The sequence below is a fragment of the Myxocyprinus asiaticus genome, chromosome 30 (genome assembly GCF_019703515.2).
Source record: "Myxocyprinus asiaticus isolate MX2 ecotype Aquarium Trade chromosome 30, UBuf_Myxa_2, whole genome shotgun sequence".
In the NCBI taxonomy this organism is placed as follows: Eukaryota; Metazoa; Chordata; class Actinopteri; order Cypriniformes; family Catostomidae; genus Myxocyprinus; species Myxocyprinus asiaticus.
The window spans coordinates 8,239,908-8,384,086 of NC_059373.1; the positions used below are offsets into that span (position 1 = coordinate 8,239,908).

A 144,179-nucleotide genomic window follows, 5' to 3' on the forward strand; every position below is an offset into this window, starting at 1 on the left:
TTATCCGAGTTACCGTGGCCTTCCTGTCAACTCGAACCAGTCTGGCCATTCTCTGTTGACCTGTCTCATCAACAAGGCGTTTCTGTCCGCAGAACTGCCACTCACTTGATGATTTTGTTTTTGCCACCATTCTGAGTAACTCTAGAGACTGTTGTGAGTGCATATGCAGCCAAAGAGTTTCCATCTCTTCCACCATGTCTTCAGTGAACAAGCCTCTTTTCTCATGCAGGAAAATCCGTTAAAAAGGGACCTTGTTGTCTTTACACATTAGGTTCTCGGAGGGTTTTTAAAGGAATATTCTGGGTTCAATACAAGTTAAGCTCAATCGACAGCATTTGTGGCATAATATTGATTACCCACAAAAAAATTTTTGGACTTGCCCCTCCTTTTCTTTATAAAAAAAAAGCACAAATATGGATTACAGTGAGGCATTTACAATGGAAGTGAATTGGGGCCAATTTTTTAACATTAAAATACTAACCTTTCCAAAGTATAGCCACAAGACATAATATGTAAAATCATGATTTTAGTGTGATAAAATCACTTACTAACTTTTTTGTTCAACGTTATAGCCAATTTTACAACTTCGTTGCCATGACGATGTAATGTCAACAAACCTTAAAATTACTGTAAAAATGACAATTTAAATAACTTTACAGCTCGAATAATACATGAGTTTTAACAGAAGAATTAATGTAAGTGCTTTTATAAAATTATAACCTTCAAATTTCTGCCTTTAAACCCTCCAAAATTTGGCCACATTCACTTCCATTGTGTCTCACTGTAACCTCGATTTTCTCCTTTTTTAAAGAAAAGGAGGGACGAGTCGAAAATATTTTATGTGGTAATCAACGTAATGCCACAAATGCTGTCAATTGAACTTAACATGTATTGGACCCGGAATATTCCTTAAATATACTAGAACCAACATAAAGTTTGAAAATAACTTGGCGCCATCTTTGCCCAACCACTCTGACAGGATTGTTTCAGCTGCCAGCTGCATATTTTACTTAGACCCTTACTGCATGAAAACCAGTTAAACCGTAACACCGAATCCCAGATGGCTGAAAAAGTGGAAGGGCACTGTTGCGCTCTATATAGATGTTATTTAAACAGTTATGTTCAGTTTATAGTTAAAAGCTGTCATTCTTTCTTATCACAAATGAACCTGTTCACTTCCAGCCAGTGAAACTGAATGATCTGAATGCCTGTAGTCGAAAGAATATTAGACCAGCTGATAATTGTGGGGATGATATATGGAAATGGCCTCTGATGATTTTAGTAGCTGGTCTTACGATATATCGTAAGTATTTCGTAATAATAGGATGAAATATATGGTACCCTCTTAGTTCCAAAATTGTTAACCAATGGTTCTGCATCTATATATACATTTTCAGGTTTATAGGGGAGAGTGGGGTAAGCTGTGCTGCTTTTTATTTATGTTGTTGTCTAAGCAAGGAGAAATTAGGTAAAATTAGGTACAACTAATACCCTCGAAACTGTTTTTAACCCTCTAAACCCTGATGAAGGCATTTGCTGAAATGTGTTGGTTTGATTTAAATACATTTTTTCCTTCAGCAGTTTTGCTGGACTTGTCTACTATCAGCTGAAATTATAGAAGTGACTTTAACATGGGACCATAGAAATATGACTCCCCTACCTTTTATTATTTGATTCACCACATCTTTAATTTTTACATATAGCCAGTGCTTTCTCATCTCAGCAGCACATCTCAAACACAGGGGTTTGAGTCTACTCCTCACAAAATGTTAACTCTAATGTTAATGTTAACCTTCTTTAGTCTGCTTATCAATGATTTTTATCTCTCACTTTTAACAGAATGGACCACGGAAAGAAAAACTCAAAACAAGCTGTCAGAGTTCCAAATAGAGATCAATCATTTAAAGAGAAGCATTGAGAGCAACAAAAGAGAGCTGTCAGACTTCAAAATGGACATGAAGAATTTCAGGAGATGCATTGATATACAACGATGGGAGGACAAAGCCATGGTTGTGATTAACAAGGTCTGCACATTGTGGTATGATAGAATGGACACCTTCAACACCTTTAACTCATTGCAAAAAAGGAATGAAAATCATATGCCGTTAATGTCATATGTTTCCAATGACCTCATTGCATGTCAACTCAATTTGAAAGATGATATCTTAAAACTTTTAGAGGATAGCTCAATCAAGATACACATATATGTTGAAAGATGGATAAGGAAAATTAAGGATCTACCTGAAAAAGAGCAAGAATAAGGACTGCTGGACATTATTATATTTGCACTATTGGCCCAGTCAAGCTGAGCTCATATAATAGCCAAAGCCTGTAACACTAACAGGTTTTTGCATTTTATAGACTAACCTTTTTATAACTTCTTTTTAAAATATTTGTTTTACATGTATATCATTTATTCTATTTTGTTATTAACACTTTTTATTGATTCTTATATATATATATATATTAAAAACAGAATAAACTAAATATATACAGAATCAACTTTATAATGTATTTTTAAATGTGAATGTTGCATATAAAGATATGAAAGATGACCATTACATTTGTCATACACCAGTATGTGTGAGAAATAATGAGACTGGTTTTGGTGATTTTATATAATGTGTAATTGCCTTAATACCCAATTGATCAGTCATATCACAATTCTGGAAAAAAATAATAAAATCCAAATATTTTGTTATAATTGCTATGAAGGAGATTTGAAAAGCGAGATACAGATCTAAAGTAAGTGCAGCTTAATACTAGGCAAACAAAACAATTAACTGGAAAACAAGAACCCTCTAACAAAAACAAAGACACAAACTGACAAAGACATAAAGCACAAGAGGGCATTATATACTCTTGAAATCAGTTCCATCGATTCTGAAACCAGGAATCAAAATCGGAGCAGACTCAAAAATTTCAGGAATTGAACAGGCCTACATGTTTGCATAAAACTGAGCATTTCTCAACTTTTTGACACTCTCAGCTGCTTCCCACACTTGCTCCACACTGTTGTTAATCCCACAATCCACCTTGCGAGTGTGCTGCTTGGCTTCCATAGGAATCAATTTAAAATGCTTGCTCACCTTCGCTAACCGTACGCCAGTGGACATGCACCGTGAGGCTGCTATACTTGGCTTGCAGACTAAAAAACAGCAATGTAATTGAACAATGACCAATACTCTGATAAATTATGATGAGTCCATGTATTTCCCTTCTCTTTTGCCTTTTACAAATGAGAAGTCCCCTCCAGGTGACAAACAGCACGACTGAAAAGTAATGAGTTTATATATTTAAAATGTATGCATAGGCCTATATGTAAAGCTTTGGTGAGTTTATATTGTATGTCATGTGTCAACAGAACAGACATTTGCACACATTCATTTTGATTTAATAAATTGCCATAACATCTTAATGATCAGTCATGTCAAAATAGAATTACTAAAGGGGAAATGGATTAATATCCTCTATAGAGAAATAAATATAATCCTAATTAAAAGGGCCATTTCAGGCAAGTTCATGTCTCCAAAACGGTTGGGGTTGTTTTTTACAATTTAAATAACCTTTGCATATTCAGACTGGGCATGATGGAGATGACAATCGTAACTGGAACTGGCATCTGCTGATTCCATTGGCTGGATTAGCATTCTATCGTAAGTATTATATATAGTAGCCTCCATGGTTAGGGTAAAATATACTGTTCTCTTGTGTAGTTCTACACAAGCTATACCATATTTACACCTGATCTTCATCTTAAACACAAGGATCTTTGTCAATTCTTTACTAACTAGAGCTCATTAGGTTCTTCAGCTTTTGCTCACAAAGATTCAAATTATATCAGTTAAATGATTTTAAGCTATTCACAGTATTCACTGTTTCTTTACAGAATGGTACACATGAACAAGCATGAGAAAGGAGTTTGATTGTTTGAGGCGAAGCATTGAGAGAGTGAGAAGGGAGGACAAAGCCATGGCTGTGATTCATGAGATCCGAAGGTTATTGTATGTTAGACAGGAAATCATTTGCAGCAATTCTGTTTCCTATTTCGCTCAACGGACATGAGAGGAAGAGTTAACAAGCATGGCGGCCAGTGAGCCTATAGCACTTGAGCTCAATATAAGGGCTGATCTTATCAATATTTTCCAGCATTCTACGCCCTGCTCAAGAGCCATAATAAACAAATATGTTGAAGACTGGCAGAGGAGAGTTAAGAGTACACTTAACAGCAAGGTTAATTAAAATAGAAATGAGCTGCTGGACATTCTCATAATTATCTCTAAATCAGGGTATGTTTGATCTGCATGCCATGGAGTTGCATTTGTGTTTAAAATTGACCTTTAAATTGAAGTGGTCATACAGAATGGACAATAAAAAAGCTGTGCAAACCCCCATTTAAAATTACAAGTGTGAAACGTTGCTTTACCCACGGTTAAAAGCGGGGTTTAAAAGGACCATAACCCAGGGTTAGGCCACAGTTGCTTTAAGGCAAGTCAGTCCACTCTATTTTCAATGTATACAAGTGGCCTAAGTGTACGGCTCTTATCTACCTGAACAGGGAAAGATTGAAATATCCAAAATGGTTAATCAAGAGTACGATCAAAGAACATAGCCTGTTTCAGATTAACAGTCAAATCTGAATGCAGTGGTATCATAAAATGTGTTTCTTTAAATCATATCATGCTAAAAAAATGCTATTTTAAGGCTGGTCCAGCTAAAGGGCATACAAGTTGACTGACAGGCTATGTCTGCATCTGAAAGGTGATTGGCTTTATTTACCTGTAAGGCTGGACTTCCTTTTCTACATCCGCCATATTTGGTGTTTCAATTTCTCCCATTTATTTTCATAAGTGCTCCGCCTTGGGCTAAATTGCCTCTGTTTAAACGCAGTGTGAAAAAGCACTAAATAATTTCCACTGGGAGCATCCATTGTTGTGGATGTTTTAGCACAAGCACTGCATAAATTGCAAAAGAAAGCATCTGCTTTTATTATTCAAAACACCAGCCAAAGAGGTTTATGTGTTCCATTTTAACACTAGAGGGAACTCTAAACCAAAAACTGAACGTCTTCACAGAATGGCCTCCTCTGTAATTCCATTGCTACTATGGGTACAACACTTAAAACTGCTTTACACTGAATGTTATATACTCTTGCTGATAATAATAATAATAATAATAAAATATATATATCTTAATCATTAGAACTTGTCTTCTTGTTCATTCTCAGTGTTACATCTTAGGAAAGCCTGCTTGTGTTATTTTTAGTTGGGAGGGGAGTGTGTCTCTGGAGGTGCTGGACTGCTCTGTGTATGAGCATTACATTACAATTACTTCATTACAATTACATGGCTTATACATTGCTACATTTGTATGCATAGTCCTACTCAGAATACTTTGTGTACTGCAAGTCTAACTTATGTCTAAAATTGGATTCTGCATCAGTCATCAAGTTGAAACCCCACACGATTACACTGATTGGATATTTATTTGGCTTTGCATTGTATGCAGTCAATTGAAGCTTTAAGACAGAGGTAAAGTTAAGCAAACCAGGAGCACTGAAAAAAAGAAAAACAGCTCTATTGAAAATACTAAACCAGTACACTTTAAATCAATTTAATACATCTATGTTTGAGATGAGAACATAATTATATTGTGTAAAGTCCAAGTGAAATTCAACACAGTCATCAAAAAGTGATATGATCACATTGCTATAAATTGTTCAAATGGATTCAGATTTCTAACAGATGGTGTTCACACAATGTGATTTTACTGCTTGCTCAATTAAAAAGGAATGTAACAATTCTTTAGCATTTCGTCTTAATTTCATTGTGTACAGTCCATTTAGGTTTATTTAATCCATCTGAGTTGGGTCTATGTGAATACAATTTATTGCATCAATGTATTGCTGAAACCGAGCAGGGGGTTTCCATTTCCCAGTATGCATTGCATTGGACTAAATTGGGAGAGTACATTTTAAAAATAAAGTGTTATTTTCATATATTTTTATGCAGAATCAGACAAGTAGCAGACCTGATATTGTTTAATATTCTGTTATGTTGGAATTTAGAAAAGTTTCTTTCATGTTAGATATTTTTGGAGGTTACCGTTGTGTGGCACTAATGTTAAAGCAAATCAGTTTCATTGTGTGGACTAATGTCCACAACTGAATTAAGTTAAACCAATGACATTGTTTTTTTCAGTGAGTGCTGCTTGTGAGCATTGGGATACTTCATCGTGCCAGTATGATCATCTTCTCACTCATCTTTTCAGCAATGAATTACCTCTTCTACTGAATTTTTAGCCTATGAAATAGGGGGCCCTATTTTCATTTTTGTATTATGCCAAATTGCTTTGTTGTATATCATGAGACTAAAGGAAACATTTTATTATAAAGTTTTGTAATGTTTACAAGACTGTGCATTCCTGTTTTCCAACCCTCAACTAAAATGTCTCAAAGACACAACATTTTAGTAATTTGCTTTTATTGCAGAACACATGTAGTTACAAACCATTAACTGAACGTTATCTTTCATCTCAAAAAGTCTTCGTCTGTGTAAACACGCCTTTTGCAAGAATGGTGTAAAACGTATCTCTGATTTGTAATATCTTTTGAACTTTAAAGGTGCACTCAGACATTAATTGTAATTTTGCAAATCATGACCACTCACATGAGTTGAAGACTCCAGTCATATCAGTAACCCTATAAAAGCTGTTTTATTCTACATGGAAAGGGTCCACACATGGGGGCTGCCATGTTAGAATCACATGACCAACTGAATTCTACTCACTTATCTCAGTAACTGCCCTGTTATTTGACACTTTCACCCACTGATTAAAGCAATCATGGCTCACTGTACTAAATCTCCACAATGGCATCTGAAACTGAAAACGATTGATTTTAAATGCTACATCCAAGCCGCTAAGTTTCAGTGGAAGTCCAAGATGACAAAAAGACAAAAGTTACTGAGTGCACCTTTAAAAGTATCTGATAATTTGTCAGACTGCTTAAGGCGGTAAATGCAATAAACATTGCATTTCTTATTTCCAAATATTTCTTCCTCAAAAGTAAATCATTAATGGAATCGTTATGGAATCGGAGTTGATAAAGAGGAATTGGAACTGGAATCGCTTAATTCCTTATGATTCCTATCCCTAGAAGTTCCGTACATGTTGTGTCCCAAATTATGAAAAAAAAAAATACTTTCGGATCTGACTATTCAGACTGAAACACATTTGCAATACACCAAATTTGACTACACATTTTAAATGCCAAAGCCAAACAGTCAGATTTTTGCTCATGCATTCACACACACAAAACCACCAAAATGTTATTATTACATAGACTTTATTGTGGTAAATACATTGATACATAATCATCTATCAGAGTTGTTTGAGGGGATTAATGAGATCTGTTCGAGCTTCCACATGGGTATCAAATACTGCACTGGAAGACCAGAAAAGTGCAGGTGGCTCCAAAGGTGGCCTTTAGTCTTTAGTCCTTCAACTCTACGATCCCACGGCATGCGGAGAGCATCATACCTTCACAACAAGACGTCTGCTCTGACAGATGTGCTTAGTCGGATCAAATATTTGGAGCATATTTTCAGCTGGCCACAAGGGCAAATTGGCATCTCTATGCATTAATTTAAAGTTAGAATACTGCTAAAAGAGGCCACTGCACTTTGAATGTTCCTAAATCATCACTGCAAAGTAATACAGAAAACATTCCATTCAACATTTTCCATCAGTTTTCCCTGTTTTTCAGAAACTTTTGCATCAGTGTGCCCTGAGTGGCTCTTTGTATATATTGCAGTAACTGGCTATCTCCATCACTGTTGACACCAGTCACCTACAAGCTTTGGGTCTAATTTCACCCGTCATTAGTCTCTCATCACCCTCATCAGGTCCCTCAAAAACACCCGTGTCACCTTTTGTACGATTCCTAGGTTAGAAAGCAGCTACCTGTTGAAAACTCTCCGCCACCAACGGAAAGCTCCCAAGTTCACATTGTAAGCACATAGAAAATTATTTATTGGAACAAATATTCAAGGAAAAATGTACAATTGAGATTAAACGTAAAAGGACAGTAGCGCAAACCATATCACTGTCACACATAACAGCGATATGTCAAGTAGTTATGTACAAAGTGCACTAATAAATGTATAAATATAAAATCGCTATATGTATTTATATATGTATACATTCCATCAGATGCCCCGCCTCCCCCAAAACCACAACTGGTTCCTACTCACTGACATTACAGACACATTTCTCCTGTAACTACAGCACTTCCAGAGAGAAATAAAGGAATAATAGGAAGCTTATTGACATGAAAAGGGCACCACACATTAATTTGTATGTTACTCCACATTTCTACAGCAACACAGTACTGAATATTACATTAAGTAGAGGCATTTGATTATATAGAGCAAGTTGGGGTTTTGACATTAGATATTATGTTCTTGAAATAGACATAAAGCAACAGGTGACAGGTAGTAGGACTGAAACCCCCATGCTTTACAACTTTAAAGGACTTTTAAGACTCCTGGGAAGTTCTGGAGCTTCATTTCTTTTGTGTAGTTCTACAACATTCAAGAACATCCATTGGCGCCCTTCCTTATCCTCAAGACTGGAGGATCTCAAGCAGCCAAAGGGTAAAAACGTGTTCATATGACCTAAAACCACCTTTCATTGAGACAAGGGTGTGCAATCAGGTCTTGAAGGGGTTGCAGAAGTGGCCTTCTAACCCCATTTATTTTGAATGAGTCCATGAGGCATAGGGTGTTATTCGAAAGCCCAGATCTCAATGTCCTGCACGTAGAAGTCTTCTGTCTTTGAGAGCACTGGATTTCCAAAGGTCTTACAAGAGTTAGTTCTTCCGTGATACAGATCGCCATCCAACCACAGACCGAATTCACCCCTAAAGTGAGAAGTTGAATTTAGACATTATATCATGATAATAAGCAGCATACACCAACAAATTCTCTTAACATACCCTCCACCACCAAAGGCCAAGGAGTCTGGATCTCCTTTGATGAAGAACAAGTTGTCGCCTGACCATTTGAAAACCTAGGAGGGTTAAAGTTGTTGCAAAGTATTAACAGTCAAGGTATTGAAACAGTATACAAACCATTAAATCAATGTATCATTTTATTATAAATTAGTGATAGAACAATATATCAACCAAGCCAATTAATCGGCCAATATTTGGACATGATCATCATTGGTTGATAACCATGGCAGTAAGTTTCAAATTTACCGAAAGTGGTATAGACTAATAATGGGCATTTTGAATGTTTTCAAAAAGTAATCAACTGTAAAATACATAAAACAATTGTTACATTATTCATCTAAAACCTCACATCCCTGTCCATCTATGACCTAAGTGTCCACTTGATCTATTCTCACCTTAAAGTCTGGACAGAAGGTGAAGAGGAAGGTCTCTCCTGTGCCATAGAAGCAGTCACTGATTTTAAATGGTTCTGAAGCAAGGGCTCCAAACAGCTGCAGAAACAATCCAAAGTTTGTATGAAGCAGAACACATGAGAACTACAAACTATCAAACCAATGCTTACAAGATCCTTGGAATCCAAACAGACACACAACCGAAATATACAAATTTAAACCATCCCAAATGGCACACTTGACATGAACTAGTGATCTCTTGGTCCTCATTTGTCCAGACTCTCAAGAAAACTGCAAGAGCTAAGGGCCCTATTTAAGTTAGGGCCAATATATGCATATAACATTACCAAATCTTGAGTCCTTCCTCCATATATGCCATAGTGGACCACATGCCATCCTAACCAGACAAATCTTCATAGCAATACACTTAAACACAAATAACAAAAGCCTATGAGCATACCTGTCCATCGCTGTCCTTGATCACCATGAGAACTGGCGAGTCCTGTCCCTGCATGGTGCGATACAGGCTCTTGATGCTCATGCCGTGTTTGGACGTGCTGAATGCCATGGACCAGGGATAGCCAATTGTCCTGGGGGGCAGGTGCTTGGCCAGCTGAGGATTGGGATAAAAGGGCAGAAATGAGTAAAGAACCCCTTCAAAAGATCAGGAGGGCTCAGGTTAGTAAAAGGACAATAAGATAAAAGGCCTTCGGGAGCCATTTAGACAATGAAAATGTCACAGGAAACCCACAAGAACCGCTAGAGTCAGCCTTAAGCTGAAGGGTGGGCCATTGTTCAGTAGCAGGTTTGAATAGATCACTGACATATCCGTGCATTGGAGAGTTAAATACAGACAAGGTCAACAGATAGATATGGACTGAAAGACATCCAAGATGAACCAACGCAAACCACTTATGCTTGCCTTTTCGATCTGATCTTGTTGCAGGAGGTCACTGGGCTCATTCAGACTGGGCCTGAATGACTCTGGTTCTGGGTCATTCTTCACTATAAGTTTGGAGTTTACCTCTTCCTTGGTTGTGATCTGATGAAAAGAAAAGAAAAAGGACAGATAAGCACAATCTCCTCGTTCGCTCTCCCCCCAATTTTAATGAACATTGTCTTACTTTGAGAGCATGCTCTGGATTAAATGGGCTTTAAGGCAATTTTTCTTTAGAACACATAACACTGGTTTTGATTTAATCATAATTCATTGTCACAAGTTATCCAACAAAAGGAGTGGACTACTAAAACATGCCATATAAACAGCACTCTCAAGGCAAGAGAACATTCCCACAAAAAGTTTAAATTGTATTGTGGCCCTCCGCTGAGGCCATCATAAGCAGTACAATAAAGGAGGAAGTCACGCTACAGGATATTAGAGCAGAAAGTGAGGAGTAAATCTTACTGCTGCACACATCATGTAGAAAGCATCAGGCTTTAAATTTGGTAATGTGTGCATCTACATCAGCACCTTCTCCAACCCAACTGATGTAGAAAGGTAAAAGATGGAAGGAGATCAGCATGGTTTGATTGGCAGGTATATGTTCCAAAGAGTCTTACTCTGGGAAGGCTTAGCTCTCAGGTTAAAGCTTAAATTGAATCTCAGCATGGGAACAAATATTACAGTAGCAGGACAAAGGGTAGTTTGCCAAAACAATGCAAACCAAGGCAAATATCCAAGAACAAGAATTCAACTCCTATAAAATTAACATTGGAGGCATATTAAGCTTATATTTGTTTGCTTGATCTTAAGAGCATTGTGTTCAGTAAAAACTCTTGGATGTTTGCACTGTTTCCATGTTTGAAGGGTATAGGGTTAGTGTGACTATCAACACTCTTTCAGGAAAGGTGTTTCCTTTAAAGTCAACATGAAAAGGCATTCGCAACCCATTTCACTACTGTAATGCGACATTTCTAAGTGAAACCTTTTTCTAATATTCGACTAATTTCCAAAATTCAACAAGAAACAATGTGAAGGCTGAAGATAAAGTTCACTCTCGAGAGTATCACAGTGTAAAACAATGATAATACTTATATTTCAAAGCTATTGTTATTTGATATAATTGCTGGAACCTTTATTACATTAACGGTAACTGGCATCACACCTTTTGGAAGTAATTTTAGTAGTAAACTCCTTGTTGCAGTTACCTTCACTGGCTACATTTATTTACACTGGCTACACTGATTTTGCCTTTTACTTTTAAATGTAGAGTTAGAAAAACTGCCCTAGATTGATCTTGCTGAGATTACTCAATTATCCAATTTTTGGTTGGCTAAACTTGTGACAAGTTATTGAACTTAGAAAAAGTCAAGAACTACACATATCACTATAACGTATTCAGATTCCCAGCATCATTAAGAAATTATGCAAATTGAGGTGTTACTGTCATTCATTTTTCTTTTTTACTGTTTCCTGCTTTTATTTGTGCTGTTGGTTGTTGTGTTTGTCACTTTCAGTTATTTGTCATGTAGCAATAATTCAAAGCACATCTTTTGCTCAATTATGTGTTTGTTGATTGTCACCATCATTGACATTTACATGAAAATTGTTGAGGCCCATGCATGTCTTTTTGTAAGTCTTAAAGGGATAGTTCACCTATAAATTCTTTTATTATTTACTTACCCTCATGATAACCTAGGTGTGTATGACTTTCTTTCTTCACCAGAACACATTTGAAGAAAAATATAAAAATGTCTTAGCTTAGTAGGTCCTTAAAATGCAAGTGAATGGCGATTTCTCTTTTAAAGCTTCAAAAATCACAGACAATCAGCATAAACTTCATCCATACGACACCAGCTGTTAAACTTATGTCTTCTAAAGCAATACATTTCGCTTTTGGTGTGAAAGATAAATATTCAAGTACTTTTTTTTTTTTTTTTTACCTCAATCATGCTTCCGGTCGCCCGCAATACGCGAGTGTAGCATAATCGCATTGGCATTTGAAACACGCGAGAACTGACGCATGTGCGTCACAGCCGGAAGAGCAGCGCTGTTTACAAGTGGACGCTGTACAGTGGCTTGGTTGATTTACTCACAATGGTGTGTTTGTGTGCTTATCCTGTATGTCTCAACCGAGTGAAGAACGTGAGATTTCCTCTGTATCCACAGCAATGTGAATACGTCACACAAGAGACCGCTTGGACTCCACCCTCTCGTAAAGCATTGGATTATAGTTAAAAAGTACTTAAATATTGATCTTTTTTCACACCAAAGGCGATCGTATCACTTTAACCACTGGAGTCATATCGATGACATTTATACTGACTGTCTGTGATTTTTGGAGCTTCAAAAGAGAAATCGACAATCACTTGCATTTTAAGGACCTACTGAGCTAAGAAATTTTCTATTTTTCTTCAAATGTGTTCTGGTGAAGAAAGAAAGTCATACACACCTGGGATATCATGAGGGTAATTAAATAATGAGAGAATTTTCATTTTTGGGTGAACAATCCCTTTAAGTCTGAATAAGATTGAGGAATCAGATGTTGGTCTCTGATCATCAACTGGCCAATTACCATCAAATGGGAGTTTAGTGTACCTCTGACGATAGGCTAGTCCTAACTACTTCTATGATTATCAATAATATTTAATGGTAAAAAAAAAAAAAAAAAAAAAAAACAATTGAACTACTATATAAAGTTAGAATTGTACTAGAATTGAGTTTACTAAGGGTGTGTTCACACTTGCAGTTTGGTTCTCTTGGTCCGGACCAAAAAAAGAAAATGATACATTTAGTCCTGGTTCGCTTAGCGTTCACACTGGCATTTTTAACACCGAACCTAACGATACAAAAATCAAAGGCATCAGGAAAAAGTCACAACCTGATTGGACAGCTTTTATGATGTATATTTTTTGATGGAACTTGCAGAACATCCAAAACAATGCTGGCTGCTGGGCGAAATACGCTCGTTAGATTTATATATGTATATATGGTGGTATTTTTACCAGCTGAGAACAAACGACACCCTAAGGGCGTGTTCACACTTGGCAAGTTTGGTTCGATTACTCATTTAACAAGGTCCATTGATTTAAGTCAATGTTATGTTCTGTTTAAACAACTTTCCCTCTTAAGTTAACATGACTTAAATTTTAAGGCAGCAAAACACTTTGTTGAAACAACACGATTCTTTTTTGTGTGTGTATTTGTGTGTACAAGAGAAGCCTAAAACAAGGCCTAAATAGTTATCTGGCTATCGGTTAAAATAGCAATGTTGACCGAAAAGTCGTTTTAGAGTGGTTTCAGTTATTACATTTTTATAAAAGATTAAAAAAAAAAAATGTTTTAATTGGAATAATGTGTACAATTATTCATACACAATAAGACCAGAAGTGAGTATTAAGAGTAAATAGGGTCAATTTTGATTTCATGTTGACTTAAAGAATGTGATGCAGTCTGAAGAGGTCAAACCAAACACTGCAGTTAAATGTGGCAACTTTGTGTTTAGAGACTATGTACTTAATCAAAGCCTTTAGTAAGGTGCTCTGGGGGACAGCATGTAACTAATAACTATAATATATTTGCTTCAGTTATCATTTTCTTACATTCAAGCCATCTAAAACCCTTGCTGTCATCGAGATGGAAATGACAAGTGACAGGTATCCAATTTCAATGCTGTTGCAGAAATTCCATCAGCCTCTAAATATGGTGCACCTTTATTTTTTTTGCAAAAATTACTGTATCTCATTTCAGGGCCAGTTTTATAATTCCACACTCAACAAAAAGACCAGTACAGTCCGTTGATCAGAGGGAACAAATGCTAGGATACGGCATACATATTCAGTCAATATAACACACACATTTTAACCCTATTAAATAAGTCTCTTTTGATCTAGAGTTTAATCTGTTAAAAAAAAAAAAAAACAAACATGAGTTGATTCATATTTGATATTGCAGTTTCTAGGTATACAGGGTCTATACATTGTAGGAAAGTTCCACATTTCTGTGGCACTCGTGCATGATAACAAGCAAGTTGTTTTCCTTCTAGTTACGCAATCCTTTCCAATCCCAAATTTCTCAATTATGCCCCTTGATCAACAGACAGGAAATGGCCCTTATGACATTTTGAGTGTGGATACAAGTATATGGCACCTGCAGGCGTTTGCAGAGTGAGCGCAGGTCCTCACTGTTTAGCGCATCTATCCGCCGGTAGTACTCTGTCACAGAAACTACCTAATGCACAAACAGAACAGCAGTGACCCATAAAGTCAACCTAATATAGAAGAATGAAAGAATATGAGGAAAAAGTTGGGAATCCAAAACGCAGCTGAGGAGATGGAAAAGGTTTTTTGGTTACCACATTCGTTGTTTGTTTTTTAACCTGAACTGATTTAAAACAAATAAAATAAGTGTGCAATTTCCAGCCACATGGAGGAAGGTTTGTATGTTGTCACTGTGAAACAACCTTCTGTGTAAGTGTACTTTGAGTACAGCAGTGATGAATGTAAAACACCCAACCTAGGCTCACAGAATGAACATAGCATGAGATCAGGTTGAAATCATCCTTACAAGGACAGAGGAAACACTTATAAGAGATGTCACTTAAAGAGACAGTTCACCCAAAAATGAAAATTCTGTCATCATTTACTCACCCTCAAGTGCCCATAAAAACTGTCTTCCATGGAAGACTTGAGATGTTAGGCAGGATGAGAGCCTCAGTCACCATTCACTTTCATTGCATGAAAAAAAAACAAAAAACACATGCTTTTGTATTCTCCGGAAGAACGTCAGTCGTTGTACAAGTTTGGAACAACATGAAGCTGAATAAATGATGACAGAATTTTTATTTTTGGGTGAACTATACAGGAGCATCTGTACTCGACATGCCAAGTCTACAACTTAAACGACAAGTCCACAAAAAGCAAGCACCACTGATAAACAAAGTAACTATCCAAGTAGTCCATTGATAGTATTGCAAAGTACTTTAAATCCCCCTTAACCCATGTGTTTAGACAGGCAGCTCTCAGGCCAGATCTGGTGTGCAGCAAATAAGCTTAATCTAACAGGATTCGCTTAATGAGATCAAACAGCACTGTCTAAAAGATGGATCACACGTCACAGAAAAGACATCTGCAACAACTTCCCCAGCCCAGCTGCTTTGCAGCCTGCATGTCATGTCTCAAAGCAAATCTAAAAACAGTGTTTCCGAAACTGAAACCTGCTCTGGTCAGAGAGCCAGAGTTGATTAACTCCTACAAACAGAAAGCCTGCTTTGTAAATACAATCTCTTCCATGCAATGCTACTTAACGGTGCACAAGGAGTATGCAATTTACAACTATCCAAACTGACCTTTAGTAGTCAGCCCATGAAACTAATACACATTCCTACCCTAACCTGTGACAACTGTAGTTCTAAATATAAATGCGTAATAGCAACAAATATTTAGTCAATTTGCAGTTAATTTTTTTGTGCATTTTGCAACGTACACTTTGTTAGGTAATATTTTGTATGCATATACAGCTAGCTTTCATAGTGAAGGCAGTTAGTTATGTTGAGATGTTACGCATTTCTACTTATAATTGTGAAATAGCGGTGCTGCGCAAAGATGGACGCAAACATTCAGCATTATGCTGGAAAGGAGGCGTTCCCTCATATGCGTCAGACGGATGTCTTTTGCCTCGTTTCAGGACACCTGCGTTCTATTACAGCTATTCATTGCGCAGAGTCAAGCTTCTTATAGCGTTCAGTTTGAACGGCCTCTTGTGAGCGTCGCGTTTGTTCAATGCGTTTCGAGATGGCTGCGTTACTTTCCATTCCGTTGTGCTTAGTAGTCCGTTTTTAAATGCAAAACGCGTCCTGTATGAAGGACCCCTAATTCTTAAAATGTTTATAAGTCAAATGCAATAGGAAAAAACAACGATCTAACAAGTGGGAGCATGCAAATGCTGCGGGTGGTGTTTCTTATCAAGTTATCGCAAAACCAATTGCGTTATTCATATGGTATGTTCTGAATGCTGCACGATGCAATATGCTATTGCATTCCTAGTAGGATTAGTATGCTACTGCTAAAACACACAAAAAGTGTCTTACAAACTTTACCATCATGTCTAATTGCATCATTACAAACAATGAGAAACTACAAACACCAGGTCGCATTCACGCTATTCAATCTGCACTAATGCACAAGAAAATATCAGAACCACAGAGCACATGTTGTTTTACCAGGGCAAAGCTGTATTTGGGCGTCAGCTGACATCCCTCCTTAATTCTTCTGGAGAAAAACATCACTTCTGCAGAGAGCCCCGAGACATGTGTTTTCATCTGATATAAAGTATCCACACGGACTCAATGAGCTACAGACGCTCTTAGAAGTGAACTAGAGGCTTTGCGCTGTTTATATCCGACCCGAACCAATAGGATCGCAGGGCAACAGAAAAGCGTGAACTCATGTGGCCTTCCCTCTGGCCGGACCAGATAATAGGCAGCAGGGCCAGAGTCATCCTTTATAAGAAAAAGTCAAATAGCTTCTTGGAAGATAATATAAATAAATAAATAAATATGAATATTTGTATAGCCTTGTAAATATCCATCTGACATCCAATAAAATAATATAAAATTTAAAAAAAAGTATATCTCCTCTTGACACCCACAAATAAACAAACAAACTAATAAATAATATTAAAATAAAAAATAAAGAAAAATATTTTGTCATACTTTATAAAAAGCCAAATAGCTATCATAAAGATAATATAAATGTTCATGAACATTTTTTATAGCCAGGTAAATGTCCTTCTGATATCCAATAAAATCATATATATATATATATATATATATATATATATATATATATATATATATATATATATATATATAATATTTGAAGGATCATATAAAGTACTATTTATATATAGATATATTTAGATAATATATATATATTCATATAAGTATATATCCTCATGAGACCCACCAATAATACATAAATAATACAATAAAGGAAATTAAAAATAAGGAAAAATAAAGAATTTTTTTTTGCCATTTGATTTTTTTACTTCAAAAGTGGGACACTTTGTCATTGATAATAAATGGCAAAATCCTCTTTATTCACCCTATTATTATTACAGTGTATCATCATAATGTCATATTAATATAATCTAAGGAGGACATTCCAAATGCTCTACTATTTACCTATTAACTTTTACGCTTCCATTCCCTTTATTTATTATTCACACTAATTCTATTTGATCATAAAACAGTAAAAATTATTATCCATATTTAACAGTCAAATTGGCAGTAATGCGCTCAACAAGCCACGTGATAAGATGTGCGGATTGACGGACTCTGACGCGGAGGCAACTGAGATTCGTCCTCCGGATTGAGACGAGTCACTACACCACCACGAGGACTTACAGCACATTGGGAATTGGGCATTCCAAATTGGGGAGAAAAGGGGAGAGAAAAAAAAAGTCAAATTGTCTTCCTAAATAAAGTCTAGAAGTGGTTTAAAGAGGGAGGATGAAATGTGTGTTCATCTGAAGGCTAACACGCAAAAGAATAACAGCCATGCCAAACACACATTAGAATGAAAGATGATGTTACATACCAGTTCAACACATCCTTTGAAGGGAAAAGATGTTGTTATAAGTCACTACAACAGGAGATTAAATGGACATTGGCAATGATTGGCAACAGGATCATGCATGCATTCATACTTAATGTTAGTATGCGCATAAACATGGTTCATCTGTGGCTGGAGAAAGCATGAAATCTGGAAGAAAGAGACAACACACGCATACACACACACACAAATGCTCCAGTGTTGCTGTGAACAAAGGCTAATGTGTTCAGGAGAGAACATAAACATCACGTCAGCATATTCATGATCACAAACAACATGTCTGTGAATGGCAACAAAAACATCAGCATAAGTATCAAAGCCATACAGTTTTATACTTCAAGACACATAATACACACATTTGACTAATTCAAAACACATGCGTTAATCAACATCAGTCTTAACATTTAAAACAATTAACTATGTGAAAAAGGTAATCGTTAAAAAATATGAATATTTAATAATAATATTTACATTTTAAAATATATTTTTATACTTTGTTTTTATTTAAATGAAAATTTTAATTGACATTTTATTCTAAATATAATTAAAGTAAATTATATTAAAATTGTACATATTACATGAACATTACAAGTCCAAAGTTTGGATACACCTACTTATTTTTCTTCTTTTTTTTTCTGACTGGTAATGTATACATAGTACGACTATAACATTTGAAAAAGCTTCTAGGCTTTGTAGATTTACCTAACTAGAGCACTAGCACACATGTTATACACAACTAGTAAACTAGTACAATTGACAGTTAATAGACTGATTGATTATATTTTTACTTTTGGCAAAAAGATTTAAGCCATGTTTCTTATAGTAGTCACTGTTCCTACCTCCCAGTCCTTGAATGTGATATCAGGCACTGGTTTGTCATGCTCCCCACTTTCAGCACTGTGGTTCTTTTTAACCACTACAAACCTGGGCTCCCACATCACTCCCCCCAACCCTTCCCCATATACGTCTGGGGTCCACTGGACAAAGAATGCAAATAGGTGGTCTGACCTAGAGAGAACACACACATAGCATGGGCAGAGTTAATTTGGAGAATGGAATTTTGATGCAACCTTGAAAATGCACAAGATCAGTCAAATATGGACCTCTTCATTCATGCTCCCACTACTTTCCATCAAGCTCTTCTTAAGTTTCCCATATCACCATAGTGAAATGCCAAATGGCCATTTTAAAGACTTAATTTTACAGTACCAATTGCAAACTTCTTAAAGGAAAAGTTCACCCAAAAATGAAAATTCTCTCATCATTTACTCCCATCCAATATGTGTATAAGTTCATTTCTTCTGCTCAACACAAACAAAGATATTTAGAAGATTTTCTCAGCTTTATAGGTCCTCACAATGCGAGTGAATGGGTGCCAACATTTTGAAGCCCCAAAAGTACTTAAAGGCAGCATAAAAGTAATCCATACGACTCCAGTGGTCAAATCTGTATCTTCTGAAGCAATATGATAGGTGTGAGTGAGAAACAGATCAATATTAAAGTCCTTTTTTACTATCAATTTCCACTTTCACTTTCATATTTATCTTCCTTTGTTTCTTGGCAATTCACATTCTTCATGCATATCATTACCTACTGGGCAGGGAGGAGAATTTACAGTTAAAAAGCACTTAAATATTGATCTGTTTCTCACCCACACCTATCATATCGCTTCTGAAGATATGGATTTAACCACTGGAGTAGTATGGATTACTTTTATGCTGTCTTTATGTGCTTTTGGAGCTTCAAAGTTTTGGTGCCCATTCACTTGCACTTGATGGACATACAGTGCTGAAATATTCTTTAAAAACCTTTATTTGTGTTCAGCAGATGAAAGAAAGTTTATACATCTGGGATGGCATGAGGGTGAGTAAATGATGAGAGAATGTAATTTTTTTTATGAACTCTCCCTTTAAGGTTTGTTGCATGTTTTGTAAAATGAATGTTCAGTAAAGTAAAAAAAAAGAAATACATGGTTAAAAACTGATTCAGGGCAATACTTATACACAGTGGCTTCAAAAGGTATTTTGACCCTTAAGTCACATTTAAAAATGTCACTGCATTCATATATTCATTGGCAAAAAAAAAAAAGTTGGTGGCAAAGGGCAACTAATGTTGAGAGACCCCTCTCAAAGATCACACATATTATAAACACACATGCACACACATGCGCGCACACACACACACACACACACACACACACACACACACACACACACACACACACACACACACAAAATGACCTGGTCATGAGAAGATTTGGATAAGTTCCAGGCGTCTCCTGGGATCACATGTGCTACAGCTTACAGGCTATTGGAAATACACACATACACATTTACCAGCTACAGTAACCTGCATACACTCAGAATGTTCTCTATGCCTGTGATTCTGAACTGGTTTTGCTTCAGGACCAAGATTATAAAATGGACAAAGTGTTGACCCTACACAGCTCTAAAATTGTTTATAATACAGTATACAGTAAAAGTCAAATAAAAATGTTCTCAAATATTAAAATGTTTTAAGTTTATTTATTAATTTATTAATATAACCAAGCAACTTTTGAAAAATGTAACCAGCTTTTTGTAGTTTGAGTCTTTCATGCTCTTGGCAGCTCATAATTCACTGCAAAACATATAGTGGTTGGTAAACTATGATTATTATTATTTAAACCCATATTTAATGTAGTGTGAGTTTATGTAGCTTAGATTGTGGCTTTCGTAATGCAACCTGTCCATGTTGGCAACTGCTACTTTGGCTAGTACTAAGTGACAGATGACTTTGCACCAAAAAAACTGTTGTGTTTGACTGGGTGTACTGCTTTTGACATCAACTACAAAAGATATGGGAAGCATTTTCACCTCCATTTTAAAAGTTGATAAGCCCTTTTATTTTGCTATATCCTAATTAGGCATGATTTAATTTGTAGTTCCATTTTATTTTTATTTTTTTGTAATTAACATTTTTTATTGATTCCTACAGTAAATAAAGAAAAGCAAAACATATATACATAGAATCAACATTTAAACCCTACAATTACCCCTCCCTCTCCCAATCCCCAACCCCGCCCTGACACTCAACAAACATTCCTGTGGTCACACATGAGTATATACACAAAATAAGCAAACAAACAAACAAAAATATATATACAGTTGTGTTCAAAAGTGTGCATAGCCTGGCAGAAATTGTGAAATTTTGGCATTGATTTTGAAAATAGGATTGATCATGCAAAAAAAACTGTCTTTTATTTAAGGATAGTGATCATATGAAGCCATTTATTATCACATATTTGTCTGGCTCCTTTTTAAATCACAATGATAACAGAAATCACCCAAATAGCCCTGATCAAAAATGTACATACCCTTGAATGTTTGGCCTTGTTACAGACACACAAGCTGATACACACAGGTTTAAATGGCAATTAAAGGTTAATTTCCCACACCTGTGGCTTTTTAAATTGCAATTAGTGTATGTGTATAAATAGTCAATGAGTTTGTTAGCTCTCACGTGGATGCACTGAGCAGGCTATATACTGAGCCATGGGGAGCAGAAAAGAACTGTCAAAAGACCTGTGTAACAAGGTAATGGAACTTTACAAAGATGGAAAAGGATATAAAAAGATATCTAAAGCCTTGAAAATGCCAGTCAGTACTGTTCAATCACTTATTAAGAAGTGGAAAATTCAGGGATCTCTTGATACCAAGCCAAGGTCCGGTAGACCAAGAAAGATTTAAGCCAAAACTGCCAGAGAAATTGAAGGATACAAAGAAAAACCCACAGGTAACCTCAGGAGAAATACAGGCTGCTCTGGAAAAAGACGGTGTGGTTGTTTCAAGGAGCACAATATGACGATACTTGAACAAAAATGAGCTGCATGGTCGAGTTGCCAGAAAGAAGCCTTTACTGCGCCAATGCCACAAAAAAGCCTGGTTACAATATGCCCAACAACACCTTGACACGCCTCACAGCTTCTGGCACACTGTAATTTGGAGTGACGAAACCAAAATAGAGCTTTATGGTCACAACCATAAGCGCTATGTTTGGAGAGGGGTCAACAAGGCCTATAGTGAAAAGAATACCATCCCCACTGTGAAGCATGGTGGTGGCTCACTGATGTTTTGGGGGTGTGTGAGCTCTAAAGGCACGGGGAATCTTGTGAAAATTGATGGCAAGATGTTTTCAGCATGTTATCAGAAAATACTGGCAGACAATTTGCATTCTTCTGCACGAAAGCTCCGCATGGGACACTCTTGGACTATCCAGCATGACAATGACCCTAAGCACAAGGTCAAGTTGACCCTCCAGTGGTTACAGCAGAAAAAGGTGAAGGTTCTGGAGTGGCCATCACAGTCTCCTGACCTTAATATCATCGAGCCACTCTGGGGAGATCTCAAACGTGCAGTTCATGCAAGACGACCAAAGACTTTGCATGACCTGGAGGCATTTTGCCAAGACAAATGGGCAGCTATACCACCTGCAAGAATTTGGGGCCTCATAGACAACTATTACAAAAGACTGCACGCTGTCATTGATGCTAAAGGGGGCAATACAGAGTATTAAGAACTAAGGGTATGCAGACTTTTGAACAGGGGTCATTTAATTTTTTTCTTCATTGTCATGTTTTGTTTTATGATTGTGCCATTCTGTTATAACCTACAGTTGAATATGAATCCAATAAGAAATAAAAGAAATGTGTTTTGCCTGCTCACTCATGTTTTCTTTAAAAATGATACATATATTACCAATTCTCCAAGGGTATGCAAACTTTTGAGCACAACTGTATATAATAATCACACACATTTATACCTCTACCTTTCTCTCCACTGGCCCTCCCTGAGAGCCCTTCAAAAACTCAAAATAGTTGCCAACAAACAAATCTACCCAGTCTTCTAAATGACACTTCCTCAAAGACTGCCACCCTCTCCATCTCCGTGCACCACTCCTGAAATGGGGGTGCCCCAGCCGACCTCCATCCCCTTAAAATATTTTGCCTGGCAATCATTACACTGGTCAGAACCCAGTTTTTTATGTGTTTATTCCCACATCGATGACTGCCCCATCGTCCAAAACGCAGAGTCTGGGGGAAAATGAAAACCGAGTCACACACAAAACTCTGAACCTTCAACCAAAATTCCTGGATATTAACACACCACCAAAAAACATGGGCCGTGTCTCCATCCTCCGATTGGCATCGCCAGCAGGTGGGTGTGTCTTTAAGACCAAGCCTATACAATTTAGAGGGGGTCCAATAGAATCGAGGTAAAACCTTGAATTGCATAAGGCACACCCTTGCATCTCTAGATGCAGACTTGATGTTTTTTAGAATCCTAACCCACTCTCCCTCCTCCAATACCAAGTTTAAATCTTTCACACATAATCTCTTGATAGAAGTTAAAGCTCCATCCCCCAGACTCTGAATTAGCAGGGAGTAATACACTAATGCCTCATGACCTTTTCCAAAAGCAGTAATCATATCTGCCGCTTTAGGTGGGTGTATGCTACTCCCAAAAATAGTACAGAGCAGGTGGCACAGCTGTAAATACCTATAAAACTGAGATCTGGGAATCCCAAAATGTTGAACCAAATTTTCAAAAGATCTCAACACTCCACTCTCATATAGGTCACCAAGTGTATTAACCTCCCTCGCAATCCACTCTGACCAGCAGAAAGGGGACTTATTAATACATAATTTTGGGTTCAACCATATGCTCATTTAAGTAACATTTAAATAAATGTCCAAATTAAACACTCTGGACACTTTTGTCCATACCAAGTGCAAATGCGAGATAAAGGGGTGTAACTTAACTTCTCCGATTAGTTTGATAGAAAGGCTTTGCAATGGCGAAATGGGGCAAGAATTTGCTGTTCAGTACAAAACCAGGGAGGGGCTCTCTCAGGTGGAAGCGACCAATGAGCCAAATGTCTGAGATTGAATGCATAATAATAAAACAAAATCTTGGGTAGGCCTAGCCAACCTTTGTCAATCGGCCTATGTAACTTATTAAAATGTAATCTAGGATGCTTACCATTCCAAATGAAGGACTTCGCTATGCTATCAAATTGCTTGAAATAAGAGAGGGGGACATCTACAGGGAGAGATTGTAGCAGGTAGTTAAATTTTGGAATACAATTCATTTTAATAACATTAACCTTCCCAATCATAGATAAATGTAATGAAGCCCACCTGCACACATCGCTCGAAAATATTTTTTATTAAAGGGTCAAAATTAACTCTAACTAAATCAGACAGATTTGCTGGGAATAAAATGCCCAAATACTTAATGCCCTGTTTGGGCCACTGGAAGGCGCCTGGCTGAAAAGCTGTTACTGGGCAGTACGCTGTCAGAGTCAAAGCTTCGGATTTAGACCAACTGACTCTGTATCCTGAGAAGTTAGAAAAGGAATTAATAATTCTGTGGAGGCAAGGCATAAATCTAGTGGGGTTGGAGACAAATAATAAAATATAATCTGCATAAAGCAAAAGCTTATGCGCCATACCTCCCGTCACCATCCCTGGAAAATCACCTTCCTTTCTTATTGTGGCTGCTAATGGTTCCAGGGCAAGACAGAACAATAATGGGGAAAGAGGGCAACCCTGCCGGGTGCCCCTGTCCAGAGTAAAATAATCTGAAATTAATCCATTTGTTTGTACTGCCGCTACCAGGTATCTACCAGGTGTCTAACTTAATCCATCAATAAAAGTATTCCCAAACCCATATATTTCCAAAATCTTAAAAAGATAATCCCATTCTACCATTTCAAAGGTCTTTTCGGCATCAAGTGAGATGGCAGGGACCGGAGTCTGATCATTTGCCACTGACCACATGATACTGGTGAAACACCTAATGTTATCAGAAGAGCTGTGGCCCCGAATAAACCCCGCCTGATCTATATGTATAAGAAATGTCATAAATTTACTTAATCGGTTTGCCAGAATTTTTGACAATATTTTTACGTCTAGCTGGATCAGGGAAATTCGACAGTAACTCTTACACTCTTTGTCCTTTTAAGAATCAGACTGATCCGGGCTTGTGTCATGGTTGGTCGAAGCGTTCCATTCTTTAATGAATCCGTATAAACTTCTAATAAAAGTGGAGCCAGTTCTGTAGCATAAGATCTCAAAAATTCAGCGGCAAAGCCATCTGGCCCTGGAGCCTTGCCTGTAGGCAAGGCCTTAATTACCTCGCCAAGCTCCTCCAAGGCTATCTCAGAATCAAGAGAATTTTTTTGCTCAGTCGTCAGTTTAGGAAGGTCTAATGGTTCAACAAAGTTTCTAATATCTTCATCAGTAGACTAAGATGTGGAACTGTAAAGATAAAGATCGAATTCTTTAAAAGCATTATTAATATCAATGGCCGAGGTTAAAATTTCACTACCAGTGGATTTCACTGAGGGAATGGTAGAAAAAGTCTATCTCTGCTTTATATGTCTAGCCAAAAGCTTACCTGCCTTGTCCCCCGACTCAAAGTATGACTGTCTTGCCCTGAATAGCCAAAACTCCACCTTCCGTGACAAAATAGTATTATATCTCTATTTTAATCGGGTCAATTCTCTGAGGCCATCAGACGACATTCGACGCTTCAGCTCTGCCTCGGCACTTTTAATATTCCCTTCCAACTCCACGAGTTCTCGTGCTTTGGATTTTTTGATGAATGAGGCATATTGTATGATCCGACCCTTAAGAACCGCCTTAAGTGCCTCCCAAGCCACGCCCATAGAGGATACTGAGGACCAGTTGGTCTCCATATAAACATTGATTTCAGCCTTTCACATTTGTTGGAAAGATGTTTCCAATTGAGCAATCACAACAGATGAAATGAGGGACTTAGATATAAAACAAATCTATTCTATAATAAATCTTATGGACTGATGAAAAGAATGTATAGTCCCTACCAGATGGGTTCAAAAGTCTCCAAATATCTGTAAGACCAAGATTTTTACACATCCTGTGAAGCATCAATGTTGCTCTACAGGGCTTACACACTTTTGCTTCACTATGATCAAGGACTGAGTCCATCAATAGATTAAAGTCTCCTCCCAATATTATATCATGAGGGGTGCCAGCGGCTTGCAACATCCCTTCAAGATCTATAAAAAAGCCCTGATCATCACCGTCAGGTGGGAAAATGTTAGCCACAATCAACCTTTGCCCCTGAATTTCTACTAAAACAATAATGGCTCTTCCTAATTGATCTTTACTCTGTTTGAGACATTTGAATTGTAGATGTTTACTTATCAATGTAATGACTCCCCTGCTCTTACTCGAGCCACCACTAAAGAAAACATGTCCACCCCATATCTTCCTAAATTTTTCCGCTTCCTGCGGGGAAAATTGCGTTTCTTGAAAAACACTATATCATATTTCTTACGTTTAAGAAAAGAAATAATCTTACTTCTTTTTATGGGGTGCCCCAACCCATTTTACATGGAGAGAGACAATCCACTCATATTAATATTTGACATATAAAAAAAAATAGATTGTGTGTCAAAAACAAAATTATAAAGACCACATTCCAACATTAGTGCAACAATCAAACCCCGAACTTCCCCCGTAACCAAACAAACAGAAAAAAGAAAAACGTGCGCATTAACCCCGCACACAACAGCGCCAACCGGTGTCCATCCCTCTAAACTCAAACAGTCCATGTACGCCAACGAGAGCCCCCGTGACAACTTAGCCGTCGGATTGCTCAAGTCCGGTGTTTCTATACAAATTTTGTGAGACAGAATTACATAACAGAAGAAAATCTATAACACAAACTCCAGCCAATAAGTGGGATAAACACAAAGAACTTGTAGATTCATCCACATAACTGTCCCGAAGGTGTGTTCCTCCACAAAACAAGCTTCAGCCACTAGCAGAACCAGCACACACACACACACAAAAAATGCCATTCAGTTTCCTCGGGCAGTCAAAAGAATGTTCAGTGAGCCGGCCCATTCGACTGTTACATGAGTGCAACAGATGACTCAATCACTGCAATGTCCTGCAAGAAATACTCCACAAAACAAACTCCAACCAATAGGCGGCATAAGCACAAAGAATGTGCAGATTCATCCACAAAACTGTCCCGAAGGAGTGCTGCTATACAAAACAAACTCCAGCTGCTAAGCAGAACCAGCACAAAAAGAAACAAAAAAGGCACCCAGTTTCCTCAGACGGTCAAGTGAATGTTCAGTGAGTCAGGCCCACTCGGCTGCAATGTGAGTATCACACAATGACTTACTCCATTGACTTTATGAAGGACATTGCTTGTTGGGGACATGTAAATACTTTGCAGCCATCCTTAACATCTATTCTCAATTTGGCCAGGAACATTAGTGCAAAAGCGACCTTCCGTTGATGTAAGAGTTTCTTGCATTCCTTGAATCGATCACATTTCTCTCTTGTCAAATTCGCAAAGTCTGGGAACAAGAAAATGTTGTGGTTCTTCCAAGAAAGCCTTCCTTTACTCCTCGCGTTGCGTAATACAAGATCTTTATCAGTTGATCTCAGAAATTTGGCCAGAATTGATCAGGCCAGAACCCTGTGAGCTCGCTCGACTTCCAGCTTATGGCCTGTTATGACAAGCAGACTCGGAAAGAGCCCGTCTAGGAATTCCACCATATTCTGCCCCTCTGTTCCCTCAGTAATTCCAACAATCCGGACGTTGTTCCGCCGACTATGATTTTCCATATCCTCCAACTTTTCCCAGACACGCTCCAAGTCCATTTTGGTCGCTAGCGGAGTAGCAGCTAATTCCCTCTCTGATGACTTCAGATAATCTATCCGTTTCTCAACATCTGCCACTCTTGCAACCATCTCAGTGAATTTAATCTCCATGGCAGTGGTCGATTGACGTATTGCAGCAAGATCCTCCAAGTCAGCAACGACCTTCGTCAGCATTGCGACACGTTCAGCAATTCACGCCGAATCTCTTTCACCTCTCCGGCCTCCGGGGGGGTGTCAGCTTGAGCACGTAAGTGCCTTTTAATGTCTCCAGAGCCCGAGGATTTTGAATTCTTTGACAAGTTGTTTTCCTAGAACAGTTATGGATCATGGTGTTTAAAATCTGACTGGTTTATATCATTAAAAGTATCAAAACTAGCAAAGTGCGCAGAGCTCGCCGTTCACACGTCCGAACCTCGCATTTCATCACGTGACCTCCTAGTTGCATTTTATTGATCACATTTAGCATGTTTTGCCCTTGTAGTCCACGAATTTTAGAAAAGGCACATGATGCATTTTTGGGTTGCGTCCCACCAGTTGAGAACCATTGCTCTATGTGGTGCAGAACTGAGAAATGGATTATTGTCATGGTACTTCAAAACGGATCATGTGGCTGGCCACCAAACTGGGTCAGACAACAGTAGGACACTTATCTGTGCAGTACTTCCTATAGCCAAACAGTCTTTGATATATAATGAGGCATCTTATTCATGGCTGCCACTTTGATATAAAAACAGACCAAAGTTTGTGTGAGGTTAATAGGTCAAGATGGAAGACCTAAGCCAAGTGTGAAATGTGAATGTCTGTGCATTATATAAGAAACTGTCAAACAAAATGGTGTTTAAAAAAAGTATATATATATATATATATATATATATATATATATATATATATATATATATATATATATATATATATATACACACACACACACACACACACACACACACACACACACACACACACACACACACACACTACAAACACGCATTCAATCAAAACATTTCACAAAAATAGTTTTTTTAGGTTTTAAAACATTAAACAACATATACTGTTAAAAATGTACCCAATAAAATATATCTACTAAAATGACCTTGGCCCTGTTGGGTGGCAAATCAATTTTAAAAAGTACAAATATTCCAAGTGGTCTGTTTAACAGTTTTAGATGGAGTAGATTAAATATTGATCCATGCATAATTCAGTTAAGAGATGAAAAACACATATGGAGCATGCAAATCTCTCTTAATCTGTCTGACTGTTGCTGAATAGGTGTATTATATATACGTAACATATTCTGTGACAGATTACACAAGGATTTATGTTTGTACATTCAGATTAGTAGGTCAAGTAATTAGTCTCAGCCATGTCTGCACAGTGCCTTTAGATTGATCTAGTTTCTAAAAGAGACTAAGGAATGACATAGGATAACATACAGATTTATGTAGTTCATTGTTTGGAAATTCATATCCCATAGAATATACCCACTCTTAAAGGGGTCATATCATGAAAAATCGAATTAACATAATTATTTTGATTTAATAGTTTGACATAATACAAAATAAAAAATAAAAGTTTGATAATTTATTGAAATGAAAGGGATAGTTCACCCAAAAATTACAATTCTCTCAGTATCATTTACTCATGCTCGTGCCATCCCAGATGTGTATCACTTTTTTCTTCATCAGAACACAAATGAAGATTTTTAGAATAATATCTCAGCTTTTTAGGTTCAAACAATATAAGAGGGGTTCAATTTAAAAATGTGTTAAATATCCCTTTAATATAAAACAAAATTTATATGCAATTCCTAGGGTGTTCTGGGTGATCGCTAAGGTGTTCAAATTGGTTGCTAATTTGTTGCCTAATGGCCTAAGTCTCTATGATATTCTAGTCGCAAGATATGCTTTGGGTCACCCTTTCAATGCAATTTTATTTCCCAAAAATCATTAGTTTGTTGCTTAGAAAAATAATAGCACACCTCTCCTCAAAAAGCCACACAATTTTAGGTATAATTCATGTCTGCAGCACACACATTGTTGCACAGTTATGCACTGAAGTTTATTACGTACAGTTACGGGTTTGTTAAAATCCCTTACACTAAGTATTAGCAAGAGCAATTGTGATGCTTGCCACTAATTAAGTAACCCCCTGCACTTAGCCAGTTAATAAATGTATTGCACCAAAGTCTGGAGAAGTATGCACCAGTAAACAATGTTCCACATTTAAGCAGTACAGGAAGGTGATATTTAAGTGTTGGGAGGCCAAACTATGAATAGCACTAACCTCTCAGACGGAATGGCGAACCAGTACTCGTGCTTCCTGTCTCTTTGGGCGTACTGCTGCATGGAGGCACTGGCATGGGACACAAAGGTCTTCCGCATGGCCCTGCCAACTCGCAGACACAGGAACTTGTGGGACTTTTGCTTGTTTTTGGACCCCGACACAACTGGGTAAGGAAATAATTGGTTATTCACAGTTATATCAGTATGTAAAATTGAAACATGAATCTAGCATTCTATTTGTATTCATTGAGATTTTAGCATACCCCATCAATCTGTTCTACCTAGATACAATGTATGCTAAATAAGATGTCATGCTGAGTGAGTTGATGTGGTTAGCGTGCTGGAGAGAAATCAATAAATCGGACAAATTAATTCCCTGGATCTATGCCTGATCAAGCAAGACTAACTAAAAATTAATCTTTTGGTTTATTTTTAGGGCAACATTCTCATTAGAGCAGCCAGACTGCAACAGCGATATAGCAGGATCATGTGTTGGCTGACACTTAAATAAATCTGCAAGTTCTGTTATATCATCAAGGATAGGTGATAGTGATACTTCATATTAGCAATACCCTTGGGAAAGAGATCATAGGGAATGAGAGAAGGCTTAAAGGAGACAAGTCAACAAGAAATGGCCACAATGTGACATATTTCCATGTAAAATGAAAGTGAAAAATAAGCATTCCACAACAGAATACTATGCAAATATAAATAAGTACTTACCATTATTGCCGTAACCCTTTTTTCATTAAAGTTAACAGGCATTAAAAGACTGTGTTAACTACTGGCAAGATTTATAAATGCTGCATTACCTTTAATAGTAGCCTAAAACAATGCATAAATAGTTAGTAGGCTATTGGTTAACATTAACCAATAGCCTGCAAGGCCTTTGTGTCGTCAGCCCAAAAAGGAAAGTCATTTTAGAGGCGGAGCAAGTTATTACATTTTAAAAGACCAAAAAGGCAAAAGAAAAATGTTTTTCTTTGGAATAATCTGTGATGATGAATTATGCACAATAAGATCAGGAACATTTATTATTAATAAAGTAAATATGGTGACTCCAACCAGTTTTACAGTGCATCCGGAAAGTATTCACAGCGCTTCACTTTTTCCACATTTTGTTATGTTACAGCCTTATTCCAAAATGGATTAAATTCATTATTTTCCTCAAAATTCTACAAACAATACCCCATAATGACAATGTGAAAGAAGTTTGTTTGAAATCATTGCAAATTTATAAAAAAATAAAAAAATAAATAAAAATAACGTACATAAGTATTCACAGCCTTTGCTCAATACTTTGTTGAAGCACCTTTGGCACCAATTACAGCCTCAAGTCTTTTTGAGTATGATGCTACAAGCTTGGCACACCTATTTTTGGGCAGTTTCTCCCATTCTTCTTTGCAGGACCTCTCAAGCTCCATCAAGTTGGATGGGGAGCGTTGGTGCACAGCCATTTTCAGATCTCTCCAGAGATGTTCAATCGGGTTCAAGTCTGGGCTCTGGCTGGGCCACTCAAGGACATTCACAGAGTTCTCCCATAGCCACTCCTTTGTTATCTTGGCTGTGTGCTTAGGGTCGTTGTCCTGTTGGAAGATGAACCTTCGCCCCAGTCTGAGGTCCAGAGCGCTCAGTGTAGGGATGGTATTGGCCAGGTGATGAGCGGTGCCTGGTTTCATCCAGACATGACGCTTGCCATTCAGGCCAAAGAGTTCAATCTTTGTTTCATCAGACCAGAGAATTTTGTTTCTCATGGTCTGAGAGTCCTTCAGGTGCCTTTTGGCAAACTCCAGGCGGGCTGTCATGTGCCTTATATTGAGGAGTGGCTTCCGTCTGGCCACTCTACCATACACGCCTGATTGGTGGAGTGCTGCAGAGATGGTTGTTCTTCTGGAAGGTTCTCCTCTCTCCACAGAGAAACGCTGGAGCTCTGTCAGAGTGACCATCGGGTTCTTGGTCACCTCCCTGACTAAGGCCCTTCTCCCCCGATCGCTCAGTTTGGCCGGGCGGCCAGCTCTAGGAAGAGTCCTGGTGGTTCCAAACTTCTTCCATTTATGGATGATGGAGACCACTGTGCTCATTGGGACCTTCAATGCTGCAGAAATTTTTCTGTACCCTTCCCCAGATCTGTGCCTCGATACAATCCTGTCTCGGAGGTCTACAGACAATTCCTTGGACTTCATGGCTTGGTTTGTGCTCTGACATGCACTGTTAACTGTGGGACCTTATATAGACAGGTGTGTGCCTTTCCAAATCATGTCCAATCAACTGAATTTACCACAGGTGGACTCCAATCATTTCAAGGATTTCAAACAAACTTCTTTCACGTTGTCATTATGGGGTATTGTTTGTAGAAATTTGAGGAAAATAATGAATTTAATCCATTTTGGAATAAGGCTGTAACATAACAAAATGTGGAAAAAGTGAAGCGTTGTGAATACTTTCCGGATGCACTGTATGTTGACTGTAAACTGTCGGTTACCTTCCTCTGTACTCTGCCCCTCCTCTGCTCCAATCTCATTGGCTGTTGAAACCTCATTTGACATTCCTTGTTCCCCTTCCTTTGTATCATTGGTCAATTGCATAGTATGATCCCCCATGCTTCTCTGAGTTTCCCGTCTTTTCGCCGAATCCTCGGCTGCTACAGTGTCCGAACAAAGTGACTCAGAGGTGTCGCGTGATTTGGTTTCATCCGCAGGTTGTTCCCTTTTAGTGTTTTCCAGAACATTCCCTGACAGCATCTCAATGGATAAATCTGTGGCATTCAGGCTCTGCTCAATACCGCTATCCCTCAATCCTCTTTCATCTGTGTCTGTATTTTTTATTACTCCCTTTACATCCTTTTGTTCAGCTGTTGAAGGTTCTTCCATGGCAGTGGAAACCTGGTTGATGGTCTGCACCGATTCAGAAGATGCCCCTGAGGATTTTATCGGCTGCAAATCGTCAGAAGATGTCGCAACGGCATCATCACGGACAGGCGAAAGTTCGGACTCTGTAAAAACGTCTTCAGACAGCGAAGCTTCTGTGCTAAGAGGGGCTGTACTGGCACTGTCATTGCCCCTATCACGGATTCGGTGTGCCGCATCGGTGGTATTTAGACGTGGCGCCCTCTTGAGGTGGCTTACCTCCATCGCAGAAAGATCTAGCTCCAGATCTCTGGGATGACACAAAAATATATAAATAAATAAATAAATGGATTTTCTTTTATAAACGAGTTAATTACATGACTGACCAGTGAATTTTAACTTTTGCATTTACACATTTAGACATTTGCTGTATGAAAGACACAGCGTAAACACATTTTCCCTGTGAAAAATTGCGGGGGACAAACTTTGCTTTTATCCTCCGCGTATTCTATGCCAAAGGCTAGGGCATTCCTGGGTGGTTGCTAGAGAGTTCTGGGTGGATGCCTGCTGCTGCTACAGTATGAGGTTGATAGGGTGTTCTGTGTTGTTGCCAGGGCATTGCTATTTGTTTTCTAAGTTGTTCTGAGTGGTTCCTAGAGCATTGCTTGTTGGTTGCTAGCGCATTGATATGTGGTTGCTAGTACGTTGCTCTGCAATTGCAAGCAAGTGGTTTCCTAATGCTGCCATGCAGTTGAGTGATCTTGGTGCTTGCCTGAGCATTGCTATGTGGTTGCTAGGGTGTTCTGGGTGGTTCCCAAGGCACTGCTATATGTTTGTTAAGGTGTTCAGAGTGGTTGTTAGGTTGTTCTGGGTGGTTGCTTGGTAGTTATTTAGTGGCCTAATTTAAAAGATCTAACTCGAAGTCTGATTACTTAGAAAATTAATCACACACCTTCTGTAGCACAATGAAACACCCCTAACCCCCAGTATGAGAAATAGTGATGCTAAAGTCTGTCAAGCAACTTACGGTGGCACAAGCTCTCTGACCCTGATGTCTGTGATCTCCCTGCACATGGCTGCAGACTGCACCTCCTCTAGGGGGCACATGATCCCATACTCCTCACATCCCCTCTCCTGCACCAATCGGTCTGACTTATGAGGGTCAAACATGATGTTGTTTGGGGTGACCAGCAGCACACCACTGACTATTCCCTAAAAGAGGTGGAAGGTAAACATTATAAAACAAAAAAGTGGACCTTAGACTTTTGATCAAAGTTTAATACACATTGTGGAACTGGAATTCCAGCCTGAACTTGCCATTTTGGAGTGTAATATGCATTAGAATAGTCAGTGAACTGACTCGGGGCAGTACACGGAATTGCTAAGGTTGAGACTAACCTTACACAAACATTTTTGTGAGCAAAATGAAGTAGGATGAAACGAAGAGTGATTGATAGAAAACTAGAAGAGAATGTAAATCACACCATTGTTCTCAAAATAAATCTCTATTCCTTAAACTCACCTTGCCATCCGTGATGAATTTGCAGTTCATTTTAAGAAACTTTTCCGTAAGTGCCTCTTCCTCTTCAGAGGTGGATGAAACCACTCGGGCTGGCCGGTGGGCCCCATGACCTATAGCTGGGTTGGTTTGTCTTCGATGGGCATCATCTGAATCCTGGTGGGATGAAGTTTGAGTTAGAAAGAGCTTGATCAATGGTAGCACTCGCCACATTACACTGAATGTGGCCAAACTCTGAGTTCATAATACACACCCCAACACTCACACATACACACAAACACAGTCAGCATAACAAGGAGGCTTGAAAATAACAGCCTATTAAAGCATAAGGTAGAGATCCATAGAGGGTTCTTTGCTATAAAAAGCTGACAGCCAGAAACCCAGGAGACCGAGGCAGGTTTCCTAACATGATGCTGCACGTTACTGTCAGCATCTTTGTGTTGTGCGTGTGAGAGCTCATTAAAGGACAAGAAAAAGGAAATTCACTGCTTGCGGAAAGCTAGTGCTGACACACCAATACAGATCCAGTGATTTAAAAAGGTTATTTCCAGTTTTACAAAATATGTGATCTTTTACTGTTCACTGCAGCAATCCTCCTGAATTTGAGGCAAAATTTTGACTGTAAAAGTCCAAACACATTGTGAACTCACTCAATGAGATTTAGATCAGGTTCAAGTTGAAAACAAAACAAAACAAAACCCAAAGCACAAAACAAAAAACAAAACAAATAAAAATTTGCCATAACCCAAAATGCTGTTATAAGCTGAACACATGGTCAACTCTTCATTCAGATTTGAGTTACAGTGGAAGGGAAGATTGGTCACTGTCTGCTTTCACATTAGGAAAAGACCAGCTTCAACATTCTACTAAACATCTCCATTTGTGTTCCACAAAACAAAAAGTCATACAGGTTCAGAATGGCATCAGGGTGAGTAAATGGTGAAAGAATTTCATTTTTGGGTGAACTAGTTTGTCATAGGTGCATGTAAATACATGTAGAAAAACTAGTATATTTACGCTGTGCTTTCATGCACAGTAAATTTTTTGTAAGAATATGAATATGTAAATGTATGGTTGCTGTGTGTGATTGCACTCCACTGAGTGCATTAATCAATATGCTGAAATGCATAAGCTAGCTGTGGGTTACATTAATATTGTATGAATATGCACATGAATGTTTGTGTGACTGTGCATGTTTTATGATGGTATAGTAACATTTAGTCAAAACTCAAGGCTGTTAATAGGTACAGGAATTTGTGTTTTCATTCGTATGCCTGACATATATGTTTACACCTGAAAACATTTGAAATTAGTAAAATTTTGTGTGCATTTGCAAGTTCATTTGTATGCTCTGCCCATTGATGACTCATAAGGAAATGCAACCATGTACCTCGGAATTTCTGGCACAGACAGCAGGGCCGTTAAATCCATGACCATATGGAGCCGGAACTACACACAGACACACTCACTAATCCAACAGAGGTGACATAAATCATTTGGCATCCTCAAAATCACCGTCCAAGACAAAAATAAAGCACTCAAAAGACATAAGTACAGAAGAGGAACTATTGTGAGTCTACCAAGGGATCTTCCTTCTTTTTATCATCCAATATCACCAACTAGGGAAGAACACACAGCCAAAAACAAAATGCAGTTTGTCTGAATTCAGCAGTTATTGGAATCTTGGGCTTCATTTGTGAAAAACAGCCTTTAATAAAAGGATAACTGGTAAGCACTGCCACCCCCTTGTAGGCATACACTATGAAACAAGAATAAGAATAAAGAAGAATAAGGATTTGTTTTTTTGTTTTTTGGCAGAAATCAGCCTGAATGTCTTTACATACACCTTAACAAGCAGCCTTTCTTAAAAAAAATCTTTTTTTTTTTTTTTTACTTTGTAATGATTACCATGGGGGGCATTCCTGGAAAATGTGTCAGTTGTGGTTATTAAGGCATAAATGCAAGGTTCTCATCTAGTTCCCTGGACTGTTCAATTTGCTGCTGTGTAACTATGCTCATTTTTCAAAGTGCTAATATTAATATGCATGCAGTTAGATCTTCATACTACTGATTAAGTAGTGGGATTGTTGAGATGACAATACTGACTTTACATTACACCTTTACAATACTTTACATTATTATAAAAATTTAGAGAAGTTTGCATACATTTAGGAGTACATCTGCCATGTATTCAGACAGCCTTGTACAACTATGACTTTGTCTGAGTTCAGATTTGCATACTACCATACTGCTTTTACTATTTCTGCCATATGGCTTAAGTAGTTAGACAATGGATAGTATACCATTCCAAACTCAGCCATTGTCTGTTTTTACGCACAACTGTGGGAAAACAAACAAAACAAAATAAAACAAAAAGCAAAACAAAACTAAACAAAACAAAAAGCGCAGTGAAGTGAAACAAAACAAAACAAAACAAAACAAAAAACTAGAAAGTATTCATGCATTTCTGTTGACTTCAAAGCCAGCCCTATATGTGTGACCAAGATTTACACTTTCTTCTTGTTGCCCCATCCCAATGTCTCCATTTGTTCCACATTCTAGATAAAAGGTCAATAAGCAGTGCGAGTCCGACTTCCATTTACCAGGAAAATTTCATGACCAACAAGTGTGACCTCTCCAATATTTACATGTCGTCATGTCTGGCCTGCATTCTGTGTGTGCACACATGTACTTTATGCATTGAGAGATACTGATAGTCAGGTGCCGTTATAAATCAAAACCACATTTATACAGCTCATTTATAGTGCTAACATTTATTATTTCTATCAATTCATTCATATTCGCACATTCCATAGAGGTTGCATAATGTAATATGCTTATAATTAGACACAATTAATAAAGACAGTGAGGTGTGTATCCAGAACTGAAGTAGAACAGCAGATGTCTCATATTTCTTTGGTTTTATTGTAAACATATTCACAGCTGTCATGTAGTTTAGCAAATTGCCTGAAACGCTTAAAAAGCAAAGATAATTTTGCCATGATGTTTGGAGCAAATAAAAAGGAACACAGATGATCACAGAAGTTTAGTCTGAGCAAGTCTGGCACATGTTCATGAGGAGACTTGAGGACAAGCCAAAAATATCACATTTTCTACCACTCTACAGATAATTCCCAAATAAAATCATCAGTATGGTTTGATTAATTTCTTTTTTAATTATTTCTGTACAAGCCATTCAGTTGATCATTTCGGTGCCCAGAACCAAGCGGGTGCATGACACATCCATTTATATTTTAGCATTCATTCATTACAAACAGCCATGTCAACAAAAATGTAAAGTAATGTATTATGCAATTCTAAGTTTGAACACTAGTTTCGATCTCTGGCCGAATTTGATTGGAACAGCTCAGTTCAGCGACTACAAATGAAAAATGTGGCCAAAGTATATGGAAAATAATTGAATCCATGTAAAAGTGCAAACTATGCAAAGCGATCCTCCATGGCGCTGCTATTTTACTTACATGGTCTATTGCATACATTAAAGATTGCATTAGTGTGAAATCACAATCACTTATTAATTTGCTGGTTTCAAGCTGAATAAAATGTGACTTCATATTATACTCAGTGGACCTTAATAAAACGTAACATATTACATTGATTTTTGGATTTTCCTGTGCCATGTTCCAAATGATGGAAAAATGTATGCTTATATATCAAAAATGCTAAAAGCTGGGGGCCTGGGTAGCTCAGTGGTAAAACACGCTGTCTATCACCCCTGGAGTTTGCTAGTTCGAATCCCAGGGTGTGCTGAGTGACTCCAGCCAGGTCTCCTAAGCAACCAAATTGGCCCAGTTGCTAGGGTGGGTAGAGTCACATGGGGTAACCTCCTCGTGGTCGCTATAATGTGGTTCGTTCTCGGAGGGGCGCGTGGTGAGTTGAGCGCGGATGCCACGGTGGATGGCGTGAAGCCTCCACACGCGCTATGTCTCCGTGGCAACGCACTCAACAAGCCACGTGATAAGATGTGCGGGTTGATGGTCTCAGACGCGGAGGCAACTAGGATTCATCCTCCACCACCTGGATTTAGGCGAATCACTACGCCACCACGAGGACTTAAAAAAAGCACACTGGGAATAGGGCATTCCAAATTGGGTGAAAAGGGGAAAAATCCACCCAAAAAAACTAAAAAATAAAATGCTAAAAGCTTAAGGAAATTGAGTTTTCAGTTTGGGATTACAGTGCTTTACAATGGAACACTGTTGGAAAAAAATGTGTCCTATAATATAATATATATATTATACTATAATATAGTCTATATACACCATCTACCATGTATCTCCAAAATTTGCAATGTGTCAAATGAATAGACCTTGGCATCTAAATTCTCATTCAAACATTTTAATCACATGCCTGTACATTCTAAAATTAAAGTTTTTCACTTCACAGGACAAATGTAAATGTAAGCCTGTCCCTTGTATGATTCCCATTAAACTTGTGATTGAAGATCGCGATTGCTCTTACCGTGGTGGCTTTCTCCAGATCAGCCTCAGAGGATGTGGGCGAGAGGGGGCTGATGGGACTGAGGGAGGGGGAGCTGTCCGCACTGGAGATGTATTCTGGGTCAGGGACATACAGCACCTACAAAGGAACATACACAGAATTTATAATATGTGTTGTACATACTTAACATTGTATAAAATTTAAATTAATTGTGAGAATAAGTTTAGCATTGGATGAGAGTTTGAGACAGTGACTGTGCTGAAAACGAAGAGGCTATACCTTGCCAGGGACCACAGCTCGAGAAAAGAGTTTGTTGAGTTGTACGAGCTCATTGGGGGTGGTGTCGAACTTCAATGCAATGCTGTTGAGTGTGTCACGTGACTCCACCTAGAGGTGAGACACACAAAAACAAACATTAGATGTTATGGATGTTCCAATGGTTTAAAAAACAAAAGCTCTAAAATTAAAGTATTATCTTCCAGGTAGCATGGCTGACTAAGCACTTGAAACAATACAAGACCCCTGTGACAACTTGTGCAGTTTATTGTATATCCACCTATACAGAGAGCATCATCTGTACAGAGAGATCGCTTTTAATCGTATCAGTCTGAAGAAAAAGCATAAACACAATATTATATAGAAAATAATTGATCAAGTCTTGTTTTTGTGATGATTGCAATTATGAGTGATGTGTAATGCCACATTTAGTTGCATGGTATAATCATATTTTATGTAGGTTCATATGTAAAAAGATATGGTTGAAAGGTTGAATTCAACCATCACAACCTCCAAATGAAGAAACATTAGACTATTAAACAGTTTAACTCTCGCAGCCCTACTCAGAACCCGCAGAGGCTTTTATGAATCGCACCAGGTTTGAGAAACAACCATAATGTTTATATAGACAAAAGCACATAAGAAGAATGAAATAGTTTAAGCCAATGTCCTTCAAACCATATCCATTTTGTTAAGTCCACATCATGGTTTTATTGTGGCTGTAGCTGGAGCATCAACCTTGATTTATCCTACAATATCTAACCTTCAATTCCACTGGGAGATGATTGTTTGCTTTGCAAATAGCATTCAAGAAACACTCTAATCTCCAAATGTCAGGTTGAACACACAAAGACAGCACACAAGGATGCTTTGAGCCGGTTCCACACCAGACTCTGAAAAGCTTTGAAAAATATATCACGGCCAATGATAGCAATTATGAACATTTAAAGCCAAACTATGCCTTTTAGACAAATGTGGCACCTTAAAACACATTTTGAGAAATTATTTGATGAAACATCATCAAGCTTCTGCAGTAACATCTTAGGAAGTAATCATACCTTTCAAATTATTAAAAAGCATGCCATTATTCTGGTCAGTTAAACAGGAGAATTAACAGCCTTTTGCAACTAGAAATCCTATTGTAAAAACAGCTTTAAAAAAGCCTAAGTTCACCCATTATCTAGAGACACACATTAAAACAATGTCAATTCAAAAGACTGTGTTTGCTACAGTGGCGACAGTAAGGAATTCATCTTTTGGTGGTTAGTTCTGCAAGATGTGACATGTGTACATTTTGATAAATCCCTGGGTGGCAGGATCACAGATCACCGGATCACTCTGTCACCTGATCCAAATCATTGATTCTCATTGGGTATCGCTTACAGCCCAACAGACCGACATAAATAATTGAGGGCCATTTCACCGCTTGCATTCAATTTATCCTTCAGAGGGACCCTTAATCGAGAACTGGTGTCTACTGATGAGTCACACATATATATATATATACACACTACACAGACACTATGCATATCCACTGTACATACATATAAATGCACTACATAAAACCAAAGCAAATGACAACACAAGATCAAAAACATGTATGCTTCATAATATTTATTAATTAAACATCACACGCCAATGAGAAAGTCCAGAATATTTTTCTAGTTTGGATCTAATCACCTAGCCAAGTGTATTTCTGTAAGTTTTTCATCATAAATTCTCTCCTACATACACAATATCTGCTGACAACTGAAAAGAACTAATAGAAGATACAGGGATTCCCATCAGAGCTTTAGGAATAAAGTAAAGCATGTAGGCTAGCAACTGCTACCTCTAAGAGCATTGATTGATGAAGACATCAATCTCTGTGGTCACAAGGCCACTATGATTGGTTGGTGTGGATCTTAGGGTGTGCAATTACAGAAGGGAAGTGTACAGTTTCACAACAATGACAATAAGAAAGAGAAAGGGGGACTTGGTTACAAAACGACAACAGTACCAGCAACAAAACAACCTTCAGGAAACTCTGCAATATGCCTTCAAACCAGTTACATACCAGAGAAACTTTTTCAGAAATTATGGAATATAGAAATTTTGGCCAGTAATGATGGCTACAGCAAGCGTAACTATCATTATTTTGGCATTTAACTCATCCTGCAATCTTTGTGCAACAAATACAATGTGAATGATACCTCAAATTGTGAAGCTTGTTTTGTGTGCCATTACTTTTTTAAGTGATTGGACTAACGATTTTTGGCTGGCACCAGTGGCGTAGCCAAATTAGACCGAGGCCCACCCAGAATATTAGAGATTATTCTTTGACTTCAAATTTATATTTATAAAATATAAAATGATCAAATTTGGTTAAAAAAAATTGGGCAAAATTTGGCCCATCCATTTTTATTGAGGCCCACCCAAAAGTAATTTCCTGGTTACGCCCTTGGCTGGCACATGATAAAATGGTGAATAAAATCCCATTGACTTCTATTGCAGAAGAGACCACAGCCATATCTAGGGATAAGACTATCAGAGATTCCGCTCTTTTGATTTGGGCCAGTAGCAGCTCCACAGAAGACCCTAGTATCCACCAAGCAACAACCTAGAAAACCATTGCAGTTGCATAGCAACACCCTAACAACTACCCACTATGCTCTAGCATCATAGCGAACAGTTTTGTACTGGCAAGCACCATCTTATTTGTATTTTTCAGAAATACATTGCCTGGCCCAAAAAAAGTTGCTGTTTGCATTTAAATAAGCAGATACTAAAGAGCCTATGATTGGATCATTTTTGCAGTGATTAATATGTTTCAGCTGGCAACAATTCTTTTAACCCTAACTGATGCAGTGTGTAGCTTCTCATTTATTAAAAAAACATTTCGGAAGACGTATTCCTGGCCTGCATGAAGCAAAGAAAACAACTAAGGAGATTGCTGAAATCACTGGAATTGGGTTAAAAACTGTCCAACACACTATTAAAACCTGGAAGGATAGTGGTGAACCGTCAGCTTCACGGAAGAAATGTGGTCGGGAAAAAATCTTGAATGATCGTGATCGGAGATTGTAAAAAATCGACAGTAGAACACACGGCTATGTTTAATAGTGAAAGTAAGAGCATTTCCACATGCACAATGTGACGAGAATTTACAGGACTGGGACTAAACAGCAGTGTGGCCACAAGAAAGCAACTTGTTAGTGAGGTTAATCTGAAAAAAACAACTTAAATTTGCTAGGGAGCATAAAGATTGGAAAGTGGAGCAATGGAAAAAGGTCATGTGGGCTGATGAGTCCAGATTTACCCTATACCAAAGCGATGGGCACGTCAGGGTAAGAAGGGAAGCGCATGAAGTGATGCACCCATCATGCATAGTGCCCACTGTACAAGCCTCTGGAAGCAGTGTTATGATCTGGAGTTGCTTCAGTTGGTCAGATCTAGGCTCAGCAACGTTATGCGGCAATAAAATGAAGTCAGCTGACTTCCTGAATGTACTGAATGACCAGGTTATCCCATCAATGGATTTTTTTCTTCCCTGACGGCACGGGCATGTTCCAGGACGACAATGCCAAGATTCATCAGGCTCAAATTGTGAAAGAGTGGTTCAGTGAGAATGAGAGATCATTTTCACACATGAATTGGTGACCACAGAGTCCCAACCTTAACCCGACTGAAAGTCTTTGGGATGTGCTGGAGAAGACTTTACGGAGTGGTTCGACTGTCCCGTCATCAATGCAAGATCTTGGCCAAAAATTAATGCAATTGTGACGTTGCATAAAGTTGTCGAAACAATGCCACGACGAATGCGTGCCATAATCAAAGATAAAAGTGGTCCAACTAAATATTAGAGTATGCAACTTTTTTTTTTTTTTTTTTGGCCAGGCATTGTAGTAAAAATCTAGGTTTTATGTTGTGACTGATAACGTCCATGATGGCTCATACTAAAAATCTATTCTGTTTACATTAAAGCTCAGATTAAGAATTTTACAAGTGAAATCAGGCATTTAAACCTTTTAATGTACAGCAGAAAATATTAATAAAGATTTGGTGCGTTTGAAACCTGGCATACACTATTTTTTTAATTTACGCATTTTAAGTTCATAACATAACTCCATCAAATTGAATTGTGTATTGTTTAACTAAATTAAATTAATAAAACTTAAAATATTAGGTTATTTTATTTTATTAAAGATTACTCTTTTTGATGGAATTTTGTTTTGAAACTGAAATACATTAATCTTGAGTGTAGAAAAGACTTTGTTTACATTGGAATCAAAACCTTGTTAGTATCGGATTCAAATATCGGCAGAATCAGATATTTGCAATAATAATAATAATAATATTAATAAAAAAATAATAATACAATTGTCACCTGTATTATTGGTTGTGTATGTCAAGCATCTCAATACAAGAAAACAAAAATGTAAGAATGTTCAAGGCCTGATCCTAATTTTGAATGCTTTGTTTGCTGGATTAATCTCTGTAATAGGGTAAACTTAAAATCAATCTAAGAATACTGAGTATTATATTACAATAGCAATTTATTACAGAGAATGTTTTTGTCCATTGTGGACTTAATTGTTTTATTATTAATGCTAAAGAAGGCTCTTTTCTGTGCTACTAGCATCCCAAAACGGAATTGAAACGGGAAAAATAATGATTTTGAGAATGACTGTTTTCAAACAGGTTTCCCAAACACTTCCATTGGTTGGACAATCACATAGCAGAGCCCCAAGCTCACGCCACTGCTTGAATTAATGTTACTGTGTCAGGCTGGTTGGGATACTCAAACTGAACGATGCTTTTAAACACCACAGAGCCACACAGTTTACAATTATTTGGGGAATCAACTTGCAAGAGGCCTTATTTGCGTATTCAGCTGGGATAGGGGAAAGTATTTTAACAATACACACATCACCCTTAATACATTTTCTTCTGATGGTGTCTGACGTGCTGGGTTACAAAGACTGTCTTGACACAACACTATTCTGTGTGTTAAAGGTTTAGCTAGACTGAATCACAAGTCAGCTGCCACCCCATCACTCCTCCCTCTCTTTCCCTCTCCCAGCATCCCCGGCAATGCCACTGTTACCATGGAGAAAGTCACCACCTGATTTGAGGTCATCTCAAGAGCACATGGAAAAGGACTGAGAGATCTCTCTCTCCCATTCTCTCTTCCTCTTTTTCCCTAAAGATGATAAATGTGGGATGAAGGGCATTTTTGAGAAAAGACCTTAAATGCTCACACAACACCCTATAGGAGAGTCATTTTATTATGCATGCTGTGTATCTTTTTAAAATATCATGAATCATTGCTTTCTAAAGACAGCAGGTATACTACCATGAAAAACAGCAATTAAAGTCATTCTAGCATGACAACATCACAGTATGCACACAATGTGCTCAAATCAGAAAAATACACACATACTCAAATTTCTAGTCCAAACATAATTACATACATTCATCATTAATCAAGTATTTTGACAACTGATATTGTATGTGAACGTCTTCATATTTTCATGTTTAAAATTGTTTTGCTTGATTGCTTTATTTTATGTAAAATACCAGCAATTAAAGGGATTGTTTACCCAAAAATGACAATTCTGTCATCATTTACTCACTCTTATGTTGTTCCAAACACATATGACTTCCTATTTTTTTCATGGAACACAAAATGGGATGTTAGGCAGAATGACAGTCTCAGTCACCATTCACTTTTCATTGCATCTTCTTTATAATGAAAGTGAATGGTGACTAAGGCAGTCAGCCCCTCACATTCTGCCAAACATCTCCTCTTGTGTTACATGGAAGAAAGAAAGTCATAAATGTGTGGAACAACATAAGTAAATTATAGAATTGTCATTTTTGGATGAACTATCCCTTTAAACTCATTCCAGCATCTCTTAATAACAGCATGCATGCATCACGTACAAATCAGCTAAATTAATTATACCTCACAACACACACACTCAAATTTCCATTCTAGACTTAATTACATACATGTGGTTGTGTTTACACACATTCATCCTTAGTCAAGCACACACACAAGCACACACACACCGGTGCATAATGTAAACACAGCCACCTGAACTAGATCTCGTACTCACCACATACTCCATGGTGCCTTTAGGTTTTTGGAAGGATATCCGGCGCACATCTTTCCTCTCCAATGCACTCTTTTTCTGCCCGGTGTCTGAAAGTAAACCAGGGAGAGAGTGTGTTACGCTAGTCATGGTCTTCCGCTCTCTTCGCATCTCCTCTCCTCTTCGCATTTGTCTGTTAGCGCCAGCCGCGGAGCGAGAGAGAGAGAGCAAGAGAGAGCAAGAGAGAGAGAGAGAGAGAGAGAGAGAGAGGCTGCAGCCCGGTTGCCCAGCAAGCACACTGGGGAGTGGCTCTTTGCTCTGGCTACCGCTGTCACTTCCACACAGGTCACTTGGATACACCTTACCAGCTAGGTCTACTGGGACTTCAGTATTGGCTTGTGTATCTAAGTGTCCCGGCTATTAGAAAACACCATGAAACCATTTGTGAATTGGTATAAATGTCATTTTTATGTCTATTTTAGCATACTTATGTGGGGTTAAAAATGGTGTGCCAACTGTTACTGCATTTGAGTTTGATTTGCATAATGGTTTAGCATTTGGCTGACTTCAATTAAAACCCATACCCAATTTTTTTCTAATACCCTCATGTTGTTTCAAATCCGTACTGACTTTCTGCCTTAAGTGGAATACAAAGTATACAAAATGTTAAAGAGCCTCAGTCACATTTCACTGCATCTTTTAGCCATATAATTCTAGTGAATGGCGACTGAGGCTGTAATGCACAATCTCCTTTTGTGTTCCACCAAAGAAAGGGGCTCTTGAACAACTTGAGTTAAAGATGTATTTTTGGGTGAACTATCTCTTCAAGTTCTGAACTACTTGGGTACGTTCACAAATTTATTGACCTGTAATGAGTGCCGAGTTCTTTTTCTGAAAGATCAGTATGCCAATGTATTTTAGATAGCTCATTGTAATTCTTCTTGGTAGTTTAATTGTGCTTTCGTAAATCATACATGAGATATTAAGTCATACTTATGAGACAAAAAGTCATAATTATGAGATAACATCAAAATTAACTCTCCTATTACATTCGGGTCATTTTTGACCCAGGAGAGGTAGATAATAATTTTTAAATACCACTTAGTTTTTAGCATGTAAACCAAACTTTGTGACTTTGTCATGACTATAAAAATACACATAATTATTTTTTCCCCAGATTTTTAAATAAACTTGTTAAGAGCTATAACCATTTTTTTTAAAATTGTTACATCTTTTGCGTTCACAGGTCAATTTTGACTTGGGCATCAACTGTGGCTTTACACATAATGTAAATCAATGAAAAAGATTTTTTGTTATAAACACTTTACTTACATTTAGCAGCATCTTTCCATACTCTCACACACACTTTTTTGTCTCCCACTGGGACTGCATTTTGTTTTTGTGTCATTTCTGTGTCTTCAATGTTGCTTCCAAAGCTGCTGAAGCTCCTTCTCAAACAGTGAAATTATTAAACGAAAATAATTAACTAATCTAAAAAAAGCTAAAAGAAATGTTACGTCAGAGTGTAAACAACTGTGCGTGAGTCAATGACCACTAGTGGTGCTTTTACATTCCAAATGCTGTCAATCACGTACATCACCATTTCCATTATTAGCCGTTTGTATAGCACAGTCCAGCCCATTTGAGAGCTCTGCCAATCATCATAAAGAGCAGCCGAGCTTCCAGGTTGGACAAAAATACATTGATTGAAAGCCCAATATCCAATAAACAATCAGATGTAGATCTATACAAATAGAGCTCATTAAGCTCTCATGGATTCCCAGAGAAGGATGGCGTAGGTGATGAACCCAAAATGACGTGTTTAGAGCCTCTCGTCTAATGAAACAAGGCTTTTTCTATTATTAAAATTACAGCTAACACTGGCACACAACTACTGATGCTACAAATGCCTTCTTTAATAATGCAAACAACAGACTTCTATTGTGACTATTCCATTTGTTTTTATTTATTTTTTATTTTTTGAATCCATTATTATCCATGAATTGCAGATTGTGACTTCCATTTAAAACAGCTAATTATTGAAGACTACAGGCACAAGTGAAATCAGCGTTGCACATTCTGTGAATGAGCAGCACAGTACCCAAACATGGACTGAATCTGTAACTGACACAAGCAGATTGTGAATACTGAATTAAAAGGATATGAAATCACTACAGACATCCCCTTCTGACTGCTTAGGACAACAAATCACTGAGTGTTACACTGTCTTGGCACCTTTGGTAATTGCAGGGTATTTTTAGAATCAGGTTCCCACCAGTGGGCGGAAATGTCCCTCTGACTGATGCCTGGGAGCAGATGCCTTTCACAGACACTCACCAACAGGGGTGAAGGGTCTTTGGGTGAGAATGGAAGGTGTCCACTGTGGCACGGGCTTCCTACAGAGTTTAAGTTCAATTCTAATCAAATGCAACACTACCTGCAAATCAAAGTATAGTACAGCTAGGGTGCACTTGACAAGTACAGAGGAACTCCAGGCTTTAGTTGGAAGTGTTGGAACTAAACTTTGTAGAAAGGAAGACCTTTAGGAGCAGGACTAAGCATTCCTGCACTAAAATATAAAAATAAAAAATAATAAAAACTCAATGCTTTTTAAAAATTGGCCTTGGGGAATATATCTGATAATATCAATGCTTGACATTTTATTCATTTGTCAAAGACAAGACAAGTTCTTCAAAAGGAAACCATCGACTGTTATCACTATGGTTAGTGTAATTTTGTAATAGCCATCTATAGAGAAACTAGGGTGAGTATGCATAACGAATTTCTGCTAATTAAAAGAATATCCATGGGATGATGAGGCTGACCGGCCTCTTTTTAACATGTTCTTCGTTATCCATTGATAAAAGGAAGTTGGAGTTCCCATTAAATTCATTTTCAGTCAATGTAAGCCCAGATTAAAGACAGCGTAGCAGGACTGTTTGAAATGCCAGCTGCACATTTCAACATAAATGAGACCCCAAGGACTCCTCCATCAAACTACCTGAGCTCAGAGCTGGGAGGTGCTGAGGATTCACATGGACACATGGAGACTAATTTACACTACGGTGTCCCATTTGTCCCATAAAATGTCCAATCCTAAAGAAATTGCAAGAGCCAGCAGTCTAAGCTAAGTAATAAAAAGGCCACATCGTGGAAAACAGGATTTCCTTGCTCTTTAATTTTGAAATAAGTGTTTGATAAACTACTAACGCTCACCTTGACACAAATCATGAGAAAAACGCTAGATTATTAGTTCATAAGCACTTATCGTCCTGCTCCTCAAACAATGATATCTTATGACATCAAAACACTTTAACTAAAGTGCATGACTTGAAACGATCATGCATTTTTACGTTTTTATTACTTAACCAACTACATGTGATCAAATTGTGCACTAGCTCAACTTATAGAGTCAAAACGTAATCTGAAAGTTTTAAAGAAGCACCACAAAATGATGTGGTTGCTTCAGCATTTGCGATTTTCATGTCACATTTGCTTTTTTTTTTTTATGACACTATCGGTTAGGTTTAAGGTTTATGGTTGATTAAAAACTAGATAGGAGATAATTTTACTTATTTTTAGCACAACTCAGTGGAAATTTCACCTCAGAACTGCTGCGGTATATGTGTTAGGAGCCATATAATATCATTTTCCAAGAAATATGAACTATACCAGCATGCAGAGGTTCACCAATCATAACTGATGTCATAAAGACTTAAAGGGACAGTTCACCCAAAAATGAAAATTCTCTCATTATTTTCTCACCCTCATGATATCCCAGGTGTGTATGACTTTCTTTCTTCACCAGAACACATTTGAATAAAAATATCTGAGCTCACTAGGTCCTTAAAATGCAAGTGAATGGAGATTTCTCTTTTGAAGCTCCAAAAATCACAGACAGTCAGCATAAACGTAATCGATAGGACTCCAGCGGATAAATAAATGTCTTCTAAAGTGATACGATCACTTTTGGGGCAAAAAAATATAAATATTTAAGTTATTTTTTTAATTCTAAATCATGCTTCCGATCACGAGCAGTACGCGAGTGTGAGGTAATCGCATTGGCATTGGAAACGCACGAGAACTGAGGCAAGTAGGTCACAGCCAGAAGAGCAAATAATGAGAGAATTTTCATTTTTGGGTGAACTATCCCTTTAAAGTTTAAAGTACAAAAACAGCCTTTTTAAAGTAATATACGCTGCCACTTGCTACCCTTTCAGCTTTAATAATTTCACATATTTCATAATGAAATACTTGATTTTAACCATCTAGAATTGATTGGACTGTGAAAAAGTAGGCGTTAACAGAATGTCAGGTGGTTGCCATCACCTGTCATATAAGCAGCAAGTGGAGCAGCATCCGGAATCATTACATGGATTTATAAACCACTGCCAACCAAACGCCTGTCACTCTCTCCATAAGGTGCTCAATTCTATTCATTCTCGAGTGGCCTGATAGCTTTTAATTGAGCTGTAAAGAGTGGAAATTGATTATGAAGAGAGGTTGAAGGCATATTGATTTATGCAGATCATAAAATAGCCATTCACAAAGTGTGACTGACAAAACTGCTATATCTTCAGTTTGTGAAGCCATATGGACTTTATGGATTCTTCTAAGCCAGTGTTTCTCAACCTTTTGCCTTAAGTACAATAAATAAATATGATGTCCTGGAATTGCATATATTATATTGCATACATGTGTTTTGTTTTTTTACATGTTTATTGTTTACATGCATAATTTGTACTATTTACAAGTATTAAGATTGATATGCAGAACAAGAGCTAAAACAGTACTGTCTCTTTAAGACAGCTGGCGGAAGTTTAGCCAGTGAGCGCATATTAACGTGAGAGAACAGGCACGGTTTCATTAGCAATGCCTTGGCAACCACCCACTACACCCTAGCATTGTGGTGGTGAGTTCTGCAGGGACAAGCACAACTTATATTTTCCACAGAAAATGTAAAACTCTTTTATATAATTACTTACTGTTATTTTTAATGGCATGAGGTTTATTTTTCCTAAGTCATTAAACTGCAGATAACAGTCGTTATATACTGTACAAAAAGAGAATTTGTTTTCTTTAGAAACATCAACTTTCAAACAGCGCCTGTGAGAATGTGACAGATGTTAATTAAAATGTCACAAAGCATTTAAAATGTACTTAACAACACACTAAACCTTCCCCTTTTTCCTCCCAGATCTAAGTGGACTCAATGTTTCAGCATGTTCTAACATAGGATGGTGCATCTATTACAGCAATAATCCAGCCTGCCTGGAATATGAATAAATCACTTTAAAATTAATCTACAAATGAGAAATGAGTCCAGTGAAGTTTAAATAGTGAAATACAATGCCTCATATATTGCGACCAATTATCCTTGCACGAGCATAGCGGCCTCATTTTGCTGCTGTAATAAATCTGTGATATATTCCATGTAATCTGCTTAAACTGCAGAAAAAGGTGTAAAATATATCACTTAAATAGCTCGACTACACACCTATCTTGCACAAGTTTACAGCTTTGACATCAAATATGACAACTTGAACTGGTGCAAACTAATAGACCTCATACACTTCTATTACAAGAAAAACACAGGTTTACCACAAATAACTGTTATGTTTTGTAATTTCTAAATATTTATTTATTTATTTATTTACTTTTGTGGATTCTTTTTTTTTTTTTTTTTACTTTTTTGTCAATAAGGCATAAACATTACATAGGCTAATTATAAATCATGTACATTTAAATACAACCCCAATTCCAAAAAAGTTGGGACAGTATGAAAAATGCTAATAAAAGCAAAAAGGATTTATTTGCTAATTATATTCACCCTTTTCTATATTGATAGCACTACAACTACACATTATATGATGTTTTGCCTTGTGAATTTCATTTTTTTTTTATTTTTATGTACAGTAATTTCAAGTCAGATGATTGCAACATGCTCCAAAAAAGTTGAGACAGAGGCAATTTAAGACTAATAACAATTTGACGAGTTGAAATAACAAGGCACTGTAAAACAGGAGATGTCAAACAGATGAGGCAATCGTGTCATAGTATATAAGGAGTCTCCAAAAACAGCCTAGTCCCTCAAGAGCAAGGATCATTCGAGACTTGTCAATTTGCCAACAGGTGCCTCTGCAAATAATCCAGCACTTTGAGAACAATGTTCCCCAAAGACAAATTGGAAGGATTTTGGGCATTTCACCCTCTACAGTGCACAATATAGTTAAAAGATTCAAGGAATCTGGTCAAATCTCGGTGCGTAAAGGGCAAGACGAAAACCATTTCTGAATGCACGTGATCTCTGATCCCTCAGACATCACTGTCTTAAAAAACATCATTCATCTGTAATGGATATCATGAACATAGGCTTGGGATAACTTGGGATCCACAGATGCAAGTTAAGACTTTACAATAATAATAATTAATAATAATTTTCTTTATTTGTCACATTATACATTTGCACATATACAGTGAAATTCTTCTTTTTTTCACATATCCCAGCTAGGCTGGGGTCAGAGTGCAGGGTCAGCCATGATACAGCGCCCCTGGAGCAGATAGGGTCAAGGGCCTTGCTCAAGGGCCCAACAGTGGCATCTTGGCGGTGCTGGGGCTTGAACCCCCGACCTTCTGACCAGTAACCCAGAGCCTTAACTGCTGAGCTACCACTGCCCCGCAAATGCAAAGCAGAAGCCATACATCAACACTGTCCAGAAGCACTGCCGACTTCTCTGGGCTCAGTCTCATCTTAGAAAGTAGAACAAAAGGAACAGTGTTTTTTGGTCCAGTGAGTCACTTCAAATAGTTTTTGAAAAACACAGCCGTCGTGTTATCTGGGCCAAAGAGGAAAAGGACCATCCAAGCATGTTATAAGTGTCAGGTCCAAAATGCAGCGTCTGTATGAGCCAGGGGTGTGTCAGTGCCCATGGCATGGGTAACTCGCACATCTGTGAGAACACCATTAATCCAGACAGATACGTACAAATTTTGGAGCAGCATATACTGCCATCCAGCACCATCTTTTCCAGGGATGTCCCGGAATTTTCAGCAGGACAACTTCAAACCACATACTGGCCAAATAAGCAGAGAGTGCGGTGCTAGATTAGCCTGCCTGCAGTCCTGACCATCTCCAACTGAGAATGTATGGTGCATTATGAAGCGCACAACACAGCAATGAAGACCCCGTACAATTGTGCTGCTGAAAACCTGCATAATGGATGTATGTGGGAAAATTCCACTTAACAAACTTGTGTCTTCAGTGCCTAAATGCTTAATAAGTGTTATTAGAAGAAATGGCAATGTTTTACAGTGGTAAACACTCGACTGTCCCAACTTTTTGGAGTGTGTTGCAAACTTCTGATTTGAAATTACTGTACATCAAAAAACAAAACAAGGAAATTCACAAGGAAAAACATCATATAATGTTTAGTTGTAGTGCTTTCAATATAGCAAAGGGTGAATATATATATTTACAAATAACTCCTTTTTGCTTTTATTAGCATTTTTCATACTGTCCCAACTTTTTTGGAATTGGGGTTGTATAATATAATATGTTTATTTTATTAATATTATGTAATGAAATATTTGTTAATAATTAAAGTTAATAATACAAAAATCCCTGGTCTTCTGCTAAGATGATGTTCCCATAGAAAAATACAATACTATGTTTTGATCTAATTTATTAACTTGGTCTGTTTACAGTTCATTAATATGCTACTTGTAAGTACATAGCTATGCTGTGAGATATAAGTTTATTGCAACACACCCTCTGCTGGCTCATCTCAGTAGTGTCTTGACATCGTTCACAACTCGTTTAGAGAAAGCAAAAGATACCTTAAATGCATTAATGCAGCAAAAAAAAAAAAAAAAAAAAATCCACATCAGAGAATAACTACTATCGTGAAAGCTTGCCATTATACTCATAAAATTCTATTCAGAGCCAGACAGGGACAAAACAGTAAGGCAGCCAATGGTTACTGGATGAAAATCACATTTGCTATTATCTGCATTTACACAGTGTGATTCTCAACTAGTAGATGCCTGCCAGTATGGCATTATATTACTTAAAAAACAAAATCACCCTTTGAAAATGGTAAGGATGTCAGGAAGCTTTCACAACATCATCCAAAAGAAAATAAATATGTAACATTTGATATAAAATAGATTGAACTGGGCAATAACTCTCTCCCAGTTTCCATCCACTCTTGTAATGCATTTCTACAAGAGTTCAACGTCCTTTGCACTTCACTTCAGAAGATTACTCTTGTGAGTGTGAGAGTTTAGTGTGTGTGTTGTGTGTGTGTATTCGGTTCAATCTCCAATATACACAGCTATAAAAGGCTTAAAAAGTCTAGAGCATTGTGCTTTTTCTTTTAACCCCTGAAGATTCTGAAAACAGAAAACATGCTGACCAACATGTTTATAGAACAGCCAGACCCATTAGATGCAAGAGCAATATCTAGGAACATGTAATAATTTCTAAAGCCTATGGGAAAAGTCCCAGATCTAAGGCATCTGCTAAGACTTTTACAGAGGCCTCAAAAAGTATTTGGATGCTTACACCCTGTCTACATCGGGCACGTCCTTTGACACGATGCAATGCAACAACCTGAGGCTGGCTACACTGGACGCGTTGACACAAACATTCTAAACTGTTTATTTGTGCTGTTGGCAAGAATAGTACCAGCATGTGCAATGCAAAATGGAACGGGACACCCGTTTACTGTCGGCGCGACACAGCGTGCCACAACGGACGCTTCCAGTGTAGACAGCGTCATTGATTATAATGGCTTCAATACATTTTTTATATCACGCACACGTCCGGTGTAGACAGTGTTAAGTGTCACGTAAAAATGTCTGAATATCTTATCATTATAATTACAAAATTTGAGGTTTGATGTTATTAATGTGTCAAAATACTTTATTTGTTCTCTGTTTACTGGAGTTAATCAATGATTTGATGATTTGAGAGTGTATAACGATTTTAATTTTAATCTGTTCATCTTACAAAGTGATTCCATGCCTTCAAAATATTTGGAATACGATGCACGTGTTGCATGGACCAATTTTATGGAGTCTGATCTCATGAAAATTACATGAAAGTGGTGACATTTTTTTACTGCTTTATCGAGTTTTAAATCGACAAAACCTACATCCCTACCTTAAACCTAAACCTAACCAACAGTGTCAAAAGCAAATGTGAAATAAATAACTGCATAAGAAACCACTTCATTTTGTGGTGATTCTATGACACTTTCGGCTTGTGTGCTCTTCAGGACTTGTATCCTGGTTCTTTGCATTGCAAGTGCAATGCTCTATCAGTTGAGCTACTGTGCAATTTGATCTCACTTCAACAAGCTTGTAAACGTGGATGGTTATGTAATGCAAACATTAAAATATATTGCATTACAAGTCATGCTCCTGTTCTAAAAGTGTTTAGATGTCATAAAATAGCACAATGTAAGAAACAGCATGAAAAGTAGGTGTTAATCTGTTAAACTGATAATTTGCCGTTTTAGTGGTGATGTTTTTGTGAAATAAAATTGTTGCTGTAGCGCCTCTAGTGTTCATTTCACCAGGAAACAGCCACGATACATAGGCTACAACAAGCCACGAAAAAATAATTTTGCAAAAATATAGGTACAGTATAGTAACGTGATTCTATAATGCTCGCTTTAAAGCGAATCACTACTAACTGCTATTGTATTGAAATCATCTAACTGAAAATGAATTCACAAATCTCAGTTGGTGTTCCACAGAAGAAAGTAATTCATGTGGGTTTAGAACAAAATAAGGGTGAATAAATAATGACAGAATTTTCACTTTTAGGTGAACTATTCCTTATATAATAAAAATAAATATGTGGAATTGCATGAGACTGCTAACAAAAGATCATGAATAAGAGTCTAATTACTCTGACATATGATATCCAGTACACTACACCAGCAGAGATCTAAATCAAGGTGCTTTAATTAAAAGATTTTCTCTACATACTTACTTACATGGTTAATTGGGAGAGACGCCCCAATTCTGGAGAAATAGTGCAGTCCCCGAACAACAGTCCCATGAGACTGAAGTACAGCCAGAGGCTGATGTCAGCCCTGGGAAACATAAGCAGTCACTGAAATAGAGCTGGGATGTCACAAAAATCACCAGTATCTGTTCTTTGGGGAAAATCTGGCTGAGGTAATTACTGTTTGCTAGTGAGGTTAACTGATGCACAAAATGATGCACAAATGTACAGATTTGCATACACACCTGAGGACACAACACACTTATGTTATTGTGTTCCCACTCGGCCGTTTTAGTTTTCTGGTGGTGGTGGGGTGGGGCTCTTCCCTCCTTTGCACTGACCATCGGGTGGCTATCACGGGCCCCCTCTCTCCCTGCACACCCTGCACTGCCTGTAGTTATGCCACATGTGGGTGCGACCAAGCGCACCCATCTTGCACATACAAAATAATAAAAAAACACTGTAGACGGCCGCAAAAACACATTTGAAGTGAACGGCACCTAAGACAAGTGGAAATTCAACGTTTAGTATCGCACACCTCGCTATTTCAGTGCATCATTAATGGTGAACTTCCTAGCTAACTATTTTTATGTTTCTAAGTTTTGCACTGTTTGATCTAGAAGCACAATTCATTTCCCCTCCTTGGCATGGCCCTGGGAATAAAAACAAAAACAAGATGATTTCTATTTCAGTCTAGACTAGATTTTTCGTCATCTTGGAATTTAACAAAACATTTTGTTTATTTCGCTTCTTCTCCTACAAATTTTGTCCAATGTTCACCAATTTTGGCTCGCATGATATTCAGACCAATTGTCACATAAATAATCAGATGGATCTTTTAATTTCCAAATTGTTTCCCAGTTACGCCCTAATGGATTGGATGACGACTTGATGAGAATGCCAAACAGGATGTGAAGCTGCATGTTTCCAGGCCAATGCTGTATTGAAATTTGGTAATTACCATCAGGCCCAGCTGTGGATTTTGGAAACCTAGTGGACGTGAGTTGTTAGGGTTAGGTTTAGTGGTAGGGTTAGGATTGGGTTTGATCATTTAGGTAGCTCTTCATTCCTGATTAATATTTCTGAATCATTCAATCAGGTATCACTGTCCTCATGACTATAACTGACTCTTCCCCTGCCATCCTTTGTTTTGGAAATGTGAAATTTGTAGACCTGTGGGGGACTGAGAACTTTGGGGACCACCCCACCCCCACTTGGTGGTTATAAAGTTACATGTAAATATTGGTTAAATCTGCTCATTACCTTTTAATCTTTATTATTATTATTATTATTATTATTATTTTTATTTATTTATCATATTGCAGCTAAAAAATATTTGGATCATGCTTAAAGTGGTAATGTATCTGCCAAATTATCATAGGAAGTTACAAGAGATTGCTTCTTATATGCTTGATTTACAAGAGAAAGGTTCTTCACATTTTCTACAGAATAAAAGATTAGTTTTGTGATGTTGCCTGAAAAAACGCTAACCAGATTCATATACTGCACCAAAAGGCAGTCCAAAAAGATTGCTTACTCATTTGATCAGATAAAAGACAGAATATAACCCCTTGAAATGCCAGCAGATTCACCATGATGTAACAGTCAGAGGGTTAAAATGTGCCCATTATGGTTAGAGTAAGGGTGCTCTATTTAGTCTGAAGAGTGAAGCACCTTCTGCGACTTAAGAAGGTGTAATTACCCTGTGTGTGTGTGTGTGTGTGTGTGTGTGTGTGTGTCTGCAGATCCACAGATTGATGAGATCCTCTTTTTCTCCTCTGATTACAGTCTCAAAGGTGTAATTTTCCTCTTTACCATGGGGCCAGTCAGCCAGTTCCTGTGCCAACACTGGATTAAGCATAACTAACAAGTCCCACAAGACCTGAACCCACTACTGATCTCGCTACTATAGGAACATACTGTATATTACTGTCCATCAAAAGGTAATGCCAAAGTTCAGTCTGGACTTCCCCATCTGCCATTGGTCAGACAAATTGGGTGCAACTAGCTCACCCCAAACTTACAGTATTGGTTGAGTCAATGTTGCTATAGGTTATTTCAAGGACTGTTCGTTGGTGACATCAAATTACGTCATTGTTCCATGAACATTTCCTGCTTGTCAAAACAGAGAATATTTAGCAGAGACGGGCCACTTCTATTAAAATGAATGGGAGAAATTGGAACGCCCAAAGGCAGCTATACAAGATGGTAAAATTGCATTTTTTAGCGTAATTTGAGTTAAAGATGCCCAATTTATAATACCATATACACGCCCCTCCCATGGATCATCGTCGCCCGCTGTGACTTTTCCCTGTTTGGCGGCATGTGATAGGGTTCATTTGAACCCAATGAAGAGCTTCATCACCGCGCCTATAAACACCGAGCGCGCCTCCCCTCAGTGAGACCAGTCTCTACCTGCTGGCATCTTTGCAGGTCCAGGAATGGAGCAGGCAGGGTCCGGTGCGAGTTAGATGCGTCGCCGGACCTGCACCCCGGAACCTCCGCGTGAGTTAGATGTGACGCCGGGGATTGGAGCATTCGTCGTGGCCGACGGGCCAGGTTGTCAGGCCCCTTTTCCCCTCAAGTGCCAAGGCTCAGGGAAGCTGGGCAACTCGAGTGAAGCCACCGTCCCACGTGCCTCAGACCAAGGTGGGGAGTGTGTTGTGGCCGCCGGGACCCCGCCCACTATCACCTGGACCTTCCCCTGTCTTCACTACTCTTTCTTCACATAGCCCTTTCCACCACGAAGACCCCAGATTCCCCTTTGTTATGGACATTTTAAATAAATGCCTCTCCGAGGCCTGATGCCACACCCACTGTGTCCATCTCTTGCTCACCCTGCCACACAGTGTTGTCAGATTTTAATGCTTATTTGAAATATGTCCTTTTTATCGTAATCTAGACCAACCGTTTTCGGTCTTTCCGTATTCAAGTAGATAGGAGCTGCACTTTCATTATGCTTGTTTACGTTGGTAACATGACGCTTGCCCAAATTGTCCAAGAGTATTCCAAAGACGGGTGCCAAGTGGTCTGGCTTACCTTGAAAAAGAGACGTTGTTGAAAGGATCCGGAAATACGTTTGGACCATTCTAATTCCTTTGCTTTGGTTTACATTCTTGAAATGGTCTGTACTGGGCTGGCTTGGTTACACAAACAAAGAGATCAATGTTTGACAGAGCCACATAGACACAGTGTTTCCGGGAAATCAACCTATGAATGACTTACAGCTGTCTTTGCATATTTATCTAGTATAAGAGACAGTATTTTAACATCGCAAAAATTATGCACATCACCTTCTGTTCTGTCATTTTTTACCGATTTCATTTTAGTTTTTTTTAAATAAAAATGGTTTCCTCAATCTGAGTGGTTCAGATCTTGGTGACTTTATTTAGATATGCAATCTGAAAAAAATAAAAATGTGGACTTCATTTGATAAGTCTAAGTGGTCATAAAAAAAATAAATGCAACACCATGGCTGTTAGTGGTCAAAATTGACTGACCAAAGGAAATTAATGGGAAAGACCGTAACACAGAGCAATTTTTTTATGTGTTGAATATAATCTATATATCAGCCACAATGCTGAACAAACACACACAGAAATGAAGGGGTGAGACTATAAAACATCCAGAGTGCAAAAGATTCTCACCCACGCACACACTCACACACATTCTTACACAGAAAGAGAGAGAGAGAGAAAAATGAATGGGTTAGACTATGACACACACACTCACACACACACTTATAAACACTGGTTTCCATGTTTTATGGGGACTTTCCATAGACATAATGATTTTATGGGGACATTTGGTCCCCACAAAGTGAAAATACCCACATACACACAATCGCATGCAGAATGCACACACACACACACACATCTCGCACTGTCCCATATTCATACAGAAACCCTTACAATTCATGTTTTATATACAAATCTCAGAAGGGCTGTAAAGTTACTAAATAGTATGTCATGTACCTACGGTATATCCTCGTTTGAGTTCTCCACGGCGAGGACTACGAGACTTCTGTATGTTGGTGGTACTGATGCCATGTTCTTCAGTAATGGTTGTTCTGGCCACACTAGGAATGATGGGTGATGCCAGCGGGTCTTTGACAAGAGAACCAGCATAACCCTCATCAGGGATGTCCACTGACTGAGACTTCTTCTTCAACCTGAAATTAAAATTAATAAATAAATACAAAAATAAGAATATACATTAAATTCAAATGCAATAAATAACTCAGCTTTGGTCTAGTTTGTTTACGATCTGAATTTCCGAGATCTGAATGTGAGAGATTTGTATTTGGAGTTCGTAATTTCATCTTAATCTGAAAATTTGAACCTGGAATTCTGCAATTTGAATTTTTACAGCTAATTCCCCCTATGAAAAATTCCAAACAAAACAATCTGCTGTTTAAAAATACACATTTATAAAACATGAAGCAAAAATCTTCAGTTTTGTTAAATGTCACATATCTAGAATTCAAATTAACAGATTTCACATTCAAATACTTTAATTATTGTTTTAACTCCATACCCCTTGACCTCACATTTCAAACTGAATCAAACTCAGAGTACTGTTGGACATGCTGCCGTAATGGAGGAGCTACAGACAGAAAAAGTGACGTGACACACAGAGAGCCGGGTCCAGATGAACTGACCTAGATTCACAGAGTGAACAGTCTGAACTGTTACTCATTCACCCGAGCACTCACCCGAACTCTGAGCTCATGACACTAAAAACACAAGGACATTAGAAAACCCAATACTGCTAAGACGATTTCCTGCGAACTTCATAGGTGTCTCAAACATAACATAAATGTACAGGGTTTGCACAGGGTTGTCATCATGGAAAACCCGTATATTTTAGGGAATTTTTAAATTGTGATTTCCAGCCCTGGAATAAAGTCATGGAAATGTATAAAATCTTAAAAGGTCATGGAAAATATGGAGAAATTTCTATGGAGAATTGTATTTTTTCATTATCTTATGCTCAGCTCTAAAATATTTCTTCAGCTAGAAATCGTTTTTTGTGAGTGCAATCTCTGTGAAATGATTTGAAAGATCTCTTGTAAAATTCATTGAATTCAAATTCAAGTCCATGGGATTTTTCTTCTGTTTTGTTGTCCGCCAGGTGAAAATCGTAAATTGCTTTAAGTAAAGTAATGCAATCCACCCGTGTTCTGTTCAACACTAGTTCTGAGAACCTAGCTATAGATATTGAGAAGTGAGTTGGTAATGTCAGTAAACACTGATGTGGCATAAACCAAATCAGGTTGCTACATGATATTGCCATTGACGTTGGCAAAGGTTTTGAGGGTTAAAAGACTTCTTTCTCACGGCTAAATCACCGGATTTTATTGTCCCTCAGTGACTCATAAAGATGCCATATATCAGTTGAGCTTATCAGCTAATGGACCCACTCTCGTTTACAACATGCAAATCTCACATTCAATGCAAAACTGCTTGCCAGAAGACTTCTGCATGTCATTGTATTCAAGCATCTAACATTTTATCAACGGCACCCAGGTAACCGTTTCTTGGCAGACTGACCTAATTGGTTGTGTCCAGTGTAGACAAAAGGAAATTTATGCACAAAAGTATCAAACTGCACCCTTTTTACACATTAATGACTAACACAATGCGGATCTAGATCTAGAAGCATTTTTATTTTATATACAGACTATAAAAAATTAAATAAATAGATGAAGTAACATATGAAGGACAGGAAAGGAATATAAAATGAAGGACAGGAAAGGAATCTTTATCAGGGAAAGCTCGCCTTCAGAATGCAATGACACCAAAGCCATAAGGTAACATCAAAAAGTTCAGAGTCGGTCTCGATGCTTGCATACAAATTCTGCATGTCATGGTATCTGTATATATATGCACGGGCTCAATAGCAGAGTCTCTATTTAAACAGGATTTGAAGTCCTTAACTGACTTAAATGAATCATAGAAACAATGCAGCTGAAATTTTTAATGCTAAAATACTTTCTCCTATACTGTAGGATCTTACATTGCCTCTGCACAACTTCTTTTTCCAATACTTAAAAAAAAAAAAAAAAAGTCATACAGACCTTGCACTCAAAAGAACTAACACTGTCATTGAAAGACTGATAAATGCCTTAATGCTTTAGTAACGTGTAAAACTACCAGTTCTCATTCCTAATAGTTCTGTCTTCGCATGGAACATGTTTAACGAGGGGCAGGAGAGCATTAATAGAGATTATGAGAGATTTTAAGCTACTCAGACTCCTGCTGACTAAAACTAAGATTTAAATATTACATAACAGCAGCAGGTGCTCCATCAATACTTTATGAGGCTGATGTTATTAGACAAAACGTTTAACTAACCTTCATTACCCATTTTATTATGATTTATATTGCCAAAATGACTCCTTATCTAGCCATTGTAAGTGTCAGTTAATTGTTCCTCCTTGTGTTTAGGCAATAATGGCATGTGAGAAAAGCATTTAATGTTTTCCTTCTTATATTACTTAATTAGCTTTTAATTAGCACATATTTAACTTTAATATCGCTGTTTACTGCTAATTATATTGCCAGATATTGCTGTTCGAGCTCACTCATATATGGGTCTCTCTTCAACTTCAAGCACTTTCATGTCCCAGGGGTTGATTTTTATTAAAACAGATGATATATATATATATGAAAGTCTCATTTAAACTGAATAGGACACTTTTTACCAGGCCTTCATTATACTTTTCAAATGCCTTTCATGTATAGATTTTATTGTTTTAGCCTTTAAATATTAAACTAAAAATCCATTATAAAAATACAAACTATTACATGATTAAGACTGTGATAATTTAAAGAGTGAAATGAGCATAAATTATTTCAATATTTATTGTGTAAAATGATTTCCATCATTTTTTCCAAAATTATAACTGTTGTGTTGTCATTTCCACCACACCAAACAATTTTACTCTTACTAAACTTTTTTCCAAAGTCAATGTACTATATTAGCCAGTCGATAAGTGTCAGTGAAGAGCGTGCTTAAGATGAAATATAAGACAGTTCAAGGTAAATGCACTTGTGTATTTTTATTGGGCGTCATTCCCAATTATGCTGTAATTTTGCCAAATTACGCAAAAAGTGTAATTATTTAATATATATATATATTATTTTTAAAAATATTTAATTGTGCATATTTAGGATAAATAAAATGTTAGCTATGAAATTTGCCTGAGTAAAACGAAGGAAGTTCAACGAAGTTCAAAAACGTTAAAAATATTACTAAATACCACAAATTGAGATGTGTTGAAAATTACACTGTGGCGAAAATTTTCATGATTCCAGAAAAAATGACATAAATCTCCTGTGGTGTTTGTTCATACACTGTTAAGCCTTCTTAGTAAACAAATACAAAAACTGTGAGAGTTTGAAAAATAACAATTATAACCTTGCAATACATTTTCAACAACAGAATACGTAGTCGATGTAAGTTGTTGTATAGGATTTCAATTCAGAGACCTTATTTCACATGCTTAATGAAATGAAGAACATTAAATATTCACATTCTGTGCCTTTGTTGAAGAGATATTCTGACATCAAAGTGTGAAACTGGGTCATTGTAGAATATGTTGAATAAGAACAAACACTAAAAAAATCAAATTAAAAAAATGACTGTTGGGGAAACTTCAGTTTTCACAGGTATGGAAACTGCACAACCTGAAATAGCAATGCACTCCATATAAATAAAGATTTCTGTGGATACCTCCACTGCATGCTGCCATAAATCGAGAAAATAAAACAGAACAGTTTATGCAGCAAGCCCATTAGTATGCCATTGGCAGTTTTCCTGTGCAAATTACAATTTAAGTTATATATTCATCATGACACTTACCATTTTTGCTTTGTTTACAATGATGTGCTGTACTTAATAAACAGTTTTTATAGCTTAAAACATGATTTGATCAGCTTTTATCACTATTTTGGCCCTCAATATGCATCAATCTCTCATTAATGGTAAATAACATCTCTTCCTTATAAAATTAGTTGATAACTCATCTAGTTCATTTTTAGAAGTATCAAGGGATACAAGCAGACCTGCAGATTTTAAGGTAAGCAGAATCATATTTAGCGTTTCTAATAAAAGCAAGCAGAGATACTCTGTTAGATATAAACCTGAATAAATTATGCTGACAGTTTTTATCCTGTCCAACCTGTCAAAAAGAATTTTGATCATTTCAAATGTGCCCTTCAGTTCTGAAACTGTGCCCTTTTCAAAGTGTTTTCATATGAATCTGTGATATCTCTAGAGATTTGGTTCTGATATTACATAATTTAACATGCTGGCATATTTGCATAAAGTGATTCCTTCGAAATTACAGCAACGCCGAGGCAATTTCAATCACAGGACTATACATGGCAGTGTTGCATTCAATGTTTTTTCCTCCGTCACTCTTGAATCACCCATGGTCTCCAAGCTTGTTACGCAAGCACTTCACTTCTAGTACAAGAGTGCAAAATCCACTCAAAGAAAAGTACTGCGTGTTCCTTAGTGCTCTCAATGGACACATTTTCGAAAAGTGATCTTCCTTTTTCTGCAAAGAGATCTCAAAAGTTGAACTAAACTAGACTTTCATTGCCTGAAGCAAATACCAGTGTGTCCCAGGCACCAAAAGAATAATGTTAAAATGACAAAAGTAATACACAAAAACACAAAACCTAAATAAAGAAGAGGGAAAGATTGATATTTATTTGCAAAGCCCTGTAAATGGATAAATAGATGCAAGAAACAAAAGACAAATCACAATTCAGTATGCAAATATTGTAATGACTACATCACTATGGGTTAGATTTTGAATGCTGAATATTCTATCATTGTAAGTCAATGAACACCGATAGTACACCGCACCTAATCCTGAAATTATCAACAAAAAATGTTTTAATTGAGGCTAAATTAATTTTGAGTATTATCAATAGTTTAATTGATTTCCAGAAATCAAAGGATTTTTGTTATAAATTAAGGAGTGCCTGAATGCAATTGCTCAAAGACATTTCCAACCTAGGCTGGCTGCAACCTGGTTTAATAGAATTAACTTTACTGTAACTAGAGGCAGACCGATATATCGGTGTTACCAATTAATCGGTGCTGATAGTTGCTTTTTGGAACTATCGTTATCAGCAAAAATCTATGGCGACAGTTGCAGATAGGTTATGCACCAAATGTGTGTTATGCACCAAATCTTCATTTTGGTTGAACAATAAGCATCTGGGATTTTATTCATTTAGGACTCCTTTTCTGTGCCTGTGATAGAAAGGAAAGAATAAGAATTTTTGACATTCTATATAACAATTTTGAAAACGATCTGCCAATTAATCGGTTATCGTCCTTTCCCACCACCTTAGTTATCGGTATCAGCAAAATCCACAATCAGTTGACCTCTAACTGTAACTATATTTTTGCAAACTGTCTTTTAAATGCTGCATTCTACGTTTCACCGTAGTTTCCTGGTGACATTTACACTACAGGTGCTACAACAACTGTGCGTTTTATTCACTTTCATACAAATCACGACTACAACAGCTGATTATATAACAAACGAACGTCCGTCCATCTGTCTGTCTGTCTGTCTGACTTTATTAAAACTTGTTTCTCGCACTTTTACTCACACTCTGTTATGTTATGATACTGAAACAGTCTAATACATCATTTGAAAAACAACACATTTTAACGCTTGTATTACAGACTGATTACCTTCCGTAGTAGCTCACCTGATAAGAGTATTTGGACGTTGGACTTGGAAGGCCGAGAATCAAGCCCAGCCAAGCACAAAAGCTGACACGTGAGAGCAAAATGTCATAGAAGTGACTCATTTTGTTTTTGGACACAATCGGTTAGTTTAGGTGTAAATATGTCTGTTTTGTTTACCTCTCATTTGCTTTTAGGACAATATTGGTTAGGTTTAGGTTAAAGATTTAGGTTAAGGAGGTACGTTTTACTCATTAAAACCATCTAATATTCACCTTAAACTTCATCTGATTACGACACCATTTCACTCATTTTCGGCACCCCCGCTGGACATTTAATTGGGAAACTACAGTGGAACGTGTAATGAAGTAAGTGATGTTTTGGAAAATGTTGCCTTTGTTCTGAAAGTTCAGAGTCCTGCACTGATCCTGTTTTGTAAACCCGCACCCACCCTGCAGTACTTAACAGAACACCCAACCAGTTATTCGACAGCAGTACTAATTTAATTCCGTACCCGAACTGTTTAAGGGTGTTTTCGCACCTAGTTCGTCTGAGCACTCAAGCGCTCTCAGAGTGGTATAATGTGTATATGTATATCTTGACATACATAGCTGCATTACATACTTCATATTCCAGTCACAATTTACAGTCCACATATGGGAATTTTAAACGAATAGATATACCATGATTACCCTGACACGTTTTTGTGTCTCATATTCCGTTCTTGTTGTATTATTTGAGCACGTAAAATGAACAGACCGGCCACATTCAGAGCAGAGCAGCGCATTAAGATGAACTGCTGGGCGTACCATCTACGAAGGTTCATGCCAAACTCCCATGAAAATACAAGCGAGGATTTTTATAGTTTCACTTCAATTTTATTTGTGCAATTGCATATGTTCTTGGCTCATACACACAATGTAAATGACACAGGAGGAGACGCTTGCTTGCTCCATTACTCTCGAGATGATAAATAAAGAAACATATTTTCAAATGCACATAGAATTTCAAATGTTTTCCTTCATGCAAAATAAGGGCTTGTAGGTTTTATCGGCGAGCCTCAACACAACGTGAGAGAGTGAAGAATTTAGGACAGAAATACAGTATACATTATTACTATTGCATAATGTAATATAATTGGCAGTGTTGTCTGGGTTTCATAAATGATATAACTTATAAAATATTACTTCGTATGTAAATCTATTCCTGTGCAATAATTTTTTATGAAAAATTCTATATTTTTTAAAGCCTTAAAAGTAATCATATAGCCCCATTTTATTATATGATTTCAAGTTAAATATCAATAAATTACTATTTAAGGTGTAGGCCTATCTGTCATAAGCATACGTACACCTTAAGAAGTATGACAATTTATATGACAATTGCTTAGCATAATAATCGCAATTATTTATGAAAAATTATTGTCAGCCAAATTTCATAATCATAACAGCCCTAGCTGCAATGGGGTCTGAGTTCTTAAGGAGCTGTGGTGTGAACAAGGAGTCTGAGACCACATTAATGTGAAGAGGATCAAAAAAGAATCTGGGTCCTCTTTTAAGTCCACTTACATTGTGAACACTTAAAATGTACTATATGTGAAACCACCCTAACATTAAGACGGCAATCTGAACCGCACCCACATTAAAATAAATCTACTAAATCAGATTTGCTCACGTCACACAAGCAATCAAATTAACATTAGGCAATCTGAGTCGGAGCATTTAAGAAAAATAGACACATAGCCTAATGTTGTGGTGACAATTAGAAGAAAAAGATGAGAAAGATGAACAGTAGGCCTATCTGACATTTAAAAAAATAACCTTGGACATGGGCGCCTGAAGGATTTGGGTACGCACAGAAATCTGCCTAATACAACCAAATATCAATTCTGGTTACATTGAGAGAAGCATTTTTGCAACCACTGGCTAAAGCATTTCTTCCAGTAACCGTTCAGAACAAATGCGCTCGCGCTAAAAAAGCAAAGCGCACAACAATGAACAGAGCAGAATGCAGGAGTGTCGAGATGCGCTTTTATCAGTTGAAAAAGTTCGTTTTAACATGATACGGCTTCTAAAAAAGCAGAATAGCTTCCTATCATGTTTACACACTCTACTGATCAGTTAGGTTTAAATAAGGGGTTTGGGTAAGGGCATAATATTAATAAGCATGTCCTTAACGCCTCATGTGCGAAACTTGTGCTTACTTCCGCATTAGGCATCCGGGCATTTGCAAGTGATGAAATCGTACAAATTTATACGAACAAACTCGTACGAAATCATACGAAATAGCCAACTCGTCAAATATGAATTTCCATGAGACTGGGTTGAATTATCTGTGCCTGCTGGGTGTTGCTATAAGGGCTTTTACTGGCTGTATTATTGACTTCCTAAAAGTGGAGGACATTTTTCTTACCTCTTGCATAATTCAGATAAGACAGCATGCTCCTTTTATCCCACAAGAAACAGCTTTTATCTAACAGTACTATATCACAGATAAAGGAAAGTGAAGAACATGGCATTGCTTCTACTGCCTAGTCTTTGCTAGTAAATCTTGCATATGTTACTTACAGTATTTCCTCCTTAATGCCTTCACACATTAACATCAAGTCCTTCCTTGCACAATTATTAGTTTTGAAGAGACAGTCTAACCTGTAAAATCTTGACAGTTCCATGCTTTATTTGCTTCTTCATTATGGTCTTACAGTGCTTAAAGTACATTTATTAGACATCTAATTCTAAGATTTACCTTTATACCAAAATAAAGTATTAAACTGAGAAACTGGGATTGGAAAATTACACAAGGTGGACTCAAACCTATGTCCCTGCAGGAGCTCCACCACTCAATCACGTTGTGCACATGTGCACTACCACTGCACCATGGCTCCAACCCTATGCTTTAGTTAATATTATTTTTGGCCTCCTCTGCACTTTTGCTGACAATAATTTGTCATTCTGTAAATGACATTGCAGAATTCAAACTTGTTTGACATAATTAATGATCTAATGAACCTTTTTAATATTCAATACGCAATGTTTAGCTTGCTTTTTGTTGCTAACGACTGTTGTTTTTTCAGACTAACAACACAAATTCATCAAAGATTGTCATAGGAAAACAATTTTATTCTGTTCCTAACAGTCTCCCTTCAGTAAATCAGACAAAAGCTTTCAGCTTAATTAAGATAGTGAATAGTTCAACCCTTCCCTGTGATCCACCTGGACCAAAAAAAGGTATCATCTAACACCTATTTCTTTTCTGGTCTTATGTCATTTACTTATGTAGTTAATCCATTGCTCATCTAGAGATAAAGCTTGAATTTGTCATTAGGAGGTTCTTTTGAAAAGTCCACAACGTTTCTATGGATACTGACTTTTTAACAGGGTGATTTCCCAGAAAAGTAATGGAAATTAATAACATTTTAAAAAGACATGGAACATAAAATATGATAATTATAATGATAATTACTCTTATAGCTCTTAGTGAGTGCAATTTTTATAATAAATCATTTTTAAAAAATCATTATCCCGTAATGAACGACTGGAAAAATCATGAAGAAAAAAAACAGAAATTAATTGGGGAACCTTGTCTTAAAATCTTGTGTCTGGCTTTCCAGCACAGATTCCTACAGAGAAAACATGGTACTGCGGCAGGTACAATTTACACTAAACCACAGAAGACTCCCATCCGTACATCCCCAAACACTGCTGAAAAAGGCATGAATGCATTTTGACAGGCACAAAAGAGGAAATGCGTAACAAAAACTAAAAGAAAGGGCCCTTTACATCTCAGATTCACAACAAACCATCAATAAAACAGAAATGGAGTCCGTCTTCTTTAATGCAATTGGGCCGGCCATTAGACCCCGTCTGGAAGCCTTGAGCAGAATATTTCATCCTGAGAACACTGAAACGGAAAGTGCATTTGGTGGCATCCAGATTGTGGCATTCATCAGTGGCAGCTGTATGCGGTGTGGGGAGTGTTAGGGGTTAGAGGGGATTATGTATTCCTCATAGATTTTTACGCTTGAACCCCCTAATGATGCATCACAAGGCTACAGCGAAGTTTCAAGAGCCCCACTTATGTTTCACTGCTGTCTCACAAACAGTCTGCATTTATTAGGATGGCGGATTATCTTCACCTGGGGCCTGTGCCATTTACATGATAATGCTCGACTTTTCCTAATCTCCTGCTTTTGTCAGCTCCTCTTGGAACTTGAATCTCTTCTTCACAAAGTTCACAGTCATTTCGAGCAAGCTCACTGTTCTGCTCTGCTTCGTCGTCATGTGATCTTTTTTGTATATGTGTGAATGTATGTTCCACTGTGCTTTAGGCATTGTGCATTCACAACGAATTCTTAAAGGGATAGTTCATCCAAAAATGAAAATTCTGTCATCACTTACTCACCCTCATGTTATTCCAAAACTTTCTTTCTTCCATAGAACACAAAAAGTGACATTTGGAACACCCGAACTGGTTGCTCTTAGAATTAATGCGAACAAAGGCTTTCAGGCTTCTAAAAGGATGCGAAAGCACTATAAAAGTACCATAGAAGTGGTCCATATGACTTGTGCACTTCTTAAGTCTTCTTAACTCATGTGATAGCTTTGTGTGATGAAAAACCAACTAAAGTCATTATTCACTGATAATCACCACCTTTGTCACTACTTCTCTAATGCGCTAATGAACTTAGAACTTAGGTGAATGTCAAGATTTTCAGTGAATAACGACGTAAATTTTGATCTGTTTCTCACACAAAGCTATCGTATGGCTTCAGAAGACTTGGAATTTTGCGCACAGTTCAAATGGATTTCATTTATGTTGCTTTTTTGTGTACTTTTTGGAGCTTGACAGCCACTGGTCATTATATACTATATGTTCCTTGTTTAATTCCTTGTTCAAAATTTCAGCTTTACTATTCCTCAAGATGTCTCTTTTTGTGTTACATATGAGAGTGAGAAATAATGACTGAATTTAAATTGAGTGAACTATCCCTTTTAATATTAAATCAAGTCAGTTGTAATGATAAATGATCAACTGATTAGCAATGCGTACATACCAAATTAAATCATCTAAGATTTCAAAACGTATTTTTGAAAATACAACAAATGTTGTTTAATTCATACATCAGACAGGTAGACCACCAGTGAATGTAGACAAATGGCATTCATATTGACCATTGTAGTCAATGTAAACAAATGCACACAAAGTCAACTAATCACTAATTAAATGCATGCAAAGACAGCAGATGCCGAACAACCCCTTTAACAAAACTGTCTGCAGATTTGCAAATTATTTTAATAGATTTGAATATATGAGTAGTTGATGCATAACGTCCAACATTTTAGATCATGGTTTTAGATTCAAAGTTGATATAAATATGTTAGACATTTTAATATGTAAAATGCCAACATTTATTATATTTTAACTATTATAGTTTTAAACCCCTTTTTGCCTTCACTAGTTAATTTTCAACAGTCCTGCACTGTTACAAATGCACTTTTAAAAGTACAAATATTCCATATATTCTCTAAATTAATATGGGATCATTAAAGCTGCATGCATAATAATTATAAATAAGCAAAATACTGTTCTAATAGCTTTTTGATGGAGAATACAATGTCACAATGCAAAACGTGTCAACTTTCCATGTATTTACAGTAAAATACCCATATATTATTCCCACCTTCAATAGCAAAATTTTGCAGACAATGTATTGACATCTTTATACCTGAGATCAGTTACATTTTTAAAAGACAATGTAGTAAAATGCTGTTCAGTACTGACCTCTTTGAGCTGAACATACTGGATTCTTGTTCTTCTGTGTTGAATGGGTGACACAATGAGTGATAGGCCAGCTGTATGAAGTGGACCTGTAAAGAGGAATGAGAGGAGAAGAGTATGGTTACAGGGAGCGGTCCAATCACCATCTTGTGGTATCAGGTTTAAAACAAAATCCAAGGACCAATAACCTCACCTCTGTTGAGCAAACTACAGCTGCCATTCACAATCCAACAGCCTTGAGCAGAATTTAGAGGGAGTTTGTTACATTCTTGAGCAGAAAAGGTTTGTTTTCTGTTGCTAATTGCAGACCAGATGGTGCTTACCAAAGGAATTAGCTTGCAGATCCCCACCCATTGTCTTGTCTTTGGTTGTCTAACTTAACTAAAGTGCAGAAGATGGAATCAATACAGTCATGGTACACTTTTGTAGAAAATCTTTGTTGGGTTAAGTTGATTATTTCATCAATAAGAAACTTCTTTAGCTTCTGTAGTCGTGCCTGAAAGAATGCTTTCAGGGGTCTTGAAAGCTTTCAGGGGTCTTCAGGGGTTTTTCCTAATATCTATTAAAAGAATACTCCAGGTTAAGTACAAGTTGTAAAGGGCAACCATACACAATGGTTGCTCGATAGACTTTGTAAGTCATTGTAAGAGCATTTCTGTCAATGCAAGTTTTTGAGTTATTTTCTGTGGTTATCAACAGCATAACAGATGCTACCAATGGAACTTAAAGGAATGTTCCAGGTTCAATATAAGTTAAGCTCAATTGACAGCATTTGTAGCATAGTGCTGATGACATGAACAAAAATAACTTTGAGTCATTCCTCATGTATTTTAAAAAGGCAAAAATCACAGTTACAGTAAGGCACTTATTATATACTATTATAATAGAAGTGAATGGGACCAGTCCATAAACATTCAAATGCACACTGTTTCTAAAGTACTGCCACAAGACCCAAACATTATACGTGTTCACATGTTTTAAGTGTGATAAAATCAGGGATTTACCTGCTTTATGGCATTTTCTAGATCACAGGGTTTACCGGTGTAATGATGTCATGACAACAAAGTTGAAATATTTGTTATAAATTTGCACAGATAAGGTTAGGGAGTGGATTATCTCACTAAAATCATGTTAACACACAACATGTTTACATCTTGTGGCTAACCCTTTTAAACTGTGGTATTTTAATGTTTATCAACTGGCCCCATTCACTTACATTGTAAACATCTTTTTGTAACTGCAGTTTTTGCTATTTTAAAATAAATCGAATAAGTCGAAGTTATTATTATTTGTATTCTATTTTATTTTGGTAATCAACATTTGCAACAAATGCTGCCAATTGTGCTTAACTTGTATTGAACCCGGACCATTTCTTTTACTTGCTTTTAACCCAGAATATTGCTTTTAAAAGCATGAAAATATTCCGTAATTTGTAGACATCTTCCATTGCACTTAATCACCGGAGCCATGGACAGGCAAGAGTCCAAAAACGTACAAGTGCTTGCCAAAATCTTTGTTAGCGAATGAGATCGGGGAGAGATAAGTCAAATGTCAATTAAGGCTGCCAGTTCAAGCAGAGTGCATCAATAATATACGACCACGGCCTGTGTACGATATAGGCACTGGTTCTGCTTAAAGCTAGTACTATGCTACCAGTCTATCCACCTCCCTATCTACAGTAAAACAATAGGATGCGGAAAAATAAGAAAGCAGAAACCACTAAAAAATAGAACAGCCTGACTCATGGACTTAACCTCTAATATTGATAAAAACATTTCAAAAGTCTCTTTTCTTAGCAGTAATGGGTAACTTTGTGAATGGAAATGGATTTTTCCCCTTAACTGAGGATGACCTTTTGGCCATCTGGTTTTATTATCCTGAGTCAAAGCAAAAAATGACAGCGGTAATTGTGCTGCTGTGATGAAAACAGAACCAGCGCAAAATAATTCAGTTACCCAAGACATCACTATACACGTATGATTTCAGACTGATGCACCTGAAATTTTGTATTTTTTTTGTATATGCATGGCTGATTCCTATACTTCCTGTATAAGAAGTCAATAATAGCATTTCAGCAAAATCTCAGTCAATGTGAAATCAGAACTGAACCTATTGACTTTCTTAATGCATGTCCCTTATCTTTTTGTGAGTGATTTATCCATGCACAATTTATTGAAAATAAAACATTTTGTCTTCATAATCTTTAATCAAGATGTCAAATGACTTTCCTTTTCTGCTGACATCACTTAGGTCATGCAGGCTGTTGGATAATTTTAACAATTTTACCAATAGCCAAAAAACAAAAATTCAGGTCTGGCTTTATTCTGGTATGGAATGTCCACCTTTCACAGTCTTGATAATTCTAAATGGAAAGAATTAAGTACCACCCTTAATTTGTTTCTCATCTAATATCCTGGTTTACTCTGACAAAAGTAAAATGGGTTGCGATCAGGGTTTCACATTGATGTTAACTGAGTCCACCTCATTTCTACCCTAGTCAAACGTTGTTTTTATCTGTGCATGTTGCGAGCTAAATATACTGAGCACTAACTGTACAGTGGTTCACTTACCTTTAAATGGACTAAACTCACTAATGAGCCTCATTAATAAACATCTGCTCCATATACAGTATCAAATAACAGCAGGGAAAAACTAAAGTCCAGTAAATTAGATTGAAAGGAAATGGCTCCTGGGACTTATGAACTAACATCCATTACTTAGAGATGCTGGGTTTAGCCAACAGCACTGAAAAATAGATCATAAGAAATGGCAATTTGCATATCTGAAATAACACTGGAAGGCAGATAGGTCAAAATGTCTCTTTTTCTTTCTTCTTAAACGTGGGACAGTTTGGACAGCAGTGGAATCATACAATTTCTGTCTCTTTGGTCTTTAAATTATTTAAGACTCTGCTTGCCTGGTTTCTCCTATGGGAACAGCATGGTTCCAGGTTTCAACTCTTATTATAAAATATCTACAAACTAGAGTTACAAAATGCAATGTAGTTAATGGCATATACATAATAACACCTCTGTATGATGACTTCAAGCCTTTTCACTGCAACAAATTATAACCCCAATTGCGAAAATTTTGGGACAGTATGGAAAAACCCTGTGCAATATTGAAATCACTACAACAACACATAATTTGACGTTTTACTTTGTGAATTAAATTTAAAAATATATATATATATATTAATTTCTAATCAGATGATTGCATCATGCTCCAAAATAGTTGAGAAAGGGGCAATTTAGGATTATTAACAATCTGACGAATTGAAATAACAAGGTGATGTGAAACAGGTGAGGCAATCGTGTTATAGTACTGTATATAAGAAGCCTCCAAAAAAAAGCCTAGTCCTTCAAGAGCAAGGATGTGTCGAGTCTCTCCAAATACAGCAATGAAGCGCAAAATAAGACAACGAAGGCCCCGTACAATTGCACAGCTGAAGACGTGCAGAATGTATGAAAGGGGAAAATTCTGAATGCCTAACCTGACAAATTTGTGTCTTTAGTGCCCAAACACTTAAGAAGTGTTATTAGAAAAAAATGGTGATGTTACAAAGTGGTAAACACTCGGCTGTCCCAACTATTTTTGGAGCGTGATGCAATCATTTGAGTTGAAATGAGTGTGTATTTAAAAAAAATAATAATAATAATAAATATGTGTATATATATATATATATATATATATATATATATATATATATATATATATATATATATATATATATATATATATATATATATATATACACACACACACACACACTACCGGTCAAAAGTTTTGAAACACTTGACTAAAATGTTTCTTTTGATCTTAAAAATATTTTGATCTGAAGGTGTATGATTAAATGTTTGAAATTAGTGCCACCATATTAATTTATTTCATTATAAAACTAAAATGTAATAATAATAAAAAAAAAAAAGTTTTTGAAATTGATGACTTGGACCAAATAATAAAGAAAAGCAGCCAATAAGTGCCCAACATAGATGGGAACTCCTTCAGTACTGTTTAAAAAGCATCCCAGGGTGATACCTCAAGAAGTTGGTTGAGAAAATGTCAAGAGTACATGTCTGCAAATTCTAGGCAAAGGGTGAATACTTTGAAGATGCTAAAATATAACACAGTTTTGATTTATTTTGGATTTTGTTTAGTCACAACATAATTCCCATAGTTCTATTTATGTTATTCCATAGTTTTAATGACTTTACTATTATTCTAAAATGTGAAAAAAAATTATAATAAAGAATGAGTAAGTGTTTCAAAACTTTTGACCGGTAGTGTATATATATATATATATATATATATATATATATATATATATATATATATATATATATATATATATATATATATATATATATATATATATATATATATATTAAATTCACAAGGTAAAACATCAAATAATGTGTTTGTGATGAGGAGGAGGGCGGGGCGGTGCCGGGCCGTGACTATGCACGCCCGGCCCCCAGTCGGGCTAATGAGCTGAGGAGAGGCATAAGTGCAGCAGGATGTGGCAGTTTGAGAGAGAGAGCGACACGCAGCCACCATGTGTGCGTTTGTGTTGTGTGTCTTTTTTTGCTCGTCCCTGGTGCTCTCTCCCTGCTCTAACACTCTGGCGTGCCTTTTCAGGTCTCCCTCCGCCATCACTATAATCAGAGACAGGTTTTAGAATAATCATAACCCAGGTGACAATCCTTACCACTCTCCCTCTCCAGCAGACCGACACATGACCACGCCCCCCATGCCACAGTGTTGTTGTAGTGCTTTCAAAATAGCACAGGGTGAATAGAATTTGCAAATAACTAAATTTTGTTTTTTAGCATTTATACTGTCTCAACTTTTTTAGAATTGGGGCTGTACTATATACCAGGGGTCTTCAAACTTTTTCAGGCCAAGGACCCCTTGGATGGATGGATGGATAAATGGATGGATGGATGGATTATGATGTACAAAGTCATGTGGGAGGGACAATGAAACATCTCGTTGAAGGTTAGCTTTAGCTTAAGAAGTTAACATAATATTGCATTTTTATTTAATGCATATTATCACAAATTTGTTTGAGGTCAAACAATAATTGGTGGATCCCTGTTGAAGACCCCTGCTATGTATCTAATTTGACTTCAGGTTTTCTGATGAGGTTTAATATAAAAAATATCATATTGTTGTTGCACAAAGCTGTATTTCATTGAAACATACAGTATGGCTAATTTTATACCAAAAAGAAACAAATTATAATTTCTGATATTTCTGATATCTGCAATCTGTTGGAGATCTGCCTATTAGAAGACGCTATCTCCAATCTGAAACAAAAAACACAACGGCCCGATTTCAGCACTGGACAGTGACCAACATCCTATGAGATTTCACACAATCTACACTCGCCCACTATAAAAAGCCAGAACCCATTTACCAGGAGAGCAATTATATCTATCTACAATCACATGATTTTCAGGCTTTCACATGAAGGCATTAAACATGTATGTTTGCAAATCTCAAGTATCCAATGTACATTCAAATCTACCATGCCATCCTGTGGCATTAGGAAACAAACATGATTCACTAAACTCTTGATGGAGCACAACAACAAGATGGAATTATTGAAGCGCATCTGCCATGACCATGGGAGCACAATGAGCATCTTTATATAACAAGGCTAATTAACACCCAAACATGCAGACAGCACTCATCAATAAAATGACATTACAGTCCAATGCCACTTCAGTCTGTGAGTGCATAGCGGCCATTGCTGTCTGCAGACTACTCTTCAGAGATTTCAAAGTCTGCATCTTTAGATCTTTTGAATGTAAGCGAGACAAATAGGCATCTCTTATTTAGGGTTAATTACAGTATGTATAGCAGCTATGAGTAGACATTATATTTCACTGTGGTTTTCCATAGCAGTCTGCCTGGCTGTAAAAGCACTGCTGCTCTGAGACAAATCAATGAGGACATACTAACAGTGATAAGCATCTCAGTTTCTATTTCACTGACTGTGCATCATTTCAGAAACTGCTGCTGAGTGAAATAACATCGTTCTGAGATTGTTTGACCTCGTTTTAATTATTATTATTATTATTATTATTATTATTATTATTTTTCTAATTGCTAAACTTTTGTTTGTATGTTTAAAACGTGTCAATGACAGCTAGAATATATAAGGGAAAATATACATAAATATAAACCATAACAATGGATAAAACATCCTTCTCGGGATGCATAAAGTAGGCATATATTAATAAATTAAAATAATTGTTCAAATAAATAAGTAATGCATGATCATGAAACTATAGTTTCCAGCAGCTGTAAATCCTATTGAGAATTCCGGGTATCCCCCAAGTGTCCCGTCTGACATCCAAAAAATCCAGGAAAGAGTCTGATATTATAAGACTGCTATTCTGTCTTCTGTGCTACTCTTTGAAGAAGTCACGTTCAAGTTTAATCTTTTTACTGAGAGAATAAGTTGTTCCTCCTTATTCGATAAAATATATCAAATATAATTTACAATTAAATATATATTACATTGTAATTCATACTAATAAATTAATGCTTACCTTATCCCAGGTAAGGCGTCAGAATGTCCAGGCACTGTCTAATGTCATGTAGTATGTGTTGTTTATGATAGTTTCTACTCACTGTAATTTACATCAACTCGCGAGCGCTTGGGCTGAGCCTCCTATTAAATAACAGGAATATACCATCACACGCAATCGACAAAGGGGTGCTGTGGATCAAACCAACTTAAGACGTGTTCTCAGTGCACAGATGGGTGTACAAATAAATAAATAAATAAATAAATCCACGGATACTGTAAGTGGCAAGTAGAAGCTGAAAGTTTACAGAGATATTTTATACTTATATAACAATATACTCGTGTTTACCATAGGAGAGAGCGTAACAGTCAACTAGCGTGTTACGACAGTAAGTCCCCGTTTGCGGATGCCATACAAATGAATTAGGAGAGCCGTAAACTGGCACCTACCTGTGGCAAAATTGTCCGTGTCTTCGCAGTAATATCCACACATAGTTTACTTCAAAGGGATTTTTGAGTGTAAAACATATTAAAGATTAAGGAACTGGTGGTCAGTTCATGTAGTGACTAGCTGTTTTCTCAAAAAAGCAGTTTATTCAGCACACTCAAGCATCTCCTCCATAGACATCCATTCAAAAAGAACAGCCTCTGGTCTCCGAATGTCAAAGGGACCGCTGCGTTATGGATTGCTTTGCTAATGTTCTAGGCTAATTTGATAGAAGGGCTCTGAAAGAAAATAAAAAGATGATATTCAAGGATATAATCACAAAATTCTCAGTAAGTAATTTAGGGGACCTACCGTGTTCAGGAATATTTGTCAGTTATCAAGAAATGTAACAAATCTCTTCCATGAAACATCGCATTACCTCCAAACACACGTTTTTACGATGTATTTATTTAATCAAATTCATATTAATAATAATACAGTCTCGTTCTGCCCCAGACTCTGTATTTTGGGAGATAGGGAGGTCTTGGATTTGGAGGATAAGTACATGATGGACTGGATTTTGACCAGTGTGATGATTGGTTGGCAGGTTATTTTGAGGAGTTGGAAGTCGGATGCAGCACCCTAGTTCCCGGAGTGGTGCGCGGAGGTGGGGAGGGTGGCTGCCTTCGAGGAGGGGTCGAGCATAAGGATGGGAGTTAGGGATTCTTACAATAAGAAATGGGGCAATTACTTAGCATTTTTGGGGGAATCTCGAGGAGGGGCGGTGGAGGGAGTAATTTAGAGTTTGGTTTTATTTTTTTTTGTTTGTTTGTTTTTTTTTATTTATACTTGATTATTGTATTTTATTTTTGTTGTTGTTTTAGTTTTGTGCGTGTGTGTGTGTGTGTGTGTGTGTGTATTCTATTGACCACAGGGGTGTTCGTGGGGGGGTCAGGGTGGGGTGGGAGTTTGGTATGGGAGGGGATATAGTGGGGGTTTAATGTTTAAAGTGATTGATTCAATATATATACTACCGGTCAAAAGTTTTGAAGCACTTGACTGAAATGTTTCTCATGATCTTAAAAATCTTTTGAGCTGAAGGCGTACGCTTAAATGTTTGAAATTAGTTTTGTAGACAAAAATATAATTGTGCCACTATATTAATTTATTTCATTATAAAACTAAAATGTAATAAAAAATAAAAATAAAAAGTTTTTGAAATTGATGACTTGGACCAAATCATAAAGAAAAGCAGCCAATAAGTGCCCAACATAGATGGGAACTCCTTCAGTACTGTTTAAAAAGCATCCCAGGGTGATACCTCAAGAAGTTGGTTGAGAAAATGTCAAGAGTACATTTCTGCAAAATCTAGGCAAAGAGTGACTGCTTTGAAGATGCTAAAATATAACACAGTTTTGATTTATTTTGGATTTTGTTTAGTCACAACATAATTCCCATAGTTCCATTTATGTTATTTCATAGTTTTGATGACTTTACTATTATTCTAAAATGTGAAGAAAAAAAATATAATAAAGAATGACTAAGTGTCTCAAAACATTTGACCGGTAGTGTATATGTTGTTGCTTTTATTATTATTATTATTATTATTTTTTATTATTATTTATGAATCAATAAATATGTTAATAACAAAAAATAACAACAAAACAATAAAAAAATGTATTTATTAAATACAAATATAATAAATATCTAATAAACATGAATACATTTTTAATTATATATTTATAATAAATAAATAACTTAGATGGCCTCCTTTAGTGAGGAATATTTGTCAGCTGTGATAAAAGGAACGTTCTCTTACATAAATATAAATTAGATAATTATATATATAAATATAATAAATAAATAAAGCATAATATAGTTTACGAATGAATACTTATATGTACATACATACATACATACATATAATATTTGTGTTTGTATTTATTTATTTATTCATTCATTATTTCATTTATCTACTTATTTTTAATGATAAAAATTTAGACGAAACATTTTTTATTTTATTTTTTATTTGTATTATTTTTTATTTTATTTTTTATTTGTATTATTTTTTATTTTATTTTATTATTTTGCTCTCTTGTGAAACCTTTATTATGACAAGTGGCTGTTAGTCACCATCCCGGATATTATTTAGATTAGGAGTTTCTGCAGCGGAGTGGTGCAGGTATCATCTATCATATAAATAATCCTTCATGTATAAAGTTGAACTAAAAAGGTTTTGAGCTCGGAGTTTATTCTGCTGCCTTTATTTTGCATTTGGTGGTGTTAACAAATGTTGCAGAGCTTTTAACCATAACTTAAACCAACAGGTATTGGAAGCATTTGTTTTTATATTAATATGAATTTGTTTTATTCAGCGTCACCTCTTACAGTCATTTAACTCGATGGTAGTTCCATACTGTCCTAAAATATGGTTGACAGTGTTTTTGAAATGTGTTGGCAAACTCGTTGAGTTGCATCATGCATTATAATGAGTTACAACAAGTAATGGTTATGCAGTTGTTATGGTTTGCTGTTAAATGAGACATGCTGGCAGAAATCACCATGCTTACTTTAACAACACTGTTTGTCCTTTATTGACGACTAACGTCCTTACTGTATTTCATGTTCAGGTACTGTAGCCAGGTGAATGTTGGGTGTACGAGCCCTGTTTGGAATCGGTCTTCTTGTGACATCACGGGGAGGCTCTGTCCTGACACACACAGGAGCATGTACACGTATTTCCAGTAACATTTACAGTAAAGATCTCACTCACAGACAGGCTTGCACTATGGCCAATACAATCAAGTACCTTGGGTGAGTATAAATGCATACTCTCTATGAGATGGTTAAAATTGATTATATGTTGACCATTATTTGGCAGCTAATCTATAAAATCAAACTGTTACATTACAGTTGTGAATTTAAATGTCCTTCAGACGTCTGAGGGTTCTTTGTGGTATTTTAAGGGAAATATTGTAATTTGAGGTTTACAACCTTGTTGTTTTTAGGTGATACATATTAGAGGTCGACATAAAGTAGATTCTGCCGTTACCAATAACTATGGTGGTTGAAAAGGCCGATAATCGATTAATCGGCCGATAGTTTTTAGTTCTTACTAAGACAGACACAGAGGCTACAAGAGTCCAAAATAAATAAATCCCAGATGTAGTTTAATGATCAACCAAAATCCCAATAATAATAATAATAATAATAATAAAAGAAGATTTGGTTTGTAATTTTTAACTATAAACAAGCCCAAAACACATCAGGGACTTTGAAATGACAAAGTTTTAGCTTCATTACAATATTTAAGTAGCCTATTGTTAAGCTTTTTATAGCCCATATATTCACCAGATGGAGAGTTTTATATATATATATATATATATACACATATACATATACATACACACACATACACATACATACATACACAGCTGTGCTAAAAAAGTTTGCATACCCTGGCAGAAATTGTGAAATTTTGGCATTGATTTTGAAAATATGACTGATCACGTAAAAAAATCTCTTTTAACACAACTGCCAGAAGAATTGCTCAGGATACAAAGAAAAACCCACAGGTAACCTCAGGAGAAATACAGGCTGCTCTGGAAAAAGACAGTGTGGTTGTTTCAAGGAGCACAATACAATGATACTTGAACAAAAATGAGCTGCATGGTCAAGTTGCCAGAAAGAAGCCAATGCCACAAAAAAGCCCAGTTACAATATGCCCGACAACACCTTGACACGCCTCACAACTTCTGGCACAATGTAATTTGGAGTGATGAGACCAAAATAGAGCTTTATGATCACAACCATAAGCGCTATGTTTGGAGAGGGGTAAACAAGTATTGCGCTCCTTGAAACAATCACACCATCTTTTTCCAGAGCAGCCTGTATTTCTCCTGAGGTTACCTGTGGGTTTTTCTTTGTATTCCGAACAATTCTTCTGGCAGTTGTGGCTGAAATCTTTCTTGGTCTACCGGACCTTGGCTTGGTATCAAGAGATCCCCGAATTTTCCACTTCTTAATAAGTGATTGAACAGTACTGACTGGCATTTTCAAGGCTTTGGATATCTTTTTATATCCTTTTCCATATTTATAAAGTTCCATTACCTTGTTACACAGGTCTTTTGACAGTTCTTTCTGCTCCCCATGGCTCAGTATCTAGCCTGCTCAGTGCATCCACATGAGAGCTAACAAACTCGTTGACTATTTATACACAGACACTAATTGCAATTTAAAAAGCCACAGGTGTGGGAAATTTACCTTTAATTGCCATTTAAACCTGTGTGTGTCACCTTGTGTGTCTGTAACAAGGCCAAACATTCAAGGGTATGTAAACTTTTGATCAGGGCCATTTGGATGATTTCTGTTATAATTATGATTTAAAAAGGAGCCAAACAACTATGTGATAATAAATGGCTTCATATGATCACTATCCTTAAATAATATTTTTGCATGATCAGTACTATTTTCAAAATCAATGCCAAAATTTCACAATTTCTGCCAGGGTATGCAAACTTTTGAGCAAAACTGTATGTGTGTGTGTATATATATATATATATATATATATATATATATATATAAAATATGTGTGTGTGTGTGTTAGGGTTGTGCGGTTTACCGGTACTAACTAAATATCGCGATACCAAAAAATCATTTCATGCAGTGTGTCCAATAGTATCCATCTGCTGAGCCACAGATCAATGTGTTGAGTGTATAAATGGATGTGAACTCTCAAATGAACTCTTTTTCCGTTGCAGCTCCATTTCAGCTTGTAAGTCACGGGAAGCTTGATATAACGAACCCTTCACAAACAGGACGAACTTAAAAGATCTTTCAAAATAAAAGTCCCGCTGAAAAGAGAGCTCTATTCAACCGATTGTGTGAAATTTAAGACATTACTACTGTATAAAAGTGTAATATTCAAAGCAGTCACAATAGTACTCATAGTAACAATAGTATCATATTAAATGGTTATATTATTAGTATTATTATCTGTTAGCAATATCACATAAGCAAGTGTACTGAATATCAGCATGTTGTGATTCAGCCATGGCAGCCTTTTGCCTCAGGTAATCAGGTTATTTTCAGTTAATGTTTTCATTAATACTGTAAAGCTCTGTTGTGCATATTGTTGAAAAGTATTATATTTTCATTTGATTAAAGCTGTACAGTATGTATTTGATTAAACACGATTTGATCATAACATTTAATTATAACATTTAACATGGAATCCAGAAAAATTAAAACAGAAAAGGCATAATTTGTATAACATGCAGTTTTTTTAGACAAGTAATTTTCTGTGTAATTTCATCAAACATCTGAGGTTTTATTGCCTTAAGTAACAAGTTAGTATCGATACTGAGGTACCAGGGCTGCTATCGTACCGAAGCCAAAATTTGGTTTCGGAACAACCCTAATATATATATATACACGATCAGCCACAACATTAAAACCACCTGCTTAATATTGTGTAGGTTCCCCTCGTGCCACCAAAACAGCTCTGACCCATCGAGGCATGGGCTTCATAAGACCCCTGAAGGTGTCCTGTGGTATCTCGCACCAAGACGTTAGCAGCAGATCATTAAAGTCCTGTAAGTTGCAAAGTGGGGCCTCCATGTATCAGACTTGTTGGATCGGACTCATTGTTATGTTCCTCAAACCATTCCTGAAAAGAAAATTTCAGTGTGGCAGGCCGCATTATCCTGCTGAAAGAGGCCACGGCCATCAGGGAATACCGTTGCCATTAAAGGGTGTATGTGGTCTGCAACAATCTTTAGGTAGGTGGTATGTGTCAAAGTAGCATCCACATGAATGCCAGGACCCAAGGTTTCCCAGCAGAACATTGCCCATAGCATCACACTGCCTCCGCCTGCCTGCCTTCTTCCCACAGTGCATCCTGCTGCCATCTCTTCCCCAGATAAACGACGCACACACGCCTGGCCGTCCACATGATTTAAAAAAAAAACATGATTAATCAGACCAGACCACCTTCTTCCATTGCTCCATGGTCCAGTTCTGACGCTCACGTGCCCATTGTAGGCGCTTTCGGCAGTGGACAGGGGTCAGTATGGGCACTCTGACCAGTCTGCTGCTACGCAGCCCCATACGCAGCAAGCTGCAATGCTCTGTGTGTTCTGACACCTTTCTATCATGGCCAGCATTACGTTTTTCAGCAATTTTTGCTACAGTAGCTCTTCTGTGGGATCGGACCAGAAGGGCTAGCCCTCGCTCCCCTCGCACATCAATGAGCCTTGGGCGTCCATGACCCTGTCGCCAGTTCACCGGTTGTCCTTCCTTGGACCACTTGTGGTAGGTACTAACCACTGCATACCAGGAACACCCCACAAGACCTGCCGTTTTGGAGATGCTCTGACCCAGTCGTCTATCCATCACAATTTAACGAGATAATACATGTTATTCACTTCACCTGTCAGTGGTTTTAATGTTGTGGCTGATCAGTGTGTATATATATATATATATATATATATATATATATACATATATATATACACACACACACACACACACACACACACACAGTAGATATATTACCTGATGAAGTTTAATGAGAAATAAGGTTTATTATTATTCACAAGATATGAGTTGGAGAAACTAATGTGCTGGGGGATGTTTCCATATATTAATTTTTTTTATTTTATTTATTTATTTATTTATTTTTGCATGCCCTAGTTTCGATTTAAAATACTTGAGTGTCTAATCAAAATAAGGATAAAAAAATATGGATGAACGGATACAGACTACTTTCGATTTTCAGTAACAGATTATTTATTCATTTATTTCTGGTTTTTGACTCAATAAAAACAAAAAATATGGCTACAACAATAAAACATTTATTATGAAAGTGTTACTCATTATTATTTATGACATTATTTTTAGTCTTAGGAAAGTACTGTATTTGTAATCTTCGTTGTTGGCTGTTTCTAACTTTTAAGCTTAAATGCTACATGTTTCTCACTTGAGAATGAATTGTTTTAAAAAGTTGAGGAATTATGCAAATAACATATAAGTTATTTTGTCTGTGAACACTTGATTCCTGTTAAATGTACTGTATGATATTGGTTGAGCCGATATTAGAACTCATAACCATTTCATTAGAAATGCCTCACCATTTAATTTTGTTTACTTTATAGCAATGTATAGCATTTAAGTGTACACAATATTCTGTAACAGGAACTTTACAGAATAATGTTTTCTAGATGGATTCTAACCAGCAAATCTTGACCTGTCCCCCACTGCGTTTTTACTGGGAATTTCATTGTATCTTCCTAGTGTATCTTGACATAACCCTAAATGCTGTTATGTCATCGCAGGCAAGAAGAGGCCCAGCACATTGATGAGGAGCTGTTTAATGAATACAGCTTCAGTGTGGATCAGTTAATGGAGCTGGCTGGTCTTAGCTGTGCCACAGCTGTTTCAAAGGTACATCCATGCTCTCTCTGAGAAAATGTACTCCATGAGAACAGATCAAAGTGATGTAGCTTAAGTATTGTATTATCCACCCATTAAAAGCAGCTGTTTTGTCAAAGGGCTATCCACTGCAGTCGCTGCTCAAGAGTAAACCCAGAGTGCTGGTGATCTGTGGGCCGGGGAATAATGGAGGAGATGGACTGGTTTGTGCAAGACATCTCAAACTCTTTGTGAGTGTCCTCGCTACTTGACTTTTGATAAGTAGCTGAAAAAGAACTTGCTGATCCTGTTTAAAATCGTATTGTTTTTAACTTAGACTAAATCGTTTAACGTAAAGAGATAGTTTACCCAAAAATAAAACTTTTTTTCTAAACCCATATTACTTTTTGTCTTGGGTGGAACTAAAAATGAGATATTAGGCTGAATGACAGCATTAGTCCCCATTCACTTTCACTGTGTGGAAAAAAGATGTAATGAAAGTGAATAGTAACTGAGACTAACATACTCTTTTTGTGTTTATAAAGGTGTATTGACTATTTTCATATTGTATGTGAATTTCCTAGGGGTATGAACCTTCTGTATTGTACCCAAAGCGCCCCAACAAACAGCTCTTCCAGAATCTCACCACCCAGTGTGAGAAGATGGATATACCTTTCCTGACAGAGATGCCTGAGGTACACAAGAAACCCCAGTGTTCCATGCCTCATCATTTACACCAAAGTGGGTGTCAGATTTCTTTTATCCCCCATAAATGGCGGTCACATTAGGCTTTGAGATCACAAATTTTTTTCGGACAACACTACAAAACAATAATAATGTCACGCGGGAGGGCTTCTTGTGTAAGTAAATAATGAATCACAATATTTTACTAAAATTTTCAAATATAATGTCTACTCACTTTGCTGCAACAGTAAATCTTGCAGCTTTGAAATATGTATGCTTTGAATTGAACCAAGAGGTCACCGTGTGACGTTTCGGTCTCCTATTGGTCGTGTGTCCTCTTGCCGTAGGAATTGACGGTTCAGAGTTAACCAAGCTTGAACTTTGGTATGCAGTGTAGTACGACATTTGTTTGCGTGAGCTTATGTTTCGTGCTCTGCTGCATTCGGAGGCGTTTGAATGGGTGTGAATGGAGCACGAAATGTAGTTTGACCGCCCCTTTAGTGGGTTAACCAAAATGACCTTCATCTTATTAGTGACTGAAAAATAATGCGCCAACTGCCCTGAACTGCTATTGCGCAAGGTTTGCACACCCAGCATCATTTTATTTTTGCTAGGACAATTCAATTGTTTATGTTTCCAGATGTGTATAAAGCAGCTAGACTTTTCCGTTTCCCATGACTTTTACTTTAGGCTGATTTGATTGATGAAGCTTATAACTTGGTGGTGGATGCCATTTTTGGATTCAGTTTTAAGGGGGCTGTGCGTGAGCCATTCGGAGAGATCCTGTCCCAACTGAAGAAAATTACTGTGCCCATCGCTAGCGTTGATATACCTTCAGGTGAGCATGCACAAACACTGTAATAAGAGCAAGTTATAACCAATGATTTGACTCCAATCCAGGATTCAGACACAAAGATCTGTTTGTATAATTGTATAAATATTTTTCAGTTTATTTGAATTTTTGGTTGGTTATTTCTGTGCAGATTGTTTATTGATTATGTCATTATGTAGTTAAAAACTATATTGTACCTGTACAGCTTGCAAATAAGTGAAGCACAGCGCTGTTTTTCATTTCACAAGTGAAGACTAAATGCCTTACATAGGAGTACAGCAGCAAAAATACAGCATGTTTTATTATGAGAGTATGAAAGTGGTCATTAAAAACTATATTTTGGCACTAAGATTATAAGTGATTTAAGGGAAAAATAAAAAAAACTGAAAATGTATTAAATGTATGGTCAATAGTTTTTAAAGTTGATTTATAGAATATAAAAAATGTTTTTAGTCTTTTCTTACTATGATGGGCACAGACACAGAGGTTAAAATTTCATCCCAAAATGGATAAAATCCCAGATGTATTTTATTGTTCAACCAAAATCCCAGTAATTACAAAAAAACATAAGATTTTGGTGGATAATGTGGACCTTTTAAATATGAACAAGCTCAAAACACACCGGAGACTTTTATTTTGAAATGGAGACTTAGCTCCATTACATATTTAAAGGTGCACTCAGTAATTGTTTCCCCATTAAAAAAGATTTACTCCTAAAGAAATTAAATGTAATTTTGAAACATATGTATAAAATCATGACCACTCAAATGAGATGAGGACTCTAGTCATATCAGTAACCTTATAAAAGCTGTTTTATTCTGCATAGGGCAGGGGCCCCCTCATGGGGCCAGCCATTTAAGAATCGCATGACCAGCTGAATACTACTCGCTTAATCTCAGTGTCCTTGTTGATATTGGACACTTTTACTCTTGGATTAAATTAATCATGGCTGATTGTGAAAAGTGAATTTCTAAAATGGCATCTGTAACTGAAAATTTTTTAATTATGCTGCATCCACACCACTATACTGTTGTAACAGGGTAAGGAGGGCAAGGAGGAGGCGGGAACCGGCAGAAAAGTCAATATAAACTTTAATGACATAAATGAACTTAAAACAACATAAAACAAACATTAACACACACACACACAGCGCGGCCGCGTGCGTCTCTCTCTCTCGAACTGGCATCTCCGGCTCCCCTTTATCTCGCTCTCCCGCTGATCAGCTGACTTGCTGCCCGGCAACACCCTCCTCGTCACACTCCTCCCCCGCCCTATTCAGGCCGTGGCGCCAACCGGACTGACTTACTCACCTCCCCCCACCCCACCCCCCCATCTCTGGAGGGGAGAAGCTGCCCTTCTGGCCGATCCGCCAGCTGGTGATCCTTCCCGCCCCCAGGGAACCTGGGGTGGAGACAAGGGGAGGGAGAGGGGAGAGGGAAAGGGTGAGCGGGAGACACACAGAGAAAGAGAGAAAAACTTGCTCAGCTGTCTCCAGACATGCACTCCTCCGCCGGTCCTTAGCTACTCCTCCGCCTTCTGGCGGACGACAGCTCGCTCCTCCCCTGGCGGACGGCAGCGAGTCCTCCGACCCCTGGTGGACGGAATGGCTCCTTCCGTTCTCGGCGGACGGCAGTGGTTCCTCCGACTCTTGCCGGCCAGCAGCAACCCCTCCATCCCCAGGCAGGCGGCGAGAACTACGCGACAGCGCATCCCTCCTCCCTCCCAGGTTTCGGCACCAACGTAACAGGGTAAGGTGGGCAAGGAGGAGGCGGGAACCAGCAGAACAGTCAATGTAAACTTTAATTACATAAATGAACTTAAAACAAACATAAACACACACACACAGCGTGGCCATGTGCGTATCTCTCTCTCTCTCTCTCTCTCTCTCTAACTGGCGTCTCCGGCTCCCCTTTATCTCACTCTCCTGCTGATCAGCTGACTCAGCGCTGGCCGTGCACACTCACGGCCTGGCCATGCCCTCCTCCTCGTCACAACTGCATATATTCAGTATATTAATTAAAAAATCTTTATTATCTAATCAAAATAACAAAATATGCATTGAATTGAGGAATGAGAAATGGAAGAATATTGTTATAATTAAACGTTTGGAGACCGCAAATGCCCACGAGGTGTCCGTGATTTTTATTTTACCTCTGGAGACTGTTATACTGTTAAACAAAGCTGTTTTAACAGTAGACACCTCCAGTGCCGACCACAGAGGAATAAAAAAAATATTGGCAACTATCTGAATTTTTTTTACCAATAACTTGTTGTTGCAAAAAAATAACTAGTAGTAGATAGTTCCAACAAGCAACTATCAGCACCGATTAATCAGTAATGTACCATTACTCAAATAATAATTTCCTTCTTTGTCTCTAGGCTGGGATGTGGAGAACGGCTGTCCTAATGGGATTCAGCCTGACATGCTGATCTCCCTCACTGCCCCTAAGAAAGCAGCCAATCACTTCAAAGGACGCTACCACTTCCTGGGAGGCCGATTCGTTCCTCCAGCGCTTGAACAGAAGTACCAGCTCAATCTGCCTCAGTACCCAGGCACTGAGTGTGTATATCAACTGAACTGAACAATAAACAGTCTTTTGTGTCACTGATCAAAGCAAAAATATCAAGACAAAATGTATTGATAAATATATGGGTTGCAACTTTGAACAGTTTAGAGCATTGTTTAAAATATAACGGCTCAGTGGATTTGGCCTTATTGATGGTTATTGATCAGTGTCATAATAATGCATTAATAGTTTTGCCAAGGTTTGATAGAGAATGTTTAAAAGGCACCTTTCTGAATTATTCATGTTGATTTATATAAAAAATAAATAAAAATAAATATTTAATGATGAGGTTGATGGAAATGTAATTTAATGAGAAATCCTCAATTACTGCATTATTGTTTTGTGTGTGTTTTTTATTTTATTTATTTTTTTAGGTAGTGTTAGGTAAATTTCTTAACTTCTTTGTAAAGAATAATACGTTTGGATTTTTAAAGCAAAAAGATTTGTGCATTTCAGTACCAAATAAATACTTTTATTTTGCAGTTATAGGAAAGCATAATATAACAATGTCAAACATGAGATGATGTTATATTTAGCAATAACAACATTTGACACAGTACAACACAACATCTTTCTGTTTCTCTCTAAAAATGAATAATTTTCTACAGTTCAAGCATAATTAACAGACTAAAAAAACAAAGTTTTGTATCATTAGTGCCAATCGTTTACATTTAAAAGTAAAAAACAAGCCACAAAACAATAACCTTAAAAACTTTGACTCCTCCCCTTTTCTCTCACTGATATGACATCCAGTGAGGATCAAGTCTGATGAAATGCATCAGTGCAGGTATGATGTGAATCTCATGTGAGTCTTTATCTGCTCATGATGGCTTTGTGACTGCATAGATGTTCATTCATCTGTCATGAGTTCTAACAGCAGGTCTTTTTCTCCTCTTTAAACTCACTGGTGGGGCCCATATGACCCAGTGTCACAGCGCTGATAGAGCCTCGAGTGACTTCTCGACTCGCAACCTTCATATGGATTGCTGATGGAAAAAAACAATATTGAACATTTTCATTATGTGCCCATGGGCGTAGATTTGGCTTGAACATTTGGGGGGGGGGGGGGTGTTACAGTGTGAAGAATTGACATGTTTCCATTGATCATGGCCATAAGTTAAATTAAGGAATAAACTGGTTTGACATTTTATTTCAAAACAATATTTCACTTTGTTGAAATGGTAATCAGGGATTACTAAACCAGGGCTACTTGAGAATGTAACAAAAAAAAAAAAAAAAAGATATACGTGCCTGTTAGAACTTCAAGGAATGCAGATTCAACATTAGTTGACTCTAGTGCTGACGTCTCCATGAAAAGTAAGCCTTTGCCCTCTGTTTAGGCAAAAAATAAATAACAAATAAATAGGACTATAGGGCTTGATTTGGTCAGATTTATACCTTAACTAAATGTGTGCATGCTCTTAATTTGAAATGCATGATGCAAAATTCTTAAATTTAAGTAATGTATTTCATATGAGTGTGTCTTCAGAACTGGACTGTTATAAGTTTCAGATGGACTTTTGAAAGGGAAAAAAAATGCAGTTTTGCAATCAAATTACAATACAACCCAAAACTTGACTGTTTATGCTTGAATAGGTTTTAGACCAGCATACAGTCCATTGTGTTAACGAGTTATGAAATGTATTGACACCTGCAAAGTCCTTTGCCTCCTCTCTTGGTACAGAGCGTAGAGTCTCCAGGTCACTTTTATTTCCCACAAGCATGACCACGATATGAGGATCAGCATGGTCATAGAGTTCCTTTAGCCATCGCTCAACATTTTCATACGTTAGGTGTTTGGTGATGTCATAAACAAGCAGGGCACCAACTGCTCCCCTGTAATACCTACAAGAGCAAACCATTCGTTAACCATTCGGACGTTCAGACATTTGATATCTAATCTGCCTTAAAGTTATCATCAATTCCATGCATATAACCATGCAAACACATTTTCAACTTGTATTTACAAAGTTATTCATCCAAAGTAGACTATAATTTTTAATTCTATTAAGGAGGTTAAATCTAAAAAAGCAAAAACAAACTATAGCACTGTACAGCTCAAACGTTTATTCGAAAACACCGATTTTCTCCTTTATGAAAAGTCATGCATGCTTCCAATTTGAACTGTTTGATGCATGCGTAATTCTGCTATTTAACTTTATATGTTTAATATCAATATATCAAATTATGGCACTTGTATATACTCTAATCATCCAGGTACAACACATCGGCTGTGCTTTAAAATGATCTCCAGGTAATCAACCTTTAGAAAAGGAGTGGTTCTGGGTGTGATATAGATTCCTGTTTGAAAACCATCTCAGACTGAGTCAGAGCTGTTTGCAGTTTAGTAAGAACATGATTGCAAAATAAATTAAGAAAATGAAGACGGGCACTTACGCTGAGGTAATGGCCCTGTAGCGCTCTAGACCTGCTGTGTCCCAGATCTGGGCCTTGATGGTAATAGTATCCACTTGAATGGACCGGGTGCTGAATTCCACCCCAATGGTTGTGCGGCTGTCGTGATTGAACTCATTTTTAGTAAATCTTGACAGCAGGTTGCTCTTTCCAACCCCTGATTCTCCAATTAATACCACTAAGAGAGACACATCAAAATGATCTTCGTTCACTTTGGTTAAGAGCTTGTTTAGATGTCGATGTATTCTAATTCACAACAATCACTGTAAAAAGTGGAGACATGTTTGTTACCTCAAGGAGTACTTGATTAAATCTTTAAAAAATACATATTTTTTGTTAGTGCAACCTAATGAAGTCAGGTTGATTCAGTCATATTAAATAATACAGTATTTCTGCCTCGAATATGTGTACTAAAGTTACCTGACAAGATAAAGAAGTGTAAAGTCATGATAAAAAAAAATAGATGACTGAAGAAATAAATGAGATTTCAAATTAGATTTGTCTCTTACCTTTGAAAACAAAGTTGTAGGTTAAATCTGTCCCCATGCTCACCTCTTGCTGTGATGTGTCAGTCTGTATTTAAAGCCTACGTGTTACTCTTTTTCTAAATCCACTGAGAGGAGTAAAGCAGACGTTTAGGTTTCTGAAAAGGACTGAGATTGATCCATTCTTGCGCTATTCTAAAGGGAGATTCCACACTTGCAGACTTCTCTTTGAGACAGGTAGGGTGGAGGAGCAGGTGTAACAGGTAAAACCACTGACACACAAACACACAGTCTATGGGAGTGACTTCACACTCTCATTTAAACTTTTAAATCACAGTTCCTTCTCACCACATCAGACAGCACATATGTACATCTCATACCGTATATGAAACCTAACCTAACCAGACATAAAAATCTTGTTGAATCTTATGTTTAAATATTTCACCAAAAAATTAGATAATGTGCTTCATAAACAAACCTGACAGTGAGGAACATTTAAACTCCTTATGCAGATTTTGTAAACCTACAGTTGGTTTAACATTTTATTTTTGTGACTGCTACAACCAGGGATGTCCTTCTCTAATACAACACTTTATAATGAAAATGGATATCTATAATTTAGTATTTTAGTAACCCTTTACATGCTATTTACATGCAAAATCCCCTCAAAAATACACAACACATTTTAGATAATACTGTTACAGTTTGAATACATACGTTTTCGAATATCTTTCAAAAAAAGTCGAGTATCAAGGCTTTCAAATGATTGTCAAGATGAATTCATAATTTGATAAGCTTGCACTTAAAATTATAAATCAACTACCCCCTTGAAGGTGCATCAAACAATCTTTTTTTATTCAATAAACACACTATATATATATATATATATATTAGCCTAATTTAAAGGTTTTTCACATTTCAGTTTCATTACAAAATTCCATTAAATGGAATTGTGTAATGTTTAACATAAATCAATAAAACTTTAAATACTTTTTTTCTTCTTTTTTTTTTTTTTTTTAATTAAAGATTGCTCAATTAAATTTGATGGAATTTTGTTATGAAATTGAAATGCCTAAATCTTTAAAAAACAAATACAAATACATTATGCATTATTCTTTGGTGTAATTATAAAAATTAAACATTATACAGCAAGATCTATAAAATTACAAATAAGACACAAAAAAATAAAAAAATAAAAAATAAAACAAGTGCTGGGGAAGGTAATAATATACACTACTGGTCAAATGTTTTGAAACACTCATTCTTTATTTTATATATATATATATATATATATATATATATATATATATATATATATATATATATATATATATATTGTTTTTTTTTTTTTTTTTTTTTTTTTCACATTTTAGAATAATAGTAAAGTCATCAAAACTATGGAATAACATAAATGGAACTATGGGAATTATGTTGTGACTAAACTAAATCCAAAATAAATCAAAACTGTGTTATATTTGAGCATCTTCAAAGTAGTCACCCTTTGCCTAGAATTTGCAGACATGTACTCTTGACATTTTCTCAACCAACTTCTTGAGGTATCACCCTGGGATGCTTTTTAAACAGTATTGAAGGAGTTCCCATCTATGTTGGGCACTTATTGGCTGCTTTTCTTTATTATTTGGTCCAAGCCATCAATTTCAAAAACTTTATTTATTTATTTTTTATTACATTTTAGTTTTATAATGAAATGAATTAATATGTTGGCACAATTATATTTTTGTCTACAAAACTAATTTCAAACATTTAATCATATGCCTTCAGATCAAAAGATTAAGATCATGAGAAACATTTCAGTCAAGTGTTTCAAAACTTTTGACCGGTAGTGTATATAACAAAACAAAGGTACAAAAAGTACATATAATAAAAAAATAAAAATAAATACTTTACATTTTATTCAGATAATTATTATGTTCACAAAGGTTTAAAGTCATAATAGCATTTTTATTTAGAGTCTAAATGATGTAATATTGTCAATGTACAGCCTTGCGTCATTTAATAAAACCATGAAGTTAGGGATTTTTTGCAAGTAAATTTGCATGTGGTGATATGCTAATAATTATTCAGAATTATAATAAGATTAATTATATAAGAATATTTCGCAGCGTGAAGAATTTACCTGTTTCTATTGATCATGGAATAAATATTGGGGGGGTTGTACTTGCTTGTTTTGATTATTGGGGGGTTACCTCCCTCCCCTATCTCCCCTGGAATCTATGCCGCTGTGTGCCACAAATTGTGACAACACCCTGTGCTTATTTTCCCTCAGGTGAAAAAAAATCTGTGTACGCACACACTTCAGCTGCACAGAACCTATGGTAATGTATACAAATATCCATCAAGTCTTTCAAGGACAATTAGGAAATGGTGCAAGAGCTCACTGGTCTTCCATCTTATGTCATATTAATGGCCGTGTTCACTTTCCTCTCTGGATTTCTGAGGGCTGGTTCAGTGTTGACTCCCTTCCACTATTTTTTAATTACACTGATGCACATGAGATTAAATGTACCATTATGTCTTTTTGTGCATATGTTCCATCTGTCAGTACTTTGGATGTGATGTATTGTAGACTCTGTAGATTCATTGTTTGGCCAAGCAAAGAACAATTTCAGATTAGTCTACCGATGTGTTTTAGAGCTAAGTTTAGCAATTGCACATTCATTATTGATTGTTTTGAAATATTTATAGGAACACCAAAAAACATTGCTCGTGCTGAGACACTCCCAATTCCAGCATCACAACACAGTTAACTATTTGATATCCATCATACCACATGGGGTTGTGTCATTTGTATCAATGGGCTGGGGTGGTCAGACAAGTGACAAGGACTTTACTGAAGCATGTGGATATGTGGATATATGGATATACAGGGTTGGGGAGTAACAGAATACATGTAACGGGATTATGTATTTAAAATACAAAATATAAGTAACTGTATTCCACTACAGTTACAATTTAAATCATTGGTATTTAGAATACAGTTACATTCAAAAAGTATTTTGATTACTGAAGAGATTACTTTGAATTTTATTGTCATTTGTTTCATTTAATATTTAGTCCTTTCAGATGGAAAACATTTATACATATAAATGATGCGATCCAAAGTGCATTTGAACAGCAGTGAAACACTTTCTTACGTTGTGTTACATTCATACGGGCAGAAAGAGAAGTAAGTTTGAAGCAAAAGAAATCGAATTAAACCTTGTGTAAATTGTCAGCTTTACGCTAAGATAAAATGCTATTTCTAGCCATTTTACATGCACATGTTACCAGACACGATCATATTTTTTTATCAAGAAAATTCACGTTGGATAATAATCTCTTTTTTCTAGTAAGACCTTTGATATTAGGGCAAAAGTTATATTCTTGATAATAATTTTTGTATTGTTTTCCTGTAAAAATATCTAAAAATCCTTAAAACAAGATCAGTTTGATTTATCTTGTTTTAGAAACAACACTGCATAAGATATTTAGGTTTTTCAGAGAATGTATTTTTAACATGTGTATTTTGTCTTACTGTACTGGCAGAGTTTTTATAGTCAAAACAAGTGAAAAAAATCTACCAGTGCTGAAGAAGTAATCCAAAGTATTTCGAATACGTTACTGACATTGAGTAATCTAACGAAATACGTTACAAATTATATTTTACAGCATGTATTCTGTAATCTGTAGTGGAATACATTTCAAAAGTAACCCTCCCAACCCTGTCCTGCATGCTATCACCTGGAGATGTGATTCTAGCCAATAAAGATTTTGATTTAAGTGAAACTCGGCATTCATAAAACTGAAACAGCTACATCCACTTGAGTTGGATAAAACAAGTCCTGCCGTTGTCTGAATGCTTGTAGAAAGAATTGGTGGCCATATCAGGAAAAAGTACAACATTTTGCAGAGCACCATCCCTCGTTCTCTCTGTTACTCTGCAAACGAAGGACAGCTGACAACACTTGACAAAGTGGTCACCGTTTGGTTTGCCTTGTGCAATATTTGTGCAAGATTTGTCTCTCTGGTTCCTACAGATTAAACCACCCAATCGTTGATTGATTGTTCATTTGTTTATGAATTCATTATGTATGACAATGCTACAGAATTTAACAAAATCATTTAAAAACAATTTTTTTTGGTATGAATTTCTGTATATATGTGGTACTTTACAAAAGAATGTGTTCGATAATGAAACACCACGAATATGTCCCTTGTATGTAGCTATAAGAAGATACTTTGTTAGTAGCATCTGAGTTTTTACCGCTACATTTGTTACTAATTATTAAATGAAAAAACGTCAATGACATGATGCTAATTTTTTTGTCCATAGATTATTTATTCAGACTTAATAGAAGTCTTAGTTTAATTAGTGTTGTTGTTTTGTTATCAATAGTTGTGTTTTGATTAAAGTCACCATTATGGTCGTTAGTGATCTCCTGAGCTGGCTTCTTTATTATTATATTATGTTCTTCCAGCCAGTCAATTTACGTTTAAGTAAAAGACAAGTTGTTGCACTGTGCTATTTGGAAGACAAAACCTAAGGTCAGACTGAATGTCTGATCCTACCTTGCAAATGGCACTATACAGGTGCATCTCAATAAATTAGAATGTCATGGAAAAGTTCATTTATTTCAGTAATTCAACTCAAATTGTGAAACTCGTGTATTAAATAAATTCAATGCACACAGACTGAAGTAGTTTAAGTCTTTGGTTCTTTTAATTGTGATGATTTTGGCTCACATTTAACAAAAACCCACCAATTCACTATCTCAAAAAATTAGAATACATCATAAGACCAAAAAAAAAAAAACATTTTTAGTGAATTGTTGGCCTTCTGGAAAGTATGTTCATTTACCGTATATGTACTCAATACTTGGTAGGGGCTCCTTTTGCTTTAATTACTGCCTCAATTTGGCGTGGCATGGAGGTGATCAGTTTGTGGCACTGCCGAGGTGGTATGGAAGCCCAGGCTTCTTTGACAGTGACCTTCAACTCATCTGCATTTTTTGGTCTCTTGTTTCTCGTTTTCCTCTTGACAATACCCCATAGATTCTCTATGGGGTTCAGGTCTGGTGAGTTTGCTGGCCAGTCAAGCACACCAACACCATGGTCATTTAACCAACTTTTGGTGCTTTTGGCAGTGTGGGCAGGTGCCAAATCCTGCTGGAAAATGAAATCAGCATCTTTAAAAAGCTGGTCAGCAGAAGGAAGCATGAAGTGCTCCAAAATTTCTTGGTAAACGGGTGCAGTGACTTTGGTTTTCAAAAAACACAATGGACCAACACCAGCAGATGACATTGCACCCCAAATCATCACAGACTGTGGAAACTTAACACTGGACTTCAAGCAACTTGGGCTATGAGCTTCTTCACCCTTCCTCCAGACTCTAGGACCTTGGTTTCCAAATGAAATACAAAACTTGCTCTCATCTGAAAAGAGGACTTTGGACCACTGGGCAACAGTCCAGTTCTTCTTCTCCTTAGCCCAGGTAAGACGCCTCTGACGTTGTCTGTGGTTCAGGAGTGGCTTAACAAGAGGAATACGACAACTGTAGCCAAATTCCTTGACATGTCTGTGTGTGGTGGCTCTTGATGCCTTGACCCCAGCCTCAGTCCATTCCTTGTGAAGTTCAGCCAAATTCTTGAATCGATTTTGCTTGACAATCCTCATAAGGCTGCGGTTCTCTCGGTTGGTTGTGCATCTTTTTCTTCCACACTTTTTCCTTCCACTCAACTTTCTGTTAACATGCTTGGATACAGCACTCTGTGAACAGCCAGCTTCTTTGGCAATGAATGTTTGTGGCTTACCCTCCTTGTGAAGGGTGTCAATGATTGTCTTCTGGACAACTGTCAGATCAGCAGTCTTCCCCATGACTGTGTAGCCTCTGAGAGACCATTTTGAAGGCTCAGGAAACCTTTGCAGGTGTTTTGAGTTGATTAGCTGATTGGCATGTCACCATATTCTAATTTTTTGAGATAGTGAATTGGTGGGTTTTTGTTAAATGTGAGCCAAAATCATCACAATTAAAAGAACCAAAGACTTAAACTACTTCAGTCTGTGTGCATTGAATTTATTTAATACACGAGTTTCACAATTTGAGTTGAATTACTGAAATAAATGAACTTTTCCACGACATTCTAATTTATTGAGATGCACCTGTATGTGGCAATAGTGATGCATTACACATATAAATAAAAACAATAAAGGATATTTCAGCTAAATTATATCAGCAAATTGAGTGTTTGATGTTTTTGATTAATTTACAGCATAACTGGTGTTTGATGAAATTATAGCTTAACTTGAGTTGTTATCAAGACATACAGATATCAGCTCTCGGCATACAAAACACAACAGTGTTGACAATTAACAAACATACTTTTACGTAAATAAGTAAGAGCTGAACATTAAAATCCAACAAAAACAACGTCAAAATAAACCAGTAAATAGTAAAAAATCAGCTAATTTGCCATGGGTTCCATCTGGATTTTCCTATGGGTTTTAAAAATGGGGTTTTTCAATTTATAAGTAAAATAAGGTCTGTGGTAAACATTACTTGAAGCTACTAGGAGGTTTTGTCCTAAAACATAAATTGCACACAGTCATACCTCAAATGTGACTGTTGAAGCCACCCTGCTTTTTAAAATTGTATGTTGCAAACAAATTGCTAGATAAGGACTAAAAATACCACAGGCATGTAAGTGAACGTGTCTGACATAGTAGTGCCAAAGTAGTTCTTATCTAGCAATTTGTTAGCAATATACTCTTTTTAAAAACACAGCAGATTAAAAATTCACATTTGAGGTATGACTGAGTGTAATTTATGTTGTAGAACAAAACCTCCTAGTAGCTTCAAGTAATGTTTACCACAGACCTTATTTTACTCATAAATCCAAAACTGCAATTATAAAAACCCATAGGAAAATCCAGAGGCAATCCATTGTTTGAAAATGCTAATTCTCTTCTGGGTTTTGGACTATAACCTGAACAGCTCTATTCTGTACAGGATAGTAGGCAACCCTATTGTGCACTAAAAGCACCACTAGATGTTTTTTCATACAATTGTACCTGAACTATAATCAGTTCCTTGTAAATTAACTGTCCGTTTGAAGGCACACCAGTCAACAGCTTGCTGATGTCACTGTAAATGATGTTACAGAACGTATCGTATTCAATTTATGACTATGAGTAATATAAGGGCCACATTGTAAGTAAATTCACAACAACGAAGAGGAAAGGTAAAAGGAATTAGAACTTTAAAGGTGCAATATGTAATATATTTACTGTACTAAAGCATAAAATTATCATAATATGTTATCAGAGATTAAGAAAACATGCTTGACTTTTGGGGGCCTGGGTAGATCAGCAAGTATTGATGCTGACTACCACCCCTGGATTCGAGAGTTTGAATCCAGGGTGTGCTGAGTGACTCCAGCCAGGTCTCCTAAACAACCAAATTCAGAATCAGAATCAGCTTTATTGCCAAGTATCCTTACACATACAAGGAATTTGTCTTGGTGACAGGAGCTTCCAGTGTACAACAATACAAAAACAACAGCAAGATAATAATAAAAAAAAATAAAATAAAATTATACACATACGTATAGACGCACACATACATCCATACACATAGGTAGTGCAAATCTAATACTATCTGTTATGTACAGTGCAAATGTTTATTTTGTTTTTTTTGGCCCGGTTGCTAGGGAGGGTAGAGTCACATGGGGTAACCTCCTCTAATCGCGATTAAGTGGTTCTCGCTCTCAATGGGGCGTGTGGTAAGTTGTGCGTGGATCGCGGTGAGTAGCATGAGCCTCCACATGCTGTGAGTCTCCGCGGTATACATGCACGACGAGTCACGTGATAAGATGAGCAGACTGACTGTCTCAGAAGCGGAGGCAACTGAGACTTGTCCTCTGCCACCCGGATTGAGGACCTAGTAAGTAGTGGGAATTGGGCATTCCAAATTTGGGTTGAAAAGGGGATAAATTAAAAAAAGAAAATTAAAAAAAAAGAAAACATCCTAAGTTGAAATAGGCTACTGGCTTCTCCGAAAACAGTGCTACAGCCAGTATATTCTACACTGAAATGTCTGTTCCGGGCTGGAATTTCTGTTTGTGTTTGGGACTGTGTGATCCGCCCACTGCCCACTCACCAATAGTATTTAGACACCCCGTGTTGCAAATTTGAAACAAGTTAGCAGGCAAACACAGCGTGCTGAAGCCATGGAAGCCAGCAATACATCTAGCTAACACTGACATTGTTATAAAAAATCCACATGACACAACAATAAAAACATTGCAAACGTGTACATTAACTGATCAACTTACAGTATAAGGCTCGTCGCTTGCCATTGTCAGTTTTCTCGTTCCTGTTGCGTGTCCTCAACCTGGCAACCCGCGTGAGCTTGTGTCTGGGGAGGAGGGGGCGGGGGAGACAACTCTCTCCAATATTTGGAATTTGGACTGCAGTACCCATTTTAAACGCTTGATGTCAATGTTTCATATTTGTCCTTTAAAGCTTTGACAAAGGGTGTAAACATTCATCCTCCAGCCTGTGGGAGGCATCAGTCCGCAAACGTCACGCTGTTGAGTCGATTCGAGGAGCTCACACGCTGCATTCATCATGGCGGCGGGACCGATTTCAGAACGAAATCAAGGTACATTTAACAAATATAAACTCACAGAAATTATATTTAATGCATTAAATTAGAAAAGATTCACTCCGTTCAGTATTTCAAAACTAGTGAAAGGGTTTACGCTTTCTATGGCGCCGCAACTCGTTTATGTTCATTCCGATTGGCTTGCTAAAATCTCACAAAAAGGGCCTGTTTTGTTATACACTTGATTTAATGTCTAAGCAGACGTTACATTCATAAATATAGGTTTTCAAACAGTAATCATGTGCTTTTTATTCCTCAAGAAGTGCAACAATGTTTGAATACTGTATCACTCTCCGTTTATAGTAAAGTATTACGAACAATTACAGTTTGCTCTACTTTTAAACTCTTTACACTAGTTGATGTATACATAAAAATGTATATTCATACATTATACTTTTTCCCTTTTCATTAGTTTGATTTATATTGCCTTGTTACTCATTTGGTATCTGATATATATATATATATATATATATATATATATATATATATATATACACACACTATATTGCCAAAAGTATTCGCTCACCCATCCAAATAATTGAATTCAGGTGTTCCAATCACTTCCATGGCCACAGGTGTATAAAATGAAGCACCTAGGCATGCAGACTGCTTCTACAAACATTTGTGAAAGAATGGGCCGCTCTCAGGAGCTCAGTGAATTCCAGCGTGGTACTGTGATAGGATGCCACCTGTGCAACAAGTCCAGTCGTGAAATTTCCTCGCTACTAAATATTCAACAGTCAACTGTCAGTGGTATTATAACAAAGTGGAAGCGATTGGGAATGACAGCAACTCAGCCACGAAGTTGTAGGCCACGTAAAATGACAGAGTGGGGTCAGCGGATGCTGAGGCGCATAGTGCGCAGAGGTCGCCAACTTTCTGCAGAGTCAATCGCTACAGACCTCCAAAGTTCATGTGGTCTTCAGATTAGCTCAAGAACAGTGTGTAGAGAGCTTCATGGAATGGGTTTCCATGGCCGAGCAGCTGCATCCAAGCGCAATGCAAAGCGTCGGATGCAGTGGTGTAAAGCACGCCGCCACTGGACTCAAGAGCATTGGAGACGCGTTCTCTGGAGTGACGAATCACGCTTCTCCATCTGGCAATCTGATGGACAAGTCTGGGTTTGGCGGTTGCCAGGAGAACAGTACTTGTCTGACTGCATTGTGCCAACTGTGAAGTTTGGTGGAGGGGGGATTATGGTGTGGGGTTGTTTTTCAGGAGCTGGGTTTGGCCCCTTAGTTCCAGTGAAAGGAACTCTGAATGCTTCAGCATATCAAGAGATTTTGGACAATTCCATGCTCCCAACTTTGTGGGAACAGTTTGGGGATGGCCCCTTCCTGTTCCAACATGACTGCGCACCAGTGCACAAAGCAAAGTCCATAAAGAGATGGATGAGCAAGTTTGGTGTGGAAGAACTTGACTGGCCTGCACAGAGTCCTGACCTCAACCCGATAGAGCACCTTTGGGATGAATTAGAGCGAAGACTGCGAGCCAGGCCTTCTCATCCAACATCAGTGTCTGACCTCACAAATGCGCTTCTGGAAGAATGGTCAAAAATTCCCATAAACACACTCCTAAACCTTGTGGAAAGCCTTCCCAGAAGAGTTGAAGCTGTTATAGCTGCAAAGGGTGGGCCGACGTCATATTAAACCCTATGGATTAAAAATGGGATGTCACTTAAGTTCATATGCGTCTAAAGGCAGATGAGCGAATACTTTTGGCAATATAGTGTGTATAATATATATGTATTTTTTTTTTTATTTTTACAAAAAAGTATTCTTGTTATCCATATCTCTTAACAATTTCATTGTTTGATACTGATTGTTGTTGTTTTGTTGTATGTAAAAACAAACACACACACACACAAAAAAACAAAGGCTGATTCGGCCAAAAATTTCACTATGTAACACAATTTTTGTTTCTGGGTAGTAAGTGTTATTTCCTAATTGCTTATGCCTCAAAAGTATCGAAAATGGCTATTATTCCCCACAAACTTTGCTTTTGCGACCAGGACAGTGATATTTTGAAATTTACCTATTTCCAATGAGAAAACGACGAATTTGTGTTTTTTTGTTCACATAAAGTCCCAAAAAAAACATGAATCCAAATTAACATGTATTTATACTAAAGTAATACAAAAATGACTACAAAAGATTTAGAAGCGAGTAGTTTTTCGAGATTTACGATTGTACTGTAAATCACTTTCACGAATCAGCCCCCAAATGTAGTCTCCCATCATGTTCTCGTTATACTGTCCTTGGTAGCAGTGTTCAAAGTCCAGTATATCCTGATGGAAGTGCTCGCCTTGCTCCTCCGAGTACGCTCCCATGTTCTCCTTGAATTTATCAAGATGAGCATCAAGGATATGGACTTTGAGGGACATCCTACAGCCCATTGTGCCATAGTTCTTCACCAGAGTCTCAACCAGCTCCACATAGTTTTCGGCCTTGTGATTGCCCAGGAAGCCCCGAACCACTGCGACAAAGCTGTTCCAAGCCACTTTCTCCTTACTAGTTAGCTTCTTGGGGAATTCATTGCACTCCAGGATCTTCTTTATCTGTGGTCTGATGAAGACACCGGCTTTGACCTTTGCCTCAGACAGCTTAGGGAAGAAGTATTGAAGGTACTTGAAGGCTGCCGACTACTTATCTAGAGCTCTGACCAATTGTTTCATAAGGCCCAATTTGATATGCAGTGGTGGCATCAGCACCTTTCGGGGGTCCACCAGTGGCTCCCACTTGACGTTGTTCCTCCCCACAGAGAAGTCGGTCCACTGTGGCCAGTCCCGCCTGTGGTAGTGCGCCTTGGTGTCCCTGCTGTCCCAAAGGCAAAGATAGTAGGGAAACTTGGTAAAACCGCCTTGGTGACCCACCAGGAATGCCACCATTTTGAAGTCTCCTATGACCTCCCAGCCGTACTCATCAAACTTCAAGGCATCCAGCAAGGTCTTGATATGTATCCACTTAGGCAGCTGGAACTAAACTGAACTGGTGGGCTTAAGGCCCCTGTATTTATACTACTGTTTATATTACTGGAAAGTTCTAGAAGTTACTCCAAGTTTACTCGGCAATTAATCTATCTGGAGTGTTCTGGAAAATAGGTACATTTCAAAATATCACTGTCCTGGACACAAAAGCAAAGTTTGTGGGGAATAATAGCCATTTTCTATACTTTTGAGGCATAAATAGGAAATAACACTTACTACCCAGGAACCAAAATAATAATAATAATACACAATTTGTTACATGGTGTATTCATGCTGGTGGTGCTACTACTAATAACAATAATAGTACTTAAAAATGTTTTTTGTAAAGTATTTTGTCCACAGCTTGTTGTTTCTTCAGTAAAACTGAACACATGGACGGTGTTTTCAGTACATGTGAGCTGCCTAGCTAGACAGCATTCATATCATATGCACATTCTTATGCCCAAAAATGCTTTTTTGGTTGTCTGTTCCCTAGGTTTATCTTTCTGAGAAGACTAAAAACTGGAGCATAACACTTATTTTGTATGTTAAAGCTTTATAAATGATCAGGAAATGTTTTGGCTGAGTTATTGCAGTAAAGACTTTGTGAATTAGTTATGTATAGCAGTGTTAATTCGGGGCATATGCTGCTTTTCAGATGCCACGGTTTATGTGGGCGGTCTTGATGAGAAGGTGTCTGAGCCTCTGTTGTGGGAGCTCTTCCTACAAGCTGGTCCTGTTGTAAACACACACATGCCCAAAGACAGGGTAACGGGACAACATCAAGGTCAGTCAAGCTCATACACCATATAACCACATAATAAAGGCCCCAGCACATTTACGTAAAAAGTTTTTCTACGTTCAGAGGTGAAAAGAAGTTCGAAACAGCTGAGCAACAACATACTGTTTGCGAGCATTCAGACACCCACCACGCCGCTCAGAGAGGCATTTAGAGGAGCATTTAAATATGACGACGCCCAAGACTATGTAAAACATCAACTAATGTGACATTAAAATGTGTTATGATTTCATGCCTCATCCTATGAGTAAAATGTACACAAGATTTGTAAAAGAAGCTGTTTTAACCACTTGATGATTATTTAAAGTAATATATGTGCAATATACAGTTGAAGTTTACATACACTTAGGTTGAATTCATTAAACCTCATTTTTTAACCACTCCACAGATTTAATATTAGCAAACTATAGTTTTGGCAATTCGTTTAGGACATCTACTTTGTGCATGACACAAGTAATTTTTCCAACAATTGCTTACAGACAGATTTTTTTCACTTTTAATTGACTATATCACAATTCCAGTGGGTCAGAAGTTTACATACACTAAGTTAACTGTGCCTTTAAGCCACTTGGAAAATTCCAGAAAATGATGTCAAGCCTTTAGACAATTAGCTTCTGATAGGCTAATTGAAGTCAATTGGAGGTGTGCCTGTGGATGTATTTTAAGGCTTAACTTCAAACTCAGTGCCTCTTTGCTTGACATCATGGGAAATTCAAAAGAAATCAGCCTTGACCTCAGAAAATTAAATTGTGGAACTCCAAGTCTGGTTCATCCTTGGGAGCAATTTCCAAATGCTTGAAGGTACCACGTTCATCTGTACAAACAATAGTACGCAAGTATAAACACCATGGGAAGTTAAAGCTCGGTTGCAAATGGGTCTTCCAAATGGACAATGACCCCAAGCATACCTCCAGAGTTGTGGCAAAATGGCTTAAGGACAACAAAGTCAAGGTATTGGAGTGGCCATCACAAAGCCTTGACCTCAATCCGAGAACTGAAAAAGGGTTTGCGAGCAAGGAGGCCTAAAAACATGACTCAGTTACACCAGTTGTGTCTGGAGGAATGGGCCAAAATTTCAGTAACTTATTGTGAGAAGCTTGAGGAAGGCTACCCAAAACGTTTGACCCAAGATAAACAATTTAAAGGCAATGCTACCAAATATTAACAAAGTGTATGTAAACTTCTGATCCACTGGGAATGTGATGAAAGAAAGAAATAAAAGCTGAAATAAATCACTCTCTCTACTATTATTCTGATATTTCATTCTTAAATGCCAGGAATTGTGAGTTTAAATGTATTTGGCTAAGGTGTATGTAAACTTCTGACTTCAACTGTATAGTGTGTAATTTGACTTGTTTACATTCTGAATTCATGGAGCTAACACTCTATACGTGGCCATAATATGTGCCGATTACACTCGATGTTATTGTAATTTATGATGACACTGATACTACTGCAAAGATGGGTGTATAAAAGAAAGTTAATGGATAGAATGCAGACGAAAGAGTGATATAGGCATATCTTACTTTGGGTAGATGTGTGAATGGCTTTCGGCTGCAGATGGCACATGAGTGAAGCAGCATTTCAAACAACAGGGTGAATGGGCACTTGAGATTATTTGAGTAGATTTGATTCCTTTTGTAGACTAAATTAACAAAAACAAAAATCTCATGACAAGTTCTTGGAAAATGTCTTTACACAACGATCGTACAGATGTAGGTAAATTTGCACCAGCTTTTTAATTAAAGCACGGTGTGTTCATGTTGACTGATCTTAACTGATTGAACGAGAAGTTTTCACCCTGGCAAACTGTTTCGAACCACCGAAATAAACGCAAAAACACCTTTTTGGACAGATTTTATTCTAAATGACGTCACATCCTTTCATTCTTAAATTTCGTAGGCAGTATGCAGCAGCCTTAACATAGCTCATAGCTTAACATAGCAGGGGGGGCAACGCAATTAGGTATTAAAAGTCTCACGTGAATACGGGTCATTTGAGCATTTTGAACCTTTCAATACAAGACGCCAGTCCTCTTCAAAAGTCTCGCTCTCTGATCCTTTCATGCTTCAATACAGGACAAAAAGCCTTCAATATGGGGCAGTTTCACTGCCTGCTATAATACAGGGCAATAGGAGTCCCGTAGGGGACGTGGTAAATTCGGCAAAAATACGGGACTTTCCAGCTAAAAAGGGACAGTTGTAAACCCTTGCAGCACTAAATATTGAATATGCCACCTGTCCCTATTATAAGCCGTTGTCTGTTATCATGTGAATACTGCCCTCATGAAAAACATAAACGATGGCAAACATCCATTGCTAAGCACTCGCGCATGGTGAACATTCGCAAGTTTGCATCGTTACTATGACAACTAATGTGGACGTGCTAGCAAAAGCGACTGTAGTCTGGATAGAAAAAGATCTGTACATGTATGACTTGCAGTTTGAACAATACATTTTTGTATTTTATTTTTTTATTTTTTTCCTGCAGTGTGAACATAGCCTCAGCACTTTTATATCTTCAGAACCCTTAATTGTCTAGAAGCTGTATTTAGAGTTTTGTTCTTGCATGCAGGCTACTTTGATCCTATGTATTTTATTTGCTCTCTGTTCTCAAAGGTTATGGCTTTGTAGAGTTCCTCAGCGAAGAGGATGCTGACTACGCCATAAAGATCATGAACATGATCAAACTTTACGGCAAACCCATACGAGTCAACAAGGCCTCGGCACACAACAAGAACCTCGATGTCGGTGCCAACATCTTCATCGGCAACTTGGACCCTGAGATAGACGAAAAACTCCTCTACGATACTTTCAGCGCTTTCGGTGTGATCCTTCAGACGCCCAAGATCATGCGAGATCCAGACACTGGCAACTCCAAGGGCTATGCATTCATCAACTATGCCAGCTTTGATGCAGCCGATGCGGCTATTGAGGCCATGAACGGCCAATATCTCTGCAATCGGCCCATCACGGTTTCATATGCCTTTAAGAAGGACTCAAAGGGCGAGAGACACGGCTCTGCTGCAGAGCGACTCCTGGCCGCTCAGAATCCACTGTCACAGGCGGATCGTCCCCACCAGCTTTTCGCAGATGCCCCACCACCACCCTCTATGCCCACACCTGTCATGACCACACTCGGGGCAGGAATTCCAATGCCAGGTTAGTTGGTATAAGTATGTTTTATGAAATAATAGTTCTCCCTAGTTGGACATCTTGAACCAGGTACAGAAATTAACCAGGGCCTGGGGAAAAAATGCACCAGATATTTAAAATGTGGGCGGGGCAAAATAAATCCCACTTAGTGAATTCCTATTTTTTTAACATGTAACGTTTTATATATTTCATCATATTCTTTTAAGGTCTAATATTGTGCTTTATTCAAAGCAACTTTTCTTTTTGATGCCAATTAAATTTCAATTAATTCAATTCAAGTATTTTATAATAAATGAGGGGTTTATATTTGGCTTGAGAAAAATATGCCCTCATAAAGGTTAATATTGGCCCATTGAAATTGATTTTCAGGGGCAATATTGACCTTTATGAGGGCATATTTTTCTCTAGCCAAATAAAAACATACAGCATTTCCCCTCATTAAAGGTATAGTTCACCCAAAAATTAAAGTTCAATCCTCATTTACTCACCAAGCCATCCCAGATATGGATGACTTTTCCTTCAGCAGAATAAGAAGATTTTTAGAAAAATACCTCAGCTCTGTACGTCCATACAATGCAAATGAATGGTGATCAGACTTTTGTAGCTCCAAAAATCAGATAAAGGAAACATGGAAGCAAAGTAATCCATAAGGCTCCAGTGGTTAAATCCATATCTTCAGAAGCTATATAATTTGTGTGGGTGAGAAACGGAACAATATTTAAGTTCTTTATTTTTTACTCTAAATCTCCACTTTCACTTTCAGATGTGAAAGTGAAACTAAACATGCGCCACATGTGACTTTCAGATGTAAAAGTGAAAATTTGAGATTGAGCAAAAAAAGGATTTACATTTTTATCTGTTTTTCACCCACACCTATTCTGTCACTTCTGAAGATATGGATTTAACCAGGAGTCTTATGGATTACTTCTGTGTTTCTTTTATGTAATTTTTGGAGCTACAAACATCTGATCACCATTCACTTACATTGTATGGACCTACATTGCTGAGGTATTTTTCTAAAAATCTTTGTGTTCTGCTGAAGAAAGTCATGGACATCTGGGATGGCTTGAGGGTGAGTCAAAGATATTCTTTCTTTAGTCAAAGAATTGCTTTTGGTTTTGCAGGAATGCCTCCTCCTGGTGCTTACCCTCCTGTTCCTCCTCCTGGCTCTATGCCACTTGGTATGCCCCCTGGCATGCACATGCCACCTGCTCCAGGAACTCCTTCACCAGGGGGTGGCTCAGGGCCTCCACCAGGGCCACCACCATTCCCTCATGGAGGAATGCACCCACCAGGTAAATCCTAATCTTCTTTTTGGTATGTTATTTTGCCAATGTTTAAAGCCATGAAATGACAAAACATTGCATGTTATCCAGGAATGCCACCAATGCCAATGCCTCCATCGGGACATCCAGGAATGGTGCCTCCTCCACCTGGCCCGCCTGGATCCAATCAACCTCGAGCACCACCTCCACCCGGGATGCCGCCGCCTCCTATGGGTGTGCCCCCAAGAGGACCATTTGGCCCCCCAATGGGTACATGTCTGATAAAATGTTTGCCTATTTGTATTTTGTATCTGGATTCTTTTTCTATATTTATATATATATATAAAAAAAAAAAAAAACAACATTCTTTATAAATTGAATGGATCCGGTCAAAAGTCTGATTAGATGAGCAACATTTAAAGCTGTTGTAAAGTAGCCAATACATTTATCCAGCTGCAAAAGAGAACCTTTCTCCTTCAAAATAAAAGTAAAATTGTATTTGATATTGTTGTGCCATAACTCTTTTACAGGTCCACCAATGCATCCAGGTATGAGGGGACCTCCTCCACCAATGCCTCCTCCAGGTTACGGTGCCGGCCCACCCAGACCTCCACCCTTTGGATTTCAGAGAGGACCACCCATGCCGCCACGTCCACCTGCACCACCCAGGGGTCCAATGAGAGCACCCATGCCTCCCTAAACCCTAATGTGAAGAGCTTTTTGAAACCTAGTTGTTTTTATTTACATTCTATTCTTTGCTTTAATAGATGGATCTCTTGCTTGTTTGTATACAGATTTCTTAATTTTTGGTCACTGTACTTCTGCAGAACTAGCGAAGAATAAATCGTTTTATAGAACTGTGTTTAGTCGAACTGAATGGGAGACTGGGGCTAGTTGTTGAAGGGAAGTTGTCACAAGGGCTCTATCTGAGTGGATTCAGAGTCAAAAGTCCAATTACTTTAAATTTAATGGGGGGGTGTTATAGCAGTGGTTTTGTGTGTTGGTTTTAAACATGATGTTCAACCCCCCCTAAAATAAGAGTTATATTTGTTAATTCTATCAACTAAAATTTCAATTTTTTTTATTTTTTATATATATAGGTGTTGGGTAAACAAGTGAACACAAAACCACACTAGGATCAACATAATGAAGATAGATTTTAACAAAGTTTGAGAAATATGAGCTACATTTTCAAGGGTATAGATGTCAGGTAGGGGCAAACTGTTAGATTTGTTTTAAATGAGGTTCCATTTTGAGAACATCCCCCATGTGTTTGAACTTTGTTTTTTTGTGTTTTTTTTTTTCTGGGTAATAATGGTGGAAATGTTCAAGCTTTATTGTTGCCAAGACAAGGTATAAAAGGTGGGATAATTAGCCCAGTCTTTCCTATAGTGTGAGGTCACTTTGTAATCCAAAACATTCAAGCAGAAGCCAACAATTGACAATTGCAACATTTTTAATCAAAAATAGGCCAAAGGCTTCATACATCACTTATATGCACAGAATACAAGTGGTGGTGGGGGACTAAACACAGGATTTTAAACCTGAATCAGTGTACTTCAATTGTAATGCCAGTATAACACTGTGGTTCTCTTTCACAATGTGTAATGTTTTATGGATGGTTTGAATAGGAAATAACACTCCCTATAGTAGAGGCAATTTAAACTGATAAAAATTGCTGACATTCTTATACACAAATCCTTGACTTTAATGGATTGAAATTGAAATATTTTTTCCATCAACATGGTGAGATTTATACAAGCTTAATTGATACAATACCCTGATATTGAGATCAACATTTTTACATTTATGAAAACACATTCTCTCAACTTAAGTAAAACAAAAAAATAGCAAACGCATTGTACACGAGCAGAAAAAGGAATGGGAGTTGAACCATTAATGATACAAATACAATCTATACCACATGTAGCATCTCTTAAGCATAAAAACTAACAATGAAAAGACCAAAGGCACTTTTTAAATGACTATTGATCACTTGTAAATGGTCAAACAGAAACTCAAAATTTATTGACTTGGTGTATTTTAAAGATGGATTATGCCATTTCAGTTTCTTGAAATTGGTGCACCATTTATTTCCATTGCATGTAACAGCAAAAAAACTGATTCTGAGATCATGTTCAAATTCCAAAGTTATGAAACTGTTTGTCTGAATAAGGCAGCTACAGTTCCAGACTGTGGGGATTTTAAAGGTAACATCATAAAGAGTGAGTCCATTCTGAGAGAGTCTTTTCCAGCAGTCTAGGAAATTATGGATGACAACTTTCAAGAACACTATCGAGAAAGAATTAGCTTCTGTGGTCTTTGACTTAAGAATGATACATTAACCAAAACAAGGAAATAAATTACAAAAATTAATCAAACCAAAACCGTGCTGATGCACTCTTTGGTTGCTTGAGCATCGAGTCCACGCTCTCTGGTCATCTTATGAAATGACCTCTGTGTGACCCGCTGTGACTTCCACAAGTGTTATCTGCTCATCTGCAGAATCAACCTCCTCCATTTTGACGACTACACCACCTTCTGAAAAGGCGACAACTTCCTCTTCTCCCGCTGTCGTTTCCTCTATACCCACTTCATCCTGCACAAACACGACTTGCTCCTGGTCCAGAGCGGTGGTACCGTTGGTCTGTCCGTTGGACATGGCCTCCAGTTTCATTCGGTACCCCTCGGCTTCCTGCTCTTTGCGAAGTAGCTGTTGACGATATGCTTGAGCTTTCCTGTTAGCTTCTTGCACCTGCCACTGTAGATGCTCCTGGAGAGAAAGATTAGGGTGATTAACATTATCTATCTGTATTTGTTCATGCCGGACCAAAACTGGGGGTTCTCTTAGACCCTGTTTACACCTGGTATTAAGATGCATTTTTGGTAATAAGATCACATGTGGTCAGTGCTAAATACAGGTCTAAACGGGGTCTAAAATGTTTTGTGATTGGTTCATAAAAACCACATATGAATGTGGTCAAAAAGGCATATGACCGCATTGGATTTGAGGTGTAAACGCTAATGCGTCCCGGCAGCAGCAAAGCACCACCACTCACCTGTCAACCAACCGATGTGCTGAAACAAGAGTGTAAACTTTACCGGTTCTGATCGGTTTAAAAGGAAAACACAAGCATGAGAACTTCACGGATCATCTTCAGTGTGTCTGATATCAACATTCAGGGACTTATGAGAAGTATGACATCTGCAGCTCAGGTTAAAACAGGTAATCCACTAAAATAATGGAGAATTCTGCTTAATGTTGCTTTTCTTCTTGGATTAAATTTCAGTTGCATCTGGGAGAAACAGTGTGTCATTTTTTCACGCTTTGACTTTTCTGACTTTGTTGCCCTTTAATGTCATGCAGTAACAAACTAACTTAGTGATAGATTTATGTCATCATGAAATCAGTCCCTCCCAATCCGATCACAAGTGGTCACAGAAGATGCATTTAAGCGACCAGGTGTATGTGTCTCACCTGACCACATGTGATCGGATCACCCGAGACGCATCTTAATACCAGGTGGAAATGGGGTCTTAAACTATCATCTGTCCTGTGATAGATGGGTTTGGCTCAACTATGCTTAGATTCACAGGAAACAGAACTGAGACCATTTATCATCCAAATTTGGCTGGACAATCAAAAAACTTTTGTTTTGGCGTTGGTGTAGTTACTGCGTTTTGGCTTTGTAGGGCATGCAAGCTCTAATATAAACTGTCTACATTCTAAAAAGCCATCCTGTTATTAGCGACAAGGACTGAAAGTGTTCCATGGAATTAAAACTAAAACTATTGTTCCGGAGTGAAAATGTTTAAATATTTTGGTAACTGGTTAATAACTGGTTAATTTAGTTCTGATCATTTTCTTCAGGAAATTTTCTGAATTACACCACTTCCTGTTGCCCAAGAAATGAGGCTTCTCTCTTTTAGTTGAACATGATAACCATGTGCTTTGATTCTAAAGGAACTGCTGCATCACACATTTTTTTGCCTTAAAACAAATTATTAAATTAACATTTTATTCAGTTAAATTTAAAATTCAAAAAATAAAATTAATTATTTATGTTTAAAATAAAATAATTCTGCCCGCATAAGATGACATTTAGTGTGCGTGCATGTAAGAAAGGGCTATATTTAATATTAAGAGCACATTTATTGAAAAGACAATATTTTATTTAGGCAACTGTATACTTGGTTATAATTTCTATGGTGATAATTCCCCCACATGGGAAAAAATATTAATTGCTTGTTTTCACTTATTTTGTTGGAGGCAAGTCCCTTACTGCAACTGGTATACCACTAACCATTTTTCAATTTCATTCTAACCGGTTACCAATTGGAAAGGAGGCAGCAGAAAGCCGGAAGTATTTGTTTTTAGTCCCTAATTAGCAGTTAATACAACATAAAATACATGATCTGACTTGTTACATTCAATAACAAGAGAATACAGCGACATTATTTTGTTATAGATACAATTATACTCACTGTATCACCAGTTTCTGTGTGACTGGATGAGACTTCAATTTTCCTTTTACGGACAGGAGGTTCGGTGTCATCTACCACTTCCTCTGTGAATTGATTGGCTTGAACTGCCAATACTGAGACAAAATACAGGAAATCAAACGAGAGAAAAATACTAAATTTAATGTACAGGAAGTATAACATGGCAGTGGCAATAACCAAACTGGAAATTATAAAATATATTGTTGTACCTTGTCGTCCATCCTGCATTGTGACAAAGAATGGCTGACCGAATCCATTTGTCTGTAGGTTTCCATGTTGATCTGTTAATATCGTTATGACCCTCTGACCTGATTCATTCACTACTTGCTGGATACTTGAATCCAAGGCGCTGACAGCAATTGCCTCTTCTGTGTCACCGAAACAGGAAATAGTCCAATCATTTCAATTACCAGTTTAAGGGATGGTTCACCCAAAAATGAAAATTCCCTCATCATTTACTCACCTTCATGCCATCCAAGATGTGTATGACTTTCTTTAGCAGAACACAAAGATTTTTAGAATAATATTTCAGCTTTGTAGGTCCATACAATGCAAATGGATGGTGATCAGACCTTTGCAGCTCCAAAAATCACATAAGGAAACATAGAAGTAATCCTTAAGACTCCAGTGGTTAAATCCATATCTTCTGAAGCGATATGATAAGTGCAAGTGAGAAACGGATAAAAATTTAAGTTTAAAAATTTTACATTTACTCAATCTCGACTTTCACTTTTACATCTGAAAATCACACATGGTGCCTCTGATCAACATTCACTTGTACGGACCTAGAGAGCGTAGCTATTTTTCTAAAAATCTTTGTGTTCTGCTGAACAAAGAAAGTTATACACATCTGGTATGGCATGAGGGTAAGTAAATGATGACAGAATTTTCATTTTTGGGTGAACTATCCCTTTAAGTTTGGAAAACGGACAATGTTCCAAATATTACATCATAATCATTGTTTTTTTTATCCCCTTTTCTCCCCAGTTTGGAATGCCAAGTTCCCATTACTTAATAGGTCCTCGTGGTGGCGCGGTTACTCACCTCAATCCGGGTGGCGGAGGACAAGTCTCAGTTACCTCCGCTTCTGAGACAGTCAATCCGCGCATCTTATCATGTGGCTTGTTGTGCATGACAACGTGGAGACTCCCAGCATGTGGAGGCTCATGCTGCTCTCTGCAATCCACGCACAACTTACCACATGCCCCATTGAGAGCGAGAACCACTAATCACGACCACAAGGAGGTTGAGGAGGTACCCCATGTGACTCTACCCTCCCTAGCAACTGGGCCAATTTGGTTGCTTAGGAGACATAGCTGGAGTCACTCAGCACACTCTGGATTCGAACTCACGACTCCAGGGGTGGTAGTCAGCATCAATACTCGCTGAGCTACCCAGGCCCCCATCATAATCATTGCTGAATTTCAATAGCAGTTTCCAGTCAACATACGGTGGTATTGTACCTGAGCTGGTTTTGATCAAGTCTGAGAGGTTGACGACGCCCCCTTGAAAATTGGGGATGCCCTGGATGATGAACTGTGGGGTGGAGCTTCCATTTGTGACCGACGCTTCTGCATTCCTATTTACCTGATTCTGCATTCCCTCCTAAAAGACATACAGAGAATTTAGCATAATTTAAATGATGATAAGGTTTGTTGAGTCAATATATGGGTTTCTTTTAAATCCAGTTACAATCATTGGATTGCAGGTTCATTCCCAAAATAAAGTGTAGGTCTCTGCAAAACAAAAATGGGCATTTCCCAATCAGTGGGCATTTTCATACAGGGATGGGCGTTTTTTAACAATCCAATGATTGTAGGCAATTTCTGTGCAGTAATCAGTGGATGTTTCCAAACCAGGACGAGTGTTTTTCAACTATCCAGTGAAAGTAGGGAATATCTACGTAGTCTGCAAATCAAGAGACACCGCCTCCCCAAAATGGGCATTATTCCCAAATAATGTAGAAATGGAATCAAACAGGAAACCAAACGTAGTGCCATTTAATAATGAGGAAAGAATGTCCTCAGAGACAAACCTGTAATAGAAGCATGAGTTCGGCATTTTGTATGTCAACAGCGATATCAAAAGCTGACTTGTCAAACTTGCTGAGGGCGTGTACATCAGCACCGTGTTTGATCAAGAGTTCCGCAACATGCTGATGACTGTGCTGGGCGGCCCAGTGGAGAGCGGTCATCTTCAACATGTCTTTGGCATTGATGTCCGCACCATTCTAAAACACAAGAAATAAACACAGGAGACATGTGTCAGCTTACTAAAGCTCAGAAATATACTTTGGCCTTGAGCGTGTGAATGGAGATTTGAAACTTCTCATACAAACACAATAAGTTGGTCCTTAAAAAACATATTGGAAGTCAAAGAAAACCAGTTTGATTGTCTTACCTTGATTAATAAATCCACAATCATTTCATGTCCCTCTGTGGCCGCCATATGCAGCGGGGTCCTGTCCACTTTGGTTCGTGCATCTCTGCTCACACCTGCCCTCAGCAGCACTTCAGCGGTGGAGTAATGACCATGCTGGGCTGCTAAATGTAACGGAGAAGTTCCAAGCTGCATGGAGATCACACGTATAGTAAAAACACAGGAATAGTAGTAGTACATGTATCAGCCAATGTGCCACTACACACACAAAAACAACAACATGTAAACAGTATTTTAAATTTTGTAGTCCTACCTTGTGACAATTACTTCACATTGGTAGCACAATGTACACTAAGATTATGTCAGTTCTATTTAAGTCAATGACAATCTGTCAGAATATGATGCAACGATTAAGTCTTTGTAAGCTTAAGATTTTTAAAACGCACTGATAGTATTGTTTTGCTTATTAATTGCTTTTAGTAATGCTAAACTCTTTAATTCTCTTAACTCCCCAAACATAAAGGAAAACATAACCAACCCAGTCAGTAGTGAATGGAGCTCCACTGGCCATCAGCGTCCTAACTTCATCATCATGACCATACCGGGCTGCTTCTAAAAGACGCTTTCCCAAATCCACTAATGACATCTAAGCAAAGAGAGGAATGAATTCATGCTGAATCTGAAAGCACCATGCTGAATAACAAAACTGTCCCATTTTATTCTATAACTAAATAGGTAAAGTTAGACAAGCCAAGCGTTGATGTTGGCTTGACAAAGTCTGAAAGTTTAAACTAATTTTAAATAAGCAAGTTTAAAGGGGCAGAGACGGTTGTTTACATTTGAATTTTTTGACTTTGTAGTTTGAATATTCTTAGCCCTTTTTAACATATGTTAATGCAGTCTATAGGATTTGGGGGATTTTTGATCGGCCACTGTGTGGAAAACCATAAATCTGATCAGTTAGAAAAGTCATAGCAAATCGAGTCAGAACAGCCTGAAGGTTTGTACCAAGTTCTGTGGACGCTGGAGTTACATTCAGAAATTCTGGTCTTGGTTTAGGGATTTAAAAAAAAAAAAAACATATCTGTAGAACAACAGTGTGTTAAAATATATTGGATATTACAAAAATATGTTGAATTTGGACATTTCTTCTGTGACTGAAAAACAGCAAAAGCCAAAGGCAGGCCCGGATTATTTTACACTCAAGTGTAGTAGGGCTGTGTGTCAATTACTCTTTGAAGGTGAAAAGTGTGTCAAACATCAGTTAGTGAAGTAGCACAGTTTTCGTACTGACCCATATGTGCATGCTTGATCTTTAAAACTTAAATACTGCATTTCACCATTGAATAAAGTAGATATGTTAAAAATGAGAAGCAAAAAATATATCAAACTTCTTGAACCTTTGAGCAAAAAAGGAGCTGATTAGAAAATTCTGAAAAAAAGTTATCAAATCTCATATAAGTTACTTTAGTAAGTGCACAGATTTAGCTAAATTACTTGTAATAAGCATTCATTTTAAAGGAGGGTGTTAAAAAAAACAATGAAAACCATTAAAGGAATATTCCAGGTTCAATACAAATTAAACTAAATTAACAGCATTTGTGCCATAAAATGTTAATTACGACAAAAAAATATTCTTTCTTAAAAAAATGGGTTACAGTGAGGCACTTACAATGGAAGCTAATGGGGCCAATCTGTAAACGTTAAAATACTCACTGTTTCAAAAGTTTAGCCAGAAGATATAAACAATATGCGTGTTAAAATGATTTTAGTGTAATAAAATTGCTTACTAGCCGCATCTGTGTAAAGTTATGTCTAATTTTACAACTTAGTTGACATGACGATGTAACGCCGTAAACCCTGTAATCCCACAAAAACAATTTAAACAGCTTTACAGCTCAAATAATACATACGTTTCAACAGAAGAATTCAATTAAGTGCCTTTATGAAATTATAAGCTTTATATTTCTCCCTTTAAAACGTCCAAAATCTGGCCCCATTTACTATGACCTCGATTTTGGCTTGTTGGGACGGGTCGAAATTAATATTCGTCGCTTTTAACATAATGCCACAAATGCAGTCGATTGACTTTAACTTGTATTAAACCCGTAATAATTATTTAAGCTAGCCAAGTACGCAAATGGATATTCAAAGAAGTAAGTATTAAACAAAGTCTTTCTACTTCTGAGCCCATACTAGTCGGATCTCTGATTTTGAAACTCACCTTAGAAACCTATCTGCTGTACGTCTATAGGTTGTAATCAACGCACTATATAGTAATCCGGACTGTATGTCTGAACTGTGTGAACATAAACATTTCTGTGGTTTAAACAGGTTTAAAGCGCATTCAGATATGGCGGCTGATTTAACCCCGGAAATAAAACTTCAGGCCTTCAGCACACGTGGTCGTGTGTCAAAACTAGTGAGCTGCCTACCTAGGAAGGTTTCAGAAGCGCGAGCAGCATTTGTGGGCTTGGCGCTTGCGTTTGATGACCAAAAATGTGTGCACTATGGTGCCCAAAATGCTGTCTAGATAGGCAGCTTACTAGTTGATGAAACACAGTCTACCACTCATTTTACATACTTCATTACATACTACATTTTTAGGATTCTGAATATTTATTAATATTTATATGATTAAATTATAAAAAAGGAATAAAAAAAAAAAAAGAAATTTGGAAGAGAGAAAAAAAATTTTTTTTGAAGAGAGAAAGTTTTTTTTTTTTTTTTTTTTTTTTTTGAAGAGAGAGAAGAAAAAAAAATTAAGACTTAGGTTCAGGAAGGAACTGAGACACAATTTTTTTTTTTTTTTTTTTTTTTTTTCACCGTGCGGTTCAGAGCTACCGTAATACGGCTACTACTAATATATATATATATACAGGTGCATCTCAATAAATTAGAATGTCGTGGAAAAGTTCATTTATTTCAGTAATTCAACTCAAATTGTGAAACTCGTGTATTAAATAAATTCAATGCACACAGACTGAAGTAGTTTAAGTCTTTGGTTCTTTTAATTGTGATGATTTTGGCTCACATTTAACAAAAACCCACCAATTCACTATCTCAAAAAATTAGAATATGGTGACATGCCAATCAGCTAATCAACTCAAAACACCTGCAAAGGTTTCCTGAGCCTTCAAAATGGTCTCTCAGTTTGGTTCACTAGGCTACACAATCATGGGGAAGACTGCTGATCTGACAGTTGTCCAGAAGACAATCACTGACACCCTTCACAAGGAGGGTAAGCCACAAACATTCATTGCCAAAGAAGCTGGCTGTTCACAGAGTGCTGTATCCAAGCATGTTAACAGAAAGTTGAGTGGAAGGAAAAAGTGTGGAAGAAAAAGATGCACAACCAACCGAGAGAACCGCAGCCTTACGATTGTCAAGCAAAATCGATTCAAGAATTTGGGTGAACTTCACAAGGAATGGACTGAGGCTGGGGTCAAGGCATCAAGAGCCACCACACACAGACGTGTCAAGGAATTTGGCTACAGTTGTCGTATTCCTCTTGTTAAGCCACTCCTGAACCACAGACAACCTCAGAGGCGTCTTACCTGGGCTAAGGAGAAGAAGAACTGGACTGTTGCCCAGTGGTCCAAAGTCCTCTTTTCAGATGAGAGCAAGTTTTGTATTTCATTTGGAAACCAAGGTCCTAGAGTCTGGAGGAAGGGTGGAGAAGCTCATAGCCCAAGTTGCTTGAAGTCCAGTGTTAAGTTTCCACAGTCTGTGATGATTTGGGGTGCAATGTCATCTGCTGGTGTTGGTCCATTGTGTTTTTTGAAAACCAAAGTCACTGCACCCGTTTACCAAGAAATTTTGGAGCACTTCATGCTTCCTTCTGCTGACCAGCTTTTTAAAGATGCTGATTTCATTTTCCAGCAGGATTTGGCACCTGCCCACACTGCCAAAAGCACCAAAAGTTGGTTAAATGACCATGGTGTTGGTGTGCTTGACTGGCCAGCAAACTCACCAGACCTGAACCCCATAGAGAATCTATGGGGTATTGTCAAGAGGAAAATGAGAAACAAGAGACCAAAAAATGCAGATGAGCTGAAGGCCACTGTCAAAGAAACCTGGGCTTCCATACCACCTCAGCAGTGCCACAAACTGATCACCTCCATGCCACGCCGAATTGAGGCAGTAATTAAAGCAAAAGTAGCCCCTACCAAGTACTGAGTACATATACAGTAAATGAACATACTTTCCAGAAGGCCAACAATTCACTAAAAATGTTTTTTTTATTGGTCTTATGATGTATTCTAATTATTTGAGATAGTGAATTGGTGGGTTTTTGTTAAATGTCAGCCAAAATCATCACAATTAAAAGAACCAAAGACTTAAACTACTTCAGTCTGTGTGCATTGAATTTATTTAATACACGAGTTTCACAATTTGAGTTGAATTACTGAAATAAATGAACTTTTCCACGACATTCTAATTTATTGAGATGCACCTGTATATATATATATATATATATATATTAGTAGTAGTAGTATAAACGAATATATATATATATAGAGAGAGAGAGAGAGTACTGTGCAAAAGTCTGCTTAAGATGCTTCACAAAAACAGTTGTCTTAAGATGGTTATTTATATTTTCATCTTTAGTGTGTCAATAGGAAATATACATTTTAGACTCCCAAACATTTATTTTGCGAATAGAATAGAATAGAACAGAATAACAGGGAGCCCTGAAACAGATGGCATGGTCCCCACAAAGCCCCCGAATAATGAGTCAGTCTGGGATTACATGAAGAGACAGAAGCAAGTATCTAATTTACTACTATTGTTTACTACAAGTTTAAGTTGTAGATTTAGGATTGAAAAACTGGTGCACCTATCAAAAACACAACCAGCAAAATAAAAATATAAGTTTTATATGTCATGACATTTAAATGAATGTGGATACATGTTTGTGTGTTGCTGTTGTAAAGTTTCTCAAATCTTCTCTGAGGTCAGTGCTCAAAAGAATGTTATTAATATATTTTGTTTTATAGCTATGAAATGAAAACACTGTAATACTGATGCTTTTTATTATTAATTCAGCAGCAAGCTCACTTTAACTGGGATCTGACATTTGTCATATCATTTAACATAATGGGGGAAAACAGTGAAAAGCATTAGGTCTGCATTTTACATTGACATCCGTTTTATACAAAAACACCTTTCAGTGAGATAACAGCTCAAAACGAGTACAATTATGCAGTGGTATTACAATTCATTTGGCAGAAAATAACTTTATACAGCAAACTTTCTTTGCTGTATAATTTCTTTCTTTGTTTTTTTTTTTTGTTTTTTGTTTTTTTTCAGAATCACCATGCATTTACATGTAACAGGGACCTGAAGCTGCACTAATCTTATGTTTTGTGCATGACCAAATGGGCCGTCACACAGTTTACATGTCCAATATAGCACTGGGCAGTGAGATACAAACTATTTCCATTGCCTTTTGTTGCCTTCCTAATACATCCACATTCAGGAATGCCCTTATAGTTTAAGCACATATAAGAATCCAGTTTTCACAATGGCATAACAAGTAAGGCAAGATATAAATACATGACTCCTGTAATCATTTCATTTATCAAATCAGATCAGAGAATTTGTGTGACCACAGTGGCTTTAAACACAGATTTGGCGGGAACTGATCATTGAATTGCAGTGTCTTATAACAGCAGGTTGAAATCCAAGGTATCAATACTAGCAATGGGCTCTTTCCAGTAGTTGAAAGTCGAGTACTGCAGTAACTCAAAATCTTCCTCCTCCTGTGCCTGGGCTTTCAAGGAGCTCTTGGTCGACTTCCCTTCTTTGGATTTGGTGATAGAAATGCCCAGGTCTTCCAGCTCTGACAGATCCAGTGATGGGATAGGCTCCCTCCAAAACAGGAAGGAGTCGAACTGGCTGCTCACTGTGTCTAACATTTTGATCTGCATGATAAGAAGAGGCACTTTTGACAAACAAAGGTGTGAAATAGTGGCATACAATGTTGCAGTTGAATAAAAAAGACAATATTACAACTAACTTGGCACAAAGAATGCATGGAATTGCACTTTATTTAGAACCTGTTTATATATTCTCTTTGCGAACGCCTGGCATCTCCATGAGCTATTTTTAGTTAAATGTTATTTTCAGAGAAACTTAAGCTATTTACATCTGCAAAACCACTTTCATATTCAGGTCAAAGCCAAACACAGAAAATATAATAAAAAATAAAATAATAAAAAACAATTAAACATAGTATAGTATATAAATATGAAAGTAAATGAATCAATAAATACAATAATAATAAAAATCGATACATATGAATAATTATTATTATTATAACAAGCACATAAGTATAATTAAATATAGATTTAATATTAATCTTATATATATATATATATATATATATATATATATATATATATATATATATATATATATATATAATGTATAATCTATAACTTAATCTATAACTCACCATAACCCTTACTTATAACTTAAGTGTCAAAATCAATATTATCCTTGACTAATACATTTATGTAAATATTTGTAACATTTATTGAATCAGTTGGGGTATTTCGTACAAATTACCAGTTGGATTCTGCTAGTAAAAAGGCCTTCTACTTTGTGCGTCACACAGGCAATTGTTATTATATGTCTATATATTGTAAATAAAACAAGTACAAATAAACAAGTTTAAGACGATGGTGTCTGCACTCAAGTGATCTAATTATATTAATATTATAGTTGGATGCAAAGGTTTAAGACCTAACAGAACCGAGAACAAATAATTATTCTCGTTACAGAGAACACATTGGAAGTTGCAACTAAGAAAACACGAATGATTCTGATTAAGCTGCTCTAATTAAATGTAATTAAATGTTTCATGTATCTGTTGCGCCGTGGCGTGATTTATCGCTGGTCAGACAATGCAGAGGCGGTAAACGCCCAATTGTTGGACAGGATCTGTAGATGTGACCCTGTATTAGATGAAACCCCTGCATGATCTTTTTGCAGCATCTGAATTGCACGTCTGTCTATTAAAAGAGAGACTCGTGCGCTGTCCCAAAAATAGTGATGGCGCATCTCATGACAAAGCATTTTACAGATGCATTAGGACAGTGGTAATCATACATTTCCAGCATCAACCTTTAAAAATATGGAAATAAAACACATTAAAATTATTTAAAAAATGTTACGCGCTACAAATAAGACCATATCACATCTTTGACATCATGTCTATTTGATGGCACACCAAGAGCACATTAATTGCTTAATAGAATGAAATGGGCAAAAATACTGATCAGTAAAATTATTATTCATAACAGTTTGAAATAATAATAATAATATATACATATATATATATATATATATATATATATATATATATATATATATATATATATATATATATATATGGACGCCTACCCTTTGTATTTGGTCGTTCTCTGTGAATTTAAAGCTGTTTTTTTTGTTGTTGTTGTTGTTGTTGCAGTAATTCAAATTTCTAGAATAAAAGACGCTGCCACTCTGTCTTGTCTCCAGTGTTCTCGCCGGTGTCTGCTCAGCATTTACCAACCGCACCCAACATCACTAGTGACAGTCGTGAGCGACTCGCGTTGGCCCCGCCCACTTTCGGTACTGATTCGAGGGTCCTCCAGTGAGAGGTGCATGATTAGTGTCAAGTGGGCGTGGCCGGTCTTTTGTATTCTTGAAGAAACCGTATGACTACATTAACCCAAATGCATTATATGCTCTTGTCTTAGAGACCCGGCACGTATATCTATCACAAATGGATCTATAAAATGCCCAGATAGTGTAACATTTAAAAGCATTTTCAAGACAATTAGATAATAATAGAATAGAATACATACTGATATATTTTAGGTCTTATTTTTCATATATCAAAAAGATGATGCAACAAATAAGGACAAATCCAGAACAGGATTAATTACTTTCTCACTGAAATTTCATGAGACACAATTGGCTGTCAAATGCATATTGAGCCACACATAACACAGAGGATATGTGCATATGTATGTGTAATTTCAGTAGTACACCCAAATGAAATGACAATAGCCGTATCGTACTGTTCATGTGTTGTGCTTGCTATAGTTTACTTCCATGTTGTTTCTTCATCAAACAGAAATGTCAAATGTTAATAAAAAAACACCACCTTGAGTAAGAAATGGCATGTACAGTTGTGCTCAAAAGTTTGCATACCCTGGCAGAAATGGTGAAATTTTGGCATTGATTTTGAAAATATGACTGATCATGCAAAAAACCTGTCTTTTATTTACGGATAGTGATCATATGAAGCCATTTATTATCACATATTTGTTTGGCTTCTTTTTAAATCATAATGATAACAGAAATCACCCAAATGGCCCTGATCAAAAGTTTACACACCCTTGAAGGTTTGGACTTGTTACAGACACACAAGGTGACACACACACACACACACACACACACAGGTTTAAATGGCAATTAAAGGTTAATTTCCCACACCTGTGGCTTTTTAAATTGCAATTAGTGTCTGTGTATAAATAGTCAACGAGTTTGTTAGCTCTCATGTGGATGCACTGAGCAGGCTAGATACTGAGCCATGGGGAGCAGAAAGAACTGTCAAAAGACCTGCGTAACAAGGTAATGGAACTTTATAAATATGGAAAAGGATATAAAAAGATATCCAAAGCCTTGAAAATGCCAGTCAGTACTGTTCAATCACTTATTAAGAAGCGGAAAATTTGGGGATCTCTTGATACCAAGCCAAGGTCAGGTTGACCAATAAAGATTTCAGCCTCAACTGCCAGAAGAATTGTTTGGGATACAAAGAAAAACCCACAGGTAACCTCAGGAGAAATACAGGCTGCTCTGGAAAAAGACGGTGTGATTGTTTCAAGGAGCACAATACGACGATACTTGAACAAAAATGAGCTGCATGGTTGAGTTGCCCCAAAGAAGCACCTTGACACGCTTCACAGCTTCTGGCACACTGAAATTTGGAGTGACGAGACCAAAATAGAGCTTTATGGTCACAACCATAAGCGCTATGTTTGGAGAGGGGTCAACAAAGCCTATAGTGAAAAGAATACCATCCCCACTGTGAAGCATGGTGGTGGCTCACTGATGTTTTGGGGGTGTGTGAGCTCTAAAGGCACGGGGAATCTTGTAAAAATTGATGGCAAGGTGAATGCAGCATGTTATCAGAAAATACTGGCAGACAATTTGCATTCTTCTGCACGAAAGCTGCGCATTGGACGCTCTTGGACTTTCCAGCATGACAATGACCCTAAGCACAAGGCCAAGTTGACCCTCCAGTGGTTACAGCAGAAAAAGGTGAAGGTTCTGGAGTGGCCATCACAGTCTCCTGACCTTAATATCATCGAGCCACTCTGGGGAGATCTCAAACGTGCGGTTCATGCAAGACGACCAAAGACTTTGCATGACCTGGAGGCAATTTGCCAAGACTAATGGGCAGCTATACCACCTGCAAGAATTTGGGGCCTCATAGACAACTATTACAAAAGACTGCACGCTGTCATTGATGCTAAAGGGGGCAATACAGAGTATTAAGAACTAAGGGTATGCAGACTTTTGAACAGGGGTCATTTCATTTTTTTCTTTGTTGCCATGTTTTGTTTTATGATTGTGCCATTCTGTTATAACCTACAGTTGAGTATGACTCCCATAAGAAATAAAAGAAATGTGTTTTGCCTGCTCACTCATGTTTTCTTTAAAAATGGTACATATATTACCAATTCTCCAAGGGTATGCAAACTTTTGAGCACAACTGTATAATATGTGTGTGTACACAAATGGGATATTGATAATTCACCATGGTTGCACAGAAAATTAACATGATATAGTAGTCATTTGTAGGAATACTCATTTGTCTAGTGATAAACAAAGAAATTATATATCCTGTGATAGTAAACTTATTTAGATACTGTATGAAAAAATAATTTTATGGAAGCGCAAAAAACAAACAAAAGCTACACTATATACTCAGGGTCTTTAAAGGAATAGTTCACCCAAAAATGACATTTCTTTCACCAGTTACTCACCCTCATGCCATCCCAGATGTGTATGACTTTCTTTCTTCTGCTTAACACAAGCAAAGATTTTAAGAAGAATATCTCAGCTCTGTTGGTCCATTCAGTGCAAGTTAATGCTGACCAGAACTCTGAATGTCCAAAAAGCACATAAAGGCAGCATAAAAGTAATCCATACGACTCCAGTGGTTAAATCCATGTCTTCAGAAGCGATATGATAGGTGAGGGTTAGAAACAGATCAATATTTAAGTAATTTTTTGCTCTAAATCTCCAGCCCCAACCAGTAATATGCACGAAGAATGCAAATAAACAAAAACAAAGGAAGAACAATGTGGAAATGGAGATTTAGAGTAAAAAAAAAAGACTTAAAGATTGATCTGATTCTGCATTTAAGGGTTAATGGGTCCATGTCAACCAAACCCATCACTGAACTGTCGTCCTGTTTACATAATCAATGAAAGAAGCTTTATTCTTAATTTTTTGATAAGCATCTTATGATATTGAGACAATAACAAGCACATGTTTTGATGGATAACTTAATTTAAATATATATATATATATATATATTAGAGTTGCTTACTGGACTGTTAAAAAAGCTGGTCATCAGAGTAAATTCTCATACTTAATCTACATGGAGGGAAAAGTCTACCCAGTCAGACTATAAGTGCATCTCATAGGCTAAAAGGAGAAACACAGAAAACAGCATCATGTAAAAACTATGATATAGCTAAAAGCAGGATGTACATCTTTCATGTTAACTGACAAATCTAGAGCAAGCAAGTGTCTTATTTTAACCTGATTTCATTTGGTCTTTTATACTCAAAGCTACCTTTCACCTTAAATGCCACAGCAAGCCTCAAAATTCCATAGACAAAATAAATGATTAACAGTAGAGTTCATCATACAAGTTAATTCCCAGTTATACAGAAACCTAGAACAAAATCTAGTTTAACCGGTAAAGTTAAACATTCACTAATATGTGCATTTCTTTTGTACCTTTTCATATCCGGATTGTGCTTGCAACATATGTAATGCAATAAACCAGTTTTTACCCTTTGTGAAGGTATAAAGTGCTGTTGTTGCAATTTATAGGGTTTTTAATAAATTATTAATTGATGTGTTTGCACTAGATTATTCAAAACTGTTTAAAATGTATTGCAGGTACCCTTATTTAAAAAAGCCATAAGATCGTCACAAAGCTATCCATATCTAAAATGGATTATAGCCTACTAATTGAAGAACAGATTCACCAAGTTTACTAAGGTTAATGTAAGGTTTGCTTGGTTTTTAAAAAGCTGCTGTTATAGAACTCTCATTCTATTCTGTTCTATTCTGTTCTGTTATGTTCTGGTCACGCCCTTATATGTACATCTCGCACATGCATTTCCATTTTCCAACCACAAGAGGGCACTAGATGTGAGATCAAAATATTTACTTTATCCGTCTTAAAATATCACGTATTTTGCAGCAGCTCTTTTTTATTTTATTGTTATTATTTTTTTAAACAAACAGTGTGATATTTTTCCATAGTAAAACACTTTGCCAGAACGGTCAAAATACTGCTGAGTTATGAGCGGAGAGTATTAGATTTCCGGTATGACGTCACTGTTTACAAACAGTAGCACCGGAAGTGAGACAGGCAAAAACAAGATTACGGAAAGAGAGTGAAGAGAGAGAGAGAGAGAGAGATATATAGTGAGAGAGTGAGAGGGAGAGAGAGAGAGAGAAAGAAAGACGTGCGCCTGCATCAGCCGGAGATCTAAACCTGTGGATTTAAATCCGACAGACTCACTATTTGTTTTTATTTCACAGTTTATATCTCTGAAATAAAGCATATCATTTTAAAGAATCAAATATCTGCACAAAAGGTCGCAATGGTGAGTTGCAGCTGTTATTTATGAGGCGAACTGCTGCCTGTAACTCTTAAAATAAGAATAGCTGGTTCAAACTGGCTTGTTTTCTCTATAATATCAAAGACTGAATTGGTTAAAGTAGCTGTTTGTACAAATTGCTTTGCAAATGTTGCCAAAAGTACCTTACTTATAATTCTAATAAGACATTTCTTTTTCTACCAGTTCAGTTGTGGTCAGAAGCCTCTTTGCCATGTTCATTGTTTAAGCAATAATAACAATGACCTATTTGCTCTTTTCAGATACCATTTTTCTGTGCTGCAGTTTAAAAAATGTAAGTAAACAATGTTTAATGTAAACAAAGATGTCAGTGGTTTGGGTGTATCATGTGTTTAGGCCATTTTAGTCAAATGTGTAATTGTCTGACCTCTTTCTGCTTGTTTCAGAGTTGGAAAGGTTTGTAAAATTTAAAAGCTGATACCAGAAAAAAATTCTTGACCTCCAGTGATTCACCCTTCAACAATCAGCTGAAGTGTGCTGCAACTCTGCTGACACGTGGGATTTGCTTCTGGGTCGTTCTTTGAGCATATGTTACTATTCAGAAAATAATTCGCAAACTATTTATTTTCCCTGAGCAGGGCTCATATTTATGCCCACTTCAGAATTATAAAGTTATGCATTGGGTTTCGCCTGTTTGTTCACGACGTGTTCGTAAATGCTGACGTGCCCTGTGTGTGGTCAAAGTAAGCCAACTCTGTGACTCAGCTGCTCTCAGAATTAGGCAACACAGAAACAACACTGCTAAGCAAAGGTGTGCCTAAAACTGCTACTTGAACTGTTTTGCTCCGTTAATTCTCTTGTGATGGATGTGAAACCAAAGCAGAATTGTCAAGGAGTCCCAAGAAGTCCCACGCCTTTTTAATAAAAAGGAATTGATGCGTTATATCTTTCAACTTTTTGCCTAAAGGCAGAAATCAAGCCAGAGAGTGGATCTTGGAAAAGTCACTCAGCCAACTCTAAAGGACTTTTAATGTGCTAAAACTCAGGAAAATGAAGTAAACAAAAATAGTTTTGGGGGGAAAAAACAAACAGTCACTGCCAGGATAAATTTGGTCAAAAGAGTTTTTTCTAAAAACGTTTTTGCTTTTTCATTTAAGTTTTAATTGGGCTTGTTAGTTGTAAGCACACATTAGTAACTCTTCTGTCAGGTCATGGCAGATTCTTGCTCCGATACCGTTGATGGTGAGGTTGTAGGCATTTCTGAAGGACAGAAGTTAAACACAACCAAAAATGAGGACTTTGACCCTGCCAGACCACAAGAGGGAAAAATCAGCCAAAAAGAGGTTGTGGGTTCCACTGAGCATGGGAGTACACATGATGGAAGTACTCCATGTGTTACAAAAGATGACAGCACACCATGCAGAGATCCTCCTCCAACCTCATCGTCTCTTGAAGATGAAGCTAAAACCGTTCAGTTGGTCTCAGTGACCAGTAGGAGCCAAGAAGACAAGACTGATGATTCCGAGATCATCAATAGCCTATCCTACACACCCAGCCAATCAGAAGTGACGCCCACTTTCTCCATGGCCAGTCTGGAATTCTCAGAGGAGACTAATGGGATACCTCCTGATGGACCTTTGATTTCAACTAAATCTGCTCAGGATGGTGATTACAAGTTTTCACCTGATCAAGTCCCCTCTCAGGAGGGGGATGATGCTGGGATCTGTGGTGGGGGTGCTGCTAAGGTTATGGCATCGGAGCCGACCATGCCAGCATATTATTTTGTCAAGTGGATCACCTGGAAAGAGAAGAAGACAGCGATCATCACACAAAGCGAGAATGGACCTTGCCCGCTGATAGCCATTATGAACATACTGCTGTTGCGGTGGAAGGTAAGCCATTCACTTTTACCTGTTGTCCCATGGGGTATGGAATCTGCTGGTTCCAAGGTACAGCATAGCTTTATTGGATAAAGTTTGCATCTGTTTACTTTCTGTATAATGGATTATAAGTGGTGTTTACCAAGGCAAGCATCTCTATCACTCATACTTGAACAAACCCTGATTTTTGCCAGTTATCAGCATATTGCCATGCATTTAAATGCACTCAATGACTCCAACATTGAGCTGAAGTTGAAAGGTTCATGTAAGGTATATCTGTTTATTTCTTCTCATGGGCCAGTAATAGTCCCATGACTCTACTATCTTTGAACTGTGTAAACATGAGTTCACCAGTACAGTAGAACTCTGATGAAACACATTCAGCAAAAGCAAACTTGTGAAATCAAAATGAGGAGGTGCTGTAACTAAAAGCAGTTTCATGTTCATTTATTTTAGATCAATACATAGGTCAAGAAATCAATGTTTGAAATATTTGTTTATTCTTTAGGTGAAGTTTCCTGCTCAGACAGAGGTGGTCACCACAGAAGAGCTAATGGCTCACCTTGGTAAGATGTTTGGACATAAAGTATCTTATATTTCAATAGATTGCAACAATCTGGTTCCGGAAGTAAAAATTCCATTCATTTTTTCCATAGGGGAATTGATTTTTAACGATAACTTCTAAACCTTTAAAGTCAAACCTTCTGTGAGCTCAGAGGTTGTTAATCGATGGTTTATGCTTCCTTTAAAGCCAGCAGTCCATACATTCCTCTTCATTTTTATATAATGGTATTTAATAGTGGAATTACCGGTGAAGAACTACACTACCTATGATTCTGACAGGAAAATGTCCACCAATCCGAAAATCACAGCAAACCAAGTGCGCCAAGAGTCCAGCAGCGACCACCCACTCCCCAACACTCTCCAGCTACTTTTATTTTTGCATAAATCAGAATTTTTGTGTGAAATATATTGCTTCTATACCTATAATCAACAACTTTAATTCAATAGTTTTTTTTTTGGAAGGTAAAGTATGTAATTTCTGAGCTACTATTGGCACCAAAAGGAATTACAAGAATAAAGTATGTTTGCAAACAACCTTTGCCAACCCTCCTTAAGCCCAAAGTATGCTTCGATTTTGTCACGAGCGCTCAGCGTCTGCGTACAGTCAAACGCAAGCCTGTCAAAGTATACTCCATCTGACTGTGCGCACATACACAGTCGGTTGGCACGTGCGTGCTATGACCGTACGAGTCAATGGACTATTTCTCTTCAGGAGTTCAGATCCATAAAGATGTCTTTATAGTCCTTCAAACTTGAGGTATACAATTGCAGGTATCGCCTGACCTCATCGCACACGTGTTCTTGATGTGCACATCCACTGTTGACGTTTTACACCTTCGTCTCCTGTTGTTTACCGTCGATTACATATTGTTCTAGTGCATCTTCCTGATAACAACAGCTCAAACGTGAGTGTTGCCACCTTTTGGACACACTAATTGGCGCATGCGCATTCTGCGCATTAAAAGACGCACGGTTAGAAAAATTGGACTGTGTGCGTTCAGTGCCCGAGCACTCTGCTGATGATAAGAATTGCATCACGCGTCCTGTACGCGGACTTCCAGCGTTTGCATCTGACCGAAGTATACTTTGGGCTTTAGACTCATCACACTGTTTCGCACTCTCTGATTCCCTTTGAACAAATAGGCCATACTAAATAAAGGTGATAAACATTTAACATAGTAATAAACAAAACTACTGTAACATATACACACCAGACAGAAAGCATGGCAGAGAAATTGGGTCGTCCGATAACATCGCCGCATTGAACGGCAGCTGAGTGCGCGGGGGACCCAGTACATGTGGGTAGGATGGTTCTTCTGGTAATTAGTAAGCATAACGATACATATTCCGAGTATCTTACAAATTTATTTGAAGTTCGACATTAATGAACTAACTTGAGTGTATCTTACCTGTCAAGAAGCAAAATTTCCTCAAAGTCCTTCACCTTGTAAATGCGACACCAATATTCACTCTGGTTTTACTACATTCTCAGTCTCTGTGTGTTTTAGAAAGTTATCACATTTTGGCAAAGCTAAATTTCTTTTCCTCAGTAACACGTCTGCCATGGATGTTCATATTTGCCCAGCTGAACAAGTAGCCATGCCCCAAACTCCCTCTGTAGGTTGAGCTAGAAAGGGATGGGTGGAGCTGAGAGGGTTGCTCAAAATATAAACATCAATGTTTTGATAGTGCCTGGGAGGTTCAGTGTTTATACTTTTGGGTGAGATAAACCCACAAATGGCTTACTCATAGTTGTCAATGAACAATAAACTGGGATAAATGAACATATTTTCACTTCAAAAAAAGTTGCATACTTCACCCTTAAATTATGTCATTTGCAATGCTTTATTGAGTTGTAGTTCATTCCCTCATTAAAGATATTAAGTATACAGACTTATATGTTCATTTTTTTTTTTTTTTTTTTTTTTTTTTTTTTCTTTCTTGTCTGATTTTCAAATTCTAATCAAAGTTTGTTATGTTGTGATTCACCTCTGAGCTGGTTGGTTTGGTTCATAGCTTAGAACTCTTTCATGTAGAACTTTATGAAATTCCTTATAAAAAAAAAAAATGAATGAGAAAAATATTTCCGGAACCAAGGCGCCTGAAAAAGTGGATGGGAACTGTAGCGCTCTGTATGCTTTTAGGTACATTTTAGTGCATGACTCATGACACATCTTTCCAGTTATTGGTCCATAATTACTTAAGCGGCTGTAGTGGTACTCTACAATAAACTTTTTGGTTTGAAACAAATGGCTGGACTGACTTGAGAAGAATGGGGGAGGGGGTTACACTGTGAAAACATTTGTGTTGCAGTACCACTAATGGCACCTCAATAGCAGAATATATTAAAATCATTAAATCCCTGCCCCCAAAAGTAGACTCGTGTAGGTGATGCTTTTCCAAAGAGCCTTACATTACACTGTACGGACAAACCCTCTGGAGCAATCTGGAGTTAAGAGCCTTGCTCAAGGATACAGTAGTAATAGTTAGATTGACCTTGCTGGGTTTAAACCTGCAACATTTGAGTTAACAGTCCAGATGTTTAACCTCGAGGCCATATCATCCTGCTGTTTAACTTTGGGTGTAGCTCATGTTTCAATATTTTCTTTTTATGGTGACCCCTGAAAGTATTTAAACATTTAAGCCATACTTAAAAATGTATGAATCTCATTGCATTAGATAACAAAATATAAAACCAACTGTCATCTGAAAACAAATTATGTTTTTCTAGGACTGCACTTTTTCGCAATTACCTTTAGTTAATTAGTCTCAGTTTAGTCTAATGTAAAATACTTATGTCTGATTCTCTTCTCATTGTAGGTGAATGTGTGTTGTCCATTAAACCACGAGAGAAAGCAGAGGGTATGGAGCTCAATTTTCAACAGGTAAATTGGAATGTAGGAAAACATGCGTAACAGCCTCTGCTCGGCACGGATCTTGAGCACATGTCGAGTGATATTAATTAACATTAAACAGATGAGCAGCTCTAGGAACCCAGAGCTTCAACTCTACAGTCCCATATAGACAGACATTGGGAATGCCTTCAATCCATGAATGAGCACTTTTCATTCCTTCATTACCAATTCAAATACAACAGTTACAATGTTTGTTTGTGTGTGGGCTGGAAATAAGCATCCTTTTGTTTACACAAACATAAAGTTACATTGCCAAATCTATACTGTTCCTTTGTTGAAGATTAGATCTTCAGATCTTCTTTAGCCCATGTGTCTCTTTTTCAAGAACATTTCACTTCACTGGAACTTCACTTGTTTTTTTAAATATAATAAACTTGAAATTGAGCTTTAAAGATTCATTTAAAATTGATAAAGATGTCAAATAGAAATACCCAAGTTTCTTTTTCATTTTGTCATAGAATTGCAGTAAGTTGTATGCTTTTAATTTTTGTTTATTACTTTTTAATTAGATTGGAGCTTAAAAATGTTGGGAAAGGGGGCCTGAGTTGCTCAGCGAGTATTGACGCTGACAACCACCCCTGGAGTTGAATCCAGGGTGTGCTGAGTGACTCCAGACAGGTCTCCTAAGCAACCAAATTGGCCCGGTTGCTAGGGAGGGTAGAGTCACATGGGGTAACCTCCTCGTGGTCGCGATTAGTGGTTCTCACTCTCAATGGGGCGCATAGTAAATTGTTCGTGGATCGCGGAGAGTAACTTGAGCCTCCACATGCTGGGAGTCTCCGCGGTGTCATGCACAACGAGCCACGTGATAAGATGCGTGGATTGACTGTCTCAGAAGCGGAGGCAACTGAGACTTGTCCTCCCCCACCCGGATTGAGGTGAGTAACCGCGCCACCACGAGGACCTACTAAGTAGTGGGAATTGGACATTCCAAATTGGGGAGAAAAGGGGATAAAAAAAATATTTACCATAAAAATGGTAAATGCTGCTTTTACTAACTTACCCTCAACCGAAACGTGCAGAAATCTCGCATTTACTGAGGTCAGTAACATGAACATGATAGACTAAACTTAAATGGCAAGGTCTTTTCATTAATGTCAGAAGACTTTATTTGTTATGATACTTTTCACTTTCTTCACAGAACATGAGCGATGCGATGGCTGTGCTGCCAAAATTGTCAACAGGCCTCGATGTTAATGTGCGTTTTACGGGTGTGTCTGATTTTGAGTACACTCCTGAATGCATCGTCTTTGATCTGCTTGACATTCCACTCTACCATGGCTGGCTCGTAGACCCGCAGGTTAGTCAACAAATAATTGTTAAAAATGTGTATGTTTGACATCCAAGCAACTATACAAAATCAACAGTGTTGGGAAAGCTACTTTGAAACTGTAGCTGCCCAAGCTAGTTAACTAAACTATAGTCAAGCTACTCTTTAAAAAAAAAAAAAAAAATAGTTAGCTTCACTACATGTTACTAACAAAAAGTAGCTAATTACATTAAAGTATTTTAAAATATACTTTAAAATATTTTTAAAAATACTTTAACAATCAGATATTATTTCATTCTGCTGTCAGAAGTTCTGAAGACCTAATTGTCATTTATTTAATTAGGGTGACCCTGCACAATTGTGGTGACAACATTGTATTGAACATATACATTTATATTTAATAATAGTGGTTGACCGATATGGGTTTTTCAGTGGCAGATATCGATATCTATAGAGCAGTTTGGCCGATATATGTATGTGTATATATATATATATATGTATGTGTGTGTATATATATATATATATATATATATGTATGTGTATATATATATATATATATGTATGTGTATATATATATATATATATGTATGTGTATATATATATATGTATGTGTATATATATATGTATATGTATGTGTATATATATATATATATATATATATATATATATATATATACACACACACACACACACACACAGTATTTTCTACAGTATTTACTCAAATTTGTATAAACTTGAAAAGAAAAAAACCTTGAAAACAGAAAATGTTGACTATCCATTGACAAATCTATTGGTAGATTTTGGAACTGACAAATGGAGGGAAAATAACCCTTTTGTTAATCGGCCAAGCAAATATATTTATCGGCCGATGCCAATTATCGCAAAATAGCCAAATAGTCAAGTCATTTTTATTTGTATAGCTCTTTTCACAACACACATCGTTTCAAAGAAACTTTACAGAAAATCGTGCATTAACAGAAAATGAAACTAAAATCTATAAAGTCATAGAGTCATCATTGTGTAGTTTGATTAAATATGATTGTAAATTGTGTATAAAAATAAATTATTAAATAATAATTGCATTTATAACCCCAGTGAACAAGCTGAAGGCGACTGTGGCAAGGAACACAAAACTCTATAAGATGTTGGTTAATGGAGAAAAATAATCTTGGGAGAAACCAGGCTCACTGTGGGTGCCAGTTCCCCTCTGGCTAACCAGCATGAATATAATGCCAATATTAGTTATTTGTGTGCAGTGCAAGTCATGGTATAAAATTAGTAAACTAAGTAAGTGTTATGGGCCAGTGTTTATACAAAGATTTTTTATAAAATATAATGTCTTTGAAGTTCAGCCTGCAGAAGTTCACAATGATGCATTGTCCTTTGTTAGTTGGCCGATGAAGGCTTTTGTTGGCAAATTATTGAAAGTCTAGGTATTCAATTTTAAGAGTGTAGTCCATCATTAGACCAAGTTGATGCAGGCAGAGATCAGTGAGGTGCATCGCAGTTCAACCGGCAGGTCATTTTGGTGAGGTCTATCCTAAGTCCAAGGTTCAGGCAGTGGCAAATGAATTATCCCTTGTCTTATGGTTGGAGTTGGCATCAGTTCATCCCCTGAAGTCGATCGTAATAGACTGAAGTGATGTCTGGCTGACACCGGCTGCATTTAGTCATCATCACTCAGAGACACCTAGCAGTGGAGTCTGACACCAAGCAGGAACGGAGGTGGATCTGGCCGGCTCTGGTAACCTCGGGATATGAATCCCGAGGTTGAGACAGGGAAACAAATAGAATAATATTAGCATAGATGCCATTCAATTTTTTGTAGAGTTATAGAGCATGATCAATGTTTCTGTTTCTAGCAGACCTAACTAAATCAGTGTAATTGTGAGTTGATGGATAACTTAGGTGTATGCCTGGCTAAATAGATGAGTCTTTAGTCTAGACTTAAACTGAGAGAGTGTGTCTGTGTCCCGAACAGTGTTAGGGAAACTATTCCATAGTTCAGTAGCCAAATATGAAAAGGATCTACCTCCTTTTGTGGATTTTGATATTCTAGGAACTATTAACAGGCCATAATTTTGCAATCGTAATGAACATGATGGAATATAGCGTGGTAGAAGGTCACTTAAGTACTATGGAGCTAGACCATTCAAAGCTTTGTATGTTGTTAACAGAATTTTAAAATTAATACGAAATTGAACAGGTAGCCAATGTAATGATGATAAAATGGGACTAATACAGTTGAAGTCAGAAGTTTACGTGTATGTACACCTTAGCCAAATACATTTAAACTCAGTTTTTCACAATTCCTGACATTTAATCGTAGAAAACATTCCCTGTCTTAGGTCAGTTAGGATCACTACTTAATTTTAAGGATGTGAAATGTCAGAATAATAGTAGAGAGAATTATTACAGTGGGTCAGAAGTTTACACACACTTTGTTAGTATTTGGTAGCATTGCCTTTAAATTGTTTAACTTGGGTGAAACGTTTTGCGTAACCTTCCACAAGCTTCTCACAATAAGTTGCTGGAATTTTGGCCCATTCCTCCAGACAGAACTAGTGTAACTGAGTCAGGTTTGTAGGCCTCCTTGCTCGCACATGCTTTTTCAGTTCTGCCCACAAATTTTCTATCAGATTGAGGTCAGGGCTTTTTGATGGCCACTTCAATACCTTGACTTTGTTGTCCTTTAACTTCCTGGCTGATGCCTTGAGATGTTGCTTCAATATATTCACATCATTTTCCTTCCTCATGATGCCATCTATTTTGTGAAGTGCACCAGCCCCTCATGCAGCAAATCACCCCCACAACATGATGCTTCCACCTCCATGCTTCACAGTTGGGATGGTATCCTTCGGCTTGCAAACCTCACCTTTTTTCCTCCAAACATAACAATGGTCATTATGGCCAAACAGTTTTATATTTGTTTCATCAGACCAGAGGACATTTCTCCAAAAAGTAAGATCTTTGTCCCGATGTGCACTTGCAAACTGTAGTCTGGCTTTTTTATGGTGGTTTTGGTTTTCTTCCTTGCTGAGCAGCCTTTCAGGTTATGATGATATAGGACTTGTTTTACTGTGGATATAGATACTTGTCTACCTGTTTCCTCCAGCATCTTCAAAAGGTCATTTGCTGTTGTTCTGGGATTGATCTGCACTTTTCGCACCAAACTACATTCATTTCTAGGAGACAGAATGTGTCTCCTTCCTGAGTGGTATGATGGCTACGTGGTCCCATGGTGTTTATACTTGCATACTATTGTTTGTACAGATGAATGTGGTACCTTAAGGCATTTGGAAATTGCTCTCAAGGATGAACCAGACTTGTGGAGGTCCACAATTTTTTTTTCTGAGGTCTTGGCTGATTTCTTTTGATTTTCCCATGATGTCAAACAAAGAGGCACTGAGTTTGAAGGCAGGCCTTAAAATACATCCACAGGTACACCTCGTATCAGAAGCAAATTGGCTAATTGTCTAAAGGCTTGACATCATTTTTTGGAATTTTCCAAGCTGCTTAAAGGCACAGTTAACTTGGTGTATGTACATTTCTGACCCACTGGAATTGTGATATAGTCAATTAAAAGTGAAACAATCTGTCTGTAAACAATTGTTGGAAAAATTACTTGTGTCGCAAAGTAGATGTCCTAAACAACTTGCCAAAACTATAGTTTGATAACATTAAATCTGTGGAGTGTTTAAAAAAAATGAGTTTTAATGACTTTAACCTAAGTGTATGTAAACTTCTGACTTCAACTGTGTGATCATATTTCTTGGTTCTAGTCAGCACTCTGGCTGCTGCATTTTGAACCAATTGAAGTTTATTTATTGAACTTGCAGGACATCCTCCCAGTAATGCATTACAATAATCTAGTCTTGCGGTCATGAATGCGTTAATTCGTTTTTTGGCATCAGCAACAGAGAGCATGTGTTGTAACTTAGCAATATTTCTGAGGTGGAAGAATGCTGTTCTACAAACATTGGACATTTTATTTTCAAAGGACAGATTGGTATAAAAAATAACACCCAAGTTCTTCGCTGTAGAAGACGATGTAACAGTATATCCATCAAGAGTCAAATTATATTTTAGCTGCTTATTTTTAGAGGTTTTTGGTCCAATAATTAGTACCTCTGTTTTATCGGAATTGAGTAGAAGGAAATTTCTGGCAATCCAATCTTTGATTTCATTGATGCACTCGTTGGCTTTTGAAGAAATATAAAGTTGGTATCGTTGGCATAACAGTGGAAACTTATTCCACGATTCCTGATAATATCTCCCAGGAGAAGCATATATAAGGAGAAAAGCAGAGGCCCTAAAACTGATCCCTGTGGCACTCCATACTTAACTTTTGTTTCATTTGACAATTCCTTGTTTACACAGACAAAGTGGTAGCGGTCTGTTAAATAGGACCTAAACCATGGCAGTTAAAATTGCATTGCAAGTCCACAAATGGCAACATAATTCTCCAGCCTGTTCAAGAGAATGTCATGATCTATGGTGTCGAAGGCAGCACTAAGATCTAAAAGCACTAGAAGAGAAATGCAGCCACGATCAGATGATAAGAGCAAGTCATTTGTAACTGATAAGTGCAGTCTCTGTACTGTGATGGGGCCTAAATCCTGACTGAAATTGTTCATATATACTATTTCTCTGTAGAAATTAACATTGTTGGGAGGACACTACCTTTTCTAGAATTTTCATCATAAACGGGAGATTTGAAATCGGTCTATAATTAGCCAATTCTCCAGGATCAAGCTGTGGCTTCTTAATAAGTGGTTTGATAACTGCCATTTTTAAGTTTCTTGGGACATGTCCTAAGGATAGCGAGGAGTTAATAATATTAAGAAGAGGTTCTGAGATTACAGGGAATATCTCTTTTAAGAGCTTAGTTGGTATTAGATCTAACATACATGTTGTGGCTTTTGATGTTTCGATAAGTTTTGTTAGCTCTTCATGACCTATGACAGCGAAGGATTGAAGTTGATCATGAGGAAAAGTATGAGATACTGTTTTCTGTGGTACTGTGGCAGACGATTGTGTAATTCTATTTCTGATTATTTCAATTTTATCAGTAAAGAAATTAATGAAGTCATTACTATTGTGCTGCGATGGAATATCTGGTTCAGTCAAGGCTTTAGTCCTAACCAATTTAGCCACAGTACTGAATAAACACCTAGGATTATTTTTTATGAATTGGCTCAAATATGCTGACCTGGCAGCTTTTAGTGTCTGTCTGCAGCTACAGACACTATCCTTCCATGCACCACAAAATACCTTTAATTTTGTATTCTTCCACTTGCGCTCCATTTTCCAAGCTGCTTTCTTGACACTATCAAGAGTGCTAAAGAAAACTATATTTATATTTTCTGATATTATTTCAAGTTCTTCTAGACTTTTTGGATTGAGTATATGAGATAAATCTGGAAGATTATTAAATAATTAGATTATCGTTCTACCTGAACGATAGCATGGTGTAGATTGAGTAACATTAGCTAATCGCAGCATACAAAAGACGAGGTAATGATCTGAGATGTCATCGTTCTGCGGCAGCATTTCTATAGTATCAACATCAAATCCGTATGACAGAATTAAATCTAGTGTATGATTACGGCAATGAGTTGGTCCTGTCACATTTTGTCTGACTCCAAGAGTTGAGAATATCAAGAAATGCTAATCCCAATGTGTCATTTTCATTATCTATGTGAATGTTGAAGTCACGAATAATTAAAGCTCTATCCACAGTAACTACTTGATATGATAGAACATTTGAAAATTCACCAAGGAAATCAGAATACGGCCCTGTTGATCTGTATACTTTATTGTATCAGACGGTGTCACATTAAGCATTATTTATAACAATAACCTGGGGGAGTAGATATATTTAAACTAATATATTCATCCGGTATAAGCCAAGTATCAGTCACACAGAGTGCATCCAAAATATGATCTGTAATAATTTCATTTACAATAAGTGCTTTGGTTCAAATAGATCTAATGTTTAGTGGCCTTACCTTTTATATGATGTTTATATTCAATTTATTTTGAAGAAAAAATATCAGCCGATTAATTGGCCTGGCCGATATATCGGTCTGTCACTACTAAATACAATTGTAATTTGATGATACAATTTCATCAAATTGAATTGAGTAATCTTTAACAAATAATAATAATAAAAATATATATTAAGTTTCATTCATTTAATTTTGATACAAATTACACAATTCAGATCGATGGAATTTTGTTGTGAAACTGAAATGTGTAAATGTTAAAAATAGATAAAAATATTTTTGCATTTGTAAAAAAAAACTTATACACCCTATTGTATATAGAGTAGAAATATAGTGATAAACAGCAGCAATTATCTAAATATATATATATTAAAAAAAAGCAAAAATCAAGGTTACAATAAGGCACTTACAATGAAAATTAATGTGGCCAATTTCTGGAGGGTTTAAATACAAAAATGTGAAGCTTATAATTATATAAAAGCACTTACATTCTTCTGTTAAAACTTGTGTATTATTTGAGCTGTAAATCGTCATTTTTACAGTCATTTTAGGGTTTGTTGACATTACATCATCATGGTAACGAAGTTGTAAAACTGGCAATATCTTTACACAGAAAAGGTTAGTAAGTGGTTTTATCACACTAAAATCATGTTTGCACGCATATTCTTTATGTCTTGTGGCTCTACTTTTGAAACGTTAAAAAATTGGCCCCCATTCACTTACATTGTAAGTGTCTCACTGTAACCCAGATTTTTAAAGGAGGGATGAGTCAAAGTTATTTTTTGTGGTAATCAACATTATGCCACAAATGCTGCCGATTGAGCTTAACTTGTATTGAACCCGGAATATTCCTTTAAGTGAATCGTTGAGTCATTTAAGTTAACTAGTTCACATCACATATTATAGAATTCAAGTACTGAATCTTTCAAAAAGCTTAAGATAATTTAAATTTGTCTTGACAGAGTCCTGAAATGGTGTCTGCAGTGGGAAAGCTGAGCTACAACCAACTGGTGGAGAAGATTATAGACTTCAAGCACTCGACAGATAGCAGTCAAGTCAGTGAAGGTATATGAAGAACTCACTAATTCATGATCAGACAATGCATTTCCATATATTACTATCTAACTCTGTTTTGTTTTCAATTTCTGATTTTTTTCTTATAAAATTGACAGTTTTAATTCATTGAAATTAATATAAGAGCAGTTGAGCTGTCTATAAATTCTTGTATATGTAAAGGATAATGCAAGGAAGTCAGACAGACATTATTGCAAATTGAATTAGAACAGAGTGGTTAGGATCCTGACGCGAAGTAGAGTTGAAATTATTTAATTATGTGAGAAGAAACTAACACCGCTAAGTGGGAAGTCGGTTGTCTGGGACAACAGTCACTTATACAGTTTAGCACCCAATGACCCCCGGTCATTAAACAAAAACAATTAGAGAGGAGAATTTTGCAAAACTATTATAGACAGCAGGGTAATCCAGTTCACAGAAAGTGTTGGAAATGATACAGTGTTAATGCCTGATTGTATGTCATTAACTCTCATAATCTCTTTGTGTTGACAGGTTTGATAGCAGAGCAGTTTTTGGAGTCCACGGCAACACAGCTGTCATATCACGGCCTGTGTGAGCTCAGCACAACAGCCAAGGAGGGCGAGCTGTCTGTGTTTTTCAGAAACAACCACTTCAGTACCATGATAAAGCACAAGGTGTTTACCAGCCTCCCACACTGATCCCTGTGCCGTCAAGCAGCTTTAGAACCGCCGCCACCAAAAACAGTGAACATGTATAGACACAGTTATACCAAAAGCACAGGAGTAGTTAATTATATATAATGTTTTTTGCCCCCAGGTTAAATATTATGTTGCGATAATTGCATTTTGGAAGGATTTGTATGAATCACAAAGAAAAAGGAGCATTCTAACATGTTTGAGTTTATACTTCTGGAAATAATGACAAATGCACTTCAACTTTCAGTGGCTTTCTAGCAATAATTGTCACATTCATACGTTTGACCTGATGATCAGTGTTCTTTATGTTCATTGTGTGAAATTGCAGGGTCACCTCTACATACTGGTCACAGATCAGGGTTTCCTGCAGGAGGAGAATGTGGTGTGGGAGAGCCTTCACAATGTGGAAGGGGACGGAAACTTCTGTGACTCAAACTTCAGATTGTGTCCCCCATCCCAGAAACCCTCAGCAGCCAGCCAACCTACTGCACAGCAACAGCAGCAAATGCAGATCGACCAGGTGACTAGAGTTGTTGTCTTTTTTTCTTTTTGCTCTCTCTTTTTGCAACATTGCCTACTTTTCATTTATTTGTAATAATGCCATTTTTGTTTTGCTCTGATCAAGAATCATCATGTAAGAACATAATGTAGCTCAGTTATCTAGATATTATTTGACCTCCAATTTATTAAGTATACCATCTGCACCCATTTAAATTAGATTAGGTTAGTCTGACACAAGCTCACCCAAAAATGAAAATTCTCTCATAATTTACTCACCCTCATGCCATCCCAGATGTGTATGACTTTTTCTTCTTCTGAACACAAAGATTTTTAAAAGAATATCTCAACTCTGTAGGTCCATACAATGCATGCGAATGGTGACCAAAACATTTTTGGGGCTGGGGGGATTTTTCCCCTTTTCTCCCTAATTTGGAATGCCCAATTCCCAATGTGCTTTTAAGTCCTCGTGGTTGCGTAGTGATTCGCCTCAATCCGGGTGGCGGAGGACGAATCCCAGTTGCCTCCGCGTCTGAGACCGCCAACCCGTGCATCTTATCACGTGGCTTGTTGAGCGCGTTGACCCCGGAGACATAGCACGTGTGGAGGCTTCACGCATCCACCGCGGCATCCACGCTCAACTCACCACGCGCCCCACCGAGAACGAACCACATTATAGCGAGCACGAGGAGGTTACCCCATGTGACTCTACCCTCCCTAGCAACCGGGCCAATTTGATTGCTTAGGAGACCTGGCTGGAGTCACTCAGCACACCCTGGGATTCGAACTAGTGAACTCCAGGGGTGGTAGCCAGTGTATTTTACCACTGAGCTACCCAGGCCCCGGTGACCAAAATTTTGAAGCTCAAAAAAGATATGAAGGCAGCATAAAAGTAATCCATATAACTCCAGTGGTCTAATCCATATCTTCTGAAGTGATATGATAGGAGTAGGTGAGAAACAGATCAATATTTAAGTCCTTTTTTACTATAAATCTCCACTTTCACTTCTACATTCTTCTTCTTTGTTTTTTGGCGATTTGCATTCTTCGTGTATATCTCCACCTACTGATGTGGTCTCATCAAAGGTGGAGATTTATAGTAAACAAACACTTAAATATTAATCTGTTTCTCACCCATATCGCTTTATCATATCGCTTCGGAAGATATGGGTTTAACAACTGGAGTCGTATGGATTACTTTTATGCTGCCTTTATTTGATTTTTGGATATTCAAAGGCCTGATCACCATTCACTTGCATTGTATGGACCTACAGAATTGAAATATTCTTCTAAAAATCTTCATTTGTGTTATGCAGATGAAAGAAAGTCATACACATCTAGGGTGATCTGAGGGTGAGTAAATGATGAAAATTTTCATTTTTGGGTGAACAATTCCTTAAAAGCAACTTTAACATGTAACGTATGTATATCACACTGATTGTGAAATAATGTGCAAAAATTCCTTTTAATCCCCAGAGTCTTTCTTACAAATGTATGTGATAAAGATGTTGCTGGTTCACTTGACTTTCATTGTGTTGTCTGTAATTTCAGGACTATCTGGTGGCGATGTCCCTGCAGCAGGAGCAGGGTGAAGCTCCTGGACCCTTGAGTGATCTGGAGCTGGCCAGACAGCTGCAGCAGGAGGAGTACCAGCAACCTCAGCAGCAACAACAAAAGCAGCAGCAACAACCCTCTGCAGGACAGGTAC

At 37.3% G+C, this 144,179-nt stretch overlaps 7 protein-coding genes across 14 annotated transcripts in view; 3 read left to right on the forward strand and 4 right to left on the reverse strand.

Moving 5' to 3' along the window:
* Positions 1 to 7,313: 7,313 nt before the first annotated feature.
* Positions 7,314 to 77,308, reverse strand: oxr1b (oxidation resistance 1b). Of its 6 annotated transcripts, XM_051663678.1 has the most exons (18): positions 70,956 to 74,231; positions 70,826 to 70,867; positions 70,636 to 70,721; positions 59,112 to 59,308; positions 45,147 to 45,232; positions 39,049 to 39,156; positions 38,791 to 38,907; positions 34,312 to 34,464; positions 33,817 to 34,001; positions 32,426 to 33,099; positions 29,945 to 30,107; positions 18,798 to 18,966; positions 14,495 to 14,575; positions 10,328 to 10,447; positions 9,866 to 10,018; positions 9,409 to 9,504; positions 8,996 to 9,069; positions 7,314 to 8,920 (listed from the first exon to the last, which is right to left on the reverse strand). In XM_051663678.1, exons 2-18 carry the CDS (start codon positions 70,850 to 70,852, stop codon positions 8,785 to 8,787), a joined length of 2,625 nt encoding a protein of 874 aa, XP_051519638.1. In that variant the 5' UTR covers positions 70,853 to 70,867; positions 70,956 to 74,231; the 3' UTR covers positions 7,314 to 8,784. The 6 variants fall into 6 exon arrangements, with proteins under 6 accessions (XP_051519638.1, XP_051519640.1, XP_051519637.1 ...); XM_051663680.1 differs by lacking the exons at positions 70,826 to 70,867; positions 70,956 to 74,231 and adding an exon at positions 77,193 to 77,308; XM_051663677.1 differs by having other exon boundaries at positions 70,826 to 74,231.
* A 2,393-nt stretch (positions 77,309 to 79,701) lies between these two features.
* Positions 79,702 to 89,337, forward strand: naxe (NAD(P)HX epimerase). Of its 2 annotated transcripts, none has more exons than XM_051663719.1 (7): positions 79,702 to 79,779; positions 80,228 to 80,411; positions 84,932 to 85,040; positions 85,148 to 85,258; positions 85,592 to 85,702; positions 86,382 to 86,529; positions 88,903 to 89,337. In XM_051663719.1, exons 2-7 carry the CDS (start codon positions 80,245 to 80,247, stop codon positions 89,103 to 89,105), a joined length of 849 nt encoding a protein of 282 aa, XP_051519679.1. In that variant the 5' UTR covers positions 79,702 to 79,779; positions 80,228 to 80,244; the 3' UTR covers positions 89,106 to 89,337. The 2 variants fall into 2 exon arrangements, with proteins under 2 accessions (XP_051519679.1, XP_051519680.1); XM_051663720.1 differs by having other exon boundaries at positions 79,776 to 79,924.
* A 230-nt stretch (positions 89,338 to 89,567) lies between these two features.
* rab25a (RAB25, member RAS oncogene family a) lies at positions 89,568 to 92,235 on the reverse strand. The gene is made up of 5 exons (XM_051663730.1): positions 92,015 to 92,235; positions 91,488 to 91,683; positions 90,742 to 90,935; positions 90,342 to 90,422; positions 89,568 to 90,076 (listed from the first exon to the last, which is right to left on the reverse strand). Exons 1-5 carry the CDS (start codon positions 92,049 to 92,051, stop codon positions 89,961 to 89,963), a joined length of 624 nt encoding a protein of 207 aa, XP_051519690.1. The 5' UTR covers positions 92,052 to 92,235; the 3' UTR covers positions 89,568 to 89,960.
* An 8,282-nt stretch (positions 92,236 to 100,517) lies between these two features.
* On the forward strand, positions 100,518 to 109,693 carry sf3b4 (splicing factor 3b, subunit 4). The gene is made up of 6 exons (XM_051663713.1): positions 100,518 to 100,649; positions 104,276 to 104,404; positions 107,035 to 107,577; positions 108,696 to 108,866; positions 108,948 to 109,106; positions 109,367 to 109,693. The coding sequence occupies exons 1-6, from the start codon at positions 100,616 to 100,618 to the stop codon at positions 109,534 to 109,536; spliced, it is 1,206 nt and encodes a 401-aa protein (XP_051519673.1). The 5' UTR covers positions 100,518 to 100,615; the 3' UTR covers positions 109,537 to 109,693.
* Positions 109,694 to 110,274: 581 nt separating this feature from the next.
* LOC127421006 (GA-binding protein subunit beta-1-like) lies at positions 110,275 to 118,102 on the reverse strand. 2 transcript variants are annotated; one of them, XM_051663711.1, is made up of 8 exons: positions 117,943 to 118,102; positions 116,257 to 116,364; positions 115,740 to 115,907; positions 115,375 to 115,569; positions 114,803 to 114,944; positions 113,549 to 113,707; positions 113,322 to 113,434; positions 110,275 to 111,609 (listed from the first exon to the last, which is right to left on the reverse strand). In XM_051663711.1, exons 2-8 carry the CDS (start codon positions 116,362 to 116,364, stop codon positions 111,280 to 111,282), a joined length of 1,215 nt encoding a protein of 404 aa, XP_051519671.1. In that variant the 5' UTR covers positions 117,943 to 118,102; the 3' UTR covers positions 110,275 to 111,279. The 2 variants fall into 2 exon arrangements, with proteins under 2 accessions (XP_051519671.1, XP_051519672.1); XM_051663712.1 differs by lacking the exon at positions 116,257 to 116,364 and having other exon boundaries at positions 117,943 to 118,098.
* A 2,635-nt stretch (positions 118,103 to 120,737) lies between these two features.
* On the reverse strand, positions 120,738 to 123,295 carry mllt11 (MLLT11 transcription factor 7 cofactor). The gene is made up of 2 exons (XM_051663739.1): positions 123,129 to 123,295; positions 120,738 to 121,645 (listed from the first exon to the last, which is right to left on the reverse strand). The coding sequence occupies exon 2, from the start codon at positions 121,637 to 121,639 to the stop codon at positions 121,385 to 121,387; it is 255 nt and encodes an 84-aa protein (XP_051519699.1). The 5' UTR covers positions 121,640 to 121,645; positions 123,129 to 123,295; the 3' UTR covers positions 120,738 to 121,384.
* A 4,136-nt stretch (positions 123,296 to 127,431) lies between these two features.
* mindy1 (MINDY lysine 48 deubiquitinase 1) overlaps positions 127,432 to 144,179 on the forward strand; it is an 18,614-nt gene continuing 1,866 nt past the window's right edge. The window contains exons 1-10 of the mRNA XM_051663701.1: positions 127,432 to 127,633; positions 127,909 to 127,940; positions 128,053 to 129,498; positions 129,995 to 130,052; positions 132,871 to 132,935; positions 134,107 to 134,265; positions 141,206 to 141,308; positions 141,810 to 141,952; positions 142,302 to 142,493; positions 144,023 to 144,175. Coding sequence (XP_051519661.1) covers positions 128,818 to 129,498; positions 129,995 to 130,052; positions 132,871 to 132,935; positions 134,107 to 134,265; positions 141,206 to 141,308; positions 141,810 to 141,952; positions 142,302 to 142,493; positions 144,023 to 144,175 — 1,554 coding nt within the window. The 5' untranslated portion in view covers positions 127,432 to 127,633; positions 127,909 to 127,940; positions 128,053 to 128,817. The remainder of the gene's footprint in view (positions 127,634 to 127,908; positions 127,941 to 128,052; positions 129,499 to 129,994; positions 130,053 to 132,870; positions 132,936 to 134,106; positions 134,266 to 141,205; positions 141,309 to 141,809; positions 141,953 to 142,301; positions 142,494 to 144,022; positions 144,176 to 144,179) is intronic.

Bases quoted from the DNA above. Each gene is read 5' to 3' on its own strand.
- LOC127421006 (XM_051663711.1), bottom strand. From the start codon at position 116,364: ATGTCATTAGTGGATTTGGGAAAGCGTCTTTTAGAAGCAGCCCGGTAT. The intron at 115,908-116,256 runs GTTGGTTATGTT...ATCTCCATGCAG, and splicing joins CTCCATTCACTACTGACTGG to CTTGGAACTTCTCCGTTACA. The intron at 111,610-113,321 runs GTGAGTATAATT...CTTTCTCTCCAG, and splicing joins ACACAGAAACTGGTGATACA to GAGCATCTACAGTGGCAGGT.
- rab25a (XM_051663730.1), bottom strand. From the start codon at position 92,051: ATGGGGACAGATTTAACCTACAACTTTGTTTTCAAAG. The intron at 90,936-91,487 runs GTAAGTGCCCGT...TTGCTCTTGTAG, and splicing joins TACAGGGCCATTACCTCAGC to GTATTACAGGGGAGCAGTTG. The intron at 90,423-90,741 runs GTGTCAATACAT...TTGCCTAAACAG, and splicing joins GGAGGCAAAGGACTTTGCAG to AGGGCAAAGGCTTACTTTTC.
- mllt11 (XM_051663739.1), bottom strand. From the start codon at position 121,639: ATGTTAGACACAGTGAGCAGCCAGTTCGACTCCTTCCTGTTTTGGAGG.
- oxr1b (XM_051663678.1), bottom strand. From the start codon at position 70,852: ATGGCAGCTGTAGTTTGCTCAACAGAG. The intron at 39,157-45,146 runs GTGAGTACGAGA...TCTCACCTCTAG, and splicing joins AAGGCACCATGGAGTATGTG to GTGGAGTCACGTGACACACT. The intron at 8,921-8,995 runs GTATGTTAAGAG...TTCTCACTTTAG, and splicing joins TTGGCCTTTGGTGGTGGAGG to GGGTGAATTCGGTCTGTGGT.
- sf3b4 (XM_051663713.1), top strand. From the start codon at position 100,616: ATGGCGGCGGGACCGATTTCAGAACGAAATCAAG. The intron at 104,405-107,034 runs GTCAGTCAAGCT...CTGTTCTCAAAG, and splicing joins GGTAACGGGACAACATCAAG to GTTATGGCTTTGTAGAGTTC. The intron at 107,578-108,695 runs GTTAGTTGGTAT...TTGGTTTTGCAG, and splicing joins GGCAGGAATTCCAATGCCAG to GAATGCCTCCTCCTGGTGCT.
- naxe (XM_051663719.1), top strand. From the start codon at position 80,245: ATGTTGGGTGTACGAGCCCTGTTTGGAATCGGTCTTCTTGTGACATCA. The intron at 85,703-86,381 runs GTACACAAGAAA...CTTTTACTTTAG, and splicing joins TCCTGACAGAGATGCCTGAG to GCTGATTTGATTGATGAAGC. The intron at 86,530-88,902 runs GTGAGCATGCAC...CTTTGTCTCTAG, and splicing joins TAGCGTTGATATACCTTCAG to GCTGGGATGTGGAGAACGGC.